Here is a 144,179-nt window from a genome sequence, read left to right as displayed (position 1 = left end):
GTATCAAATGTTAGAAGAATGAGTATAGGTGTGCCACAGAGCTGCGTTAGTTCCCCGATTTTCTTTACACTATACAAATGAATGTACAATTTCTGATCCTAATAATTTCATGATTAAATATTCCGATGATACAGCTTTGCTTAGCCTCTTGTATAATAATACTGATCTTTCTGTGTATCATTCAGAGGTAAAACTTTTTGTGAAGTGGTGTGACATGAATCATCTGGTCATAAATGTTAAAAAAGCAGAGGAAATGATTTTTGACCCGAGGTCAGTAGGGAACCACTGATCAATATCTATCCAATATCGCCAATATCTATCCATAATATACCCATTGAACAGGTTTGTTTTTATAAATATCTGGGTGTTTATATGGATAACTTGCTTAACTGGGGTTTTCATGTGGATAGTGTATCCTGTCGTGTGCAACAGAGGTTAATTTTTTTACGTAGTTTAAGATTGTTTGGGGTAGAAAAGAAAATAATGTACATCTTTTACCAGGCTGTAATTGAAAGTGTAATTCACTACGGATATACTGTGTGGTTTGGCAATATTACAGTTCAGTCCAAAGCTAAACTTGCTCGTCTGGTAAAAATGGCAATGAGAATTATGGGAAAAAGGCAATACCAATCATTGGAGTATTCATATGAGCAGTTGGTCATCAGTGTAGTTACCAAGATTGTATCTGATTCTTCGCATATTTTAAGTTCAGAATATGAGTTGCTGCCTTCTGGCAAAAGATACAGGATGCCTATGTGCAAATATAATCATTTTAAGAAATTGTTTGTACCCATGTCAATTAAACTTTTAAATAAGTAGCATGTATTTTTTTTTTTTTTGTATTATGTTTTTGATCATTGTATACTGTATGTGTATGTGTGCAGCAGAGTCCAAGACAAATTTCCCCATTGGGTGTACAGTAGTACATATGAAAGCGCTATATAAATGACTCATTCATTCATTATTATTTTATTCAATTTGCCTGTTATACGGTAGGGAACAGCATACCCCTCGGTGGCAAGAACCCTAAACAATAGCCGCTGCTGGATGTCCGGTTCGCGAACGAATCGTTCTTTTTAACCAGATTTTTTTAGTGATCCGGTCGAACCAGTTTACTAAATCAGACTGAATTGTTCTAAACGGTTAACATCTCAAATCAGCACTGATCCCACAAGTTACCATAGTTACTCACTTTCTGACATGAGTGACAGTCCCTCAGACTAGAAATAAACTGGTATTTGGTTTCGGATTCGGCAGAACCTTAACCAGTGCATTCGTTATTTGGCCGAACCTCAAAAATATGAATGTCATATAAGTCATTCTATTTGTATTATTATTGCTGTAACAAGATAATAATGCAGCTTACCACTGTCTTAATATTGTTATTTCCCTCTGAAATAAAAATCATTTTGACCTGAAATACAGGTCAGGTTTTTGTTCCTATGTAAACATTTATGGATATTCCCTTTGATTGTGAGCCAACATAGATCTGGACACTAGACTATCTGATTGAGTTGGCCTAAACCCATATCGTGAACTCTATTTCTTCAAATTTGAGGTGGGATCTTAACTCACACATTTCTTCATTTTTCCTATCACTTGAGAGACTGAGTGATTCAATTTTCCTGGATCGAGTTTAAAGGACTATTTTTCCACTATTTTCCCCTGCGCTTTCACGCAACAGTTTTCCTTAAAGCTACATTGTGTGATATTTTCCCCCATTTAGCAGTGAAAAGGTATATGACATCCAGTGAAAATTAGGCTGCGTCCGAAATCGCGTACTATGTGAGTAGGTACTACATTTGAATTTGAACGTACTTTACGACCGTTAAAGTATGTTCTATATAGTATAAATACGGGTAGTATGACTGGAGTCCAGACGTACTACATGAGTCATGATGGAATTGTCATGTGATAAACGCTGTCAAGACAGCTCGGAAATTTAAAGAGCCTATTCCACTGACTGTACTAACTTCGCGAGTGATGTTTTTAGTTATGCTGTTGCTGTAATCTGCGTTTTTACGCCGTTCAAGCTCACAAGCCAGAGGAGGCATTGGTCAGCTACTCGCAGATCACGCCTACGTCGAGAGGTTTTGCGGAATTTCTCATTATTCAGCTTTTAAATTTTACCTCAGAAAAAAAAAAAAGTGTCTCCATTGGAGTTACAGTGGTCCCTAGCGGTGACAGCCACCAACTACTGGTTAGGCTGAGTGGGAATTTGTGTACCAAATATTTGAAATTCTAGCTACATATCACATATTTGAGGTTCATGTTTTATAAATTATTTACTTCAAGGGGAAATCCAAAAAATGACAAAAGGCGTGAAGTCCTCATCTTGTACACGCTTTGAAAGAAACATATTGAATTATTTTACAGTGATGCCCTATAAATAAGTTTGCTAGTATCAAAGTTCCTTTAGATCTTTTTAAAACCTGTGAAAGTTGCCTTACTGAAAGCAGCTTAAGTTAATTTTCTTCCCTTATGTTGACACTATAATAAAAAACATTTTAATACTTTTCCTTTTGGTGGTGTTTTAAGCTGTTATACTACTTTATGCCAAAGTTATGTGATTTTGTTTTAAGCTTTGTATCCTACACATCCATTTGAAAGTTAAATAAACAAAAATAAAGCTAATACATTTCCCTTTCGTTCAGTCACTCTGAGTAACGTCAGTGACTGACGAATGGGGGTTTCGCTTAGAAGCCTATCAACTTCGAGATCTAGAAAACGCCCAATGGCAGTGCCAATGCCATGGGCATGTGAGATTTGCATGTATAATTCTGCCTATCCACGTGGGTATATAAAGAAGTAGCTGGCATGATCGCATTATGTTTCTGCTTCAGAGCCAAGGGTTACATACCTCTTCACTCCAAAAGCCTTCTGTGTTATCTGTCAGTTCTTCGAGACGACAAGACCTTCCAGTCGGTGTTTGTGTCAACGGCGCGTTCCAGCAATCTGTCTGACTGTCAGCTGGGTCGCGTGGACAATCAGGTTCGGCTACGTGATTCAGTTCGTGTGGGCTTCTCCCCGCTTCCGGGGTGTCCACTTCACCCTGGTGGGGCCCAATGCCCCTGTTATGCGTGCGGAGATCGCCATCTTGCTGGTGAAGGGCGCGTTTGAGCTCGTCCCTTCAGCCGAGGTGAAGTCTGGCTTCTACAGCCCTTACTTCATTGTACCCAACAAAACAGGTGGGTGAGACCAATCCTGGACCTTCACGTCCTGAACCTATCCCTTCACAAGCTTCCGTTCAGGATGTTGACTGTGAAAAGCCTTTTCAAATGTGTTCGTCCGGCAGATTGGTTTGCTGCAATCGTCCCGAAGGACGCATACTTCCATGTGTCTGTCCTTCCGTGACACAGACTGTTTCTGCGGTTTGCGTTTGAAGGATGGGCATATCAGTATGCAGTGCTCCCATTCGGGTTAGCTCTGTCCCCTCGTGATTGTCGAGGCAGCCCATACGCCACTCAGACAGTAAGGGGTTCACATCTGGGCCTTCGGGTCAACTGGGAGAAGAGCAAACTGTGCCCAGTCGGTATGGAGATCGACTTGGTCGCCATGTGAGCGCAGCTTACCGGCGAGCGTGCGCAGTCACTGCTGACTTTCCTCCGTCAAATCGAGAGCAAGAGTGCGGTTCCAGTGAAACTATTTCAGAGGCTCATCTGCAGCCGCGGTGACAGCTTGGATTGCTTCATGAGACCTCTTCAGCACTGACTTTGCAATCGAGTCCTGAGATGGGCATGGCAGTCTGGCACGCTCCGGGTCCCAGTGACTCGGTCCTGCAGACAGACACAGTGGTCGAACCTCAGCTTTCTACGGTCTGGTATTCCCTTAGAACGAGTTTCCAGGCATGATGTTGTATACAAATGCCTCCACTATGTGTTGGGGTGCCATGTGCAATGGATATGCTGCCGCGCCCTGTCCCAACTCGCCCGCAGGTCCCTTCGTGCTGTCCATATCCTGGGGATCCTGAACCATGCAGGTGTGAGTACCCTACCACCTCCTGTGGTGGCTACCATCACTTCTGCTAGAGCTGAGTCTACGAGACACGTTAAAGGTTAAACCTCTTTGTCACCTGGTGTTCTTCTCACCAGGAAAACCCCTGGAAATGCCCGATCGGGTCGGTGCTGTCGTTCGTCCAAGAAGGGTTGGATCGAAGGCTGTCTCCTTCCACCCTCAAGGTTTATGTGGCCGCTATTGCCGTCTATCATCAACTCTTGGAGGACAAACCGGTAAGTAAGCACGACCTGGTCATCAGGTTCCTGAGGGGTGCGAGGAGACTACATCCTCCTTGCGCTCCTCTCGTACCCTCTTGGGACCTCTCAGTAGTCTTAGATGCTCTGCAGAGGGCCCCATTTGAGCCTTTGCGGTCAGTGGAGATTAAGTTTTTTTCTATGAAGACAGGGCTTCTGACCGCATTGGCCTCCATCAAGAGGGTAGGGGACCTGCAGGCATTTTCGTTTGACGAAGCGTGCTTTGAATTCGAACCGGGTGACTCTCACATGATCCTGAGACCCCGGCCTGGATCCCCAGCCTTGGCACTGCTCTGTCCAGTATGTGTTCTCCACGCTTATGTAGACAGGACGCTGTGTTTCAGGACCCTCAGACCAGGTCTTTGTCTGTTATGGTGGGAAGCTGAAAGGGAAGGCTCTCTCAAAGCAGAGGTTGTCCCATTGGCTAGTGAACACCATTGTTTTGGCATACCAGCAGCAGGGGCGCCCATGCCCCCTTGGGGTCAGGGCACACTCCACCCGGACAAGTTTGACTCCAAGAAAGTCCCCATTTTCACAATGGTGGCCGTCAGGTCCTTAAAATGTCCAATACTTATTTTTATTCCCCCTAGACCAGGAATCCTGGGGCATGATACATGTTTTGGCCATGTAATATATTTGAATTCATATGGTGATGTCACATGGAGCTACAGCGGGCATGACATGACATATGCCATAAAGTGCGTATCAAATGCACTCCGTATAAAATGAGTTTTGGCATATACATTCCACGACATTGCACACTCATACTACTTATACGCATTTTTTGTGAGCTCCGCCTGCATATATATAGCCTACTATACATATAAGGAAAAATAGGTTTGCCTTTTTAAGCACTATTTTTAAACTTTTCTTGGGTTAAATTATATTGTTTAATCAGGATGTTCTGAATTTCCCTGTTTACATCAGTAACTGTTGCTTCACATTCATTAATACTTCAAATCCGTTTTCAAGATGTATAGGCGGTGGTAGGAAATCCATGTTTGCAATCTTTATATCTGGGGTAGAGCATGACATTCCAGCAATATATGAAGCTTGTGACAATCTGATGACTCTAGTACGTTTGAGTTTTGCCCCGTTTGTGCCATCGATTAGTGTGTTGATCAGTTACTTTTTTCTCTTCCTGTTGAGTAGCACTAAATTTATGGGACTCACCGGCTGTGTGCAAAGGACATTTATGATGAAGCTCTGCTGTGTGATTTGTCTGTTTATTTTTCCTCTATACTCTGTATTCAAGGACACAACTCACTCGATGAAATCAGAGAATTCTTTTTTACTCTTCTCAGTTGTTGCTTAACAATAACCTGCCACTACATTTTACAAATTTACAATCTTTTTTACATGTTTTATTTCATTTTACTACATATTTTATAAATTTACGAATTCCTTTGAATCCTTTCTTTAACTTAAAAATGTAACCAGATAAACTAAAAGAAGATATTTTACTTCAGTATCCCTTTTGTAGACATTATCTTAAAGAAACTTAAATAAATCAGAAATGTCTTTTCTAATACATCTTTTACTTTACAAAACAAAAACGATGACTCTTTCTTTTCATTTCTCTGAGGTGTGTATGCATATATTTTTTATGCATTTGACAGACGCTTTTATCCAGAGCGACTTACATTGCGTTCAAGGTACATTTTTTACATTATTGTCAGTTCTTGCTTTCCCTGGGAATCGAACCCATGACCTTGGCATTGCTAGCGCCATGCACTACTGGTTGAGCTTCAGGAAAGCCTGTGTAGCTTTCCTGAGCTACAGGAAAGCTACAGGAAAGCCTGCATATGTTTCATGATCAAAGTTCTAGTCTCTCAGGAGCCTTTGAGAGTCTCCCTGACCAAGTCAATGTCAGTTCACCTGGTGCAGGAGGCACCAAAACTTTCCTGAGGTGTGAACGATTGGGCTGCAGCCGTCTTCCACTCGGTGTCTCCACTTCGTAGGAGCTTGGTGTAGGTGCAGTACTAACAACTTTCCCTTTTGTGCTTGTCGGTTTGATCCATACACTCTGTCCCGGCTGGAGAGGTGGTAAGACTTGAATACAGTTTCTCCGGTTGAACGTTTGTTGCTGTTGCAGTTTCAACATGGTATCCTTTTCTCTGAATCTATCAAGATTAGGCCACTGTGGGTGTAACTGTTCCGGTGACACTGGAACTGGTGTTCTGATTTTCCTCCCCATCAGTAGTGGGCCTGTAGGCCAGCAGAGCTTTGTGGAAATCTCCCTCTTTTGCTAAAAGGGATTTCACAAATCGGACGGCCCGTTCCGCCTCCCCATTGCTACGGGGGTAACAAGGACTGCTTGTCACATGGGTAAAGTCATAGTCATGTGCAAACTGGGCAAACACAGCTTTAAATTTGGCAATTGTCTGTTTTGCTGATGTGCTGCTCTGCAGAGAGCAAACTTCAATATAGTGAGAGAAATAGTCTATCATGACTAAATAGTTCCCATTCTGCCACTGGAAAAGATCAGCCGCAACTCTCTGCCATGGCCTGCTTGGGAGTTCAGTCATGAGTAGAGGCTCGACTGGTATTTGAGCTTCGCATGCACAAATCTCATATCTCTCAATCATTTGCTTTACTGCAGATGTGATGTACCAGATGTACCACCAGACTGATTCTCTGGCCCTAGCTAGACATCTGTTGATACATTGATGTCCCTGGTGCAGTCTCTGCAGGATATCAGGTCTCATGCACTCTCCTTCCATGAGCAGTCATCTTCCTTCATGCAAGACTCACCTAATGGGTTAGTAGGGTAGTAGCTGCTCATGCACATATCGTCTATGTACCGGCCAGCCATTTGCAATGTATCGGCTGAGACATTTACAGATGTTATCTGACGTTTGTGCACTCTTAATTTGTTCCATCTTTGTCTGTGTGGCTGGAAAACTTTCTACCAAACTGTCCAGATAAATTTGCATTTTCTTTCCAGGTCTTGCTCCACCTCTGTAGCTGTGGCTGGGAGAGGCGCTCTGGATCTGTTACCAGGGACATGGATGATGTAAAAATTAAATCTGAGCAGCCTGAGACTGAATCTGATAATCCTTGGTGGGAGGTCATCCAATGCTCCGGACTTCAGAAGTGCTATAAGTGGCTAGTGGTTAGTTATTATGGTAAAATCTAGTCCACTCAATTATTCTCGCAAGCGCTCGCATGGCCATGTCACAGTTAAAGCCTCCTTTTCTATTTGGGCATATCTTTATTCAGTTTTAGTCAGACTTCTATAAATAAAAACAACAGGTCTCCACTCACCGTCTGTCTGTTTTTGTATTAAGACACCTCCTAGACCATATGAAGAGGCATCAGGTGATACCATGGTTTATTGATTTGTGCTATACTGGGCTAACACTGTCTTAGACCCCAATTCTTTTTTTGTCTCAAGAAATGCTTTCTGTTGAGGTGCTCCCCATGTACAGCTGTTCTCGATCTTTAACAAGTCACCAATGGGCTTTGTTAGATCAGGCAGGCGTGGCAAAAGCTTGCTTACAAAGTTCACCATGCACATAAAACGGCGAACATCTGCCACATCCTTTGGCTCAGGCATGTCATGGATTGCTTCTATTTTTCCCAGGTCTGCTCTGATGCCTTGAGAATTTATGACATGACCCAGGAAGTGGATTTCTAACAGGACAAACTGACATTTCTCATTCAGTGTGCGCCCAGCCTCTCTGAATTTCTGTAGCACCCTGTGCAGCCTGTCATCGTGCTCTCCCTGTAACAAGGACATTGTCAGCATGACATAGGACTCATTCAACACTATCAATCAGCTGAGAAATTTTCTTTTGGAAATGTTCGGGCACCGATTATATGGTAAAAGGTAACCTTTTGAAGTAGTAGTGTCCCTCTGGTGTAATGAACGTGGTCAACAGCATTGAGTCTTTGTGGAGCGGTACCTGCCAGAAGCCTGATGTTGCATTGAGCTTTGTAAAGACTCTGGCTCCTTCCAGCTTGGCCAGTGTCTCATCAACTGCAGATAGGATATGTCTCTCCGTGATGACGCTCTCGTTCAGACGGGTTAAGGTTTAGATTTCATCATGCCCGCATGCTTATTCAGCCAGTTCTTCAACACTGGATATGACTCCCATCTTCTCCAACCGATCTAGTTCCTCTTTGACTTTGGCCCGGAGAGGAATGGCTACACGTTGTGGTGCAGAGAGGGCATAGGGTGTTGTGTTGTCTCTCAGCTTCATTTTGTACTCCCCCTTAAGGTTACCCATCCCTTTAAATACATCTGGGTAAGTTGAGCGAAAGAGAGTCTGCATCATCAATGCTGTTTAGCTGAGGGATAGCAGGAAGACCCAATAAGGGAATGGTCAGTTCTTTCACAATGAACACCTCCTCCTCAATCGATCTGTCCCCTCTATGAATAACTGCATGCACTTGCCCTTGAACATCCCTGGTTGTCGGGACCAAGTACCGGTCTGCACGGTGCTGAGTGTCTGCCATATCTATCCAGTGTGAATTCTGCTTCTGGGATTGCCGTCACAGACGCACCCTTGTCCACTTTAAAATGCAATGGGCTGCTGTTTATGGTAAGTATTTCAGTCCATGTGGATGATTGTGGATAGTCAACAGCCCCAAGATAAGCTGCCCCATCCTTATCAATTGAATCCAGCTTTTGAACTGTTTTGCACATGGCTGCAAATTGTCCCTTCTTTTGACATTTTCTACGCTTAAAGTCTTTTGCTGGGCATTTAGTCCATGAAAGTTTTGGGGTTTTGCCACATTTCCCGCACTGTCTTGACTTGTTTGAGGTAGACTGAGGCTGCTGATAATGGCTTCCTCATTGGATTTTTTTTTCTTTGAGCGTCTCTTACGAGACTATCATCTATTTCTTCTGGTGATTCAGCTGGCCGTAGAACAGCTTGCTGCTTTTTTACTTCCTCGTGCTACCTCACTTGAACTATAGCTGTAGCTAAATCCAAATATGGCTTGAGCTGCAGTTTTTCAGACAATTTGGCATCATGTATGCCGACCACAATCCTATCTCGGATAATTTCCTGATGCAAGATGCCATATTTGCAATGTTCAGCTAGCTTGTGCACTGTTGTGATAGTTTTGTGTAGATTCACCAACCTCTTGACATCTTTTATTAAACTTGGGTCGTTTATTAATTACATTCATTATGCACACCTACAAAATGACATTTCAAAGGCCTTTTTTACCTCATCAATGTCATTTTCTTCCTCTTCTGTCAAGTGCAGTGAGCTTAGAATATCGTCAGCCTTCTCGCCCATTTTATAAATGAGGGAATTCACCTGGTATGCGCCGTCTTTTTCTTTCAATCCAGATGCAATTCTGAGCAGTTCAAACCGTTTTAATCCATGTGGGCCACGAGCTTGGCTTGAAATCGAACGGTCTCGGTGGTGTGATAGTAAATATGTGGTCCATACTGTGTGCTTTCAGCTTGCCGCTAGCCTGTTGTTAGCTCTCGCTACCTCGGTCTCTCTTTGCTCCACAGGTCCCCTGTTATCACTTCACACACCATTAAACTGCTCCAAAACCTTATCTGTGCCACTAGACTCTGTCTGTTGTGGGTTAACCGTTTCTGACACCATGTATTGTTCCTCTACACTCTGTAAGGGCACAACTCACTCAGATAACTTTTTTACTCTTCTTAGTTGCTGCTTAACAATCTTTAACTCTAGCCCCACCATGTGGCCATAACCTGCCAATACAGTCTGGTTTGGTGGTTCTGCAAATAACTTTGTTTCTAGAACTGCAATCTTTTGTAAAGGCTATGGCAGTTTGTGCAGCAAGAAGATTCTTGAAATAAAGTAAATCAAATCAAAAACAAATAATTGTGTTCATGTAATCTGTTTGAAAATGGAGAGATGTCCGTCATTATTTTTTAAAATAGCCTATAGTATTACATAAATACAGGTTTTGTTCTGTTCAGATGCTACAAATATAGTACCAGGGTATTTTGCTTCATATTGATGTTTAATTATTATTATTGTTGTTATTATTATTATTATTGTAGCCTAATGGTATTTTTTTATGAATGTTTATTTGTGAAAAGTCAACAGCATGTGTAATAAAGGACACATAAATAGATGTGAAATATATCAGAAGACATGGAGTTTGTCAGATTTGTTTTGTTTTGTAGAAAGCCTTTCTTTAAAGTGAAATTAATTTTGTATATTTTTGTAAATTGTATCTTAATTTTAATCAATTTTTTTTACATATTTGTTTCTTTTTTTATATAAGAAGCAAATATAGCAGACAGTATAACTTTAGTGCTGGCAATCATGCATTGCATGCGTTTCTCATAAATAAACTGAAGCTCAAAATATGTGATTATTTTGTGTATCGGATATTTACAAAATCAAATGATTTAGAAAATGTTGCCACTGAAATGATTTGGGGAAAAGTGTCCCAATCAACTTGAATTCACCATGTACTCCTTGAAATCATAATAATATTGCAATATGTTGTTTTCAATCCTAAATATTTTAGTTAAAACTTTAATCATTATCAGTTATTCAGTTATTTGTATTTACTGAATAATGAATTTTGTGCAATGTCACCATATTACTCTTGTTTTTTTTTAGCATGAGACTTCTTTCAAAAACATTCAAAAAAGTACAGTGCTCTTCTTATTTTTGTCTTGTTTATTCTAAGTGCGTAAACATTCTTAAATCAAGGTGCATTTTCAAGTTTTTGTTTAAAACAAGCTAATTTTTCTGCCAATGGGATAAGAAAAATAATCTTGTTTCTGATTGAAATCTGAATTTTTTTATTTAAAACAATTAAAATCAAAACATTTATATTTTGCTGTGGCAGTGTGTCATCTCGTTCCACTCCCAGAAAATGGGCAAAGAGGTGGGAGGTGGGCGGAGCTTAGGTGATGCAGTGACTAACAGAAAGCGGATAAATGGCTATCCACCTTTCACTCAAAGTAACTTTAAGGATTTATAAAATGTAAACAATTATAAAAATATATATATAAAAAAAAGTTATTAACCCCCCCATAGTTGTCATGAAGGGCAAAATTTGCAGTATAGACCAAAACAACAGTTTGTACCAGGCTCTAAATATGTTTTTTTTTTTTTTTTCTGCTGTGTATGGGCATTTTAACTTGGAGCTCAATGAGATTCTGCTCCCTTCTGGAACCTGTCCCTAGCAACCAGTCGAGGAATTACAGTTTAAGTTACTTCCGTATTGGCTTCAGCAGAAAGTGTGGGAGGTTGCCACTTGGGTGAAGCCCGAGATTTTGGCTTGTGATGTGGGAGTGTGCGCCATTCTCTTTTGTTTGACGTTAAATTGTGTGCCATTATCTATTTTGTTTACATGAGTCAAGTCTATGCAATCACAGACGTAGCTTTTAATAATTCGGCAAACAACACTTATCACATGTATACAGATACATGCGCAGTTATCTCATTGTATTACAGAACAGAGGTGCCAGAATGCAATAATATTAAATGTGTGAAGCTATTACAGTCCACTTGGGCTCTGTCACTGACTCCAAAGTAAAGAAACTTGTAGACTTCTAGAAGGGTTTCACCAGTGCATCGGTGTCATGTGGAATTCAGGCAATCAATCATAGCGTGTTTTTTGGGTTTTCATGTGGAGAGAGATTAGAGATTAAATATAGATCAAAAGATAGATAAAAATACCTGTGTGTATATATCTGTGTATATAATTATTACTTGTGTCTTATATATGGTAATTTCATCATATTATGGTAAATTGAGTAGACTATTTCAGACTAGTTTACAGTAGAGGCATTTTTTTAATTTTAGTTTACTCAGGCATGCTAACTGCTCTAATGAAAATCTGAAGTCAATGTATAAATTTAATAAAGATCAAGTTAATATGTTAAATTATTGCTGTAGTTATTATTAAGTTAACCCTATGCCTTTCAAAGATCGTATATGGCCTCAGATTACTATTGTTCAACATTCACTGCTCGTTAAAACATCCCACTCTTACTTTATCTGGACAAATTCAGTATCATCAGACAGATTAAAGACTCCAGCTTCGATATTTGAACACTGTTTATGATAAAAACTGGGTTGCAGAGACATTCATTTCTTAAAGGGGTCATATAATGCCATTTTTATACAAGTTAATATGTTTCTTTAGTGTCTAAATTAAAACTTTGTAATATACTTTAATTAAAAATTAAATTTTTATTAAAATTCTCATTAGTATTGTAAGAAAACAATAATTTTACCTTGTCAAAAACAGCTCTGTTTTCACCAAGCCATTTCGGTGCATACCGCTTTAAATGAAGAATGACCCCGCCCCACTGTTCAGTAGGGCTGCACGGGTCGTTGCCAGTAACAACAAAGGCAAAAGAACGATGCTGCATCCCAGTTCGCCTACTTGTACTACGTCAAAAGTATGTACTCTTTTTGTTAAGAAAAGGTATATACTTTTGAGTGTGTAGCGGAAAAGTATGCAAGCTTCGGTACATACTACTTCACCATCTTTAACGGACTCTGTCACTTAATTACGTGCATCCCATCACCGTTTAACTGCCCTGTAGTGCATCGTCAGATTCGTCACAGTTGAAATCTTCAGCGTCTTCAGCCCAACATCTCTACTTAAACAATGGCGGACTGTAACGACCATAGACATCATATAGATTTGAAACTTATATGATGTCTATGGTAACGACGACAGCTTGAGCTCGCGAAGGTGGGTCTGAGACATAGACTGTAAAAAAATATGGACGTAGTGTCCGTGACGTCACCCATAGGATTCTGATAAGCCGTTCTGAAGCTTAAAGTAGGGGCGAGCTGGGCGTTGCCATCTTGTGAGCGGGTCAACGCGTGTCACTCCCGGATAACAGAAAATGGGCAAAAAGGCGGGATGTGCACGGAGCTGAGGTGACGCAATAACTCTAGACGGCGGATAAATGGCTATCAACTTGTAACCACGCCCTTAATTATGCAGAACCTTAAGGCTTTATATAACGTAAACAAATGAGTTATAAAAAAAAAATCACCCCCCTCAGAGTTGTCCTGAAGATCAACATTAGCCTTATAAGCCAAAACCACTAGGGGTGTCAACAATAATCGATTCGGCGATGCATCGCGATGCGGGGCATGAACGATTCAGCATCGATGCGGCAAAGTGCCATAATCGATTATGTGCAATTCCCCTTTATTCCACAAGGTGGCAATGTCTGATACCCAATGATGAAGTGACGTTTCACTCATAGTTACCTCTGACAGAAAACGAAACAATAATTATAATCTGCAAAACTTGAAATGGCTCAGTGATTTACTTCAGAGAGCAAGTACTAAACACAATCATATGTTAGTGTCACTGTCTCTTGATGATGGATGTGGTCAAGAAGCTGTCAGTGATCAAAATATTGATTTTGAAGGCGTTGAAAATGAGTTTGGAGAATATGCTGGAGATCGCGAATATGACGCAGATGCTGAGTCTACTGGTAAACTCTGACGAGGTCATATGATGATGGTATTAAACATCTGCTCAAACTGAATCCTTCCAAGCTCCAAAAGGTAACAAAATAGGTTTTATTTTATTCTTCTGTAGCTGTTACTCTAAAATCAGGAGTTTTATATATTATCACGACAGGTAGAGGTCTATCCATGTTAAATATAGATCTGGGTCGCTAACGACCTGAATATGTAAGAATGTTTGGTGAAACAGTCATGCATTTAAGGGTTAATTGCATTTTATTTAATTTTATTTAATTACATTTTATTTTATTTAATAACTTTTATGTCAAAGATACAGGAGACACATAGCAGCCAATACAATCTGTTGTTTAATATCTGCTTGTATTGCCTCATGACTGATGAAAAATTTGCTTTGTGTGCAGTAGAATTTTGATGCATCACAATGCATCGTAGAATCGAATTGAATCGAATCGTTACCTGGTGAATCGTAATCGAATCGAATCGTGAAGGCAGTGCCAATGCACACCCCTAAAAACCACAATTTGTACCAGGCTGTAAACATGTTTTTTCTGCTTTAAAGTTGAGAATTTTAACATGGGGCTCAATGAGATTCTGCTCCCTTCTGGAGCCTGTTTTGGCCCTAGTGGCCAGTTGAGGAATTGCAGTTTACATTACTTCCGTATTGGCTTCAAGAGAGATCGCGGGAGGTTGCCGCTTGGTCTGAGAGGAAACACTGCTTGTCAATCAAAAGTCATGGGAGGAGTGTCGGATCGTGTGATGTCACATCAAACTGCTCAATTTAAAACGGGGGAAAACATATAAGGAGTTAACACTTAATGGATTTTTATCATTATAGGATGGTTGTGTACAGGCACTGCCAACACACATTTCCATACAATTAGCTTGTAAAAGTGCATGTACCATAATATGACCCCTTTAATTTATGTCAGGAGTGCATTATAATCAATCCGTTATGAACGATATTTTGAATAGATTATTACATGCATGTTAATTTTCTCTCGTCTGCAGCAGGTCATTCACACAGGTCGTATTCACACAGGTCTCAAAGAACAGCTTTCAGTTTAGCTCTTAGTTCAAAAGTGCTCATATTTGGAGAAATGCTGATATATCACGTTTGCAACATATTTCGTCATACAGAATACAATTTCTATTCACTTCTCACTGAATGATTCGATATAAAAGAGCTAAAACATGCGCATAGCTCTCTCTGGGTCTCCTCTTAATGATAGGGTTGGGCATCGAGAACCGGTTCTAACTTGGAACCGTTTAAAAAATAACGATTCCATTGGAAAACATTGCAGCGTTTTTCCCCCGTGGTATTGAAAATAGCATTGAATATCGATGTGACATGTTTTGCCTCCACCCCTCAAAGAATCGGAATCGAGAATCGCAAAGAACCGGAATCGAAAGTAAGAATCGGAATCAGAATCGCTCAAATCAAAACGATGCCCAACCCTACTTAATGATGTGAAGCAGATATGAGTCATCAGGTGTTAATTTGCTCACAGAGCTGCCAATAATATGACATGCTCAATACTGGCCTCAGCATGACGTGCTCCTCCTGTGTGTGTACTTCCTCATTCTGGCTCTGTGAAGAACAGGCCTATAGAGCTCCCGAGGTTGACGTCACAGTCTCAACGCCACCATTTTGGCAGGTAATCGAAACGGCTATAGCATTGGTATCTATAAAATAATTTAAAACCAGACTGTTTAAACCTTACTATTTCAACATGATGTACAGCTTAGGTGCACCAGGATGTCAGAACAGACGGGAAAGCAAATGAGAGAAACTACTTTTGCCTCACATACCTAATGATATAAATAAGTTCCCATTAAATACGATAGGCTACTTAATAGTGAAAAACAAAAGTGCTTTTATATATAAATTACATCAAGAAAGGATATTTGAAACTAAATTAAGGATCAATAAATATATACTGAAACAAAAAAATAAATGACATTTATTGTTATGACTGATTTTTATTTTTGGCATGCACAACACAGAGCTATGGAACAGATGCACACGGTGCGCTGTTTTGGATGGGTTCGCGTTAACTTATGAGTTAATAATAATGTTAATCTATTCACATGTTTTCTCTCTTAAAATGTAAGTAGTGAATGTTTAAAAAACTTTAATCAAATAAATAAAATGAAAGTAACACGGGCAGCCACTCACAGACCCCCCCCCCCCCCCCCCCAACACACACACACACACGTGAAAAGCACCTCGGATTATTTAAACAGGTCTGTTATGTTTAATCTATTAAGTTTTGCTATGTACAAGTCTATGTCTTTTGAATTAAAGTGTGCAGTGAACTCCGTTGCCTTTACTCATGCTGGTGCCCGAAATGTCGTCATAAACAGAATGGGTCACGTGACCTCCAGAGCTCTATTCTACATTTCTATCTTTGAACTAAGAAGCTAATAAACAGACGATAACTATGGAATAAGGTTTTTGAGTGATTTTCCATGTAATTTCAGCAATTTTATATCAATAATGGATGTTTACATTATGACTGCTAACAGGTGTAGCGATTAGCTAACAGGTGCAGCGATTATCGCGACAGCATACTAATAAAAACACTTGATGGTGGTCTAAAGCGACATAAAGAATGAAGGTGTAATTTTAATTTAGGTGGAATCTTCATGTCAGGTCCCTGGACGGGATGCGGAGGTTCTAGATGGACTACCACAAGCAGTCGTAGATACCATCTCTTCAGCTAGAGCCCCCGCTTCGAGGTGCCTCTATGCTCTGAATTGGAACCTGTTCGTTGAGTGGTGCTCTTCCCACCGGGAAGACCCCCGAAGGTGTTCGATTAGTGTCGTGCATTCCTTCCTGCAAGATGGGCTGGAGCGAAGGCTGTCTCCCTACACCCTCAAAGTGTATGTCGCCGCAATAGCCACGTACCACGATGCAGTTGAAGATAAGTCCGTGGGAAAGCATGACCTAGTCGTCAGGTTCCTCAAAATTGTGAGGAGACTATATCCTCCTCGCCCAAATTCGATACCCTCTTGGGATTTAGCTCTAGCGCTCCCTTCGAGCCTTTGGAGTCATGTGAGCTTAATTTTGTCAATGAAGACAGTGCTCCTAAATGCATTGGCCTCTATTAAGAGGGTAGGGGACCTGCTAGGCCTGCACCCGTATGCTTGTGGAACGTGGTTGTAGGCTGGGTTCCAAATGTAGTGGTTCATTCCCTAAATGAGGGAACTGAGAGGGCGCTGTGCTTCTGCTTGGAGGCCGAGTCACTAGTCGGCTCCTTAGCAGAAAAAAGCACTGATCTACCATTCCATTTCCTATTTGTACCCGCGCTGCGGGGCGGAGCTTGAAATGTGTGGATCGCATGCCAAATTTCATTGGCTCGTTTTTACACACTCGAAGTAGGATTGGTCTCTAAAGTCAGATCCCAATTCGTCGGTCAGTTCTGACGTACGTCTCCGTTCCCTCCTTCAGGCAACGAGGGTTACATACGTAACCGAGAGGTTTTACTGACACAGCACATTAAAAATACTGATTTACTCCCGTCAATCCAGTCACAACGAAAATAGGCTGCACACTTATCACAATATCTACGGTATCTAATCTGAGGAAGCACAAAAAGACTCAGTAATACCTTTTTTTTTTTTTAAATAACACAAAATAGTAGGGATGTCCCAATCAGGTTTTTTTGCCCTTGTGTCCGAGTCATTTGATTTTGAGTCCCGATCCGATACTTCTATAATACATAAAAAAAGATTAAAGAAGAGCGAAAAAATTAACCAGGATGTTCCTTTTTTTTTTATTTTTTTTATTCACCTTATTTTAACATTCAACAACTCTAACAAACAGAGCACTTCTGTGAGGTAGCTTGAACAATCAAGTAATAAATAACATAAATTTTTCACTTTTGGATTTTAGTGCAACAGTAAATATAAAAAAGTCCCGGACGGAGTTCGGCAGAGCAGGAAGTACAATGGTGAAATCAAAAGCACACCCATACTCTCACAGATGCAGAACAATTAATTATGTTGGTGTGAAATAAACCGTTATGGAAATTAAATTAAATTAAATAATCTGCTCCCAAAAATCCAGAAAAAAGTCTGTTAGTGCCTCAGTGACAACTTCTCTCAGAGATGATGTCGATCTCAGCTGTCAATCATGACATCACACAGCCGTTAGTATAGCATCAAATAACTAACTAAAACTGAACTTATTTTATATTTTATATTATTTTATATGTGCCTACAATGACATAAACTTTGTCATTTGGTTTGGGGTGCAATGTCATCTGCTGGTGTTGGTCCACTGTGTTTTCTGAGGTCCAAGGTCAATGCAGCCATATTCCAGAAAGATTTAGAGCACTTTATGCTTCGCTGCAGTGCTGCAGTAATTCAGGCAAAAGGACCTCCAACTAAGTATTAAGAGCTGTATGCTCATACTTTTCATGTTCAAACTTTTCAGTTGGCCAATTTCTAAAAACTTTTAGAACATCTTTCTTTGTATCGGTCTTAAGTAATATTCTAATTCTAGTTATAATCATCAAAATGAACAGAAATAAACATTTGATATAAACAAATATATGTCTGTGTGTAATGAATGAATATAATATACAAGTTTCACTTTTTTGGAATTAGTGAAATAAATACACTTTTTAATGATATTCTAATTATATAACCAGCGTGTGTGTGTGTGTTCATTTTTATTTATATATACACACAACATTAGGAAACCATTCTCTTCATAAACAAATTTGTCTGTGACAAGGCCTTATATTTTAGGGCTGCAATTATTTTACTCAATCATAAGAACATGTTGAGGTGGCTTTATGTGTTTCTCATAGTTTAACATGCCGTCCATATGACTCGATGCCCTGAATTAAGAATGAGATATTTTTTCCCCCAAGATTTTTTGTCTAAATGTACAAACCTGATTCCAAAAAAGTTGCGACACTGTACAAATTGTGAATAAAAACACAATGCAATAACGTGGAAGATGACTTTGGGTGCGTCTCAATCAGCTCCCTAGTGCAGTAGTCAGGGCTCTCATCAGGAAGTCAGCCTACAAAAAAGGTACAGACATTATAGATCATGTGCCTAGTCTAGTGCCTAGTAGTTTTTTTTCCTGTAGTTAAACTAGCACAAGTGGATTCGGACACCTGTGGACCTTAAATATCTGTGCCTTGTGTTTCAGACCATGTGCTCAGATCATTAAAATAGGGCCCTGTAGGTTTCATCAGGCTGCAAAGAAATATAGAGTTGAGTATCATCGGCAAAACAGTAAAAACTAACACCATGCTTCCTAATGTTATCTCCCAAGGGTAACATGTACCAGGGTGAAAAGCTCCATACTGAACTTGTGATTGATATGATATCTCTTCATTTACGGCTACAAACTAATAACGATCAGATAAGTATGATTTGAACCATGCCAATGCCAGTTTCCACAAATAGCAACATAATTTTATAACTGCTTACCAACCAGCATTTTTTTCTGTCATTTAAATATAGCATTCAAATTGTGCAATGTTGCAGTAATCATACATCATAAACTGGTCTGCCATGTGGAAAAGGTTGGGTTGTTTGAGCCATCGCCTTGAGCATAGCCACAACACTGGACAAATTTGTTCACACAGCTCTGGAATAAAAATAATACTGTCCTTTTTTGTAGAACATTTGTGGCTTTTCCTAAAATAACATCAGGTGAGTCATTAATATAGTTATCTAGTTATCTGTATATATATCAATAGACATTGAAAGCATTACCTGTGAGTCAGATCAGAACATCTGGAATCTTTACATTTTACTTGTAATAAAAAAATACCTCGATTTTTCTCTCGAAGAGATTAGTTGAACCAGATTTTAAATACACCAAAAAGGATTTTGAAGGATATATATATATATATATATATATATATATATATATATATATATATATATATATATATATATATATATATATATATATATGTGTGTGTATGTATATATATATATATATATATGTGTGTGTATATATATATATGTGTGTGTGTATATATATATATGTGTGTGTATATATATATATGTGTGTGTATATATATATATATATATATGTGTGTATATATATATATATATATATATATGTGTGTGTGTGTGTGTATGTGTATGTGTAGGTCCTTCTCAAAAAATTAGCATATTGTGATAAAGTTCATTATTTTCCATAATGTAATGATACAAATTAAACATTCATATATTTTAGATTCATTGCACACCAACTGAAATATTTCAGGTCTTCTATTGTTTAAATACTGATGATTTTGGCATGCAGCTCATGAAACCCCAAAATTCCTATCTCAAAAAATTAGAGCATATTTAGAGCAAAAGCATATTTCATCTCACCAATAAAAGAAAAGTGTTTTTAATACAAAAAAAAGTCAACCTTATTTAATTTTTGAACAATACCAAGTATTGAGTGCATAACTGAACATAATCAAAATTATGTTCAGTTATGCACTCAATACTTGGTCGGGAATCCTTTTGCAGAAATGACTGTTTCAATGCGGCATGGTATGGAGGCGATCAGCCTGTGGCACTGCTGAGATGCTATGGAGGCCCAGGATGCTTCGATAGCGGCCTTAAGTTCATGTAGAGTGTTGTTGAGTCTAGCATCTCTCAACTTTCTCTTCACAATATCCCACAGATTCTCTGTGGGGTTCAGGTCAGGAGAGTTGGCAAGCCAATTGAGCACAGTAATACCATGGTCAGTAAACCATTTACCAGTGGTTTTGGCACTGTGAGCAGGTGCCAGGTCGCGCTGAAAAACCAAATCTTCGTCTCCATAAAGCTTTTCAGCAGATGGAAGCATGAAGTGCTCCAAAATCTCCTGATAGCTAGCTGCATTGACCCTGCCCTTGATAAAACACAGTGGACCAACACCAGCAGCTGTCATGGCACCCCAGACCATCACTGACTGTGGGTACTTGACACTGGACTTTAGGCATTTTGGCATTTCCTTCTCCTCAGTCTTCCTCCAGACTCTGGCACCTTGATTTCCGAATGACATGCAAAATTTGCTTTCATCTGAAAAAAGTACTTTGAACCACTGAGCAACAGTCCAGTGCTGCTTCTCTGTAGCCCAAAAGTGTCTTGACCTGGGGACTGCGGCACCTGTAGCCCATTTCCTGCACACGCCTGTGCACGGTGGCTCTGGATGTTTCTACTCCAGACTCAGTCCACTGCTTCCGCAGGTCCCCCAAGGTCTGGAATCGGTCCTTCTCCACAATCTTTCTCAGGGTCCGGTCACCTCTTCTCGTTGTGCAGCGTTTTTTGCCACACTTTTTCCTTCCCACAGACTTCCCACTGAGGTGCCTTGATACAGCACTCTGGGAACAGCCTATTCGTTCAGAAATTTCTTTCTGTGTCTTACCCTCTCGCTTGAGGGTGTCAATGATGGCCTTCTGGACAGCAGTCAGGTCGACAGTCTTACCCATGATTGCGGTTTTGAGTAATGAACCAGGCTGGGAGTTTTTAAAAGCCTCAGGAATCTTTTGCAGGGGTTTAGAGTCAATTCATTGATTCAGATGATTAGGTTAATAGCTTGTTTAGAGAACCTTTTCATGATATGCTAATTTTTTGAGATAGGAATTTTGGGTTTTTATGAGCTGTATGCCAAAATCATCAGTATTAAACTAATAAAAGACCTGAAATATTTCAGTTGGTGTGCAATGAATCTAAAATATATGAAAGTTTAATTTTTATCATTACATTATGGAAAATAATGAACTTTATCACAATATGCTAATTTTTTGAGAAGGACCTGTATATGTATGTAATAAATGGTGACATAAACATTGTCATTTCGGGTTTTTTTTTCTTCTTAAGTACATTGATTAGAGGGGGTTGAATTCATGGGGTGTCTGTGATTTTGTAATACCTGCTTGAATTTGCGTTCATGAATCTTATTTTGCCCGTCTTACCAGCCTTGCCTCAAACCGCCTGATTGTTTTACTGGATCTCTTAACTATTGCAGAGGTTATTAGAAAAATAAAAACATCCATATGATTGTTTAACATGTCAAAAATATTAGATGGGAATATTTTATGCCTCAGTCAGGACTGCTCGATAGAGGATGACCCTAATAAACAAACTATCATAGAGATATCTTTTGAATACAAAATGGCTCAAGGACTACAAAAGATAACCATGAATGTTTAGGCTGTTGCAATAATTAAAAACAAAACGTGCCATTTTAAAACTACATTTGAGAACATTGGTTTAGTTGCTCTTTTTAACCAAATCTTATAGATACAACATATGATTTATGACTGATAATTTTCCAGGCGAAAAATCTTAGACATCAATCAAAAGTTCATGTATGCATACATTTCCTGTCAATCAGGACAAATATTCAGAATATTCAGATTTAATCTGACTTTTGGCCTGTAATGCTGCCTGAATCATATTATATATGCGTTCATGACTGCAAGGCTAGATTATTGTAATGAGCTTCTTGGTGGTTGCCCTGCTCACTTAATTAACAAACTGAAGCTGGTCCAAAATGCAGGAGCACAGGTTCTTTCTAGACCCAAGAAGTGTGACAATATTAGTCCAGTTCTGTCAACACTGCACTGGCTCCCATTAAACATTGCATACATTTTAAAATCTTGCTAATTACTTACAAAGCACTAAATGGTTTAGCTCTCCAGTACTTGAGCGAGCTCTTAACGCGTTACTCCATCGTGTCTATTGTGGTCACAAAATTCTGTCCAGTTGATAATACCTAGAATATCAAAATCAACTGCAGGCGGTCAGTCCTTTTCCTATTTAGCACCTAAACTTCCTAGCCTTGGTTGATAAGCAGACACACTCTGTCAGTTTAAATCTAGGCAAAAAAATCTCTTATATTGCATACACATAGAACATTATCAATTTATATTATTCAAATCAGTTAAATGATTGTTAGGCTGCATTAACTAGGTCAGCCGGAACCGGGGACACTTTCCATAACACCTGATGTACTTGTTCATGATGTACATCATAAAAAAGACTGTTAATGTTAGTCTCTCTGTTTATCCCCAGGTTTACTGCAGTCAACCAGATCTGGGCCATATCCAGATCAGATGGTGGACCTGGTCCTGGACATGACCAATGTAACCCCTCCTGTTTGAACTGCCTGTTCCAAGCGGGACTCAAACCTGGGTCTGCCGGCATGAGAGTCGGACGCTCTAACAAGGAGGCTGCAACCTCTAGCGTTAGTCGCCAGATTGTCTCTTGAGGTCAGAGGAGTGAGGTTTACTTGCACAGCAACTACTAGCTGGCCTCCGTTATGCCAACACATCCCTGAAGTGTCTGAGAGACTGTGTCAACTAGACTCTCCCCTGTGAAGGCCTCATCCGCACAACATCCCGTCTCCGGCTTGATGACAATCTTCAATCAGATTGAACTGGACCAATATTTGGAATATTCTGAATCAATCTAAGGTTACCAGAATAATAATCATACACTGTTTGTTCATTGGCCAGAGGAGAACTGGCACCCCAATAGAGCCTGGTTTCTCCCAGGATTTTTTCTCCATTCTGTCATCTGATAGTCATCTGTTTTGGTTCCTTGCACAGTTGGGGACACTATATTACTGATCTTCCCGCATTGAGAGACTAAATAGGGTGTACTAATTAGCAGCAGCTGGCACACTGATCAGCTGTGGCAGGTGAATCAGATAAGTAGCAATGATCAGCAGCTCCACCCAACCACACGAGAGAGAGACAGCAAATTCATGAACTGTGAAAGCTGGAACAAGAGCTTGGATGACAAGTTGTGTAGCATGTTATGATAGGAATGGCCTGATCATCCCAATGCTGTACAAGGCAAATCTGCAAGATCAGGCAGTTCTAGCAGTGTTGTCTGTAAAGTTTAATTGATTGATTATAACACAAAGGATGGGCTGGCTGAAACCACGAACACTTCGTCTTGACAAGGTTGAGTTGAAGGTAAAGATCATCCAGGTGAAGGTCCGAAATTTACTTCAAGCAGGCTCTTTTTCCTGCAGTACTCCGTCTGGGACTGCAGCATATTCTTAGGTTTTCTCCAAACTAATTTTAACTGGTCCAATCAGCGAACAGAGGGAGTGGCTGAGAACTATGACCTTGTTGTTTGCTAGTTTGAGTTGTAGTTTAGTAATGGCGGTGGAGAAAGATGCGATTGAAACCATTAATTCCATTGTGGCACCGCTGCCGAATGTCCAAAGGTTAAAGCCGGAGCATGAACAATCTTTGCTGAGTTTTGTTGGTGGCCATGATGTTGTGGCCATCCTCATCACAGGGTTTGGGAAAAGTTTGATTTTCCAGCTCGTTGCGTTAGTGGTGAAGGAGTTGGCTGAAGCCCTATTCGGACGGCAATTGTTTCTCGTGGGGTCAGAAGGTATTGTCATCATTTACAGGGGCTAGTCAGTGATTTTATAGCTGTCCGTCTCCCACCACCCACATACAAATCCCCAGCCGAATTACCTACTGCTTTTGACAAACACCAAGGTCATGTGGTAATGTAATTGCTGTCTGAATCCACATCTCTTTGTTTTCAAGAACATAACACTTAAAAATTCACTGTTTATATCCTTTTTGACCACTGCAGAGTACCGTACGGTTGCGCTTTGGTCTCACAGATTTCCATGTGGAAAACAACAGCAAACAAACGGCACATGACATACGTCATGACCAAACGTTAGCATTTGGTTATGGCAGGTCCAGAGTGGCTCTGAGCAGATCCAATAGCTTTAAACTTCAACAGTGTACCCACCTTCACAGAAGTAAACGCTTGTCAATGGAGAGTAACCAGACTCTCTGTACAAATGAAATAATCAAGAGTCTGGTAAGACCAGGCTAGAGATGCGTGCAGCTACTGGCTGATCATCCGGCAGGAATGAAGGGTAGAGAGATGTGTCAGGATATCAGTGATTAGAAAAGCCATGTTTCTGAATGATTCTAGTTACAATTACAACAAAAAATACTGTACAAAACAGCTGCATGATAAGATGTAAACAAATAATTTGTTGAATGAAAAGAACAGAGCAATTATTCCTCACCTGCACTGCAATGCTCATCTGCTGTAGATCTCCGGTCTTTCCACATGACCTGAAATCACACACACACAAATAAAATATAAAAATAAGAAAAAAAATAGGTCTATTACATTAATTCAAACATGCCAGCGTATGTTTTACTGAGACAGTGCAAAACCTCAACATACTGTGCTCTGGAAGCTGAGCTAAATTTATAGTATTCATAATTAAAGCAAAATTATATTACTTTGACTTTGCATCATATTGCTATCTAACATTAGGGGTGTAAGTTAACTTTTACTGTCCATTCATCTGGATTGATGCAATTTTCATTACTATGTAACTTAAGTTAACGTTATTCAATGTATCCTATTATTCAATATCCAATGACTATTTCCCCAGGGCATCCAAATAAATATTTATTAAGATTAAGATTTATTCATTTATTGAAAGATACTGTAAGGGTTTGTAAGCAGATGTGCTCAGATTTTATTCTGTTAGTATTTTAGTCTCATCTGCTTTCCTGTAACATTAGACCTATAGTTCATTGTTTCAAAAGAGAATTGAGATAAGGGCGGTAACATTTGCTACCACATATAAACAACCCGGCAAACTTTATGAATAGCTAAATTAATATTTCTTTAAAACAGATGGAAAATTGAAAGAGGCCTGATTTTCTGTCTTTTACTCCTAACGCCAGTTATGTGACTGAACACCAATTAGAAATGCTAACAAAAGCTTTAAAACAATCAACAACATAAATGTGCAGCCACGTGATATTTAAATACATAGAATGAGACCCTTACCTCAGCCAGGGATTGGTTGATATTGTCTGCTGACTCCTCTTCAAAGTTCACTGCAGTTGAAAAGACATTAGGCCTCATTCATGAAACTTTCGTAAATACATGAGCAAATTCGGAGTAATTTGCGCATAAAATTTACCTTTACGAAAACTCTGCTCCAGATTCACAGATGCTTTATATACCCCGGATTCGTTAGTTAAACTTGTGTATGTTAATGAACTCCAAACATGTGTGAATAAGAAGCGAGTGCATGCTCATTCCTAATTTGCATAATACCCACCCATGAGCCCAGAATTTTAACGAAATATAATTTTAGAAATGCATCCAAATAACAGCAAAGTACAACCGTACGGGGCTCTGCAGTGGTAAAAAATGATTATAAACAGTGAATTTTAAATTGATATATTGTTGAAAACTCAGAGATGTGGATTCAGACAGCTATTTCATCAACACACGACCTTGGTGTTTGTCAAAAGCAGTAGGTAATTCGACTGGGGATTTTTACGCAGATGGTGGGAGACGGATGACAATAAAATCACTGACTATCCTCTGTAAATGACGGCAAAACTTTCCGACCCCACGAAGAACAGTTACCGTCCAAATAGGGCTTCAGCCAACTCCTTCAACACTAACGGAGCGACCAACAAACCCCCGCAAAGATTGTTATTGCTCCGGCTTTAACTTCCGGATATTCAGCAGCAGTGCCACAACGGAATGAATGGTTTCGTTCGCATCTTTCTCCGCTGCCATTACTGATCTACACCTCAAACTAGCACACAACATCGTCATCGCTCTCAGCCACTCCCTCTGTTCGCTGACTTGACCGGTAAAAATTTGTTCAGAGAAAACCTAAGAATACACCGCAGTCCGAGACATAGTACTGAAGGAAAGGTCAGGGGGCCTCCATAACACCTCAGCAGTGCCACAGGCTGATTGCCTCCATGCCACACCGCATTGAAGCAGTCATTTCTGCAAAAGGATTCCCGACCAAGTATTAAGTGCATAACTGAACATAATTATTTGAAGGCTGACTTTTTTGTATTAAAAACACTTTTCTTTTATTGGTCAGATGAAATATGCTAATTTTTGAGATAGGAATTTGGGGATTTCATGAGCTGTATGCCAAAATCATCAGTATTAAAGCAATAAAAGACCTGAAATATTTCAGTTGGTGTGCAATGAATCTAAAATATATGAAAGTTTAAGTTCTATCATTATGTAACGTAGCGGAGGGTGAGGACGGCCCACCTGATGGCTAGACACTCCTTCTCTATGGTGCTGTACATCAGTCGCAAGCTCTTTAAGAGAAAGACGATGTACATCACCGGCCGTTCCTCACCCCCCACCTCCTGGGACAGGACCGCGCCCAACCCCCTGTCCGAGGCGTCCGTCTGTAGCGAAAAAGGGAGAGAAATGTTAGGAGCTTGCAAGAGCGGGCCACCACACAGAGCAGCCTTTATCTGAGTAAAAGCCTGCTGGCACCGCTCCGTCCACTGAACCGTATCTGGTACCTCCTTTTTAGTTAGATCAGTCAGCAGGCTAGCGAGGTCCGAATAGTTAGGCACAAACCTTCTGTAATGTCCCGCTAGCCCCAGGAACTGTCTAACCTCCTTCTTGGTCTTGGGTCTCGGACAGTTTGCAACTGCCCCCGTCTTATCAATTTGGGGACACACCTGTCCATGACCCAAGTGGAAGCCCAGATATCTTACTTCCACCCGCCCAATTGCACACTTCTTCGGGTTGGCCGTGAGCCCCGCTCTTCTCAGCGACTTTAGGACAGCCCGCAAGTGCTGCATATGCCGCTGCCAATCCGCACTGTAGATGATGATGTCATCTAGATATGCGGCGGCATACGCAGCATGCGGCCGGAGAATTCTGTCCATCAGACGCTGGAAGGTCGCGGGAGCCCCGAAGAAGCCGAACGGAAGGGTGACGAATTGGTGTAAACCGAACGGCGTGGTGAAAGCTGTTTTCTCTTTGGACATGGGAGACAAGGGGATCTGCCAATATCCCTTGGTTAAGTCCAGCATCGAATAAAAATGAGTGGTCCCTAGCCGATCAAGCAATTTGTCCACCCTCGGCATTGGATAAGCATCAAATTTTGACACCGGGTTCACCTTACGATAGTCCTCGCAGAACCGTACGGAGCCGTCCGTTTTAGGCACTAAAACTATCGGACTCGCCCAGTCGCTGTTGGACTCTTCTATTACTCCCATATCGAGCATTGCTGCTAATTCCTCCTGCACCACCTTTTTTTTGTGCTCAGGTAACCGGTACGGCTGGCTGCGAACTACCACACCCGGCTTGGTCTCGACGTGGTGTTGAATGAGGTCCGTTCGACCCGGTAGGGGCGAGAACACGTCCGCAAACTCTGCTTGTAAGTGTTTTTACGTCAGTGAGCTGCGAGGGTGAGAGATGGTCTACCTAAGGGGCCAGCGCGATAGATTGTGCTTTTTGAATCGCCTCTGGCCCGAGATCCTCCTCCCCACTCACCACCGTCGCTAGCATCACTGCCTCCGCCTCTACCCACCTTTTTCACAGGTTGAGATGGTAAATTTGACGTGCCCTGTCCCTATCCGACCGAATTACCTCATAGTCGAGATCTCCCACTCGCCGTGTGACAACGAACGGCCCTTGCCACTTCGTGTGTAATTTAGAGCTCAAGGTAGGGAGTAATACAAGCACCTTCTCTCCCGGTGTAAATTGACGAAGCCTAACGCCTCTGTTATATAGCTGTCTCTGTCTGTCCTGAGCCTGGAGCAAATTCTCACGTGACAGCCGCCCCAAAGTGTGGAGTTTTGCTTTCAGGTCCAGGTCATACTGAATTTCGTTCTTGCTCGTGGAAGGTCCATCCTCCCAAGCCTCTCTAAGGATGTCCAGTACCCCCTGTGGCTGGTGCCCATAGAGCAGCTCGAAGGGGGAAAACCCCGTGGAGGTTTGGGGGACCTCGCGGACAGCGAATAACGGGCTCTAGCCATTTATCCCAATTTTTGGCGTCCTCGTGCACAAACTTACGAATCATGGCTTTCAACGTGCGATTAATGCGTTCCACCAGCCCATCTGTTTGTGGGTGATAGATGCTGGTGCGAATCGATTTAATGCCGAACAATTCGTAGAGTTCGCGCATTGTCCGTGACATAAACGCTGTGCCTTGATTGGTGAGAATTTCTTTTGGAATTCCCACCCGGGAGATTAAGGAGAACAGCGCGCCCGCTACACTTTCCGCCGAAATAGTGCAGAGCGGAACTGCCTCGGGATATCGCATTGCATAGTCCACCAGGACTAATGCAAAGCGATGTCCCCGTGCTGACCGCTCTAATGGCCCGATGAGGTCCAGCCCAATTCGCGCGAAGGGCACCTGCATCAGCGGGAGGGGGCACAATGGTGCTTTTGGGGTTGCCGGTGGGTTCACCAACTGACATTCCTGATACGACGCACACCACCGGCGTACAGTCTCGTGAATGCCTGGCCAAAAAAAGCGAGCCATTAGACGGTTTAATGTTGCCGTTTGTCCTAAATGCCCGGCCATTGGATTCACATGAGCCGCCTGGAAAAGCATTTCCCGGCGGCTTTTTGGTACTAACAACTGGGTTATCCTGCTTTGACTGGGCGTCTTGGGTCACCCGATACAACCAGTCTTTTATCACTGAAAAATACGGATAGGTGAGCGGCCGGTCCGGATGGAGGAGGTGGCCGTCGATGGACCGGACCTTATTAAACGCGTTTTTGAGCGTCTCGTCCTGGGACTGCTCCAGGGGGAAGTCATCATGGTCCGAGAGAATGGGACCACTCAGACCACTCTGTTCCCCCTGAAGGTTTCCCGGAGGTCCCGAATCCACCTCCCCCACCTGCACCGCCATCACCTTCCCTCCCCTCTTCCCCCAAGAGGCATCCGTACACAAGTGTTCCAATAATTTATTAAATGCAGGCCGATTGTTTCCCAAAATTATCGGATGCCGGAGGTGCGGGTTAACTGCTACCTCCACACTATGCGTTTGTCCCCGAAATTGAATATCCACGGGCACCAACGGATAGTTCACCACTTCCCCATGCACACACCTCACCTTAACCATGCGGCTATTACCCAATGCCCTAGGATGGATCAGGCTTTGATGTATCGAGGTCTGGTTGCAACCTGAATCCACCAAAGCCTGATACGTACCCCCCTTGATAATCACTGGTATCTGGTACAAGCCATCTTGATCGGGGGCGGCTTGTGGCGCATCCAGGACCCGGATCAGCATCCCCACCTCCATAACGGGACACCGGTCAATGAAGTGTCCTGGGTCCCTGCAGCGCCAACAAGCCGGCCCAGACTTCCCCGCTGCCCTAGTGGCTGGAAGTAGGTCAGAGAATTGGCGTGCAAAGAGAGGCTGGGGTGAGGAAGCGGGAGGTGGTCGGTGGTCCCGCCCCCTCCCCTAGGCGCTGGTCTGGGCTGGAGTCTTGGCCACGCCCCCGTCCTCCAGCCTGGCGCTGGCCGGGGCGACAGCCCACCTCGGGACCTAGAAAGGGGGACAGGTTTAGAGAGGGGCGTGGTAGAGACAGGGGAAGAGAGAGAGAGATGCCGCTGGTAAGGGTTCGCCGACCCCGCAGCACGCCACCAACTGGTCCTCCATCAATTGGATGGCCTGGTTTAGCGACGCCGGGTGGTGGCACTGGACCCACTGCGCGGCCTTCCGGGGGACGAACTGCTCCAGTACCACTCGATCGATGACTTCCTCGATGGCGCTGTCGCCAGCCATCAGCCACTTGCGGCACGAGTCCCGGAGCTGTTGGGCGAAGATGAAGGGCCGACCGGACTCTTCGAGGGCCAGGGTCCGGAACCGCTGGCGATGTTGTTCCGGGGTCCGGCCGACCAGCTGGAGAATCGCCCGTCTCAGGTCTTTATAGACCAGGAGATTCTGGACTGGCAGTTGGTGGGTGGCTACCTGCGCCTCTCCAGACAGCAGCGGCAGGAGCCGCATTGGCCAGTCCGCCTTGGGCCATCCCCGGAGCTCGGCAGTCCGCTCAAAGAGATCTACGAAGGCCTCCGGATCATCTTGAGGCCCCATCTTGGCTAGCGGTACGGCGGCCGCCGAGTCGGTGGTGCGGGAGGGAACGGCCCGAATCTCCCAGTCCATCCAGCTCCGGAACAGCTCGCGGTCTTCATGCTGGGCCTGGAGGAGTGCCTCGAACCTCTTGTTCTACTCCTCCCTTATGGCCCGCAGATCTTGGTGGGTTTCCTGATGAAGACCGGTGAGCAATTGTACCAGGTCCCCAAGTGGTGTTCTTGACGGGGTCTCCATAACGGCGGCGGCGTTCTTCTTCACTCCCGGGTTTCGGCACCAGTGTAACGAGGTTTGTGGCTCTTAACTCTCTTGGGTAGGGAAGGAAGAAGGCAGGGTCGTTATGACTGGGACTAGTAACTCTTTATTTTTCACAACACAACTGGTAAACATAAACACGCACGAGGGCGTAAAACTCTGTCTCTCCAACACACTATCACAACTCATAAACTCTCCCAGATCACGTCTCAGGCTCAGGCTGTGCGTCTAGTCCCAGTCCAAACTCTCTCTTCCTCTCCTTTTGTGCTGTCTCTCCATGCCAATTACTGCAATTAGACACAGGTGTTATTCATTTGCACTTGACCTACTTACTCCCCGCTCTGCCCCGTACCTTCTCTCCCGCTACAGACCTCGTGAAACCACACCCCCTCCGCCACACATTACATTATGGAAAATAATGAACTTTATCACAGTATGCTAATTTTTCGAGAAGGACCTGTACATTTGTTTCCTTTTTCTTTTTTTTTACAGAACAAAATCTGTAAAATATTAATCAAACATTTATGTATAGTGACATAATATTCTGTAAAAATACAGGAATTTCCTCTTTAAAAATATTTGAAACTTGATGTAATACCAAAATACAAGCATTTCATGTAAATTTAATAGTCAAAATGTTAAATTTAAGCAAATATCTGTAAAACATCAGGCATTGCATAATGAAAATTCTGGGGGAGAAATAAAGACCAGTAAATTACATATTTTTTACAGTGCACTGTTTTGTCCAAGGGTGCGTTTCCCGTACAACGACGCAACTTGTAACTAGCTAGTCACGACTGTTTCCCGAAACCGTATTGTCGGAAATCGGTCATTCAACCACGTTGGGTAATGATGTCATGCAGATGGTGGAGTAATTATCGCTTTTAATTCATTATTTTGAGATCAAAATCATGCTATATTTTTTTTCTATAAATTATGGACATGGCACCTGAGGACTAATTCTTATTTTTCTGTTATTTTGCTTTAGGCCTATTTCCAGATTCAAATAGGCTCATGCTTACATACTACAGCACTTTCGCACATGCACACTCTTCAAAAAGGGTGCTTTAAAGGGGTGGTAAAACACAATTTCACTTTTCTAACTTTAGCTTGTGTGTAATGTTGCTGTTTGAACATAAACAACATCTGCAAAGTTACAACTTACAAAGTTTAAATCAAAGGGAGATATTTGCTTTTAAAAGAAATCAATTTCTGATAGGGTCAACAGTCCCGAGCAATGGGGAGTGTGGAAAAGAGGTAAAGAAGCATGTGCAGGCACGTTGGAAATGAATGGGTGGAGAAAAGTGTCAGGTCTGTTGTGTGATAAAAGAATACCAGCAAGAATTAAAAAGGAAAGGTGTACAGGACAGTAGTGAGACCAGCAATGTTGTATGGTTTGGAGACAGTTTCACTGAGGAAAAGACAGGAGGAAGAGCTAGAGGTAGCAGAGCTGAAGATGTTGAGGTTCTCTTTGGGAGTAACAAGGATGGATAGGATAAGGAATGAGTACATCAGAGGGACAGCACATGTGAGATATTTTGGAGACAAAGTTAGAGAGGCCAGGCTGAGATGGTTTGGAGATGTTCAGAGGAGGGAGAGTGAATATATTGGTAAAAGGATGCTGAGGTTAGAGCTGCCAGGCAGGAGGTCAAGAGGAAGACCAAAGAGGAGGTTTATGGATGTAGTGAAGGAGGCTATGAAGGTAGTCGGTCTGAGAGAAGAGGATACAGAGGATAGGACTAGATGGAGGCAGATGAGTCTCTGTGGCGACCCCTGAAGGGAAAAGCAGAAAGAAGTTCAATGCAGGATTCCCATAACAGCTTGTCCTGAAAGATGAAGCAGTTCCAACTTTAAAAACAGAAGCTGTTTACAGGCCACAACCTGTAAGTATGATTTATTTGTTGTCAATGTATTTTCCTGTAATAGTTTGTATTGTTAATTGTATCTTGTAGCAAGGAAGTAAAAAAATGACAACACTGTTGGCTCTGCAAACCAGTTTGTTAACCCTTTGTACGATCACATACAGGTCCTTCTAAAAAAAATAACATATTGTGAAAAAGTTCATTATTTTCCATAATGTAATGATACAAAATTAAACTTTCATATATTTTAGATTCATTGCACACCAACTGAAATATTTCAGGTCTTTTATTGTTTTAATACTGATGATTTTGGCATACAGCTCATGAAAACCCAAAATTCTTTTCTCAAAAAATTAGCATATCATGAAAAGGTTCTTTAAACAAGCTATTAACCTAATCATCTGAATCAACTAATTAACTCTAAACACCTGCAAAAGATTCCTGAGGCTTTTAAAATCTCCCAGCCTGGTTCATTACTCAAAACCGCAATCATGGGTAAGACCGCCGACCTGACTGCTGTCTAGAAGGCCATCATTGACACCCTCAAGCGAGAGGGTAAGACACAGAAAGAAATTTCTGAATGAATAGGCTGTTCCCAGAGTGTTGTATCAAGGCACCTCAGTGGTCTTTGGGAAGGAAAAAGTGTGGCAAAAATCGCTGCACAACGAGAAGAGGTGACCGGACCCTGAGGAAGATTGTGGAGAAGGACCGATTCCAGACCTTGGGGGACCTGCGGAAGCAGTGGACTGAGTCTGGAGTACAAACATCCAGAGCCACCGTGCACAGGCGTGTGCAGGAAATAGGCTACAGGTGCTGCCTTACCCAGGTCAAGCCACTTTTGGGCTACAGAGAAGCAGCACTAGACTGTTGCTCAGTGGTCCAAAGTACTTTTTTCGGATGAAAGCAATTTTTGCATGTCATTCGGAAATCAAGGTGCCAGTCTGGAGGAAGACAGGGGAGAATGAAATGCCTGAAGCCCAGTGTCAAGTACCCACAGTCAGTGATGGTCTGGGGTGCTATGTCAGCTGCTGGTGTTGGTCCACTGTGTTTTATCAAGGGCAGGGTCAATGCAGCTAGCTATCAGAAGATTTGGAGCACTTAATGCTTCCATCTGCTGAAAAGCTTTATGGAAACGAAGATTTGGTTTTTCAGCACGACCTAGCACCTGCTCACAGTGCCAAAACTACTGGTAAAGGGTTTACTGACCGTGGTATTACTGTGCTCAATTGGCCTGCCAACTCTCCTGACCTGAACCCAATAGAGAATCTGTGGGATAATGTGAAGAGAAAGTTGAGAGACGCAAGACCCAACACTCTGGATGAGCTTAAGGCCGCTATCGAAGCATCCTGGGCGTCCATAACACCTCAGCAGTGCCACAGGCTGATCGCCTCCATGCCACGCCGCATTGAAGCAGTCATTTCTGCAAGAGGATTCCCGACCAAGTATTGAGTGCATAACTGAACATAATTATTTGAAGGTTGACTTTTTTTGTATTAAAAACACTTTTCTTTTATTGGTCAGATGAAATGTGCTAATTTTGGGTTAGGAGATAGGAATTTTGGGTTTTCATGAGCTGTATGCCAAAATCATCAGTATTAAAACAATAAAAGACCTGAAATATTTCAGTTGGTGTGCAATGAATCTAAAATATATGAAAGTTTAATTTTTATCATTACATTATGGAAAATAATGAACTTTATCATGCTAATTTTTTGAGAAGGACCTGTATATGATTAGAACATTCAGTGATCAACTGCCAAATTCAAAAATGTAAATCTGCTTTACCGTTGACTGGCACTGCGCAAGAGACGTGAGTTGAGTGAGTGAGACTGACTGAGCTCAGCGTCTTTTAATGTTTATTTTAGGTTTCATAAACTTCAAATTACATTACACAATCACAAAAATGTCACCCATATCAAGAGAAGTGGATGATCTTATCATATCAGGAGAAGTGTGATAACTTTACAGATCAACTAACGCAAATTCTACCCTGTTCCCAAAGTAATGTCACATAAGGTGAAATCAGGATGATTATGACGCTTTTCCCAAGTCATCTCAATGCCAAAAGTGTCCTAATCACCTTGAATTCACCCTATATCAGGAGAAGTAGATAATCTTGTGTTGTAAATCCAGCAGGCTCCATCAGTGTTGTAATATAATGACGGCGCGGACGCCTACAGCCCGTGATAACTTTACTGATCAACTAACACATCCATTTTGTACCCTGTTCGCTCATGTAATGTCACATTACATATATCAGGTGAAGTGGATGATCTTGTTTTGTAAATCCAGCAGGCGCCGACTTCCTGTCAGTATTGAAAACGTGTAATGGTGGCGCCCCGCCCACAGCCTGTGAAAACTTACTGATCATCAAACACGTGGGCGGTTAGTGAATTTGAAGCCAATCTGAGCCCATTGCGTATTTTTGAGGGAAACCATCAGAATGTTTTTTTCAAAGAGGGACAGAGTAGTGTAGAATAAAGGGGAAATATATGAAAAATTATGCATTTTAAAAAAAAACAAAGCATTAACACGTGTTACAGTGCAATCAAACCTTCGAAAGATGTGTTTTACCACCCCTTTAAATCTCTTGACAAACTTCAAGACATTTGTATGTATTCAAAATAAATTATATAGATTGTACTAAATGTCAGCTTGCTTATTTTACTCAAGATTAGTATTTATTAAGTCCACATGTCATGCAAACAAGAAATTATATGCTTCTAACTACAGGTTGAGAGCTGTTGTTGCAACCACAAGTTTGTGAATGTTCATTGGGACTATGGTTTCTGGACACACTGACTGGTTGAACTACATTGATAAGGACGGGACTTGCAACTAGTTGGCTAACAATGCTTTTGGGAAAACGCACCCCAGAGTGACTGTACAGTAAATAAAGTTGACTTGACTTGATGAAACTACTGCATTAACATTAATGCAGTTCTTTTAATGAGACTATTCATTTTCTATAGCTACGTTTTCTATAACACTTTTATATTTTGGTAGAAACAACAATGAATTACTGACTTCTATCCATCAAAACTAACTAATTACTATGCCTTGTCTCTCTCTCTCTCTCTCTCTCTCTCTCTCTCTCTCTCTCTCTCTCTCTCTCTCTCTCTCTCTCTCTCTCTCTCTCTCTCTCTCTCTCTCTCTCTCTCTCTCTCTCTCTCTCTCTCTCTCTCTCTCTCTCTCTCACACACACACACGTCACATTTACTCTAAAAAGTATGGAAGCCCTTTTCCGCCACTAAATTTAAAAAAAAAAAGGTTATTTGCGACTTTTTATCTCACAATTGCGAGTTATACAGTCAGGATTCTGAGAGGTAAACTCGCAAATAGTGAAATAAAGACACTATTCTAACTTAACTCGCAAGTGTGAGGAAAAAAAGTCAGAATTCTGACTATCACGCACTATCGAGTTCATATATTTTAGAACTATAAATATAACTCGCAATTATGAGAGAAAAAAAAAGTCAGAATTGTGGCTTTATATAGCGCAATTACTCATTTTATTTTATTTTATTTTTTATTTGGTGGCGGAAACAGGCTTCCATAAAAAGTGATTAATTAAGTAATAATTTATTTATAGGCTATTATAAAAAGTAATAATGAAAAAATACATCACATGACGAAGTGAAATTCCATTAAAATAATTCTTAATGTCCAATAGGATTCTAATCAAATAAGATCCTGGACAAAGTGAAATTCCAATAGCCTAGGTTTTTTTGATAAGGGTTATGTGGATTTACACTGAAATGAGGGCAGGGTTTGAGCTTTCGTCACGACAGCCGTCGTTATAAGATCTTTGCAAGTGTAATTTGAACGCATTATTATTTTTCGGTTTAAGATTTCCCCTTCACTTCTTCTGGAGAAATCCGTGAATATGGCGACTGTTTGGGGGAAAATACTCATACTTGTGTTTGCGCACTTTGTAGGTGAGTATATTTTAAATATAAGGTTACATTAAATGTCTACGAGACAAAACAAGATGTATTTTTACAGTGTATTTTTGATCTTTGTTAACATTGTTTTCATATCATACAATAATATCTTTTAATGTAAGATAATTATTAATTTGCACTAAATTAAAGATAAAGTTTGTCAAATCCCTTCAAAAGCTTTGGACCATTTTAGAGTCGAAAAATAAATGTGACAAAAACTCATGCTCCTTTTGTTAAATTGAGAATAAGTCATCAATATCAAAGTTTCTCGAAATTAACATGGTAGTTTTATGGTTTGCAAAATATTAAAATGTATTTCTTTAGTTTTATTATTAATACAATATTTAAAGGGGATTAACCAAGCTTATCTTCCAATTAATATTATCAATAATAGAGATCCAAAACATGTTTCCTCTAGGTGCTATTTTATTTTGTTTTTAAATATTGAACAAATATGTTTGATGTTGCATTTTTTATCAATCAATGCAACGCAGTTTAATATTGATTTTGTGTTTATCAATATTATTAAATTATATTGAATATGAATTCTAACAAGCTGAACCAGAGTAGAAGAAACAGCTTTATCAACAGAATTAAATTAGCTACTTAAAAAGCAAAGGGAAACTGGAGGTTCGCGTGAATTGTTTGTAAGTTAAAATATTTCCACAATTATCAAACATATTCATAAGATGATTAATATCCCTGTTAAACCAATTCCTTAAAAATATGTAGCCTATTTATTGGCATTATTCCAAATTAAGGAAATTCAAGGGGAGAAATTTTGTAGCCTACCTAGTTGGTTAAGACTACATAAGTTACGATTAATCAAATGACTTTAAAAGTCATATAACCATCTTCAAAGTAATGTTTAACGACCACCGTTTAGCTTTCATATAAGTAAGATTTTTTCTTGAGTTTTTGGGGATTTGTTTCTTCGAATATACGGTAAAACAAATTATTGCTATCTACAATAAAAATCGAGTCCTCATTAAAATTACTTCTTTACATTGTTAGCACATATAACAGGTCTTAGGTGAACAATTAATACGTGCAAGTTAATACACCGAAGAAAAAAAGAAATCTTTAATCAACATCTAATAAGTTAGGCTACTTTATGGTCTGGAATGACGTTCCCTTTCCGATGAGCGCAGTTTCACGGCCTCTCCCCTCCAGCCGTTAGTTTGTTTGGAGAGGAGGATCGCTGAAGTCAAACCCTACCCTCTATTCAATATTCTGTTTCTCTTGGAAATACTTCATAGCACTGAAATAAAATCACTTCCAACTTTCGGTTCACTGATACTTTAATATATAACGATAAGGAGGGATAGACAAATCAAGACAATCCTTCTGCTTTAGACAATAGGACACAACCCTAAACAGAAAGATCACGTGTCATAAATAACTTTATCATTTAAACTGTGTAAAAGAAGGATACGTTAAGTTAAACCATAATCCAGAGAAAGTATTGATAAAGGATTAGGAACAAAATATATAGGCTATTCTTAAAAAAGGGTTATGTCATCTGCTAATTGGGATATCCTACTTACCAAACATGTGGAGACATTGAATTTGTTCATTATTAACGATACCAATGGATAATAATTCACCCAGCCTACCAATAAAAATAAAAAGGGGTAAATGCGTAGGCTACTCCAGAGCTATTAATATCATTGTAAAACATTTTACCTGCATTCACAAATGTATTTCCAAATCCAAAAAGCGTCAGTTTAAAAAAAAAAAAAAAAAATGTTCAATTGTATCAAACAATTTATAAAAGTTTTGAAAGAAAGCTGGAGACACTGCACGCTCTGACGGGGCACGCTGACGCATCATGACGTAATATATTTGACAAGTCGCTATTCTAGTCACTTTATTGATCATAAAAACACTTTTTTCCCCCACATATTGTATGTGTGAGATAATGGTTATTAATTTTATTGGTAATGTATTTAAACATCTTTAATTGCCTAGTTTAATGGACATCTGTTAGTTCAGTGGTGTACATTGTCTGCAACAATGCAACAATCGTCTGTTAGTTAGGTGGTACATGTCAAAGTAACATCCACATGGATGGATGACCCAAGGTTTCCCAGCAGAACATTGCCCAAAGTATCACACTGCCTCTGTCGGCTTGCCTTCTTCCCATAGTGCATCCTGGTGCCATGTGTTCCCCAGGTAAACCATGCACAAATACCCAGCCATTCGCATGATGTAAAAGAAAACAGAAAACAACCTTCGCCCCCCAAGTGCACCAATGAGCTTTGGCCACCCATGCCTTTCGCCAGTGCATCACTGTTCCTTCCCTGGAGCACTTTTGATAGATACTGATCATTGCAGACCGGGAACACCCCACAAGAGCTGCAGTTTTGGAGATACTCTGACCCAGTTGTCCAGCGTTCACAGTTTGGTTCTTGTCAAACTCGCTCAAATTCTTATGCTTTCCCATTTTTCCTGCTTCACACACATCAGCTTTGAGGACAAAATGTTCACTTGCTGCCTAATATATCCCACCCACTAACAGGAGCTGAGATGAAGAGATAATCAGGGTTATTCACTTCATCTGTACGTGGTCATAATGCTATGCCTCATACTTCTATGTGCTAGTAACATTATTGAAATTGTATTTTAAAATCCTCTTTTTATGTCTGCTTGGTGAAAAAAAAAAAAAAAAACTATCCTAATGGGCATCCTCATAATTCACTCTCAGAAAGCCCTATTGTCACACTTCCGTCTGTCTATCTGGCTATTTTATCCCTTTACAGACATATCAACCGTACGGTCACGAATACATTTTGAACTTTATGGAAAACATCCATGCCAAAACCATACAGGGGGTGGAGCAATACAGCAGTAGAAGATTTCTGTCTCAACTTCTTTATCACACTTAAAAAAGTACGGTTAAGGAATCAGTTAAAGAAACAATAATAGCTTTTAAAGAGTTAACACCTAATTTATGCAAAACATTGATATCTCTCTTTAATGAGGCTCTCAATTAATTCACATTTTACTTCAATGAATATTAATTAGAACTATAAAAAATGTCATAAAACATTGTCCTTAATTCATTTTTTTATTCATTAAATTTATTTGACATGGACATAACAATTGCATTGGACGGACCATATGCATTTGCGTAAGTGTTTTAGCACACTAGCTAATTTTCAACACCTGTCCACGGGAAGCTTTTTTTAAAGAGTAGTGAACAATAATAATGACTGCCAAAATAGTAATAAAGGAGAAGAAATAAAAAAAAAATAATCATACATATACATACATATCAAAAACGAAAATACAAAAAAATAAAATAATAATTAAATAAATTAAAAAAAAAACAATATAATCCAAATCATTTCTATACAAAAACTATAAAACAAAGACAACATAATCAGAAAATAACAGCGTAAGGCTATGCATGCAAGCACTGTTGTTTTGATTTGAACCATTGTTTAAGTGCTCTGTAAAACACATTGGCATTAGTCTCTAGTTTTAAATTAACCGGTAAACATTCCAGAGTTTTGGCCCTTTTGCTGAAAAAGCAGACTGACCAAAAGATGTCTTACTCTTTGGGATAATACAGTCGCCACTAAGAGTGGCGCGTGTGTTTGCCCTATGTGAACTCTGACCTCTACTGACCATTATGGAAAACAGAGGTGACACATGATTCATCAGACATTTAAAACCAACTTGAGATGATTAAAATCAACCAAACTGTCAAAGCTGAGAAGATTATGCTTTTTTAAAACCTTACAGTGATGCCATCGCATTGGCTTCTGGTCCATAACTTTTATTGCCTCTTTGTATAATGAACTAATAGGCTTTAAAATAGTTTTGGATACTTGTGACCATGATGTAACGCAATATGATAAATGTGAAAATATCATTGCATGCATGTATAATTGTGCAGTTTTACAAGACAAATAATAATACAAAAACAATTTAGGTTAGGTTTTATCTTCTTGCAGATATACTTAACATGACTGTCAAATTTTAAGTTCTTGTCCAAATTGATTCCAAGATACCTGACTTCATTCATTGATTTAATTATTCATTCTTGATCAGCACATCAAATTCATCCCTTGCAGGCCTAGCTCGTATGGCAAAGCACATAGAAAATGTTTTCTGCACATTAAGAGTCAAATGAGACAATTCGAGCCATTTAGAAATATTCTCTAATGCTATGGGATCCAGGCTTTAGAGCTGTTTTGTTAAATGATCCTTTAATTGCCCCGCTGAAATACCATGTTTTGACTGTAAGATCATGATAGACACAAGTAAAGCCATGCTCATCATTACCATGGGAAAATGGTTTCTAGAATAAAGAAATAATTATAAACTAAAGTATAATAAACACATGTAGAAAATATGAAAAGTTTGATTTATAATTTGTAATAACGATCCTAATGTAGGCCTAACGTAATAATAGCAACATTTGTAATGAATATATTTCAGCCAAAAAAAAATAAATGTTTCACTGTTAGTATCTGCAAGGTAAATTTCTATAAAGGTGGTGGTAGTGGTTTGACAAGCTAGTAGTGTAATTGTATAGTTATTAGTGTGTAATTGCCATTTTCCAATTTATCTTGTAATGTATTTAGCCAACCTGTTATGTTCCCATAACAAAATACCATATGAAACAAAATTTGGTGTCAAATCTGAGTGGATAAAGTGACTTGTGCTGTTTATCACTTGTTGAGGATACAAGCCTTTTGCAGTTTCCCATTCACTCCAATGTAAAAAATGCTTCTTCTTTTTTTCAATGCGACGCCTAAGGGAGAGGTCTCTCTCACTTTGGCCTGCCAATTCAGAAGACACACCATTTGGCTGCTTTCCCTGCATGGTGGCATACAGGTATGCCAGATTACCAGCTCAGCCCTGCTTTGGTGCGGATACAAGTTTATCACGTCATTTTTTTGGCTTTATGAATTGTTTTTATTTTTCTAGGTTTAGAGCCAAAGATCTTCTGTTCAGCACCTGCTGTGGCAAACCGATTGATAAAACACGGAGAGAAGAGATATTTCAAACCCCAAGAGACAGTAACCATCACCTGCTGTGAGGAATTTGATCTGATTGGCTCATCAGTGGTCACATGTGGACCAGATGGCCATTGGGTGAACTTGCCTGAGTGTCGCCATAAAGGTAATTTAGACTGTTTTTACACTGCATCTGAAATTGCATACTTACGTTAGGTTAAAAACGGCCTGTGACAAAAACAATTCACAGTACTCATAAAAGAGTTAGCAAAATGTACTCTGATGACCTAGTACGGACTAGACAAGACCTAGACAAGACCTAGACAAGACAAGACTCTCTAGACCTAGACAAGACTGGACAATTTACTATCCCACGGGAGAGAAACTGACCCTGGTAGGTCAGGTGATAATGACAGCATGGCGGATATGTTAGTATGTAGTATGTTTGGATTGCATATAAAACTTTTTCACAATATTTTTTAAAATAAACAAAAGAGTGTGTGATTTCAAATGCATCCCTGGTTTGAATAATTAATCTGAAACTGAGTTCAACTCCCTCCTAAATTTCAAGTGTTATAAAGAATGCTGCTCACTAAAGGTAAGCTAACTGTAAGATCATGGTAGACACAGGTCAAACCATGCTCATCATTACCATGGGTAAATTGTTTCTAAAATAAATAAATAATTATAAACTATAGTATAATAAACACATGTAGAAAATATATGAAAACAACCTTTTTTAATTTGATTTATATTCCCCAATAACTAATAAACCTAATGTAGGCCTACCGTAATCATAGCAACATTTGTAATGCTGTATAATACATCTGCGATGCTAACATAAACCCATTTCAAATGGATGAAGCCTTGGCCTGGAAGAGAGGTCGTCAGGTGGTCCCCAACCTTCACTGGGTGTTTCGACCCTTTACCACAACACCCTCCAGTTGGCGGGTCAGCAGTGACTGGCCAGGTCAATGCCCCTCTCCACCAGGTTTCCAACTTGTGTGCTCTCAACAGTCTGTGTCCCGACAGTCTTGGACAAGTTGTATGTACAATGGACAATGGACAATGTATTTAGCCGAAATTGTTGCAGCTGTTTTCAGCTAGATTAATCAAATAATCTTTTATGTTCCCATATCATACTTCACAAAGCGCTGCGCTGTGCTGATACGAGCCTTTTGTAGTTTCCCATACACTCCATTTAAAAAAAGATGCTTCTTTTTTCTTAAAGGGGAGGTCTCTCTCACTTTGGCCTGCATGATGGGCCAGTCCGTGGCAAAAAAAAACCTACAAACAAATAACCTTTTATCCACCCAAAAGTGTGCCAGCCCACCGACCGGTAAAAGGCCCTTTTTTTCAGTCAAAGTCGCTCTTCTATCAGCTTAAATCAGTCGGCCCATTCTCCTCTGACCTCTAGGATCAACAAGGCATTTCTGCCCACAGGACTGCCGCATACTGGATGTTTTTCCCTTTTCACACCATTCTTTGTAAACCCTAGAAATGGTTGTGTGTGAAAATCCCAGTAACTGAGCAGATTGTGAAATACTCAGACCGGCCCGTCTGGCACCAACAACCATGCCATGCTCAAAATTGCTTAAATCACCTTTCTTTCTCATTCTGACATTTAGTTTGGAGTTCAGGAGATTGTCTTGACCAGGACCACACCCCTTAAATTCATTGAAGGCCATGTGATTGGTTGATTAGATAATTGCATTAATGAGACATTGAACAGGTGTTCCTAATAATCCTTTAGGTAAGTTTATATTATATTAATTTATTACACACAGGCTGATATATTTCAAATGTTTATTTCTTTTCATTTTGATGATTATAACTAAGGAAAATCCCAAATTTAGTTTCTCAATTTGAATATTACTTTAAACCAATACTAGAAATCTTGGCCAACTGAAAAGTATGAACATTAAAAAATATGAGTATGTACAGCACTCAATACTTATTTGGGGCTTATTTTGCCTGAATTACTGCAGCAATGTGCCGTGGCATAGAGTCGATCAGTCTGTGGCTCTGCTCAGGTGTTATGAGAGCCCAGGCTGCTCTGATAGTGGCCTTCAGCTCTTCTGCATTGTTGGGTCATGGTCATTAAACCAGGTACTGGTTGCTTTGGCACTGTGTGCAGGTGCCAAGTCCTGTTGGAAAATGAAATCTGCATCTCCATAAAGCTGGTCAGCAGCAGGAAGCATGAAGTGCTCTAAAACTTCCTGATATACGGCTGTGTTGACCTTGGGCCTCAGAAAACACAGTGGACCAACACCAGTAAATGACATGGCACCACAAACCATCACTGACTGTGGAAACTTTACACCGGACCTCAAGCAATGTGGATCGTGTGCCTCTCCTCTCGTCCTCCAGACTCTGGGACCCTGATTTCCAAAGGAAATGCAACATTTACTTTAATCAGAGAACAAAACTTTGGACCACTCAGCAGCAGTCCAGTCATTTTTGTCTTTAGCCCAGGCGAGACGCTTCTCACACTCTCTGTTGTTCAAAAGTGGCTTGACACAAGGAATGTGACAGCTGAAACCTATGTCTTCTATATGTCTGTAGTTCTTGAAGCACTGACTCCAGCTGTAGCCCACTCTTTGTGAATCTCCCCCACATTTTTGAATGGGTTTTGTTTCACAATTCTCTCCAGGGTGAGGTTATCACTATTGCTTGTACACATTTTTCCTCCACATCTTTAGCTTCCCTTTGCCTCTCTATTAATGTGCTAGGACACAGAGCTCTGTGAACAGCCAGCCTCTTGCAATGACCTTTGTGTCTTGCCCTCCTTGTGCAAGGTGTCAGTGGATGTCTTTTGGACAAATATCAAGTCAGCCGTCCTCCCCTATGATTATGTAGCCTACAGAAGTAGACTGATAGAACATTTAAAGGCCTTTGCAGGTGTTTTAAGTTGATTAGAGCTTGGCACCAGGTGTCTTTAATATTTAACCTTTTCAGAATATTCTAATTTTCTGAAATACTGAATTTAGAATTTTCCTTAGTTGTCATTTACAGTCATCAAAATTTAAATAAATAAACATTGGAAATATATTAGTCCATGTGTAATGGCAAGGCATGTTTATTTATATATCACATTTCATACCCAATGGCAATACAAAGTACTTTACATAGAAATTAATTAAAATAGTGATAATATGTGCATGATAAATAAGAAGGATAATTAAAACGGTTGTAAAGAGAATAAAAAAAAACAATAATATGGTTAAATACACAATAGTGGTCTGAAATAAAAATATCAAAATAAATAGACAGAATGACCCATTAAATTACATTCAGTCACTACATAAAACATCCTTCAGTTTAAAGTCTACATACATGTATCATCTTAATGACATCACATCTCATTAATTACTTTCTCAAACACGTCAATACCATAATTTCAATCACTATTCCCTGATTTTTACTCAAGAACCTTCTTGTTAAACCCATTTTTACTCATCATACCTTTCCACAGATTTCCAAATACTCAGGAACCTTTTTTTCCAAACTTGCTATTCCAATCAAACCTAGTTTTCACTCATCATATTTAAATCAAATGAGCATATAAAATACCAATAAACAAATATAAGAACAAAAGGTAAACTAAAACATTTATAAAAAATAATAAAATGTGATGTATAGACAAGATAAGGTGCAATCAGTCGGAAGTACAGTGACTCAGTGCTCATTCAGTAAATGCACAGCTAAACAGATGTGTTTTGAGTCTGGATTTGGATGTGGCTACTGTTGGAGCACATCTGATCTGTTCAGGAAGCTGGTTCCAACTGCAGCTGACATAATAGCTAGATATTAACATTGAGATATTTATTTAAAAAAGTAATAGTACTTTAAAATTGTAAATCGTAAAATCCTAAATGTTACTGGAAGCCAGTGTAAAGACATGAGGACTGGTGTGATGTGGTCATATTTTCTGGTTCTGCTCAGAATCCTGGCAGCAGCGTCCTGTATGAACTGCCTAATGGTCTTTTTGGGAAAGCCGGTGAGAAGACCATTACAATAGTCCACCCTGCTGGTGAAGAAAGCATGAACCTTGCGGCAGTGGCTCAGTTGTTCATGTAGGTTGTCTACAAACCGAAAGGTTGGTGGTTCAATCCCCGGTTCCACCTGACCAAGTGTCGAAGTGTCCATGAGCAAGACACCTAACCCCAGCTGCTCCCGACGAGCTGGATGGTGCCTTACATGGCTGACATCGCCGTCGGTGTATGAATGGGTGAATGTGAGGCAAAAATGTAAAGCGCTTTGGATAAAAGCGCTATATAAATGCAGTCCATTTACCATTTACCATGAACCAGTTTCTCTAAATCTTGACTGGAAACTTAGCATCTAATTCTTGCAATACAATTTAGATGATAGTATGCTGATTTAGTTACTGCTTTGACATGACTACTGAAACTCAGGTCTGACTCCAAAATCACTCCAAGATTCCTGACTTGATTTTTGTTATTAGACCTTTAGCCTCAAGATATGCGTTCACCTTGAGAATTTCATCTTTGTTTCCAAATGTTGGGATTTCAGTTTTGCCTTTTTTTTTTTTTAAACTGAAGATAGTTTTGTCACATCCAGTTGTTAACTTCTTCAATGCATTTGCACAGGGAGTCAATAGGGCTGTAGTCATTAGGTGATAGTGCTAAATAGATCTGGGTGTCGTCAGCATAGCTTTGGTAAGCAATTTTTTTATTATTTTTTATTATTTGGCTCAGTGGCAGCAGATACAGGTTGAATAGGAGGGGTGCAATAATTGACCCTTGTGGGACTCCGCATGTCATGGACGTATCAATCAACTTTATTTATATAGCGCTTTTACAATCACGATTGTGTCAAAGCAGCTTCACAGTGTCAAACAGGATAATATTGCGACAAAATTAGATTTGGCTGTACAGTCGTACTGGAGAAAACAGTGATGTTATCAGCTTATTTTAATTTATCATATAGCGACAATGTTGGCAGATCAGTATTATAGTGTATGAATTAGGTCTTATTTAATTCTATAAATTTTATTTGTATAATAAGTTGAATAACTTTAATCATATTTTTAGTGTCCCCAACTGAGCAAGCCAAGACGTAGACTTATGGTCACCTATACTCACATAATAACCTCTCCCTTCTAAGGGTGACCTGAACCATTTGATGACCATTCCAGAAAGCCAGAATAGAGTGCATATGTGGTTTCTGTTTCTGTTTATAATATTTAAGAATAAGGTCTGTCTAGCTTTGCCTAGTTCTAAATTGAAATCATGAAGGCTGTCTTTTATTTATAGATGTTATAATTGACTACAACTTTTCTCTTCCGCCACATGCGTTCAGATTTCCTGCATTGTCTTTTCATTATTTGCACTGCTGTTAAAGGGGTGATGAATTGAGAAATCAACTTTCCCTTGAGTTTTTGATATACAAAAGGTCAGTGTAATATAAGGGTGCTTTCACACCTACCTTGTTTGGTCCGGATTTTCGGACTTTTCAGGTTGGTACGAACCAAAATTACAGGTGTGAAACCTCCTCCGGACCATGGTCCGGACCAAACAGACGAAATTTGGTCTGACGAAAAAAAGGTAGTCTCGGTCCGGACCAAACAGAACAAAGGTTCGGTTCGTTTCTTGTGTGAAAGCATTTTCTGTATAGTTCGGACTTTCAGACCATTTACAGGAAGTTCTGGTGTAGGATTAGTGAAAAAACACAGATTAAACTCACAGCACACGTGAGCAGCAGTGATCGCGCAGCATTTTAACCAGAACCGCTTGTGTACTCATGTCAGCTCGCGTGAACAGCGTGCTCTGCTTGACTAAATGAGTTTCAGTTTATTTATGAGACCGCTCCAGTTCATGTGCAACGCAAATGATCACTCCGTCACGGGATGTCTGCTATATTATTTATTTAAGCTTATTTATTAAATTCAGGCAAACGATGAAACATTTATTAAAATTAAGATACAAAATAAAGCTTTCTACAAAACAAATCTTAAGTGGTCAAAATTATTTCTGACTTGATGTCTTTGACATATATTGCACATCTGTGCACGTTTCATAATCAATATGGCCTAGATGAAATTTAAAAATAACATTATAATATTTAAACATAACTATAAAATAAAATACATTGTTTGGCTAAAAAGCCTATCTTCTAGGAGCTCCTCCTTTCCTGTCGGCGCTGATAAAATGTTTGCACAACGAGGACATTCATTTGGTGAATTTGCCTCGAGTATAGTTGGTGCTGCAGATATTAATGCCATAATATTACCAGTATTGGCAACGATGCGTCTGTTCATTCATTCTTGTCAAAGTTAGCCGCTGAATTGACAACACACTGACGTCAGACGCACGTCCGCTAACAAACCAATCAATGTTAAGATGCAGCCCACATAGATGATGACGACAGGACGCCAGTGAGTCATGTAAAGTTCTTTCGTGCGCTAACATAACTGCAATGTGAAAGCAAACCAAAAAGAACCAAATGTCCAAACACAAACTTTGGTTCGGACCTTGGTGCGGACTTTCAGGTGTGAAAACGCCCTAAGATTATCCTGTAAGTTTCAGAGCTGAAAACTTCCCTTTTAGTCAAAAAAAAACTTTTATAGAAACCCGGCCCAAAAAAATGGCCGTGGGCTTCATCCTTACGTCATCGTGCTACGAAACACTGCCTTTACAGCAGGCCTAATTCAGTAGCCCCTCCCACCAACATATGGAGCTAATTGGCTCGATCACTAGCCAGCAGCGGTAAACATGTGGAAGAAGATAGCAAGATATTGTGGAAGAACACAGTCACTGCATAAGCTTCCTTCAGATCATAATATTAGGAATGTGTGATACTACTTTTATTTTTAATGAAGTTCCAGCTCATGTGGGGAAGAACGTTTTTGTGTTTGCTTCCTTTCACCACGGAATCATTTGTAACCAGTCTCAAGTCCTGGATTTGCAGCCACAATGTTGTATCTTCTATATCGGATCCGACAGGAATGGTGCAACAAACTTATGTGAGTAAAACGTCTTTTTTATATGTAGGCTAATAGTAGTCCCGGGGCTGTGTGGTTTCTAGAGGGGTTACCAAAACGTATGCCAGTCGGCAGAAATTATTTCTTGATCTGGGCACGCCTGCATGTGTGTGTGTGTGTTCACGCTTATATCGACCGATAGTGCGGGCAATGTAATATAGAAATAATATTCCAATCAATTGAGGGTGGATGAGAAATAAATCATTGTTTTTGTTTGATGAAGACGTTTACGAGCCCTGTGGTTGAGAGAATCATTGAAATTGCCGCTTTAATAATCTCTCCCTCGTGTGAATGGGTCATAGATATTACAGCGGAGCTGAAGCTCATTAAATATGCAAATCTTCTCCAATCCTAGGTGCGGGCGTTTACTTCCAAGTCTCCTTTGTGGCACGCCCATCAAAACCCAGCGTTCACAAGACAGCCTCAAAACCAGTGAAGAAAATCGCCTATTACTTATTAGTTATGATGTTTTTGAATGTAAAAACCATACAACGTCTGAAACGTTCTGTATGAGCTGCAGCTGTCTAATGGTCTTTTTAGGAAGGCCGGTGAGAAGGCCATTACAATAGTCCACCCTACTGGTGATGAAAGCATGAACCAGTTTCTCTAAGTCTTGCCTGGAAACAAAGCATCTAATTCTTGCAATATTTTTCAGATGATAGTATGCTGATTTAGTTATTGCTTTGACATGACTACTGAAACTCAGGTCTGACTCCAAAATCACTTAAGACCTTAGACAACATTATAAAAAAAGAAAAAAAGCCAGTTAATAACACCTTTAAGTTTCTCCATGATGCTTTTTTTCTGTCTCTCTTTTTCCTGTCTTTCAATAGAGGAGCAATATAAATCAATTACACTCTTAACTTTTGAGTTAAAATAGTCGAGGAGAAAATCAGTCTATAGATATGCTTGGTGTTAGAGATATAGCCTTAAACAGCACATTAGTGTACTCATTTAAGCATCTCTGTTTGACAGAGACAGATCTAGCTTCAATGGCAGGGGAGATCAATATAAGACGATACAGAAATGATCAGACAGTGCCACATCCTTAATAACAATTGATGAAATGTTTAGACCCTTACTGAGAAGTAAATCTAGAGTGTGTCCACAATTGTGTGTGGGTCCATGTACATGCTGTGTCAAATCAAAAGTGTTTAGAACAGTCATGAGCTCTTTTGTTGTACTGGATTCAGCATTGTCCATTTGAATGTTAAAATTCCTTGTAATAGCAAAACAGTCAAACTCTGAGGAAATTGTTGATAACTGTTCTGTAAAGTCCTGAATAAATGATGGAGAGCATTTCGGATGCCTGTAAATAATGATAAGCAGGCTGCATGTTTTTTAAATTTTTTAAAAATGTTTTATTTATATAGCACAAATAATACTTTACAAGTTGCTTAACAAACAGTATGATAAAACACTTAATTTAAAAATTGCATACAAACAATCATTACAATATAAAAACAAAACACAAATAAACAACATTACGGCAGGACACAACAACATACTAGATCACTTTCATCCAACAGGCCAGGCCACACTAGACTGATCCCTAAACAACATCTAAAAAGTAGGTTTTCAACAATGATAGCCAACGACTTTGCTGATCTTCTGGCTGAGTGCAGAAGATCATTCCACAGTTTAGGACCAACTTGAACGAGCGCTCCGTCACCTTTACGTTTATATAATAAACCTTTACGTTAATTTGTTCTTAAAGTCACAAGGAGATTTTAATTTCCATTCTTCCGAAATCCATTCTCTTCGCTGACTTAATCAGTCTGGCTGCAGCATTTTGTATATTTTGCAAGCGTACCAGAGCTTTTTTTATCAATCCCAGCATACAGTGAACTACAATAATCCATTCTGGAACCGCAGAAATAGCTCTCTCAAAATCTGTCGAAGATAGAAAAGACTTGGTTTTTGCTAAGAGCTTTAAATGAAAAAAAAAAAGATTTAACCACAGAATTTATTTGTTTATCCATTTTCAGATCAGAATCTAAGATAAAGCCAAGGCTGTTAACCTTGTCAGAAATGGCAACTACCAAGGGAGTCTCTTTTAATCTCTCAGAAATTAGGTGAGAATTTGGACCGCTAATAGGTTACAGAAAGTATTGCAGTTTGACTGTTTTACCAAAAAATAAATCTGAACGTCATCTGCGTAACAGTGAAAAGACATGTTGTGTTTCTGAAAGAAAAAAACTAGAGGTATCATATATAGAGAGAATAAGATGGGATCTAAAATCCAACCTTTGGGAACCCCACACAATAACGGAGACCTCTGGGACATGCAATCTTTTACACACACAGAAACAGATCTATCAGCAAAATATGATTTAAACCACTTTAAAACATTCCCCTTTAGGCCAACCAAAGATTCCAGACTTTTTAGTAAGATATTGTGGTCCACCATATCAAACGCAGCACTGAGCTCAAGAGTCATCAATACAGAGTTTTCCCCTTTGTCCAAAGTCAAAAAAATATAATTAAGCACCTTCACAAGTGCTGTCTCAGTGCTATGCCTTGACTTAAAACCAGGTTGAAAAACTTCTGTTAAGGAGTTCTACCACAGGTGGTCTTGAAGTTGCTTTTAAACAACTCTTTCTAGCACCTTAGCCAAAGATGACAGATTTGAAATCGGCCTGCATTTATTTGGGTCGTCCATTGGGATTTTTGGCCATTTTAATAAAGGTGTCACAGCAGCATGCTTGAAATCATTCGGGCAAATGCCCTGGCTGAGGCTTTTGTTGATTAAGTTCAAGATATTAAAATCCACATCTGCTTAAATGGTGCAGCTTTTAACAAAATACCCAGATATTCAAGAGACAAATAGTCATCAAATGATACTTACATTGATCGTCATCTCTAAAAATAGCAGCAATACTTCCATCTCTCCTAACAGCTCTGCAGCACTCATAAAAGTAAAGTTAGGAGAGGCCGTTTCTTGAGAACCGTTGCACTGCAGTTTTCTTCTTACTAAATTTCATTCAAGAGCACAACATCTAGGTTGTTAGTGCCACAGCAAATTACTGAGGGATAAAAACCTGGTGTTGGGCATCTAGTGATAAAATCTGGTGTTAATTTACAAATATTATATGCTTTATCACTTGTTTAGTGTTAAAGCACAGTGTTTCCTTTGGGTGATAAAGCACAGTGTTTCCTTTGGGTGTTAACAATCAACATCTGCGCATGTGCAGAGCATTTTAAATTTCCCAGCTCATCCTTCGGTCTCTTCATCTTTATGGATTTCCCTGCACACACAACGGTTACAAGGACAAGGTATAGTATAGTATTATTATCTTATCAACTTGTGATTTATTAATGAGCTTGTATAATGAGTAACGTAGCCGATGTGGATGACTTAACTCTTAGCGTTTTTTTTTTTTTTTTTACCTCAGTTTAAATTTAGCGCGCTTTTGATCCGCCATTCAGTTTAACATAACTGAATAACCCCCACTAACACACTAAATTCGTTAATGGAGGACGAGATTTACTTAAGTGACTTAATTTCGTTGTATTAATTTTGTAATAATGTAGCAGCATTAACATTATGTGTCATTTTTTAACTCACTGGACTTGGATAGTTATTTCTTCTCATTTGGCATAACGTTAAGTATCTTTAGGGCTTCCAACCTTTATAAGACCGTTTATATCTTTCACCCCGTAACTACGAGTTAATTCTGGTGTTTTGAAATGTCATTCAAATGAGAAAGCAGACGTTATCGAATGAATTAATTGCTCTTATTTTTTTTTTCTTGTGTGACGCCGGGGCTCGATCCCTGGCCGAGCACCCACGGATAGCACGGTCCATCATTGTCGGCGCTGCGCATACTGATCGGCCTGCAACATTTTGCGAGTGAAATGCTCTGTGTGTTCTAGCAATCTTCTCGTTGTACTTTGATAACATACGCCGACCATTCTGTACAGCGCTCCAAAATGTCGAAAACATCGTAGGACACGCTTTTCTTCATGAACTGCTTCAGTCATATAGAAACTCAAGATCGAGTACGAGTACGAGTGTGCAATGTCGTGGAATGTATACGCCAAAACTCATTTTGGCGTGCATATGATACGCTGTTTTTTGCGTGCATATGATACGCAATTTATGGCGTAATTATACATACGAACCCCCCACCCCACTACCCTAAACCTACCCAAGAGAGCGTGTCATATACGCCATAAAGTGCGTATCATATGCACGCCGAAATGAGTTTTGGCGTATACATTCCACGACATTGCACATACTATTTGACATTTTTCGTCTTATTTTGTATTAGTTGAGCAGACATGCATTAGTGCCCTTAATGCGCGATTTTTTCTGTACAACTTAGTTCTAGCCTTTTCTAGTTGTAGTATTGTAAATCTGTAACAGTAGTGCTTATGTTTTGAATATAACATTTTCTTGCTATGTGTTGGTATAAAGATAACCTGAAGTAAAACACAAAGTGACCTGATTATTTTGAGTCTTTTAGTTTGCTTTCTGCTTTGGAGGATTTTTGTTTCATGGAATATTGTTTATTATTGCAGAAGGAAACCACTTAAGGCCACAATCTATGTATGCCCTTGGCATTATTACTCTACAAACCTAAACGATCCTGAAAGGAAGACAGGCTATGTAAGTATCTCTGCTTGTTGATTGAAGATGTTTGAAACTTTATATCTTAGATTTTTTTAATGTGTTTGTTTTAACCAAATGTGTCTCTTTAACAGGAACGATACTATGTGTTTGGATCATTTTGAGGAGCGCTATCAACGGCAAGATCGTGGGATCGATGAATTGGGAAAGCAAGAACTGACAAAATGTAAAAATGCGTACATTGAATGCAATGTAAGTCTCTTTGGATAAAATCATCTGCCAAATGTAAATGTATTAATTTATAAAGGAATAGTATTTTTTATCAGAATGAATTACAAACCAGACAGTTTTTTAACATTAAGGTTGATTTAATATATACAATGTTGAATTTTTGTATTTTCAATTAAAACATTACTTGAGGAATGTTTCTTTGTTTAATCTTGTTTGAAACGCAGTAGAGATTTATCATGGTAAGATATTGTAGCATTGGAGTATAACAAGAAATTGTTTTATTCAATTGTATGTGTGACAACAATGGCTTTACTGTTGCGATTCCCGGCGAAAGCAAGAACTGACAAAAATGTTTTTTTTTTATTTATTAAAAATGGTATTGAATGCAGTGTAAGTCGCATTGGATAAAAGTGTCTGCCAAATACATAAATGTAATGGAATTGATATATTACAATTTCAATAAATATTCAAATAAATTTGTAGTCACTTGATTTTTTTGGGGAAAAAATAAAATAATATATATAAATTGTTTTAAATTTCATTCACAGTGCCATTTTAGTATTTAAGTATTTACATTAAATAAACATTAAATACACTGGGTGTGTGAGATTAATCACCATAAAGTGTTAAATGTACACTTATGAGTAATACATTTCTCAACACCTTGAGTGACTAAAAAGAAACACTAACACAGTGTTTGTATAACGAACACTTTCGTCAGTGTTGTTTTAACACTAGCAAAGACGGACCTGTATGTTCACCCGGAAAGTGATAATTTTAACACCCGTGGTGATAAATCTCCCAACATGTTTTTTGCTGTGTGGTTATTAAGTCATTGACTAGAAATGTTGAAGTGAACAGATGTTTAAAAGTGCTAACTTAACAGTATTACCCCCCCCCCCACACACACACACACACACACACACATTAATCTTAGTGTGACAAATAACAGGCAGCAGTTTAGATGGGTTTGCTATATGGACTGACAGCCTTAAACTTCATATCATGTAATAGAACAGAAATAGAGAAAGATATATATATGGAGTATTGCTGCTATTATATATATATAATGCATGCTGCTCACTAAAGGTAGTTTCTTGCTTTAAATTTAACATCAGAAAGAAACTGGACTCCAACATTGGACCCTTGATTAAATCAGGTCAATGTCAAAACCCAACATTGACTTGATATCAACCTCCAACATTGGATAGACATTGAAATCCTGTCACTTTATAATTTAGTCATGTGTGGATGTTAACATTATCACATTACCATAGCTAACAATGTTGATATTTGGCATTAATATGATGCCATGGCATGTTATCATTATGATGACCATGAGATGTTGGGTTTTGGTTACTTTACCTAAAATGTTGGCCTTTGACATTAATATAAAAAATTGCCATGATACGTTTGGTAGACATTGAATTTAAACCAGTAAAATATAAAGGTCAGCTGCTGTCAGAATTCAGTGTCAAATTGATGATGGCATTAGACATCGTCTTGACATTCAATTTGAGTCAACTTTCATCAAAACCTATATTCATGTGCCTTATGATGCATGTGGCCTGCTGGTTAGGTATTAACTCTTTCCCCGCCAGCATTTTTAAAAAAAAGGTGCGTGTCACCACCGGGGTTTTTGACAAAAATGTAATAGCCCATAGAATATTTAGTTTAATGAATATCTGAGCATGCAATATATCAACATAAAGAGCTGGCCCTCTTCTTTTAAACAATAACAACACAAGCAAAAATGTTTTATTCTAGCTTCATGCATTCCTTTTTTTATCAACACTTGAATATGAGTAAGTTTTATAAAAAAAATAAAAAAAAAATATTTTGATAGCGTAGAAATCTAGACAAACCCTAGTGGCAGCAAATCAAATTTGCTGCGAGTTATGTCTAGCAACTCTCAATACACTTCTGAGCTGTAAACGCCAAACTCTGGTCGGGCCAATCACATCGTGTATAGAGTCGGTGGGCGGGGCTTAACATAACGCCGAGCGCCTGCATGCTTCTGCTTCTAGTAAACACAGAAACTGGTGAACGGCGGCCTTTTAAATCTGTTTTGACCGGGAATCTGGAAGACTTGGAGTTAAGCTTTTCTCTGAGAAAAGAACAAAGAACGGCACTGAAGTCATTCTTAAAAAGGGAAGATGTGTTCTGAGTTTTGCCGACCGGATACGGTGAAAGTTTAATCTGTCAACTAGCTCTGCTTCACCTTCGTTGCTCTGGTTGGTTGTAGCGCTATCCTATCGCGTGCAGAGGGAGTTTGAAAGACAACCGTTTATCCCGGCCCTCGGACTGAGCCCTGTCAATGATGAGTTTCCAGACCAAACATCTTGATTTGGTTCTGGATTGTCAGGCTAATATTTTGAACAAAATGCTGAGAAATCATGTTTTTTTTTTTTTTTTTTTGTGAAAGACTGTTTCCAGATCAGTTCCAGAGTGATGATCAAACACAGACGGAGTAGATCAAGTCCATCAGCACTCCTAATGCTTGCACAGTCCTGTAGCTCATCCTGGGTCCACATTTCATTCAGTAACATTAGATAGTTTTTTATTCATATGCTGTTTAATGATGATGATCACGTTATTTGACATATGCATATGATTACATGTAATCGCTTGTTTTACTGCATCTCACATGTGTTTTGATCAGGAGATTCTGTACTTATTCAGAAGATGCGCAACAGAGCCCCCTAGTGTCCGACAGTTAAAACACGGAAACCCGGAAAATTCTGTGTTTGGCCTTGAATCGTTTCTCACAAATAATGGAAAATTCTGTGTTTGGCGGGGAAAGGGTTAAACTCATTTGAATTCATTTATTTGTACTTTTTATATAAATTGTATTACTTTTATGAGTTTACATTTAAATTTACATTTAATCATTTAGCAGAGGCTTTTATCCAAAGCGACTTACAAAAAAGGGGAGAGCAATAGAAGCAACGAAACAAACAAGGCCAACAACCTGTAAGAGCTGTAAGAAGTCTGTTTTTTTTTTTTTTTTTTTTTTTTTTTTGGGACAAACAAACAAAAATTAATGGATAGTTAAGTGCTATTCTTTATTGGTCAGGTGCAATTGGAAAAGATGTGTCTTAAGATGTTTTTTTAAAAATGGCTTCAGACTCGGCAGCACGAATTGAGATCGGCAGTTCATTCCATCAGGTGGGAACGGTCCAGGAAAATGTCCGTGACAGTGATTTCATGCCTCTTTGGGATGGAACCACGAGGCGTTGTTCACTCGCAGAAAGCAAGCTTCTGGAGGGTGTGTAAGTCTGAGCAAGCGAGTTTAGATATATTGGTGCAGAGACAGTGGTTGTTTTGTAGGCGAGAACCAGTGCCTTGAATTTGATGCGAGCAGCCATTGGCAACCAGTGCAGTCTGAGGAAGAGAGGCGTAACATGCGCTCTCTTCGGCTCATTAAAGACCACTCTCGCCGCTGCATTCTGGATCAGCTGCAAGGGTTTGATAGTGCATGCGTGAAGCCCAGCCAGAAGAGCATTACAATCAGGGCTTGACATTAACTTTTTTGCTCACCAGCCACCGTGGCTAGTGGTTTTCCAAAGTTACTAGCCACTCGGCATTTTCATTGGCCACAATTTTGCAGTTTGGAAATTACATTTTATATGATTATTGACTTTGACATGCCTAAATTACTTGATTTTGAGTCATTTTACTTGATTTTGAAGATTTAAAACCCTTTCAAACTTTCACATGCAGAGTGAGAGCCTACTCTATGTTAAATTAAGCTTCACTACACTGAAGCTACCCCCCTATAGGAAATGAAGCAAGCTAAGCTACAGCAACTTGGCAAAAGTAGTTTACTACATCTAAGCTAGTTTTTATTTATTTAATTTTACATTGAACCAACTTCATTCCAATCAACGCTATCTCTGTGATCAATAAAATTTAAGCAGATAGACATGGATACTTTTTCAGTTAGGCTATTCAAAAAACGTCGAAATCGATTTGGCAACAAAAACGTGATCCATAATATTAACAAAACCAGGTGTCGAGAGTGTTTGTATGCTCATCTGTAGCCTATGTGTATGATATGTGTTTGCATTTATGCTCAATTTAGACTTGGGCACTTTTGCAGGAAACTAAGTAAATTTACAACTCAACTCAGCTCAGCTCAAAGTAAGCTACAGTAGCAAAATAATTAAGACCTGCTCCAAACAGTACCAACATGGCAAAAAACAAAACGTGCCTATATTTGTGTGTGTGTGTGTGTGTGTGTGTGTGTGTGTGTGTGTGTGTGTGTGTGTGTGTGTGTGTGTGTGTGTGTGTGTGTGTGTGTGTGTGTGTGTGTGTGTGTGTGTGTGTGTGTGTGTGTGTGTGTGTGTGTGTGTTTGTGTGTGTGTGTGTGTGTGTGTGTGTGAGCCTGTTTATGTGGTTTATGAGGACACAAATTTGTACAACTACATGGGTATTACACTGGTATTACACTATAAATGTGGTTTATGAGGACATATCAAATGTCCTCATAATTCAAATGGCCTTAAAAACAGACTAAATTATGTTTTTTTTGAGAAAGTAAAAATGCAGAATGTTTCCTGTGATGGGTAGGTTTAGGGGCAGGGGCAGTGTAAGGGGATAGAAAATACGGTTTGTACAGTATAAAAACCATTACGCCTATGGAGAGTCCCTGTAAACCACATAGACCAACGTGTGTGTGTGTGTGTGTGTTCTCCATGGAAAAGTTTCATTCGTTCATATCAAGAGGTGGCCAGGCTGGACCCTGATGCTTTTAATAAGAGGTGTTTATTCAAGAGACAAAATAGATTATTTTAAAACTTGAAGACGATTTCTCTTTTGAAACCGCGCAGATGACGCGCGTGCAACAGCGAACTGAGCGCTCGGAAACAAACGTCAACTACTAGATAGTGCGCGTATCCAGTGCACGCACCGAACCCGTCTTTCTGCGCTCATTCCCAAAGGAGTCCTTTGAAAGGCTCGCGCGTCTGTGCGAGGCAGAAAGGAACGTAGAAAGTGAAGTATATCCGTGACTTGGCAGTTGGTTTCCAATTTGAGTTTGATCTTCAGAAATGTAGCAATGCTACTGCCCAACACTGACAAGGAGAATTGATTGCGCGTGTAACAGAGCTTGCACGCTTCTGTTGTCATTCAGCACGATTCCGCCTATCCCGCCTTCACTTACTGCAAGTTGATCGATAAAGAATTGTAAGACAATTTTAATTTTGTGATACGACGGTCTTCGTATTTCATTTGTCTGTTGGCTGAAATTATATTCAACCCGCCAAAGTGGCTAGTGGGAGTGGCTGCCTTACCCGGCACAGCTGAAATCTACCCGCATTTGGCGGGTTGGCGGGTGTTAATGTCAAGCCCTGATTACAATAGTCCAGTCTGGAGAGAACAAGAGCTTGAACCAGGAGTTGTGCAGCCTGTTCTGATAGGAAGGGTCTAATCTTTCTAATGTTGTATAAAGCAAATCTGCAGGACCGGGCTGTTGCAGTAATGTGGTCAGTGAAGTTGCAATTTTGATTAGTAGATAATAAGATGTAGCCTAAAAATATAGACGCACCCTAGCGGCAGCAAATCTAATCTGTCGCAAGTGTCGTCTAGCAACTCTCAATACACTTCTGAGCTGTAAACGCCAAACTCTGGTCGGGCCAATCACATCGTGTGTAGAGTCGGTGGGCGGGGCTTAACATATGACGTCCGAGTTGCGCTTGCGTGCTTCTAGTAAACACAGAAACTGGTGAACGGCGGTCTTTTGAATCAGCTTTGACCGGGAATCTGGAAGACTTGGAGTTAAGCTTTTCTCTGAGAAAAGAACAAAGAATGGCACTGAAGTCATTCTTAAAAAGGGAAGATGTGTTCTGAGTTTTGCCGACCAGATACGGCGAAAGTTTAATCTTTCAACTAGCTCTGCTTCAGCTTCGTTGCTCTGGTTGGTTGTAGCGCTATCCAATTGTGTGCACACCGTGCAGAGGGAGTTTGAAAGACAACCGTTTATCCCGCCCCTCGGACTGAGCCCTGTCAATGGTGAGTTTCCAGACCAAACATCTTGATGCGGGTCTGGCTTGTCAGGCTAGATAAGATGGGTAAAAAAGGAGAATGTACATGAATACTGTTTTTTAAAGATGTCATATAATTAGAAAGATATAGTTTTTGGCTTTATGAATTGTTTTTTCTCCTGGTTCAGAGCCAAAGATCTGTTCAGCACCTGTTGTGGCAAACCGATTGGTAAAACACAGAGAGAGGATGCAGTACGAACCCCTGGACACAGTAACCATCATCTGCAGTAAGGGATTTGATCTGATTGGCTCATCAGTGGTCACATGTGGATCAGATGGCCAATGGATTAACTTGCCTGAGTGTCGCCCTGAAGGTAATTTTGGCTGTTTTCACACTTCATCTGAAATCACATACTTCCCTAAGGCTAAAAATAGTCTGTGACAAGAGGTAGCAAAATATACTCTGATGATCTACTAGTACTACCACGATTTGACATTTTACTATCCCAAGATGCAACGTTAGTGAATTTGTTAGCATCAACTTGCCTGAGGCTAAAAACAGTCTGTGACTAAATAATTTGCAGTACTTGGCAAAATGTAATCTGGTTGCCTACTACTACCGGCGAGATTTGACACTTTACTATCCCAAGATACAACAAGAGAGAATTTGTTTATATGAGACGAAGAAACAGTCACTGGTAGCTCAGGAGATTATATCAACTGGATGGATATGTTAGTATGTATGTTTGGATTACATGTATGTAATGGAGGCCAGCTAGTAGTTGCTGTGCGTAAAACTCACTCCTCTGATCTCAAGAGCCTCCTTGTTAAAATGTCCAACACTCATCTTGGCTGACCCGGTTTCGAGTCCCGCTCGGAGCGGGCGGTCAGACATGTAGGGTTACATATAGAATATACTTTTTAAATGGTCGTCCTTATTCAAAATAAGTACCTACTCGAGAGTGTGTGATTTCAGATGCATCCCTGCTTTAAATACTTAATCTGAAACTATAAGTTCAACTTCCTCCTAAATTGAAAGTGATTTAAAGTGATGCAGGCTGATCACTAGATGTAGATTCATGTTCTAAATCTAACATCAGAAAGACACTGAACTCCTACATTGGACTCTTGGTAAAATAAGGTTGATGTCAAAACTCAACATTGACTTGATATCAACCTCCAACACTGGATAGACCATGAGCGTCGCTAGGCTATTTATTTGTTGTAAATTGTAATAATCATCTCAGAAAAATAAATATTTCATGATAATATGATGCCATTAGATGTTATCATTATGACGACCATGAGATACTGGGTTTTTGGTTACTGAACCTAAAATGTTGGCCTTTGGCAATAAATTGCGATGATACATTTGGTAAACAATGAATTTGGTATTGACTCAAAACCAGTAAAATATCAGGGTCAGCTGCTGTCAGTATTCAATGTCAAATTGATGATGGAAATAGACATCGTCTTGACATTCAATTTTGGTCACCCTCCATCAAAATCTATATCCATGTGCGTTATGATGGTTGTGGCCTGTTGGTTAGGTATTAAACTTCTAAGTGTAATTATTTTATTTGTACTTTTTTCAAGGAGACCTTGCATGAACAATTGTTTATATTGGTGTCACATAATTAGGGGTCAAGAATGGAAGGTCAAGTTTTTGGCTTTATTAATTTTTTTTTTTCTCTTGGTTTAGAGCCAATGATCTTCTGTTCAGCACCTGCTGTGGCAAACCGATTAGTAAAACGTCGAGAGAGGATGCAGTACGAACCCCAAGACACAGTAACTATCACCTGCAAAGAGGGATTTGATCTGATTGGTTCATCAGTGGTCACATGTGGATCAGATGGCCAGTGGCTGAACTTGCCTGAGTGTCGCCCTGAAGGTAATTTAGGCTGTTTTCACACTGCATCTGAAATCACATACTTCCCTAAGACTAAAAATAGTCTGTGACAAAAACAATTCACAGTACTAATAAAAGAGTTGGTAAAATGTACTCTGATGACCTACTACTTCTGGTGAGATTGGATACTTTACTATCCCATGATGCCACAGGAGAGAATTTGTTAATGGCAGTGAAACAACGTAACTGACTCTGGTAGGTCAGGTAATAATGTCAACATGGCGGATATGTTAGAATTAAGTATGTTTGGATTACATATATGTAACGGAGGCCAGCTAGTAGTTGCTGTGTGAGTAAACCTTACTCCTCTAATCTCAAGAGATGCTCTAGCGACTGATGCTAGAAATTACAGCCTTTAGCCTCCTTGTTAAAGCGTCCAACTCTCATACTGGCAGACCCGGGTTTGAGTCTCACTTTGTGTGGACAGACGGACGGACATGTGGGGTTACAGATAGAATATACTTTTAAATGGCCGTCCTTATTCAGAATAAGTACCTACTCAAGAAAGTATGTGATTTCAATCTCAAACTGAGTTCAGCTTCCTCCTAAATTTCAAGTGATATGAAGAATGCATGCTGCTTACTAAAGGTAGTTTCTTGCTCTAAATTAACCACCAGAAAGACATTGGATTTTCAACGCTATGTGGATGTTAACATTATAACATTTTGCAGATCTTGGGTTTTGGTTACCATAGCTAAAATCTTGATATTTGACATTAATATGATGCCATTAGATGTTATTATTATGATGACCATCAGATGTTGGGTTTTGGTTACTGTACCTAAAATGTTGGCCTGTGGCATTAATGTGAAATTGCATTGATACATTTGGTAGACATTAAATTTGGCATCGACTCAAAACCAGTTAAATATCAAGGTCAGCTGCTGTCAGTATTCAATGTTAAATTGATGATGTCATTAAACATTGCCTTGACATTACATTTTTGTCACCCTTCATCAAAATATATATTTTGGCCCACTGGTTAGGTATTAAACTTCTAAGTTTACACTTTACAGGCCATCAGTTACTTCAAAGTTTAATTCCTTTAAAGGGGTGGTAAAACACAATGTCACTTTTCTAACTTCAGCTATTGTGTAATGTTGATGTTTGAGCATTAACAACATATTCAATATTACAACGTTCAAAGTTTAAAGCAAAGGGAGATATTTGCTTTTAAAGAAATACATTTCTAAGGACTACAGCAAACAGCCGGTAGAGACTATAGACTTTTCCTCCAGGGTCGCAGACATCACCAGCCCCAAAATTTACATAAACCCCTCCTCCGAGAATATTAAATAAGGGGGGAAGGCCATTTTTTATTGGTGTGGAATAGTAGGCTGGAGTGTTGTTGCCGCAATGCATACGAAATGCTATTATTTTCATCCGGATTGCATGTCCACTTTGTTACGCCTTCCTAGGGATGGGGGACTTAGGGATGAATGGTTAAAATGTATTTTTATCTCGGCCCCTCATAATTATTACCCAAATCTCGCTCTCTGTGCTGCACATTTTAAGGAGGAAAGCTTACAATCGTCACAAGTTCAATGCAGGCCACAACCTATTAGTATGATTTATTTTTCGTTAATGTGTTTTCCTGTAATAGTTTGTATTGTTAATTGTTTGTTGTAACAAGGAAGTAAACAAATGACAACACTGTTTGGCTCTGCAAACCATTTTTTTAATGCTTTGGCATGCACAATCACATTCTAGGATGGTTCCTGGAGCGTACGATTACATATGTGATTAGAACGTTCAGTAATCAACTGCCAAATTCAAAAATGTAAATCTGCTTTAGTGCATTGACTGACGCTGAGCCAGAGACTGAGTAGGAGACTATATGAGCTTAGTGTCTTTTAATGTATATTTTAGGTTTCATAAACTTCAATTTACATTGGACAGCCTATTTCCGGCGCTGGTGCAAGCTGGCTGCCGGCTGCAACTGCTCTTACCCCCCCCCCCCTTTTTTTTTCTCCACTTGTCCATGTTTTAGCTTTTTAGACGTTTTTTAGTATGTATATTATTTATTTATTTAATATTTAGCACTGCATTTGCTTAGTGTGGACATTTCACGCGAATCACAATATGCGTCGGAGCCCGTGCGCACATTGTTTATAGCAGGGAACAGCTGATCGCCTTGAGCAGCGCGGTAATGCTCCCTCAGGACAAACATGTGATTCTTGCTGAGCTACTTCGGAAGACTCGCCGAGGATGTCGCGCTGGAAGGAAACTCCGGGAGAAGAAGAGACGCTTTAGACCTGCTTTCACTTCCGTCATCATGGGAAATGTGAGATCTCTTCCTAATAAGATGGACGAGGTGGCGGCGCTTATCCGGCATCAGTGGGAGTATAGACAGTGCTGCGTCATTGTGTTTACGGAAACCTGGTTAACCCCTCACATCCCGGACTCTGCCATTACAATGGATTATTTTCATCTGCTGCGGGCAGACAGCACTGAGAACAGTGGTAAGAGGAAATGAGGGGGTCTGGCTGTGTTTGTCAATGAGAGATGGTGTAAGCCAGGACATTGTTCAGTGAAAATAGATTTGTGTAACAGGGACATTGAACTGTTAGTCGTTAGCATGAGGCCATACTATCTGCCACGGGAGTTCACCCATGTTATGGTGTTAGCTGCATATGTGCCACCCTCTGCTAAATCAGATACTGTGATACACTGTTCTCAGCTATTAGTACCCTACAGACACAGCACCCACAGGCTCTCTTCCTCATCTCTGGGGACTTCAACCATGCACCCCCTTCCTCTGTGTTGTCAACATTTACTCAGTATGTCAGTTGTCCCACTAGAAACAATAAAACATTGGACTTATTTTATGCCAACTCCAAGGAGGCATACTCCTCATCCGCTCTCCCTCCCCTTGGCAGAGCTGACCACAACATGGTCCATCTACAGCCTGTGTATAAACCTGTAGTGCATAGGCAGCCTGTGGAGCACCGTGTGGTGAGGAGGTGGACAACTGAGAGTGAGGAGGCTCTAAGGGACTGCTTCAACACCACTGTGTGGACTGAGCTCTGTGACCCACATGGAGAGGACATTAATGTGATCACAGACACTATAACGGACTATATTAATTTTTGTTTTGAAAATACTGTGCGCTCCAAAACGGTACGGTGTTTTGCAAATAACAAGCCGTGGATGACCTATAACATCAAAGCTCTACTGAAGGAGAAGAAGAGAGCTTTTAGGTCAGGGAATAGGGAGGAGCTTAGGGCTGTACAGAAGGAGTTGAGACGGAAGATCAGGGAGGGTAAGGCCAGCTACAAGAGGAAGATGGAGGAGCAGCTGCAGCAGCAGAACATCAGGGGTGTGTGGAGGAGCTTAAAGACCATTTCGGGCTTCAAAGCACACCACTCACACGCTGTGGGTGACTTGCAATGGGTTAACGATTTGAACCGTTATTTTAACCATTTTGACCAGTCACCCCCTCCTCCTCCCCCGCAGCTGTTCCATACCTTGTCACCAGGACAATGCCACACACCCCTAGCCTTTTACACTTCTGGCCCTACACACCTCAACACCTCCTCACTTTCCCATGGAATCAGCCACCCTCTCAGCGCACCCTCTTGAATTTGCATCTGGCTGAGTGGATCCTGGACTACCTGACAAACCGGATTCAGTTTGTGAGGGCCGGGGGCTGTGTGTCTGATCAGGTGACCTGTAGTGTGGGTGTCCCTCAGGGCACGGTACTTGCACCCTTCCTCTTCACCCTTTACACTGCAGATTTCCGATATAACACTGATGGCTGTGTCCTGCTTAAGTTCTCTGACGATTCTGCGGTCGTTGGCTTGATCAGTGATGACGATGATGCAGAGTATAGAGGACTGACGCAGGACTTTGTGGACTGGTGCAGGCCAAACCACCTCCTTATTAACGCAGGGAAGACTAAGGAGATGGTGGTGGATTTTTGCAGACACCGGTCTGCTCCCTCACCGGTGAGCATCCAGGGAATGGACATTGAGAAAGTGGACTCTTATAAGTACCTGGGTGTTCACCTTAACCATAAACTGAACTGGACTCTCAATACAGAGGCACTGTACAGGAAGGGTTTGAGCAGGCTGTACCTCCTGAGGAGGTCTTTTGGAGTGCAGGGGGCGCTCCTGAAAACCTTCTATGATTCCGTGGTGTCATCAGCCATCCTGTATGGTGGAAAGGAGGATGCTCGACAGGATCATCAGGAAGTCCAGCTCTGTTCTTGGTTGTCCTCTGGACTCAGTACGGGAGGTGGGTGACAGAAGGGTCCTGGCAAAAATGTCATCCATGCTGAACCATGAGGCACACCCCATGCAGGATACATTGTCACCTCTGGAGAGTAGTTTCAGTGACAGATTGCTCCATCCTCGGTGTGTGAAGGAAAGATTCCGCAGGTCTTTTCTTCCTGCTGCAGTCAGACTATACAATGATCATTGCTAACAGAAAACTCCTTTTTACTGGGCAATGTTTTATATTATGTTTGGCTATATAAGTAATGTGCTATTTGACTGAGCAATAACTTGTAATGTGCAATACCGATGGGCATAATTTAATCTAGTTATTCATAGTTTATTTGATGTTTTTAGTGTTTGTGAGATTATTATTTTACATACCCCTGCATCCCTGCTGTTGCTAAATGCAATTTCCCCATTGCGGGACAAATAAAGGCTTACCTTACCTTACCTTACATTACACAATCACAAAAATGTCACATATAACAGGAGAAGTGGATGATCTTAGGTTGTAAATCCAGCAGGCCCCATCTCTGTCAGTGTTGTAAACACATAACAGTGTTGCGGACGCCCACAGCCTGTGATAACTTTACAGATAAACTAACACATAAATTTTCTACCCTGTTCCTTTACGTAAAGTCACATAAGGTGAATTCAGGGTGATTGGGACACTTTTTTCAAGTCATCTCAATGCCAAAATGTGTCCCAATCACCTTAAATTCACCCTATATCAGAAGTAATGGATGATCTTTGTTGTAAATCCAGCAGGCTCCGACTCCCTGTTAGTGTTAAAAACATATAATAGCGGCGCCCCACCCCGCCCACAGCCCGTGATAGCTTACAGATCAACAAACACGTGCACTAGGTGGTTAGCGAATCAAAACGCACAAGTCAGCTAACCAATCTGAGCCCATTGCGGGTTTTTTTTGAGAGACTGGCTTCATAAAACCCAAGAAAACCATCAGACTGTTTTTACAAGGCGGGACAGAGCAGTGCCGAATAAAGGTAAAAAGTGAAAAATTGTGCAATTTTTTTTATTTTTTATTTTTTTAACAACGTATGAACAAATGTTACAGTGCACCCCATGAAAACAATCAAACCTTCGAAAGAATGTGTTTTACCAACCTTTTGATTTATTTATTTGTAATTTTTTTATGTAAATTGTATAACTTTTTATGAGTTTCACTAGTACTACTTTCACTAGCAGATGATAAGATGGGTAAAAAAGGAGAACTTGCATGAACACTTGTTTTTAATGGTGTCATATTATTAGGGGTCAAGCATGGAAGGTCAAGTTTTTGGCTTTATGAATTGTTTTTTCTCCTGGTTTAGATCCAGTGATCTTCTGTTCAGCACCTGCTGTGAAAGACCGATTAGTAAAACGTCGAGAGAGGATGCAGTATGAACCCCAAGACACAGTAACCATCACCTGCAGTAAGGGATTTGATCTGATTGGCTCATCAGTGGTCACATGTGGATCAGATGGCCAGTGGCTGAACTTGCCTGAGTGTCTCCCTGAAGGTAATTTAAGCTGTTTTCACACTGCATCTGAAATCGCCTCAGTTACGTATGGAACCCTCGTTCCCTGAAGGAGGGAACGGAGACGTACGCCGGAAGGACCGACGCATTGGGATCACTTCTGGGAGCCCCTATCAGCTTCGAGATATAGAAAACGGGCCAATGAACATTGGTGTGCGTGCTTTGCATATCGCACCCCGCCCCCGCTGTGCGGGTATAAAGCAGAAGCGGTCGCCACGCACTGTTGTTTTTCACTGAGGAGCTGAACTAGTGGCTCGGCCTGCAGTGAGGGTACAGCAACTGTGGCGAGGGGGCGTACGTCGGAACGAGGGTTACATACGTAACCGAGACGTTTCCTTTCAGTCGGTCACTTCGACATACGTCAGAAGGACCAACGCATTGGGATCCCTATGGAAAACGCCACAGTTACTACCACTTCCAGCGCATATAAGCGCACGCATCCGTTCCATGAGGAAGGGAGTGGCGCAGCAAGCCAACACTAGAACGGGCACTCCGGTGCTACCGACTATGGGAAGTGAGTACACAGGAAGATACCGGCTCTACAAGTAGGCTATAGAATCTAGCGAACGTGTTGGGTGTCGCCCAGCCCGCAGCTCTACAAATATCTGTCAGCGAGGTGCCACGAGCCAGTGCCAAGGACGAGGCTACACCCCTGGTGGAGTGGGCTCTAATCCTGAGTGGGCAGGGCACGTCTTGGGATTCATACGCCAATACGATGACATCCACTATCCAGTGGGCCATCCTCTGCTTGGAGACAGCCTTTCCCTTCTGATGGCCTTCGTAACAGACGAAGAGCTGCTCTGAGGTCCTAGAGCTTTGCGTTCTGTCCACGTAAGTCCGAAGGGCTCGGACGGGACAGAGAAAAGCTAGGGCTGGGTCTGCCTCCTCTGAAGGCAGTGCTTGCAGGCTCACCACCTGGTGCCAGAAGGGAGTGGTGGGAACCTTTGGCACGTATCCAGGCCGGGGTCTCAGGATTACGTGAGAGTTGTCAGGCCTGAATTCTAGGCATGATTCGTCGACCGAAAATGCCTGCAGGTCCCCTACCCTCTTGACAGAGGCCAATGCAGTCAGGAGTATCATCTTTAGAGACAGGATTTTTAACTCTACTGACAGCAAAAGCTCAAAGGGAGGTCTCTGCAGTGCACTCAGCACCAGAGACAGGTCCCAAGTGGGTATAGAGGGGCGGCGAGGCAGATTTAATCACCTCGCGCCCCTCAGGAACCTGACGATCAGGTCGTGCTTCCCCAAGGACTTACCTTCTACTAGCTTGTGATGGGCAGCGATTGCGGCCACATACACCTTGAGGGTGGAGGGAGACAGCCTTCTCTCCAACCCATCTTGCAGAAAGGAAAGCACGGCCCTGACTGAACATCTTTGGGGGTCTTCTCGATGAGGAGGTCAGGAGGTCCTTCCTCAGAGGAATGGGCCAAGGAGGTGCTGTCGCAAGGAGCACTAGTTCCGGGAACCACGTCCTGTTGGGCCAATACGGAGCTACCAACAGGACCTGCTCCTCGTCCTCCCTGACCTTGCACAAAGTCTGTGCAAGAAGGCTCACTGGGGGAAACTCATATTTGCGTAGGCCCCGGGGCCAGCTGTGCGCCAGAGCAACCGTGCCGAGGGTCCCCTCGGTCAGGGAATAAAACAACTGGCAATGGGCTGTGTCCGGGGCGGCAAACAGGTCTACCTGTGCGGCCCCGAAGTGATCCCAAATCAGCTGGACCACTTGGGGACGGAGTCTCCACTCTCCCAGAAGCACTGACTGTAGTAAGAGCTCGTCGGCCACACGATTGAGCAGGCCCGGAATGTGAGTGGCACGAAGTGACCTCAGATACTTTTGACTCCATAACAGGAGGTGGCGGGCGAGTTCTGAAATGCGACAGGAGCGTAGACCACCCTGTTTGTTGATGTACGCTACAGCTGCAGTGCTGTCCGTACAGACCAGAACGTGCTTGCCCTGGAGCGGCGTCTTGAAGCGGCTCAGGGCCAGACAAACTGCTAACAACTCCAGGCAGTTGATGTGCCATTGCAGTTGAGGCCCCGTCCACAGACCTGAAACTGCAAGCCCGTTGTACGCCCGGGTAGTTGCTGGTGCTGGGCAGGGACGGGATGGGAGCGGGGCGGCGGGCAGGCGTCCTCGGTGACAGGCAGGCAGAAGGGCTGCCACCGGCGGCGGGATGGAGGCAGCAGCAGACCACCGGGGCAGGATGTGCCAAATATCCTCCGTCTGCTTCTGGGCTGCCGAGAACTGCTGGGCAAAGCTCTCAATCTCGTTGAGAGCTTGAACAACCCAGCCGACGAAATAGGGGAGTCCAGGAACCAAGTCTTTTTGGTCTCCCTCATGTTGGCCAGGTTGAGCAAGAGATACCGCTCCTGGACCACCAAGGTGGACATCGCCTTGCTAATAGCACGGGCGGTGATTTTTGTCGCTCAGAGGGCGATGTCCGTTGCAGCCCGGAGCTCCCGGAGGAGCTCTGGGCCGGGACTACCCTTGTGCATGTCCATGAGTGCCTGGGCCGCTTGCACCTGAAGCAACGCCATGGCATGCAGGACAGACGCAGCCTGGCCACAAGACCTGTAGGTCCTCGCGGTCAGACTAGAACAGACCGCCCTCGCGGTCAGACTCCACAGGCCCCGGACGGGAGCTTTGGGTCCCCACGCCAGTTGGAAGCAGCTGCCACCAGCAGGAGAAATTCATACCCCCTGGCTTGCCTGTCATCTAGGGTAGTGAGGAGGGAGGAGCCACCAGGTCGCCTTTGGGCACAAAATGGTTTTCCACGACCTAGTAAGCTCCTCATGCACCTCTGGAAAAAAAGGCAGCAGGGCGGGAGGCTGAGAACCAGCGCGGCCCGCCCCAAGAAACCAATCATCCAACCTAGAAGGTTTGGAACGTGGTCGAGGATTCAACTCCAGCCCAACCTTTTCGGCGGCCTGGGAAAGCATAGCCGTCAACTCGGGGTCCGACTCGACCGTTGCCACTCTCCCAGAGGGAGGCAGTACAGTCGAATGTTCATCCTCTGAGGACTGAAACTCCCCCTCCAATTCAGTGATCGACATCTGTTCACCCGCAGGTGCCCCAAAAGACACCATCGGACGCCCATGAGAGGGGCCGATGGAATCCTCCGGAAGCACCACCAGTTGTGGCGCTTGTGAGGGAATAGGGGCCCGCGGAGGATCGCTCGGCGGGTTTGCCCTAAACTTAATCCTCAGGTCACCCCGGCCATCCATCAAAGTAGGCCTATTCTGCTGGGCAGGAATAGACTTAAATCGAGCTATGCATAGGGGGACTCCACCCTCCCGGAGGTAGGTGAGTCTCAAACTAAGCGCAGAGATAGTCATGTTCCCACAGTGAGAACATGAGCTATCCACAAATACCGCCTCAGCGTGCTCTAAGCCCAGACATGTGATTACAGCGTTTGTGACCGTCAGCAGGCGACAGGGAATGACCGCATCCAGAAACGCACGGGTGGAATGCCATCTTGAAAAAGACGCAACGTCACCGTGTAGCTCTTTTTGTGAGGAAATTCATTCTTTTAGTGCTGAAGCACTCAGGGATCGACCGCGGCAGAAATACATGAGAATAGTGCAGCCTATACCTGCTCTCACCAGTATGAAACACGCCCACCGAACCAACTGTGTGTTGTGTGTGTGTGTGTGTGTGTAAATTGCTCAGTTTACTCAGCTCTTTCAGCAGCAGTGAGATAGCAGTCGTACTGTTTTTTGCTGTCTGGCCAACACGAGCGATTTAAAAAAAAAAAATAATAATTTTTTTTTTTTTTCTGCACATGCTTTCTCTCTCTCTCTCGCTGAATGACAGGCAGCGAGACGCTTCATCAACGCCGTACGGCTCCGAAGTGAATGACAACAGTGCGTGGCGATCGCTTCCGCTTTAAACCTGTGCAGTGGGGGTGGGATGCGATATGCAAAGCACACACGGCAATGTTCATTGGCCCATTTTCTATATCTCGAAGCTGATAGGGGTTCCCAGAAGTAATCCCAATGCTTCGGTCCTTCCGACGTACGTCGAAGTGACCGACTGAAAGGGAACACATACTTCCCTAAGGCTAAAAATAGTCTGTGACAAGAGTTGGCAAAATATACTCTGATGATCTTCTTCTACTTGGCGAGATTGGACAATTTACTATGCTAAGATGCAATGTGAGGGAATTTGTTAACGTCAGAGAAACAACGTAACTGGTGTTGGTAGGTCAGGAGATTATGTTAACATAGCGCATATGTTAGTATGTAGTATGTTTGTATTACAAATATGTAACGGAGGCCAGCTAGTAGTTGCGTTGTGCGTAAACCTCACTCCTCTGATCTCAAGAGACATTCTGGCGACTGCCACTAGAGGTTGCAGCCTTTAGCCTTCTCACTAAAGACCCGGGTTTGAGACCCGCTTGAAGCGGGCAGTCGGAGATTAGGGGTTTTATATATATATATATATATATATATATATATATATATATATATATATATATATATATATATATATATATATATATATATATATATATATATATATATAATACACTTTTTAAATGGTTGTCCTTATTCAGAATAAGTACCTGCTCAAGAGAGAGTGTGATATTTAGATGCAGCCCTGGTTTGAATACTTAATGTGAAGCCAAGTTCAACTTCCTCCTAAATTTCAAGTAATGTGAAGAATGCATGCTGCTCACGAAAAGTAGTTTATTGCTCTAAATCTAACTTCAGAAAGACATTGGACTCTAACATTGGACTCTTATTGAAATCAGGTTGATGTCAAAACACAACACTATCTTGATATCAACCTCCAACATTGAATATACATTGAATTTCTGTCACTTTATAACTTAGCAGATGTTGGGTTTTGGTTACCATAGATAAAATGTTGATATTTTATGTTAATATGATGCCATTAGATGTTATCATTATGACAGCAATGAGATGTTGGGTTTTGGTTACTGTACATAAAATGTTGGCCTTCGGCATTAATATATGAAATCACCATGATACATTTGGTAGACATTGAATTTGATGTTGACTCAAAACCAGTAGACTATAAAGGTCAGCTGCTGTCAGTTTTCAATGGCAAATTGATGATGGCGTTAGACATAATCCTGTCATTCAATTTTGGTCACCCTTCATCAAAACCTATATTCATGTACTGTATGAAATGTATGTCCTACTGGTTAGGTATTAAACTTCTAAGTGTAATTATTTTAATGTATTAATTTGTACTTTTTTTTATTAAAATGGTATTACTTTTTATGAGTTAGGATTTTCACTAGTAGATGATAAGATGGGTGAAAAAGGAGAACTTGCATGAACAGTTGTTTTTAATAATGTCATATAATTAGGGGTCAAGCATGGAAGGTACATTTTTTTTAGCTTTATGAATTTTTTTTTTTTTCCTGGTTTAGAGCCAAATATCATCTGTTCAGCACCTGATGTGGCAAACCGATTAGTAAAACGTCGAGAGAGGACGCAGTACGAACCCCAAGACACAGTAACCATCATCTGCAGTAAGGGATTTGATCTGATTGGCTCATCAGTGGTCACATGTGGATCAAATGGCCAGTGGCTTAACTTGCCTGAGTGTGTCCCTGAAGGTAATTTAGGCTGTTTTCACTGCATCTGAAATCACATAATTCCCTAAGGCTAAAGATAGTCTGTTACAAGAGTTGGCAAAATATATTTTGATGACCTACTAGTAAAGATTGGACACTTTACTATCCCAAGTTGCAGCGGGAGTGAATTTGTTAACGGCAGTAAAACAACGTAACTGACTCTTGTAGGTCAGAATATTACGTCAACTTGGCGGATATGTTAGTATGTAGTATGTTCAGATTACATATACGTATCAGAGGTTAGCTAGTAGTTGCTGTGTGAGTAAACCTCACTCCTCTGATCTCAAGAGATGTTCTAGTGACTGCCACTAGAGGTTGTAGCCTTTAGCCTCCTTGTTAGAGTATCAAACTCTTATGTTGGCAGACCCAGGTTTGAGTCCCACTTGGAGTGTGCGGGTCGTCGGACATGCAGGGTTACATATAGATAGATATACTTTTTAAACAGTTGTCCTTATTCAAATAAGTACCTACTCAGGGGAGTGAGTGATTTCAGCTGGTATTGTGCTGTATAATGCTGGTTAGGTATTAAACTTCTTACTGAAATTCTTTTAATTCATCTATTTCTACCTTTTTATGTAAATTGTATTACTTTTTATGAGTTGTGATTTTTAATAGTAAATGATAAGAAGAGTGAAAAAGAAGAGCTTGCATAAACACTTGTTTTTAATGATTAATATAATTAGGCATGGAAGGTCAAGTTTTTGGCTTTATGAATTGTTTTTTCTCCTGGTTTAGAGCCAGTGATCTACTGTTCACCACCTGATGTGGAAAACCGATTGGTAAAACGTCGAGAGAGGATGCAGTACGAACCCCAAGAGACAGTAACCATCATCTGCAGTAAGGGATTTGATCTGATTGGCTCATCAGTGGTCACATGTGGATCAGATGGCCAATGGATTAACTTGCCTGAGTGTCTCCCTGAAGGTAATTTAGGCTGTTTTCACACTGCATCTGAAATCACATACTTCCCTAAGGCTAAAAATGGAGGTCAGGAGATTACGTCAATATGGCGGATATGTTAGTATCCAGTATGTTCAGATTACATACATGTATCAGAGGCTAGCTAATAGTTGATGTGTGAGTAAACTTCACTGTAGTGCATCTGATGTCCCTTTTAACTTCAGGTGAGTAGAATATAACGTTAATGTGGAATACGTTTCAACTTTTCATGCAGTACAGATCTCTCTCTTCCAGATTACTCTGTGCTTCTTTTTCATAATAAAAGTCTCCACTCTAACAGTTCTTTAACAGTTTCAAATTAAAAGTCTTAAACAAAATAATTAAATAAGCATAAAATATGAACTGATTTCTCTGTTAGTTACACTCCCACCAAAGCACATTCTTGTGATTTTTAAACTTGGTTATATAATCTTTAATCAAAGTATTATGGACTAACTCAAGAAACTGTAGACAAAAGGTAAGTTCTTAATCAGCTTCAATCAGGGTAACTATTTTCTGGATAGGCCTTTCAAGGTAAGTCAGTTTAGTTACATGTCTGCCGCTTTTATCCAGTGTTGAATCACTGATCAACAACTTCAGTTCTCACACAGTCATCTGTGCCACTGTGCACTTCTGTTACCTTTGCTAACTTCCAATGACTGTGTGGAGCCGTGTCATCTTTCAGAATGACAATGTGATTGCATTTCTACTACTTTTATGCCATTTCTGCTGGTGTTGCAGGTTTAGAAGATATTCTTTTCTCCAATGTGACCAGAACACATTCGATAAATACTTCACCTTATGCCATCTCTTACGTAGGTAAAGGTCTTCATTGACAAACTCTCCAGGCTGTGGTAAAATTATTGAAGACTTCATTGTCAGGATATGGTTAGGTGTAAGAGGCGGCGGACCAGATGGATCATTCATATACTCATTGGTTAAGGGTCTGCTGTTGACAATAGCCATGACTTCATAGAGAAATTTTCTTAAAGAGGCACCATCAGATCTCTCTCTTCCTGATTACTCTGTGCTATGTATATCATGAGTCTCGCATCCGCACTTTTTAGCACTTTTGTGTTATACAACTCTGCTTGCTTTTTTGCGAAAAGGGGGCAAATCGCGCTTACTTTTTCCAATAGTGCCAACCAGGCTGGTCTTCTTGGCCTGTAAGGCAGTGGCCAGTTTCAGTTAAGTGAAGAAATTATCCGTATTTCTGACACACACTGGAGTTGACTCTAAACACTAAAGTATCAAAGGCAGCTGCTGTCAGTATTCAATGTCAAACATGGTCCTGGCATTCAATTTTGGTCACCCTTCATCAAAACCTATATTCATGTGCCGTATAATGCATGTGGCCCACTGGTTAGGTATTAAACTTCTAACTGTAAATCTTTTAAATCATTTATTTCTACTTTTTTATGTAAATTGTACTACTTTTTATGATTTGTGATAAGTAAATGAGTAAATAATATAATGATTGAAAAAGGAGAACTTTTATGAACTCTTGTTTTTAAAGGTGTCATATATTTAGGGGTCAAGCATGGAAGGTCAAGTTTTTGGCTTTATGAATTGTTTTTTTTCTCCTGGTTTAGAGCCAATGAACTACTGTTCAGCACCTGATGTAGCAAACCGATTGGTAAAACGTCGAGAGAGGACGCAGTACGAACCCCAAGACACAGCAACCATCATCTGCAGTAAGGGATTTGATCTTAATGGCTCATCAGTGGTCACATGTGGATCAGATGGCCAGTGGCTGAACTTGCCTGAGTGTGTCCCTGAAGGTAATTTAGGCTGTTTTCAGACTGCATCTAAAATCACATACTTCCCTAAGGCTAAAAATAGTCTGTGACAAGAGGTGGCAAAATAAACTCTGATGATCTACTACTAGTGACGAGATTGGACACTTTACTATCCCAAGATGCAACGTGAGTGAATTTGTTAACATCCGTGAAACAACGAATCTGATGCTGGTAGGTCAGGAGATTGTTAACATAGCGAATATGTTAGTATGGGGTTACATGTATATATATATTCAGAATTAGTACCTACTCAAGAGGGTGTGGGATATTTAGATGCAGCCCTGGTTTGAATACTTAATCTGAAACTACGTTCATTCAACTTCCTCCTAAATTTCAAGTGATGTGAAAAATGCATGCTACTCATGAAAGGTAGTTTCTTGCTCTAAATCAACCATCAGAAATACATTGGACTCTTATTTAAATCAGGATGGTGTCAAAACCCAACACTATCTTGATATCAACTTTCAACATTGGATATACATTGAATTCCTGTCATTTTATAATTTAGCAGATGTTGGGTTTTGGTTACTGTACCTAAAATGTTGGCCTTCGGCATTAATATGAAATTACCGTGATACAATTGGTAGACAATGAATTTAATGTTGACTCAAAACTAGTAAAATATCAAGGTCATCTGTTGTCAGTATTCAATGTCAAATTGATGATGGCATTAGACATCGTCCTGACATTCAGTCTTGGTCACCCTTTATCAAAACCTATATTCATGTGCCGTATGATACGTGTGGCCCACTGGTTAGGTATTAAACTTCTAAGTGTAATTATTTCAATTTATTAATTTGTACTTTTTTATTTAAATTGGTATTACTTTTTATGAGTTGTGATTTTCACTAGTCGATGATAAGATGAGTGAAAAAGGAGGACTTGCATGAACACTTGTTTTTAATAATGTCATATAATTAGAGGTCAAGTATGGAAGGTAATTTTTTTTGCTTTATGAATTGTTTTTTCTCCTGGTTTAGAGCCAACAATCTACTGTTCAGCACCTGTTGTGGCAAACCGATTGGTAAAACGTCGAGAGAGGACGCAGTACGAACCCCAAGACACAGTAACCATCATCTGCAGTAAGGGATTTGATCTGATTGGCTCATCAGTGGTCACATGTGGATCAGATGGCCAGTGGCTGAACTTGCCTGAGTGTCTCCCTGAAGGTAATTTAGGCTGTTTTCACACTGCATCTAAAAAATTACATCCTTCCCTAAGGCTAAAAATAGTTGTGACAGGAGGTGGCAAAATATACTCTGATGATCTACTACTGCCGAGATTGGACACTTTACTATTCCAAGTTGCAACGTGAGTAAATTTGTTAACATCAGTGAAACAACGTAACTGGTGTTGCTAGGTCAGGGGATTATGTTAACATAGAGGATATGTTAGTATGTAGTATGTTCAGATTACATATATGTAACGGAGGCCAGCTAGTAGTTGCTGTGTCCGTAAACCTCACTCCTCTGATCTCGAGACATTCTAGCAACTGCCACTAGAGGTTGCAGCCTTTAGCCTCCTTATTAATGACCCGGGTTTAAGTCTTGCTTGGAGTGGGAGGTCAGACATGAGGGGTTACATATAGATATAGATATATATATTTATATACTATTTAAGCAGTTGTCTTTATTCAGAATTAGTACCTACTCAAGAGGGTGTGGGATATTTAGATGCAGCCCTGGTTTGAATACTCAATCTGAAACTACGTTCAACTTCCTCCTAAATTTCAAGTGATGTGAAGAATACTTGCTACTCATGAAAGGTAGTTTCTTGCTCTAAATCAACCATCAGAAATACATCGGACTCTAATTGAAATCAGGTTGGTTTCAAAACCCAACAGTATCTTGATATCAACCTTCAGCATTGGATATTGAATCTCTGTCCCTTTATAATTTAGCAGATTTTTTTATTTTATTTGTTACCATAGCTAAAATGTTGATATTTGTTGTTAACATGATGCCATTAGATGTTATCGTTATGACAACCATTAGATGTTGGGTTTTGGTTACTGTACCTAAAATGCTGGCCTTCGTCATTAATATGAAATTACCATGATACAATTGGTAGACATTGAATTTTATGTTGACTCAAAAACAGTAAAATATCAAGGTCAGCTGCTGTCCGTATTCAATGTCAAATTGATGATGGCATTAGACATCGTCCTGGCATTCAATTTTGGTCACCCTTCATCAAAACCTATATTCATGTGCCGTATGATACGTGTGGCCCACTGGTTAGGTATTAAACTTCTAAGTGTAAATCTTTCAATTTATTAATTTGTACTTTTTTATTTAAATTGTATTATTTTTTATGAGTTGTGATTTTCACTAGTCGATGATAAGATGAGTGAAAAAGGAGAACTTGCATGAACACTTGTTTTTAATAATGTCATATAATTAGGGGTCAAGTATGGAAGGTCAATTATTTGGCTTTATGAATTGTTTTTTCTCCTGGTTTAGAGCCAGTGATCTACTGTTCAGCACCTGTTGTGGCAAACCGATTAGTAAAACGTCGAGAGAGGACGCAGTACGAACACCAAGACACAGCAACCATCATCTGCAGTAAGGGATTTGATCTGATTGGCTCATCAGTGGTCACATGTGGATCAGATGGCCAGTGGCTAAACTTGCCTGAGTGTGTCCCTGAAGGTAATTTAAGCTGTTTTACACTACATCTGAAATCACATACTTCCCTAAAGCTAAAAATAGTCTAAGAAAAGTGGTGGCAAAATATACTCCGATGATCTACTACTGACGAGATTGGACACTTTACTATCCCAAGATGCAACGCAATTAAATTTGTTAACATCAGTTAAACAATGTAACTGGTGTTGCTAGGTCAGGGGATTGTGTTAACATAGCGGATATGTTAGTATGTAGTATGTTTGGATTACATATATGTAACGGAGGCCAGCTAGTAGTTACTGTGTGCGTAAACCTCACTCCTCTGTTCTCAAGAGACGTTCTAGCGACTGCCACTAGAGGTTGCAGCCTTTAGCCTCCTTATTAATGACCCAGGTTTGAGTCCCACTTGGAGCGGGCGGTCGGACATGAGGGGTTATATATATATATATATATATATATATATATATTATTTAAACGGTTGTCTTTCTTCAACATTGGATAGACATTGAATCTCTGTCACTTTATAATTTAGCAGATTTTTTATTTATTTTTACCATAGCTAAAATGTTGATATTTGTTGTTAACATGATGGCATTAGATGTTATCGTTATGACAACCATGAGATGTTAGGTTTTGGTTTCTGTATCTAAAATGTTGACCTTCGTCATTAATATGAAATTACTGTGATACAATTGGTAGACATTGAATTAGATGTTGACTCAAAAACAGTAAAATATCAAGGTCAGCTGCTGTCAGTATTCAATTTCAAATTGATGATACATTTACATTTAATCATTTAGCAGACGCTTTTATCCAAAGCGACTTACAAAAAAAGGGGAGAGCAATAGAAGCTACGAAACTAACAAGGCCAAAAACCTGTAAGAGCTGTAAGAAATCTCAATTAATTAGCACAGTACACAATTAAAAAAAAAATATATATATATATATATATTTTTTTTTTTATAGCCATCTACAACAAAAACTCACATACGCAAAATACAGAACACTGGATTTTAATAGCTATGATAACAACCCATTAGGACTATATGGGATTAGATGATGGCATTAGACATCGTCCTGGCATTCAATTTTGGTCACCCTTCATCAAAACTTATATTCATGTGCCGTATGATATGAGTGGCCCACTGGTTAGGTATTAAACTTTTAGGTGTAATTCTTTCAATTCATTAATTTGTACTTTTTTATTTAAATCGAATGATTTTTTATGAGTTGTGATTTTCGCTAGTCGATGATAAGATGAGTGAAAAAGGAGAACTTGTCTGAACACTTGTTTTTAATAATGTCATATAATTAGGGGTCAAGTATGGAAGGTACATTTTTGGGCTTTATGAATTGTTTTTTCTCCTGGTTTAGAGCCAACGATCTACTGTTCAGCACCTGTTGTGGCAAACCGATATGCAAAACGTCGAGAGAGGATGCAGTATGAACCCCAAGAGACGGTAACCATCATCTGCAGTAAGGGATTTGATCTGATTGGCTCATCAGTGGTCACATGTGGATCAGATGGCCAGTGGCTGGACTTGCCTGAGTGTCGCCCTGAAGGTAATTTAGGCTGTTTTCACACTGCATCTGAAATTACATACTTCCCTAAAGCTAAAAATAGTCTGTAACAAGAGGTGGCAAAATATACTCTGATGATCTACTAGTACTGCCGAGATTGGACACTTTACTATTCCAAGATGCAACGTGAGTGAATTTGTTAACATCAGTGAAACAACGTTACTGGTGTTGCTAGGTGGGGGGATTATGTTAATATAGCGGATATGTTGATATGTAGTATGTTTGGATTACATATATGTAACGGAGGCTAGCTAGTAGTTGCTGTGTCCGTAAACCTCACTCCTCTGATCTCAAGAGACGTTCCAGCGACTGCCACTAGAGGTTGCAGCCTTTAGCCTCCTAATTAATGACCCAGGTTTGAGTCCCACTGGGAGCGGGCAGTCGAACATGAGGGGTTACATATAGATATATATATATATATATATATATATATATATATATATATATATATATATATATATATATATATATATATATATATACTATTTAGATGGTTGTCTTTATTCAGAATTAGTACCTACTAAAGAGGGTGTGGGATATTTAGATCCAGCCCTGGTTTGAATACTCAATCTGAAACTACATTCAACTTCCTCCTAAATTTCAAGTGATGTGAAGAATGCATGCTGCTCACTAAAGGTAGTTTCTTGCTCTAAATCAACCATCAGAAATACATTGGAATCCAACATTGGACTCTTATTGAAATGAGGTTGGTGTCAAAACCCAACAGTATCTTGATATCAACCTTCAACATTGGAAATACATTGAATCCCTACTTTATAATTTAGCAGATGTTTTGTTTTTTTACCATAGCTTAAATGTTGATATTTGTTGTTAATATGATGCCATTAGATGTTATCGTTATGCCAACCATGAGATGTTGGGTTTTGGTTACCGTTCCTAAAATGTTGGCCTTTAGCATTAATATGAAATTATCGTGATAAATTTGGTAGACATTGAATTTGATGTTGACTCAAAACCAGTAAAATATCAAGGTCAGCTGCTGTCAGTATTCAATGTCAAATTGATGATGCCATTAGACATCGTCCTGGCATTCAAGTTTGGTCACCCTTTATCAAAACCTATTGTGGCAAGGGGGGCGTGGTTCAGCGAGGTCTGCAGCGGGAGAGAGAGCCGCGGGACGAGCGGTAAGTGAGTGGGTTGGACGCAGATTAATAACACCTGTCTCTTGTTCCAGTAATGAGCGCGGAGAGGGTATAAAACCTCGGTGGAACCAGAGACCAGGGAGAGAGAGAGACGGACGGTTGATGCCCAAACCCCAGAGACTGAGAAACCGGAAACCGGAAGTGCCGACCCAGAAGTGATCGTTGTTATTTTGAGAAAGAGAAACTATACACTACTGAGTGTGTTTTGACATTGAATGAGAATAAATAAACAGCATCAACCATTCAGCCGACCCCCGTGTCCTCTTCCTTCCTCATATTATCGAACTTTGTTACACTGGCCAGTCGGCACTTCCGGTTTCCGGTTTCTCAGTCTCTGGGGTTTGGGCATCAACCGTCCGTCTCTCTCTCTCCCTGGTCTCTGGTTCCACCAAGGTTTTATACCCTCTCCGCGCTCATTACTGGAACAAGAGACAGGTGTTATTAATCTGCGTCCAACCCACTCACTTACCGCTCGTCCCGCGGCTCTCTCTCCCGCTGCAGACCTCGCTGAACCACGCCCCCCTTGCCACACCTATATTAATGTGTCGTATGATACGTGTGGACCACTGGTTAGGTATTAAACATCTAAGTGTAATTCTTTCAAATTAATTAATTTATAATTTTTTTATTTAAATTGTATTACTTTTTATGAGTTGTGATTTTAACTAGTTCATGATAAAATGGGTGAAAAAGGAGAACTTGCATGAACACTTGTTTTTAATGGTGTCATATAATTAGGGGTCAAGTATGGAAGGTCAAATTTTTTTGGCTTCATGATTTTTTTCCCCCTGGTTTAGAGCCACATATCATCTGTAAAGCACCTGCTGTGGCAAACCGATTGGTAAAACGTCTAGAGAGGACGCAGTACGAACCCAAAGACACAGTAACCATCATCTGCAGTAAGGGATTTGATCTGTTCGGCTCATCAGTGGTCACATGTGGAACAGATGGCCAATGGATTAACTTGCCTGTGTGTCTCCCTGAAGGTAATTTAGGCTGTTTTCACACTGCATCTGAAATCACATACTTCCCTAAGGCTAAAAATAGTCTTTGACAAGAGTTGGCAAAATGTACTCTGATGCCCTACTACTTCTGGCGAGATTGGACACTTTACTATCCCAAGATGCAACGTGAGTGAATTTGTTAACATCAGTGAAACAACATAACTGATGCTGGTAGGTCAGGAGATTATGTTAACATAGCGAATATGTTAGTATGTAGTATGTTCAGATTACATATATGTAACGGAGGCTAGCTAGTAGTTGCAGTGTGCGTAAACCTCGCTCCTCTGATCTCAAGAGCCATACTAGTGAGTGCCACTAGAGGTTGCAGCCTTTAGCCTCCTTATTAAAGACCCGGGTTTGAGTCCCGTTTGGAGCGGGTGGTCGGACATGAGGGGTTACATATAGATAGATATACTATGTAAACGGTTGTCTTTATTCAGAATTAGTACCTACTCAAGAGGGTGTGGGATATTTAGATGCAGCCCTGGTTTGAATACTCAATCTGAAACTACGTTCAACTTCCTCCTAAATTTCAAGTGATGTGAAGAATACATGCTACTCATGAAAGGTAGTTTCTTGCTCTAAATCTACCATCAGAAATACATTGGACTCCAACATTGGACTCTTATTGAAATCAGGTTGGTGTCAAAACCACACTATCTTGATATCAACTTCCAACATTGGATATACATTGAATCCCTGTCACTTTTTAATTGAGCAGATGTTGTATTATGTATTATATACCATAGCTAAAATGTTGATATTTGATGTTGAGCAGATGTTGTATTATGTATTATATACCATAGCTAAAATGTTGATATTTGATGTTAATATGATGCCATTAGATGTTATCGTTATGACAACCATCAATCAATCAGTCAATCAACTTTATTTATATAGCGCTTTTACAATCACGATAGTGTCAAACAGGATAATATTGTAACAAAATTAGATTTGGCTGTACAGTCGTACTGGAGAAAACAGTGATGTTATCAGCTTATTTTAATATATCATATAGCGACAATGTTGGCATATCAGTGTTAAAGTTTATAGAATTAAATATAACCTAATTCAGAAATGTTATTTGTATAATTAGTTGAATAACTTTAATCATAATTTTAGTGTCCCCAACTGAGCAAGCCAAGTCAAAGGCGACAGTGGCAAGGAACCAAAACTCCATCGGGGCATGATGGAGAAAAATAAACCTTGGGAGAAACCAGACTCAGTCGGGGTGCCAGTTCTCCTCTGGCCTATTAACAAACAGTGTATGATTATTATTCTGGCAACCTTACAGGTCAGAAATCATATTAGATCGGAATATTCAAAATTTCAGGTTATGCCGGAAGAAACAGGTTTATTTAGGATGGGGCATCGATTACACAAGAGTATGAATACATGAAGGATCGGAGTTATTGCGCCAACAACCATGAGATGTTGGGTTCTGGTTACTGTATCTAAAATGTTGGCCTTTGGCAATAATATGAAATTACCATGATACAATTGGTAGACATTGAATTTTATGTTGACTCAAAAACAGTAAAATATCAAGGTCAGCTGCTGTCAGTATTCAATGTCAAATTGATGATGCCATTAGACATCGTCCTGGCATTCAATTTTGGTCACCTTTCATCAAAACCTATATTCATGTGCCGTATGATACGTGTGGCCCACTGGTTAGGTATTAAACTTCTAAGTGTAATTATTTTAATTTATTAATTTGTACTTTTTTATTTAAATTGTATTACTTTTTATGAGTTGTGATTTTCACTATTCGATGAAAAGATGAGTGAAAAAGGAGATCTTGCCTGAACACTTGTTTTTAATAATGTCATATACAGTCTTGTTCAAAATAATAGCAGTACAATGTGACTAACCAGAATAATCAAGGTTTTTCGTATATTTTTTTATTGCTACGTGGCAAACAAGTTACCAGTAGGTTCAGTAGATTGTCAGAAAACAAATGAGACCCAGCATTCATGATATGCACGCTCTTAAGCCTGTGCAATTGGGCAATTAGTTGAATTAGTTGAAAGGAGTGTGTTCAAAAAAATAGCAGTGTGGCATTCGATCACTGAGGTCATCAATTTTGTGAAGAAACAGGTGTGAATCAGGTGGCCCCTATTTAAGGATGAAGCCAACACTTGTTGAATATGCATTTGAAAGCTGAGGAAAATGGGTCGTTCAAGACATTGTTCAGAAGAACAGCGTACTTTGATTAAGAAGTTGATTAGAGAGGGGAAAACCTATAAAGAGGTGCAAAAAATGATAGGCTGTTCAGCTAAAATGATCTCCAATGCCTTAAAATGGAGAGCAAAACCAGAGAGACGTGGAAGAAAACGGAAGACAACCATCAAAATGGATAGAAGAATAACCAGAATGGCAAAGGCTCAGCCAATGATCACCTCCAGGATGATCAAAGACAGTCTGGAGTTACCTGTAAGTACTGTGACAGTTAGAAGACGTCTGTGTGAAGCTAATCTATTTTCAAGAATCCCCCGCAAAGTCCCTCTGTTAAAAAAAAGGCATGTGCAGAAGAGGTTACAATTTGCCAAAGAACACATCAACTGGCCTAAAGAGAAATGGAGGAACATTTTGTGGACTGATGAGAGTAAAATTGTTCTTTTTGGGTCCAAGGGCCACAGGCAGTTTGTGAGACGACCCCCAAACTCTGAATTCAAGCCACAGTACACAGTGAAGACAGTGAAGCATGGAGGTGCAAGCATCATGATATGGGCATGTTTCTCCTACTATGGTGTTGGGCCTATTTATCGCATACCAGGGATCATGGATCAGTTTGCATATGTTAAAATACTTGAAGAGGTCATGTTGCCCTATGCTGAAGAGGACATGCCCTTGAAATGGTTGTTTCAACAAGACAATGACCTAAAACACACTAGTAAACGGGCAAAGTCTTGGTTCCAAACCAACAAAATTAATGTTATGGAGTGGCCAGCCCAATCTCCAGACCTTAATCCAATTGAGAACTTGTGGGGTGATATCAAAAATGCTGTTTCTGAAGCAAAACCAAGAAATGTGAATGAATTGTGGAATGTTGTTAAAGAATCATGGAGTGGAATAACAGCTGAGAGGTGCCACAAGTTGGTTGACTCCATGCCACACAGATGTCAAGCAGTTTTAAAAAACTGTGGTCATACAACTAAATATTAGTTTAGTGATTCACAGGATTGCTAAATCCCAGAAAAAAAAATGTTTGTACAAAATAGTTTTGAGTTTGTACAGTCAAAGGTAGACACTGCTATTTTTTTGAACACACCCCTTTCAACTAATTGCCCAATTGCACAGCCTTAAGAGCGTGCATATCATGAATGCTGGGTCTTGTTTGTTTTCTGACAATCTACTGAACCTACTGGTAACTTGTTTGCCACGTAGCAATAAAAAATATACTAAAAACCTTGATTATTCTGGTTAGTCACATTGTACTGCTATTATTTTGAACAAGACTGTAATTAGGGGTCAAGTATGGAAGGTAATTATTTTGGCTTTATGAATTGTTTTTTCTCCTGGTTTAGAGCCAGTGATCTACTGTTCAGCACCTGTTGTGGCAAACCGATTGGTAAAACGTCTAGAGAGGATGCTGTACGAACCCCAAGAGACAGTAACCATCATCTGCAGTAAGGGATTTGATCTGATTGGCTCATCAGTGGTCACATGTGGATCAGATGGCCAGTGGCTGAACTTACCTGAGTGTCTCCCTGAAGGTAATTTAGGCTGTTTTCACACTGAATCTGAAATCACATACTTCCCTAAGGTTAAAAAAAGTCTGTTACAAGAGTTGGCAAAATATACTCTGATGACCTAATACTACCGGTGAGATTGGACACTTTACTATCCCAAGATGCAGCGGGAGTGAATTTGTTAACGGCAATAAAACAACGTAACTGACTCTGGTAGGTCAGGAGATTATGTCAACTTGGTGGATATGTTAGTATGTAGTATGTTCGGATTACATATAGGTATCGGAGGCCAGCTAGTAGTTGCTGTGTGAGAACCTCAGTCCTCGGATCTCAAGAGATGCTATAGTGACTGCCACTAGAGGTTGTAGCCTTTAGCCTCCAAACTCTAATGTTGGCAGACCTGGGTTTGAGTCCCGCTTGGAGTGTGCGGGTTGTAGGACATGAGGGCTTACATATAGATAGATATACTTTTTAAACAGTTGTCCTTATTCAAATAAGTACCTACTCAAGAAGTGGGTGAATTCAGATGCATCGCTGGTTTGAAAACTTAATCTGAAACTGAGTTCAACGTTCAAGTGATATGAAGAATGCAGGCAGCTCAATAAAGGTAGTTTCTTTCTCTAAATCTAACACCAGAAATACATTGGACTCCAACATTGGAATCTTGGCGAAATCATGTATATGTCCAAACACAACACTAAATTGATATCAACCTCCAACATTGAATTCCTGTCATTTTATAATTTTACACGGTGTGGATATTAACATTATGAAATTTAGTATTGTGTTTTGGTTGCCATAGCTAAAATGTTGGCCTTTGGCATTGACATGAAATTACCAGGATACATTTGGTAGACAGTGACTTTGGAGTTGACTCTCAACCAGTTAAGTATCAAAGGCAGCTGCTGTCAGTATTAAATGTCAAACATTGTCCTGACATTTAATTTTGGTCACCCTTCATCAATACCTATATTTATGTGCCGTATAATGCATGTGGTCCACTGGTTAGGTATTAAACTTCTAAGTGTAATTCTTTTAAATAATTTATTTGTACTTTTTATGTAAATTATATTACTTTTTATGAGTTTAGATAGGTAAATGAGTAAATTATAAGAAGAGGGGAAAAGGATAACTTTCAAGAACACTTGTTTTTAATGGCGTCATATAATTAGGGGTCAAGCATGGAAGGTCAAGTTTTTGGCTTTATGAATTGTTTTTTTCTCCTGGTTTAGAGCCAGTGATCTTCTGTTCAGCACCTGCTGTGGCAAACCGATTGGTAAAACGTCGAGAGAGGACGCAGTACGAACCCAAAGACACCGTAACCATCATCTGCAATAAGGGATTTGACCTGATTGGCTCATCAGTGGTCACATGTGTATCAGATGGCCAGTGGCTGAACTTGCCTGAGTGTGTCCCTGAAGGTAATTTAGGCTGTTTTCACACTGCATCTGAAATCACATACTTCCCTAAGGCTAAAAATAGTCTGTAACAAGAGGTGGCAAAATATACTCAGATGATCTACTACTACTGACGAGATTGGAAACTTTACTATCCCAAGATGCAGTGGGAGTGAATTTGTTAACGGCAATAAAACAACGTAACTGACTCTGGTAGGTCAGGAGATTATGTCAACTTAGCCTCCTTAGTATTGACTCGGGTTTGAGTCCTGCTTGGAGCGGGCGGTCGGACATGAGGGGTTACATATAGATAGATATACTTATGATATTTAGATGTAGCCCTGGTCTGAATACTAAATCTGAAATGAAGTTCAACTTCCTCCTAAATTTCAAGTGATGTGAAGAATGCATGCTACTCAATAAAGGTTGTTTCATGCTCTAAATCTAACATTAGAAAGACATTTGACTCCAACATTGAATATACATTGAATTCCTGTCACTCTATAATTTAGCAGATGTTGGGTTTTGGTTACCATAGCTAAAATGTTGATATTTGATGCCATTCGATGTTATCGTTATGACAGTCATGAGATGTTAGGTTTTGGTTACTGTACCTAAAATGTTGGCCTTCGGCATTAATATGGAATTACCGTGATACATTTGGTAGACATTGAATTTGATGTTGACTCAAAACTAGTAAAATATCAAGGTCAGCTGCTGTCAGTATTCAATGTCAAATTGATGATTGTATTAGACATCATCCTGGCATTCAAGTTTGGTCACCCTTCATCAAAACCTATATTCATGTGCCGTATGATACGTGTGGCCCACTGGTTAGGTATTAAACTTCTAAGTGTAATTTTTTTAATTTTTTTATTTGTACTTTTTTATTTAAATTGTATTACTTTTTATAAATTGTGATTCTCACTAGTCGATGATAAGATGGCTGAAAAATGAGGACTTGCATGAACACTTGTTTTTAATGGTGTCATAATTAGGGGTCAAGTATGGAAGGTAAGTTTTTTGGCTTTATGATTTTTTTTCTCCTGGTTTAGAGCCAGTGATCTTCTGTTCAGCTCCTGCTGTGGCAAACCGATTGGTAAAACGTCGAGAGAGGATGCAGTATGAACCCCAAGACACAGTAACCATCATCTGCAGTAAGGGATTTGATCTGTTTGGCTCATCAGTGGTCACATGTGGATCAGATGGCCAGTGGCTGAACTTGCCTGAGTGTGTCCCTGAAGGTAATTTAGGCTGTTTTCACACTGCATCTGAAATCACATACTTCCCTAAAGCTAAAAATAGTCTGTGAAAAGAGGTGGCAAAATATACTGTGATGATATACTACTACTGCCGAGATTGGAGACTTTACTTTCCCAAGATGCAACGTGAGTGAATTTGTTAACATCAGTGAAACAACATAACTGGTGCTGGTAGGTCAGGAGATTGTTAACCTTATTCAGAATAAGTACCTACTCAAGAGGGTGTGTGATATTTAGATGCAGCCCTGGTTTGAATACTTAAAGGGTTACTTCAGCGATTAGCATATGGCTTTGTATCAGTAGAAACCCTGGAGTATATTCAAATAAATGTGCTTTCCCCCCTCATATCCCCCTGAGACAAGAGATTTATGCATTTTATATCTGGAAAAATTCCTCCTATGATGCAAATTGATGATATTTGCATCATAGGAGGAATGTTTGGCCATAGGCTAAAGAATACAGACAGCAGAGGGAGCCATTTCCACATGTTTTGAACCCGCACATGGGGGATGGAGATCACACTCAGAGCTCACCTCGCAGCTACAGGCACTCATTTAAACAGAGCTATGGTGAGCAATGCAAGTCTTTTAACTTCTCCAATTAATTTCTATGAAAGTTAAGCTTGCAAAGGCATGAACTGAATCTGCCAGACTGAACTTGCGATGTGAATGTATGTTGTGAGTGTAGTCAAAATTACCTCAGCTCTCATCACGAGAGCTCATCAGCTCATTTATCTCACTCCTGCAGTCAGTGCTCAGTGCTGTGACACCCGTGCGGTGACTCACTCATTATATTGAACAGACACGTTCAGTTTTTAATTGTAGTGTCTTCTCCAACTCAGTCACAGTAATCAAGTTGGTGCTGTTGGGAATGGCCTCACGGGGCAGCGAAGCATTCTGGGAATTGTAGCCTTTCATCCCCATGAGCCAAAATACATTTTATGTCTTTTCTCAGTCTAGAAGGCACCAAATTCAAAAATAATTTCACATTTCTACTACATTGATGACCCAGTTTAAATACAGATTCATCTTCCCAGCGCGGAAGTACCCCTTTAATCAGAAACTACGTTCAACTTCCTCCTAAATTTCAAGTGATGTGAAGAATGCATGCTACTCATGAAAGGTAGTTTCTTGCCCTAAATCTGCCATCAGAAATACATCGGACTCTTATTGAATTCAGATTGGTGTCAAAACCCAACGCTATCTTGATATCCACCTTAAACATTGGATATACATTGAATCCCTGTCACTTTATTATTTAGCAGTTTTTAAAAAAAATTTTTTTTTTTTTTTACCATAGCTAAAATGTTGATATTTGATGTTAATATGATGCCATTAGATGTTATCGTTATGACAACCATGAGATGTTGGGTTTTGGTTACTGTATCTAAAATGTTGACCTTCGGCATTAATATGAAATTATCGTGATAGATTTGCTAGACATTGAATTTGATGTTGACTCAAAACCAGTAAAATATCAAGGTCAGCTGCTGTCAGTATTCAATGTCAACTTGATGATGGCATTAGACATCGTCCTGGCTTTCAAGTTTGGTAACCCTTCATCAAAATCTATATTCATGTACCATATGATACGTGTGGCCCACTGGTTAGGTATTAAACTTCTATGTGTAATTATTTTACTTTATTAATTTTTTATTTAAATTGTATTATTTTTTTATGAGTTGTGATTTTCACTAGTTGATAATAAGATGGGTTAAAAAGGAGAACTCGCATGAACACTTGTTTTTAATAATGTCATATAATTAGGGGTCTAGTATGGAAGGTAATTATTTTGGCTTTATGAATTGTTTTTTCTCCTGGTTTAGAGCCAGTGATCTACTGTTCAGCACCTGTTGTGGCAAACCGATGGGTAAAACGTCAAGAGAGGATGCAGTACGAACCCCAAGAGACAGTAACCATCATCTGCATTAAGGGATTTGATCTGATTGGCTCATCAGTGGTCACATGTGGAACAGGTGGCCAGTGGCTGAACTTGCCTGAGTGTGTCCCTGAAGGTAATTTAGGCTGTTTTCACACTGCATCTGAAATCACATAATTCCCTAAGGCTAAAGATAGTCTGTGAAAAGTGGTGACAAAATATACTCTGATGATCTACTACTACTGCAGAGATAGGGCACTTTACAATCCCAAGATGCAGTGGGAGTAAATTTGTTAACGGCAATAAACCAACGTAACTGACTCTGGTAGGTTAGGAGATTATGTCAACTTGGTGGATATGTTAGTATGCAGTATGTTCGGATTACATATAGGTATCGGAGGCCATCTAGTAGTTGCTGTGTGAGTAAACCTCACTCCTCGGATCTCAAGAGATGCTATAGTGACTGCCACTAGAGGTTGTAGCCTTTAGCCTCCTTGTTAAAGCATCAAACTCTAATATTGGCAGACCCGGGTTTGAGTCCCGCTTGGAGTGTGCGGGTTGTAGGACATGAGGGCTTACATATAGATAGATTTACTTTTTAAACAGTTGTCCTTATTCAAATAAGTACCTACTCAAGAAGTGTGTGAATTCAGATGCATCACTGGTTTAAAAACTTAATCTTAAACTGAGTTCAACGTTCAAGTTATATGAAGAATGTAGGCAGCTCAATAAAGGTAGTTTCTTGCTCCAAATCTAACACCAGAAATACATTCGACTCTTGGTGAAATCAGCTTGATGTCAAAACCCACCACTAACTTGATATCAACCTCCAACATTGGAAAGACATTGAATTCCTGTCATTTTATTATTTTACACGGTGCGGATGTTAACATTATGAAATTTAGTATATATTGTGTTTTGGTTGCCATAGCAAAAATGTTGATATTTGACGTTAATATGATAACATGCGATGTTATCATTATGACAACCATCAGATGTTAGGTTTTACATTTACATTTTACATTTATGCATTTGGGAGACGCTTTTATCCAAAGCGACTTACATTATATTCAAGGTACACATTTTTACATTATTATTATTATTTTTTTTTTTACATATTTTACATTATTTTACATTTTTACATATGTTTTGGTTACTGTATCTAAAATGTTGGCCTTTAGCATTAATATGAAATTATCGTGATAGATTTGGTAGACATTGAATTTGATGTTGACTCAAAACCAGTAAAATATCAAGGTCAGCTGCTGTCAGTATTCAATGTCAAATTGATGATGGCATTAGACATCGTCCTGGCATTCAAGTTTGGTCACCCTTCATCAAAATCTATATTCATGTGCCGTATGATACGTGTGGCCCACTGGTTAGGTATAAAACTTCTACGTGTAATTATTTTAATTTATTAATTTGTAATTTAAATTGTATTATTTTTTTATGATTTTCACTAGTTAATAATAAGATGGGTGAAAAAGGAGAACTTGCATGAACACTTGTTTTTAATAATGTCATATAATTAGGGGTCAAGTATGGAAGGTAATTATTTTGGCTTTATGAATTGTTTTTTCTCCTGGTTTAGAGCCAATGATCTTCTGTTCACCACCTGCTGTGGCAAACCGATGGGTAAAACGTCGAGAGAGGATGCAGTACGAACCCCAAGAGACAGTAACCATCATCTGCAGTAAGGGATTTGATCTGATTGGCTCATCAGTGGTCACATGTGGATCAAATGGCCAGTGGCTGAACTTGCCTGAGTGTGTCCCTGAAGGTAATTTAGGCTGTTTTCACACTGAATCTGAAATTACATTCTTCCCTAAGGCTAAAAAAAGTCTGTGAAGGGAGTTTGCAAAATATACTCTGATGATCTACTACTATCGGTGAGATTGGCACTTTAGTATCCCAACATACAGTGGGAGTGAATTTGTTAACGGCAGTAAAACAATATAACTGGTGCTGATAGGTCAGGAGATTATGTTAACTCTGCGGATATGTTAGTATGAAGTATGTTCGGATTACATATATGTGTCGAAGGCTAGCTAGTAGTGGCTGTGTGAGTAGACCTCACTCCTCTAATCTCGAGATGCTCTAGTGACTGATGCCAGAAGATGCAGCCCTTGCCTTCTTGTTAAAGCATCCAACTCTCATGCTGACCAACCTGGGTTTGAGTTCCACTTGAAATAAACGGATGGACATATCGGGTTATATATAGAATATACTTTTTAAACAGTCGTCCTTATTCAAAAGAGAGTGAAGATGCATTACTGGTTTGAATACTTAATCTGAAATCTGAGTTCAATCAATTAATCAACTTTATTTATATAGCGCTTTTACAATGATGATTTTTTCAAAGCAGCTTCACAGTGTTAAACAGGACAATTTTGCAACAAAATTTGATTTATACAGTCATTCTGGAGAAATTGGTGATGTTATCAGCTTATTTTAATTTATCATTAAAATGTTATCAGCTAAGTGATGTTATCAGCTTATTTTACTGGTTCTCACCTACAAAACAACCACTGGCTCTGCACCAATATACCTAAACTCGCTTGTTCAGACTTACACACCCTCCAGAAGCGTGCGTTCTGCGAGTGAGCGACGCCTCGTGGTTCCATCCCAAAGAGGCATGAAATCGATCTCACAGACATTTTCCTGGACCGTTCCCACCTGGTGGAATGAACTGCCGATCTCAATTCGTGCTGCCGAGTCTGTAGCCATTTTTAAAAAACATCTGAAGACGCATCTTTTCCAATTGCACCTGACCAATAAAGAATAGCACTTAACTATCCATTAAATTTTGTTTGTAAATGGATCACATCAGGTGTTAGGGGAATTGTTCCCGGTTCCGGCTGACCTAGTTAATGCAGCCTAACAATCAATTAATTTATTTAAATAATGAAAGTTAAAAATGTTCTATGGATGCCATAGTAAAGAGATGCGTTTTTAATCTTGATTTAAACTGACAGAGTGTGTCTTTCCGAACAATGCTAGGAAGATTATTCCAGAGTTTAGGTGCTAAATAGGAAAAGGATCAACCGCCCGCAGTTGATTTAGATATAGATTTAGTTGATATATTATCAACTGGCCAGAGTTTTGAGACCACAATAGATGTGATGGAGTATAATGTGTTAAGAGCTCGCTTAAGTACTAGGAAGCTTAACCATTTAGTGCTTTGTAAGTAATAAGCAAGATTTTAAAATGTATGCAATGTTTAATAGGGAGCCAGTGCAGTGTTGACAGAACTGGACTAATATGATTGCACTTTCTGGTTCTAGTAAGAACTTGAGCGGCTGCATTTTGGACTAGCTGGAGTTTTTTTATTAAGCGAGCAGGGCAACCACCCAGTAGAGCATTACAATAATCTAGCCTTGAGCTCATGAACGCATGCACTAACTGTTCAGCATTTTGCATTGAAAGCATGTGCCGTAGTTTAGATATATTTTTAAGATGGTAGAATGCGGTTTTACAGAAGCTAGAAACATGGCTTTCAAATGAAAGATTGGTATCAAAGAGCACACCCAGGTTCCTAACTGACGCGGAGGGCTTGACAGAGCTGTAATCAAGTGTTAGACAGTATTCTCGGCTACTGCTTATGGAGTTTTTCTGTCCAATAATTAAAAATTCTGTTTCATCTGAATTAATTTGCAGGAAATTACTATTCATCCAATTTTTTTATATCAGCTGTGCATTCTGTTAATCTTGTGAATTGGTACGTTTTGTCAGGGCGTGAAGAAATATAGCGCTGAGTATCGTCAGCATAACAATGAAAACTAACGCCATGCTTCCTAATGATATCTCCCAGTGGTAGCAGATACAGGGTGAAGAGCAGCGGTCCTAACACTGAGCTTTGCGGTACTCCATACTGAACTTGTGATCGGTGTGACATCTCTTCATTTACTGCTACAAACTGATAACGGTCAGATAAGGATGATTTAAACCATGCCAATGCAGTTCCACTAATGCCAACATAATTTTCAAGTCTATTCAAAAGAATATTGTGATCGATAGTATCGAATGCAGCGCTAAGATCGAGTAATACTAATAGAGATAAAACCACGATCAGATGATAAGAGTAAATAATTTGTAACTCTAATTAGAGCAGTCTCAGTAATATGATACGGTCTAAATACTGACTGGAAATCCTCACATATACCATTTCTTTCTAAAAAGCAACATAATTGTGAAGACACTGCCTTTACTAGTATTTTTATAGAAACGGTAGATGCGAGATTGTCCTGTAATTGACTAATTCTTTAGGATCAAGTTGCATTTTTTTTAAAAGTGGTTTAATTATAGCCAACTTAAACGTTTTCGGTACATATCCTAATGTCAAGGATGAATTAATAATATTAAGCAGATGAGCTATGACCTCTGGAAGTATCTCTTTTAATAGCCTAGTCGGTATAGGGTCAAGCATACATTCTTCTCCTCCTATACCAGTGAGTGAGTGTATTTTTTCCTCTGTGACACTACAATGCTCTGTCTGAAGTGATACTGTAGTAGACGCTGCATGGTTATAATTTTATTCCTAATATTATCAATCTTACTAGTAAAGAAGTTCATAAACTCATTACTGCTGTGTTGTTTACAAACGTCAGAAGTTGAAGCTTTTTTTTTTTTAATTAATACTCATAAAATATTTGGCAACAAATATTTTGACCTACTACTTCTTCTGGTGAGATTGAACACTTTACTATCCCATGATGCTACGGCAGAGAATTTTTGGCTATGAAACAACATAACTGATGCTGTTAGGTCATGTGATTGTCAACATGGCGATATGTTAATATGTATGATGAATGGATTCTATATAACAGAGGCCAGCTAGAAGTAGCTGTACTAGTACACCTCACTCCTCTGATCTTAAGAGACGCTCTAGTGACTGACGCTAGAGGTTGCAGCCTTTAGCCTCCTAGTTAAAGTGTCCAGGCTGGCAGACCTGTGTTTGAGTCCCGCTTGGACCACTCGATCGGACATGAGGGGTTACATATAGAATGCATTTTTTTAACGGTCTTTCTTATTCAAAATAAGTACCTACTCAAGAGAGTGGGTGATTTCAGATGCATCCCTGCTTTGAATACTTAATCTGAAACTAAGTTCAACTTCCTCCTAAATTTAAAGTGATATGAAGAATGCATGCTGATCTCTAAAGTTTGTTTCTTGATCTAAATTTAACATAAAAAAGACAATGGACTCCGACATTGGTCTCTTGGTGAAATCAGGTTGACATCAAAACCCAGCATTGACCTGATATCAATCTCCAACACTGGATAGACATTGAATTCCTGTCATTTTATAATTTAATGCTGTGTGGATGTTAACATTATAAGATTTAGCAGATGTTGGGTTTTAGTTACCATAGATAAAATGTTAAAATATTAGATGTTAATATAATGCCATTAGATATTATCATTATTAGGATCATCAGATGTTGGGTTTTGGTCACTATACCTAAAATATTGGCATTTGGCATTAATATGAAATTGCCATTATACATTTGGTAGATGTTGAATTTGGCGTTGACTCAAAACCAGTAAAATATCAAGGTCAGCTGTTGTCAGCATTCCATGCCAGATTGATGATCGCATTAGACATTGTCCTGGCATTAAAATTTGGTCACCCTTCATCAAAATGCCTTATGATGCCTGTGGTCTGCTGGTATTAAACTTTTAATTTTAATTCTTTGAATTTATGCATTTGTACTTTTTTATGTAAATTCTATTACTTTTTATGAGTTGAGATTAGTAGAATTATAGTAGAAGATAGATGAAAAGGGAGATCTTGCATGAACACTTTCATGATTTTAATGGTGTCATATAATTAGGGGTCAAGAATGGAAGGTCATGTTTTTGGCTTTATTTATTGTTTTTTCTCCTGGTTTAGAGATTAAGATCTACTGTTCAGCACCTTATGTTGCAAACCGATGGGTAAAACTTGGAGAGAGGACGCAGTACGAACCCCAAGACACAGTAACCATCATCTGCAGTAAGGGATTTGATCTGATTGGCTCATCAGTGGTCACATGTGGATCAGATGGCCAGTGGTTGGACTTGCCTGTGTGTCGCCCTGAAGGTAATTTAGGCTGTTTTCACACTGCATCTGAAATCACATACTTCCCTAAGGCTAAAAATAGTCTGTGACAAAATAATTCACAGTATTCATAAAATAATTGGCTAAATATACTCAGATGACCTCCTACCTCCGGCGAGATTGGACACTTTACGGTAACACTTTATTTTAAGGGTCCAGAATAATGCACTAGTTAAGGATTAATGAATGATTAACTTGTTCACAATTAAGCATTAGTTAAGCATGAACACACTAGTAATTAATGATTAACTTAAGATAATAGAAAGGGTACATTACCCATTATTTACAACTTAATAAGCCATATATTATTTTTGTGTAGTGATGTAATTATATTTCTGTTATAACTGAACAATAAGCTAGTAGTTATGCTTAATTACTTGAATTTTGCCATTATAAATGGCTAAATAGTATAATAAAGCAAATTTGCTCAACTACCATTAATACAGTACTAATAAAGGCAATTTGACCCCCTATTCTAAAGATAAGTTCTTATTGTTTAGCAGTTATGCTGCAACGTGATCTCACGAGAATGTGTATTTTGTAAAGTGTGGTTCTACATTAATCTAATACATACAACATTTAAAGAGATAAACATTCTGCTGCAAACTTGGTTCAAAGGACTACATTAAACAAAACTACACCTCAAAACCCTAAAATGAATAAGATTTCTGTAATCATTTAACCATTATTGATCATGTAATACTTATTTTGCTTGACTTGGGACAAAATGACTAGAAAGTACACCAAAACCTAACATAAATTCACAAAAGACAACAAATTAATTAGTTCAGTGTAATCCACATCTTTAGAATCCAAAGAGGAACTTCTTTATCCAGCGTTCTTAATTTTTCTCTTTAACAGCGACCGTAAACAAATCCTGCGCTCGTTAGGAATTCAAACATTGTGTTTTATGGCACTGATATCAAACGCTCATCGGCTCTCGCCTGCTTTGTTACAGATTTTGTTAGTGTTTTTTTTTATTTACAGTCTGTGGGTTGAATGAGAAACATGCGTGCCTTCAAATAGTGAAGTTAAGTTTAAATTAAATAACTTAAATTGTTCTCTGTAACATTACTTCATACAAAACTAAATCGCCAGAGAGGACTGCAACTGCAACACATCGTCACTCGGACTTACTATTGGTACCGCTTTTGACACTTTCACAAAGTGTCAAAGCGACACAGAGGGGTTCGGGATTGTGGCTTGACAATTTATTCCACATCTATAGAGCTGCTAGCATGAACTGAAGTTAATTTTTAAACTAGCAAAGTACATTTCAGTGCTCATGCAATTCAATAGTAAGCTCTTGATGCTTATAATATTATACATAGCTTTGCATTAGCCACTACGTATTAATCACATTTAAAAGAAAGAACAAAACATTTAGATCCTCCCCTTAGTTCTTTATCAGTTTAAAACACAAAATATCTCAATAAACTGAACTTTAGTGTGATAATAACAAAGATATTTTACATTGCAATTTCCACTGCCTTTAAAATAGCATACCTATAGAGTTAATAACATGAACTGATGTGCCCAAATGCGTTAAAGTTACTTAAATCCGTCATAACGCAACAGCGTTATAGTGACATGTTGTGTACAACACAATACACTGCTTTAAATTCAGATTACATATTTGTAACAAAGACTAGCTAGTAGTTGCTGTGTGCGTAATCCTCTGGAGATGTAAACCTCCAACCGCCTTGGAGATATCAACTTCCAACATTGGATAGACATTGAATTACTGACACTTTATATTTTAACGTTGTGTGGATATTAACATTATGATATTTAGCAAATGTTGAGTTTTGGTTACCATAGCTAAAATGTTGATATTTGACGTCAATATGATGCCATTAGATGTTATCATTATGATGACCATCAGATGTTAGGTTTTGGTCACTGTACCTAAAATGTTGGCCTTTTTGTATTAATGTGAAATTGCCATGATACGTTTGGTAGTCATATAATTAGGGGTCAAGCATGGAAGGTCAAGTATTTGGCTTTATTATTTTTTTTTTCTTTTTTTTTCTCTCCTGGTTTAGAGCCAATGATCTTCTGTTCAGCACCTGCTGTAGCAAACCGATGGGTAAAACGGCGAGAGAGGACGCAGTACGAACCCCAAGAGACAGTAACCATCATCTGCAGTGAGGGATTTGATCTGATTGGCTCATCAGTGGTCACATGTGGATCAGATGGCCAATGGTTGAACTTGCCTGAGTGTTATTATAAAGGTAATTTAGGCTGTTTTCACAGTGCATCTGAAATCACATATTTCTCTAAGGCTAAAAAATAGTCTTTCACAAAATAATTCACAGTACTCATAAAAGAGTTAGCAAAATGTACTCTGATGACCTACTACTTCCGGTGAGATTGGACATTTTACTATCCTATGATGCCACATGAGAGAATTTGTTAATGGTTGTGAATCAACATAACTGACGCTGGTAGGTCAGGTGATTATGTCAACATAGCGGATATGTTAGTAAGTAGTATTGTTGTAAACTTAGAATGGATACCAAGTACTTTTGGATATATCTTAACCAGGATTGTCTATTAAGAACACATGTTTTTGGTAGATGCAGTCTTCAAGTCGGACTTAAACAGTAAGACCGTAGGATATATACATTTTAGGGTGACGGATTACACAGCAAATGGGTGACAACTAGGGATGGGTATCGTTAAGGTTTTAACGGTATTCTTATCGGTACTTTTTTTATATATTACACACACACACAATTAACAAAGATACAAATCATATAGGCCTACACAGTGCTTTAATTTCAGGAAGAATTCTAGTAATCAAATGTAAAATAACACTGCATAGTTTATCATAGATACCCTAAATTAATGCTTATTAAAGCTGAAGTTATTCATTCAGGAGCTTTGAGTGATTTTCTATTTGCATTTGGTTGTTTAATTCGCAGTAATTCGTCACATGTTTATTTACACCGCTGCCTCTTTAAGACAGATTTGCAGATCTATAGGCGACTTTGGCAGATGCACTAAATTTTCTCCCAACTATATCCATAATAACTACGTTCATTTTAGACACAAATTGTGTTGTGTTTAAGAGACTCTCCAAGCCGGTCATTTTGACATGGATTATTGTGTACATTTGATCGTTTAGACGCGAGTGTGAAACCGAAAGTGTAATTTGCTTGTCTCTTTGCGGGCTGTTCCGGAGCACGCGCCGACTTGGGAACAATCTCTTGCGCATATTTTTGTGCTTTTAATCGCTCTTTTTATAATTAAACGCGTCCCACAATTTAACAACAGTAGCTAGACTGTATTTTACAACAATCACTGATCATGATGATTCTGTCCTTGCGTTTGAGTTTTAGGGAGAAATGACAGCATTGCTGCAAAGGGAATTAAGTTGCGCTAGACATAAATATTATAATTATAATCTTTGGAAGCCAAAATCTAAAATAAAATCAGACTATCACAGATCTAAAGTGTAACCAGGCTATGTTTGAATAAGTTCTGTCCTCTGTCATCACTCATTAGGGCTGTCGTTTTGCGCCTCTCTCTCTCTCTCTCTCTCTCTCTCTCTCTCTCTCTCTCTCTCTCTCTCTCTCTCTCTCTCTCTCTCTCTCACACGTCACGTTTATTTTCAAAAGTACCCCAGTATCTCCACTCTCTGCAGAAGCAACCAATCCAACAACACAGCTTGCACTCTCGATGCCATGTTCATTCTGTTCATTTTTAGGTTTCTCAGATGTTCAGAATTCACCACCACATCCAGCTTCCACCCAAAAATACATTCCACAATTAAAGATTTATCAGTGTTAGATGACTGCAAAATCTCTTATTTCATTAAACAAATTAAAACAAAATGAAAAAAGGCCAATTTATCCTCATTTTCAATATTCCTGCACCAATTCAGCCACACCAAACTCCCTCAGCTTATCTTAAACTTCAGAAATGCTCAGGCTAAACTCCCATCCGGTCCACTCTTTGTTGATGATTCCAACTGCCCTCTCACTCAGTTTTGGTTCCAAAAACACCTTAAATCTATCTTGATTCAATAGGGCATCCGAGCAGACCACTTTTCCAGCCATTCTTTTCGCACAGGAATCACAGCTATCCAAAAAGGCCTTTCCCTGCACCAGATCAAAACACTGTCGCTGGTCTTCAGAAGATTTTAAGAACTATATCTGATCAAATCGAGCCCATATCAAAGACGCCCAACGAACACTCAGCAGCTAGGATTCAGCTCCAACCTTACTCTCTCACATACCCAAAAGCGACATTTCAAATTCCATACCAGCATTTCAATAAATGTGAATTTTCTTTCTCTACTGCCGCAGCAGTGACTTTGTCTCAACTCCTGCAGGAGCTCAGCTCCTCTGACAAATTTCCTCCAGGAGCTCAACACTGACTAATTATTCCACAGCCACAGCAGTGATGTTCTCCTCTGCTCCCGCAGGAGCTGAACTTGTCTGATTAATTTCTCCAATGCAGCAGCAGTTAGTTTTACTCTGCTCCCACAGGAGCCCAGCCCTTCTGACTAATTTCTCCACTGCCTTAGCAGTGATGTTTACTTTGCGCCCGCAGGAGCCCTGCTCTTCTGGCTAAGGCCTAGTCCACACGTACACGGGTATTTTTATTACCGGAGTTTTTCCTCCTCCGTTTTAAACAATCGCGTCCACACAAGCACGGTTTTAAAAAAGAATCTGTCCACATGAGAACGCAAAACTACGCTATGATTGGCTGCCTGATTTCCACATGGGTCCCATTCACTGCACCGATGCACATTGCACTGACTGAGGGATGCCATGGGCTCAAGTGAAACCCTTCTACAAGTTCCTTTACTTTGGACTCAGTGACAGGTACTGTATACAGGTTAAGGGCCGACGTGGACTGTAATAGCTTCACACACTTGCTTTACTATTTTGTATTATTGCATTCTGGCGCCTTTGTTCTGCAATACAATGAAATAACTGAACATCTGTAGGATATACATGTGATAAGAGCTGTTAGTGGAGTCCACCGCATAGAATCGACTCACGTAAATCAAAAGGAGATGTGGAAAATCTGACGTCAAACAAAGGAGAGAACGGCGCGCACTTCAATTTAAAAAAACGAAATCTCTGGTTTCACCATCTACACAACAACGCTGTAACCGGAGTTTCTAAAAATCTTCACCCTGGCCAGAGTTTTCAAAAAAGTCCGGTTTTACTAACCGGATACAGCGTTTGCGTGTGGACGAACAGCCAAACCGCGTAGAAAACGCTGCGGTTTTGAAAATACCCGTGTTCGTGTGGACAGGGCCTAATTTATCCACTGCCTTAGCAGTGACGTTTACTCTGCTCCCACAGGAGCCCAGCTCTTCTGACTAATTTTTTCACTGCCGCAGCAGTGATGTTTATTCTGCTCCCACAGGAGCCAAGCTCTTCTGACTAATTTCTTCACTGCCGCAGCAGTGACGTTTGCTTGCTCCTGCAGCAGCTCATTGGAGCTTATCTGGATGGTTATCATATTTCTGAGTTAGTTCTTGTCCAACTTTCTCTGTGACTATTAGATTCATTTGTATTCCTAACTGTGATTTGAATTCATTATCTGACAACAAAGGAGTAGCAAGACCACCTTTTTCAGTTGTGGGGATCAGTTTAACATTCTTTGTAAATCTTTTCCTGAGTTTCTTTGTTACCACAGAATGAAAACACTAACACTTCTTTGATCAAAAAAGGGTGTACTTGTTAATGCAGATCAACTATTGTTAACCTTCCTTGGCAAAACAGAGGGCAACACAAATATCAGCCTATAATGCTAATCTCCCCTGCTGAAAACAGAGGCTGAACAACTATTAGCTTGTGATGGTAATATTCCCTGCCTGAAACAGAGGGAAAACAATTATTCTCTGACCAAACAGAGGTTTACAAATTATTAGCTTGTAATGCTAATCTTCCCTGTTGAACAGAGGATACATTTAATCTTTAAAAGAACATTTTTAGAGGTTAATTTAGTTAACCAAACCCTACAACTGTTTGGAAACTTTTGGAAACTCAAAAGGGAAGTCTTGTAGCCTAGAAATCTAGACGCACCCTAGCGGCAGCAAATTTAATTTGCCCGCAAGTGTCGTCTAGGCACTCTCAATACCATTCTGAGCTGTGATCCTCAAAATCTGGACGGGCCAATCACATCATGTATAGAGTTGGCGGGCGGGGCCATAATGACGACGGCCGAGTTGCGTTTGCGTGCTTCTAGTTAACACAGAAACTGGCGAACGGCGGCGGTCTTTCGAATCAGCTCTGACCGCGACTCTGGAAGACTTGGAGTTAAGCTTTTCTCTGAGAAAAGAACAAAGAACGGCGCTGAAGTCATTCTTAAAAAGGGAAGATGTGTTCGGAGTTTAGCCGACTGGATACAGCGAATGTTTAATCTATCAGCGAGCTCTGTTTCACCTTCGTTGCTCTGGTTGGTGTAGCGCTATCCTATTGCGTGCAGAGGGACAGAGGGACAGAGGGAAAAACAACCGTTTATCCCGCACCTCGGATTGCGCCCTGTCTATGGTGAGTTTCCAGACCAAACATCTTGATGTGGGTCTGGCTTGTCAGGCTAGAAGACTTGGATATATCTTCAGCAATATTCTTTATTGAGAACACGTGCTGCCAAAGCTGCAGTCATCAAGTCTGACTTAAACAGTAAGACTGTAGGTTATATACATTTTAGGTTGATGGATTACACAGTAAATGGGTGACAACCTTAATCAAAGCATGCAAATTAATTATCCAGGTAAAGAGATCTGCCCCAGACTCTAATCCTATAGGATAACAATTAAAAAATAATCATTAAAGACAAGAGGTAAGAATCTCAGTGACCTGGCTAATTTGACTTACAATAAAATGACAACAGAAATGTATTGCTGGAAACTTTGCATAAAAGAATAATTAATCTGAAGTCATCATGTTTACCTTAAATGCTAAATACAGTGTACTTCCCTTAGTTTTAAACAGATTCTTACATTTTTAATCCCACAGTGTGTTCAGATTACTTATGTAACAGAGGCCAGCTATTAGTTGCTGTGCAAGTAAACCTTACTCCTCTGATCTCAAGCGACGCTCTAGTGACGCAGACACCGCCTCAGCGCAGACGAGGGGGGCAAATCTTTGAAAGGTGATTCATATGGCGTTCGGACGGGGTCTTTATAATGACTTTGTAACATGCACTCGTCTCAATGAACGTGTCGTTTGCGTCTGCCGAGCGTGACGTCTGCCAAATTAGTCGTTCGTCTGTCTTAAAGGGGTTTCCAGTATTCCACACAATTCATTCTTTATTATTTTCCCCCCACTGATCTTCAGTTATGTTTTATTAGCAATTAAGTACTTTTACCTTGCTTGTGTATAGCTTTTTAATTCCAAATACCACATTTTAATTTACACAAATTATCATAGACTATTTAAAAGTTTTGTTTGCCATTGTTTCTTGTCAACATATCCACAGATAGGATACTTATGAAGAACTCATGCTAGAAAAGTTTTTATGTTTTATGTTTTTATGTTTGTATTCACCACTTGCAGTCTCTTGACCAAAAAGCTAACTTAAAAATATTTATAATTTGTAATATTTAATTTTATAGTTGTAATATTTAGTTTTAGAGTTTCGCCGAAGTTTGATTGACAAGCGATCTGACAGTTAACAGAATTATAAAAACAGGTGTACCTCCAAATCCCTCGCTATGACTTATTCCCCTAACTTTGGATAAAAGCGTCTGCAAAATGAATAGGCTACATGTGAATGTAAAAGAGAAAGACGAGCAGTTCATTATTATTTAGCATATAATTTAGCAAAGAATTAACATTTTAGAGCCAGGGATACTCTTTCAATTCTGCCATGTTTTTTCTCACACTTCAACAACATATGGTATTCATGTGATGTAGAACAGTGGTTTTCAAACCCTGGGTCGCAAGACTTAAAAAAATGGGTCGCCAGGACAGGACATCAGTCTATGGGGCTATATAAATGTATATATTTTTGTGCATGATAAATTAGCCTAAGTCTTATAATACTGTGATGTGTGAGGCTCAGGGGTAGCTACATTAAAGGGGATCTATATTGACGAGCAATTGTTGTTTATGTGGATATTTAAAAATAATATAAAAAAATCATATATTCAGTTTAACAGCATTGGGTTCAAGAAGTTTGAAACTGAACTGCACAGTGCTCACATTTTAATGCTTAAATTATGTTCAATGAATGTTTCCATTAACCACTGTTATGCTTCTAAGTTTTTTTCCCTCTCATGAAAGTAATTCCAAAAATTATGAAACTTATGTTGGTAAGTTTATGTATATCCCAGCACTGCAATAGCCATTATTTTTAAAGGAAGGAGACATATAGGCGTGTTTGTTACATCTGCATGGCTAAAAATGTATATTGTATTGTGAGTTTTATCCGCTGCCATAAAGGAAAATGTCCATCAGAATGTGCCGGCAACTTTGTCCCCATGGGTTAAAGAAAACGTAGCCTATTTAAATAGGCTATGTTTAAATATTAGCCTATAATATATATATTTTTTTATTTCATATGTTCATTAATAAAACAAAACAAAAAACAGCATGAGTGAGAAATAATATACATAAGATGCGCATATGTCTGAAGACATGGAGTGGGTCAGGCATTTTTATTTAAAATTGAATTTTGTTTCATTTTTCAATGAGCGCTGATTTCTAGTGCACCCTATTTACTTGAACTTTGGTAGTTTAATATCTATAGTTTCAGAGGCAGCCAAAATCAAAATTAAGCTCTCTGAAGTGCGAAAAGTGCGGCAAATGGTTAATTATGCTAATGTTACGAAAATTAAATAAAGAAATATGCCTAAAGAAATAAACAATCACTGACACACTGCACTGAGCCGAGTTGAGTAGCGTGTTATACTACGTGTTAGCGAAAACATATATTACTTCACTGCTACACGTGAATGACGCGTAACGTCTGAGAGGACACTTCACTGCCACGCATGATTTACGTGACGTCTACGCCTCGTCTGCGTCTTAAATTGAATGCAATACATAGCAGAAGACCTTCGTTCATCATCGGATTGAAGATTCGGGTCGCCAATGTCACGTGATTTCAGCAGTTTCAGCAGTTCGCTGCTGAAATCACGTGACATTGGCTACCCGAATCTTTGATCGATTCACTGATTCATTAGCCGTTTGATTCTTTTTGGAGGCACATGGAGGAGAAGACAATGCTGAATAAAATCGTAGTTTTTTCGATGCTTCAAGAGACTCTAAACAACCAACTGATGTCACATATGGACTACTTTGATGATGTTTTTATTAGCTTTTTGGACACAGACAGTGAAGTGGGCATTGACAGCATTATGCTCTGGGTCTAAAATATAAAATATCTTAAACTGTGTTCCGATGATGAACGAAGGTCTTACGGGTGTGGAACGACATTAGGGTGAGTCATTAATGACATCAATTTCATTTTTGGGTGAACTAACCCTTTAATATTATACCATAAGATGTTATCATTATGACGACCATCAGATGTTGGGTTTTGGTTACTGTACCTAAAATGTTGGCCTTTGGCATTAATGTGAATTTGGCATTCACTCAAAACCAGTAAATATCAAGATCAGCTGCTGTCAGTATTCAATGTCAAATTGATGATGGCATTAAACATCGTCCTGACAATCAATTTTGGTCACCCTAAAACCAATATCAATGTGCCTTATGATGCCTGTGACCTGCTGGTTAGGTATTAAACTTCTCAGTGTTATTCTTTTAATTTATTTATTTGTACTTTTTTATCTAAATTGTATGACCATTTATGAGCTGCAATTTTTACTAGTAGATGATACGATGGGTGAAAAAGAGAGCTTGCATTAACACTTCTTTTAATGGTGTCATATAATTAGGAGTCAAGCATGGAAGATCAAGTTTTTGCCTTTATGATTTTTTTTCTCCTGGTCTAAATATCATCTGCTCAGCACTTGCTGTGGCAAACCTATGGGTACACCGTGAAGACAGGATGCAGTACAAACTCCAAGACAACAGCAAGCAGGCTCCTGATTGGTTAACGCGGCGTGAATATCTGCCAAAGTGCAGATTTTTCAGCTTTGCGCAAATCGCGCCGCACAATGTCTATTAGCGTTTTTGCATTGACTTAAGATGTAAATCACTTGCGCATCATGTTATTGCTTTTTTTGCATCTAGTGTGAACACACCATAAGGCTAAAAACAAATAGAATAAAATAATTCACAGTACTCATAAAAGAGTTGGCAAAATGTACTCTGATGACCTACTACTATTTCTAGCTAGATTGGACATTTTACTGTCCCATGATGCCATGGAAGATAATTTGTTAATGATAGTAAAACAACATAACTGATGCTGGTAAGTCAGGCGATTATGTTAACATGTTGAATATGTTAGTATGTAGTATGTTCGGATTACATATATGTAGTGGAGGCCAGCTAGTAGTTGCTGTGTGAGTAAACCTCACTTCTCTGATTTCAAGAGACGCTCTGGTGACACTAGAGGTTGCAGCCTTTAGCCTCCTTGTTAAAGCGTCCAACTCTCATGCTGGCATGCTGCATGAACACTTATTTTTAAAGGTGTCATATATTTAGGGGTCAAACACGGAAGGTCAACTTTTTGACTGTATGAATTGTTTTTTCTCCTGGTTTAGAGCCAAAGTTCTGTTCAGCACCTGTTGTGGCAAACCGATGGATAAACCGTCGAGAGAGAACGCAGTACGAACCCCAAGACACAGTAACCATCACCTGCAAAGAGGGATTTTATCTGATTGGCTCATCAGTGGTCACATGTGGATCAGATGGCAAGTGGCTGAACTTGCCTGAGTGTTGCCCTGAAGGTAATTTAGGATTTTAGTTTTCACACTGCATCTGAAATCACATACTTCCTTAAGGCTAAAAACAGTCTGTGACAAAATAATTCACAGTACTTTTAAAAGAGTTTGCAAAATGTACTTTTCTTGGCAAAATGACCTACTACTTCTGGCGAGATTGAACACTTTACTATCCCATGATGCCACAGGAGAGAATTTGTTAATGGCGGTAAAACGACGTAACTGTCGCTGGTAGGTCAGGAGATTGTCAACATGGCGGATATGTTAGTATGTAGTATGTTCGGATTATATATATATATATATATATATCACGGAGGCTAGTAGTAGCTAGTAGTTACTGTGTGAGTAAACCTCACTCCTCTGATCTCAAGAGACGCTATAGCGACTGATGCTAGAAGTTGCCGCTTTTGGCCTCCTTATTAAAGCATCCGACTCTCATGCTGGCGTACCGGGGTACGAGTCCCGCTAAGAGCGGTTAGTTCAAACAGGATGGGTTACACATAGAATGTACTTTTTTAGTGGTCGTCTTTGTTGAAAATAAGTAACTACTCAAGAGAGTGTGTGATTTTAGATGCAGCCCTGGTTTGAATACTTAATAAAAACAAACTGAGTTCAGCTACCTCCCAATAGGGCTAAGCAATTAATTGCATTTGCGATAATATCGCAGTATGATAAAACACAATTTCCCTTTCAGTCGGTCACGTTCGACGTATGTCAGAACTGAACTAACGAATGGGATCTTACTTTAGAGACCAATCCTACTTTGAGTGTTTAAAAACGAGCCAATGAAATTTGGCATGCCATCCACGCATTCCACGCTCCGCCCCACAGCGAGGGTATAAAACAGGAAGTGGAATGGTAGATCAGCACTTTCTACTTCGGAGCCGAACAGTTATTGCTGTTTCTACGGAGAGTGTTGACTACGAGTCTACAAATAAGTGATCTGAGAAACTGACAGTGCGGGTAATACGGCGCTTCAGCGAGAGACCGAGCAAAGTGAAACTAAAAGAGCTTGTTGGTTCGGTGGGCGGTTTCCCATTCAAAACCTGTTGGTTTGCTGGGCGTTTACACACACACACACTGAGAGCTCACACAGGCTTGCAGATCGTACTGTGTGGAGCCGCGGTCATCTCCCTGAGTGCTTCAGCACGTTAAAAGAGCAGTTTCCATTCACAAAAGAGCAACACGGTTTGACCCTGCGTCTTTTTCAAGATGTCATTCAAACTGTGTGTTTCTGGGTGTGGTCGATTTCTGTCTCCGCTTGACGGGCACGTTCGTTGTCTCACGTGTTTGGGCTCTCAGCACGCTGAGGCTGCGTTCGTGGATGCGTCATGTTCCCGTTGCGGGAATATGACCATCGCAGTGCTATGGTCCAGACTCCAGTACCTCAGAAGAGGTGGAGCGCCATCGTGCATCCCCCGATCTAGCGGTCCTCCAGCTGCAAAGCAGAGGGCTGCTACTTTGGCTGATGTCCTTGGTGGGGACCTGAGGGTGACGGTCAGGGCAAACCCGACGGGTCATGCGGCTCGGGCCCCTCCCCTCTCCACTGTGCCGGTGGAGTTTCCGGAAGGGCGTGCTGACCTCCCGTGTGGAGCGCCAGTCGTCTCTTTCGGGACTCCGGTGGAAGATGAGATGTCGGTTGCTGCATCAGGGGATGAGCTAATGGGCTCCGAGGATGAAGACTCGGCTGCATTGCCCCCTTCGGGTGTGACAGCGTTGCCCGAGTCCGACCCGGAGCTTACGGCTATGCTTGCCCGGGCCGCCGCAAGTGTCGGGCTTGAGTGGAACCCTCCACCATGTCCCGAACCTTCGCGGTTGGATAATTGATTCCATTCTCCCCGGAAGTGCATCAGGAGCTCACGAAGTTGTGGGCGGCGCCCTACAGCGCTCACCTGCGATCGACTGACTCCTCCATCCTCACTACCCTCGATGGTGGTGCGGCTAAGGGCTACGAGTGGATCCCTCCAGTCGAGCGGTCGGTTGCGATGCACCTGTGTCCTAAGACCGCTGTGGACTGGAGGCACGCCCTATGTCTCCCCTCCCGGGTGTGTAAGTTCTCGTCCGGCTTGACGGGCAAGGCTTACACAGCCTGTGGGGAAGCCACATCAGCTTTGCATGCCATGGCGCTTCTGCAGGTCCACCAGGCCAAGGCACTCATGGAACTGCACGAGGGTAGTTCTGACCAGGGCGTTATGCAGGAACTGCGGGCGGCAACAGACCTCGCCCTACGGGCGACGAAAGTCACTGCACGCGAACCTGAACCTGTCAGGCCGGCCTCTTCGGCGACGCGATCGAGGACTTTGCCCAGCAGTTCTCGGTGGCCAAGCAGCAGACGGAGGCCATAAAATATCCTGCCCCGGCGGCCCGCTGCTGCCTCCACCCAGCCGCCAGGGGCAGCCCCCCAGTCTGCTCATTGCTGAGGGCGTCCCCCGGCATCCGCCTCCTCCCCTGCCAAGCCCAAGCAGCAGCCTCAACCCGCGAAGCAGGGTGCCTGACGCAAGGGGGCCGCCCAACCCATCCAGGGTCCCGCCAAGCCTGTCGGCAAGCGCAAGGGGAAGCGGCCCTGAGACGGGCAGCCCAGGGAGAACAGGAGCTGCTTTGAGGGAGATGTCCGCATCCCTCCCCCACCCCCCGGAGGAGGACCGGGGGGTCTGCACTGGTCAACTTGTAACATCTCTGCCGCTGGTTCTCCGGACTCCAGCGGTAGCCACCAAGGTTATTTTCGTAAACGAAAACTGAAACTAAGACTAAAACTATTGGTCAAAAAACATTTTCGTAAACTGAAATAAAATTTAAAAATCTGAATAAATAAAAAACTAAAACTAAACGAAACTAACTACTCTTACTAAAAAACTAACTGAAATAAAATAATAATTATCAAAAATAAATATTCGTTTTCGTTATTAATAAGCTCTCTTTAATGTGGTGTAAAATCTGACTGTGGCGGTTGAGGGAGTGTCCAAGCGATCTGAGGAGATTAACCGCTGTCCTGTGACGGACGCGTGCAGACAGGCAACACATCCAGTCCTAAACGGCAGTTCACAAAGAATCAATGCGTCCGTGGCAGTGAAATGGGAAATAACACAAGGTAATGAGATGCACGTTGAACTTCTTTTAACTTAAGCTCACTGTTTTAGAATGCCGTTTCTTACGCGACGAGAGACGCAGGCGCAAAAGTCAGCAACTAGTAGCCAGTACTAGCCTACTGTGCGTTTGAGATTTCATGTTTGCATAATATTGACAGCCTCAAAGGTGTTATCATAATCATTTACATTATATTATATTATTATCTGTGTGGAGACATTTCCCCACAGAGTAGGAAATACCAGGACACACACACATACGATTGTTTCACTATATAAGTGAGGACATTGCATGGACTTCCATTGATTTATATCAGGTTAATGATATTTTATATTCCCTAACCCAATCCCTCTCCCTAAACCTACCCATCCCAAGAACGTGCAAAACAACAGATTTAAATAAAAACATGTTTTGGCCGATTTATATGCCTTTTTAACTAGTGAGGACCAGTCAAATGTCCTTACTAGTCAGTTATCATAATATTTTACTAGATAAGTGAAGACATTGGCCCCCTTTACAATTATAGCACAACAAACACACACACACACGCACACGCACACACACACACACACACACACACACACACACACACACACAACAGTGTGTGTTGGCTGTATTCAGATGACTTTAGCAGTGGTCTCACACTGCTAGCCTACATTGTACTACTGAAGAAATTAAAAAAAATTAAGCTTTTAATTGTTTAACAATATTTTATCTTTGTTATGAATGAGTTTGTCTGGAATTTATAATTTTTACTTTTATATTTTACTTTGCATTTATTTTGTTCTTTAAGATAGGCTAATACTCAGAGGATCTATGTCAAAAATATCAAATATAATTTTTTAATATCAAAATATAATTTATTTTATTTTTAATCTCCAGATCGTTGTTTGTATAGGTCAGAGTTAGACTCAAGCTTTTTTGCTCAAAGGTGAAGACCCAACTTTATACATGTTTTGTAAGACCGTCCTGGGTTTAAACAATAATGCTTGTTTATTATTAATAAGTTATTTCACTTAAGGATGTTTAGTAAGATTAAACTCTAAAATAAGCTGATAACATCACTGTTTTCTCCAGTACGACTGCACAGCCAATCTAATTTTGTCGCAATATTATCCTGTTTGACACTGTGAAGCTGCTTTGACACAATCGTGATTGTAAAAGCGCTATATAAATAAAGCTGATTGATTGATTGATTAATCTGTGCAAACATTCAACTTTGCTGAAATTAAAAACCCTTGATTTGGTCTCTACACTTCATTATGGTAACTCTGCTAAACTATAATTACTAAAACTGAAACTAAATAAATAAAAACTAAATAGAAATGTATTTGCAAAATAAAAACTAAACTAAAACTAGCAAAACCATTTGTAAAACTAATTAAAACTAAACTGAAATTGGTAGCAAAATTGAAAACGATAATAAAATAAAAACTAATTTCAAAAAGCAAAACTATAATAACCTTGGTAGCCACTTCACAAAAAGAGCAGTTTCCTCTCTCTCTGGGCCCCAAGAGGGTCAGGTTGGCAGTGTGCGACGCCCACGGGCCTTGTCACTCCTTTCCTCCCCTCCCTTCACCAGGGGGCAGCAGTGTGGGGCTCGAGGACGCCCCCGGGCCTTCTCACCCACATGCTGCCTCTCCTTGGAACACTCAGTCAACACTCTGGGCCGCCCCCGGGCCTCCCGAGTCGGGGCTAAGTGCTCCACCTCCCTGCCTTCGGGCAGTCGGCGGCAGAGTGGGCTTCGAAGATGCCTCCGGGCCTTCTCACCCACTCTCTGTCCAAACCAGGAGTGTTCGGGCAACACTTCGGGCCGCCTCTGGGCCTCCCGAGTCGGGCCAGAGCACTCCGCTTCGCTGCCCCACCTCCGGGCACGTCTGTGGTGCCGTTGGTCCCGCTTGCACGGTCTCTGGGGGCCTGGCTAGGTCTCTCCAGGCCGTCTCGCTGGCTCATCCGTACCATCAGACTCGGCTACGCCATTCAGTTCGCGCGCCGGCCGCCCAAGTACAAGGGCATCCTCTTCACCTCCGTGTGAAGCAGCGATGCTCATGTCTTGAGGTCAGAGATCGAGGTCCTACTGGAGAAGCGATCGACCTGAAGGATGCGTACTTCCATGTGTCTATTCTCCCTCGACCTATGTTTTGCGTTCGAGGGGAAAGCATATCAGTACAAGGTCCTGCCTTTCGGGCTGTCCCTGTCACCCCGCGTCTTCACGAAAGTCGTAGAGTCAGCCATTGTTCCGCTCAGAGAATGCGGCGTTCAGATCCTCAACTACCTCGACGATTGGCTGATGCTAGCCCAGTCGAAGGACCAGTTGTAAGAAACACAGGGACCTGGTGCTCAGTCACCTCAGCCGGTTGGGCCTTTGGGTCAACCGGGGGAAGAGCAAACTCTGTCCTACACAGAGGATCTCTTATCTCGGTATGGAGTTGGACTCGGTCAACCGGACTGCGTGCATCACAGAGGAGCGAGTCCAGTCGGTGTTGAACTGCTTGAATATGTTCAGAGGCAGGACAGCGGTCCCACTGAAATTCTTTCAGAGGTTCCTGGGGCATATGGCATCTGCAACCGCGGTAACGCCGCTCGGATTGCTTCATATGAGACCGCTTCAATGCTGGCTCAATGGCCAAGTCCCGAGCTGGGCGTGGCAGAGCGGTCAGTACCGGGTCCCAGTGACTCCTTACTGCCGCAAAACCTTCAGCCCGTGGTCCAACACTTCGTTTCTCCGCGCCGGGGTGCCCCTAGAACAAGTGTCCAGGCATGCAGTGCTGTTCACGGATGCCTCGGCCACCGGCTGGGGGGCCACGTACAATGGGCATGCAGTTGCCCATTGCCAGTGGTATTATTCCCTGGCCGGGGGTACCCTCGGCACAGATGCACTGGTACACAGCTGGCCCCGGGACCTACGCAAATATGCGTTTCCCCCAGTGAGCCTGCTTGCACAGAGGAGGACAAGGAGCAGGTCTTGCTAGTTGCGTCCTACTGGCCCAACCGGACCTGGTTCCCAGAACTATCTCTCCTCACGACTCCTCTCCTCCTTGGACCATTCCCCTGAGGAAGGACCTTCTTTCTCAGGGACGGGGAACTCTATGGCACCCGCGTCCAGACCTCTGGAATCTTCATGTCTGGTCCCTGGACGGGACGCGGAGGTTCTAAATGGACTACCACAAGCTGTCGTACATACCATCGCTTCGGCTAGAGCCCCCTCTACGAGGCGCCTCTATGCTCTGAAGTGGAACCTGTACGTTGAGTGGTGCGCTTCCACCGGGAAGACCCCCGAAGGTGTTCGATTAGTGTCGTGCTTTCTTTCCTGCAAGATGGGTTGGAGCGAAGGCTGTCTCCCTCCACACTCAAAGTATATGTTGCCGCAATAGCGGCATACCACGATGCAGTAGAAGGTAATTCCGTGGGGAAGCACGACCTAATCGTCAGGTTCCTCAGGGGTGCGAGGAGATTAAATCCTCCTCGCCCTACCTCGATACCCTCTTGGCATTTAGCTCTAGTGCTGAGAGAACTTCAGAGCCCTCCCTTCAAGCCTTTGGTGTCTTGTGAGCTTAAGATATTGTCAATGAAGACAGTGCTCCTGACCGCATTGGCCTCTATCAAGAGGGTAGGGGACCTGCATGCACTTTCGGTCAACGAATCGTGCCTAGAGTTTGGGCCCGATAACTCTCACGTTGTCCTGAGACCCTGGCCTGGATATTTGCCCAAGGTTCCTACCACTTCCTTTCGAGAACAGGTAGTGAACCTGCAAGCGCTGCCTTTGGAGGAGGCAGACCCAGCCCTGGCTGTGCTGTGTCCGTTCCGCGCTCTTCGCGCTTACATCGACCGGACCCAAAGCTTTCGGTCTTCGTCTGTTACGGAGGCCAGCAGAAGGGAAAGGCTGTCTCCAAGCAGAGGTTAGCCCTCTGGATAGTGGATGCTATAGTCTTGGCTTACCAGTCCCAAGACGTGCCTTGCCCGTTCGGTGTAAGAGCACACTCCACTAGGAGTGTTGCTTCTTCCTTTGCACTGGCTCAAGGCGCCTCGCTGACAGACATATGTAGAGCTGCGGGTTGGGCGACACCTAACGCCGCATTCACACGGGGCGTAGGCGTTAACGCTGGACGGAGGGCGTGGCTGAAGCTGGGTGCTGACGCGATCGTCATAGTGACAACAGCCAATCACATTAACTTGCCGCTTGGACCAAAACACAACACAAAAAAGCGCCTTTTTTGGTTGTATGTGCGAGTGCGATTGCCCGTGTAGTTGTTGTCAGCGCACTGCACAGGTGCACGAAGCTGTTAAGTACATTAAATCCTGAAAAAGCGCCGACAGCGGGAAGAATATCACGTAGTGGTCCAGGAGCTGCGTCTGGATTTTTAACGGTCTATGGTCTGGATGGTTCACGGAGCAGTAATGAACGCAATTGGCTATTGTCTGCTGTAGGATATTTGCATACGGCGATCTGATTGGATGACGCCTGCGCTGGCGCTTGAAAAGTTGAGAATTCTTCAACTTCTGCCGCTTGCAACGCGAGTGAAGCGCCGCGGCGGAACCCACAATTCAGTTCGGCAACGGATGATGTCACCCATTCAAAGTAAATGGGAAGCGTTAACGCCTACGCCCCGTGTGAATGCGGCATAACACGTTCGCTAGATTCTATAGCCGCTGTGTAGAGCCGGTATCTTCCAGCATCCTCGGCCCCAGTGGCCAGGAGCGTTAAGTGCCCGCTCTAAGTGTCGGCTTGCAAACGCCACTCCCGCCCGCTGGGCCGGATACGTGCGTCTATTGTGTCCAGTTGTGTCCCCGGGAAACCAGCTAACCCTGTCGAGCTCCTCCGTCACCCCTTCGGTGTCAGACGTTGCGGACCGTCTGACACCAGGCCTGCACCTGTATGCTTGTGAAACGTGGTTGTAGGCTGGGTTCCATATGTAGCGGTTCCCTGACGGCAACCCCATATGTGTATTCTTCCACGGTATCAGCTAACCTTCGGGCTAGCCCCGTGTCTTTCCCTGGACAGAGCTCGCTCTGTCATCTCTGGGCGTGTTCTTTCCCCCCTACATTTAGGTTGGAACCACCCCAGAGACTGCCATATGTTGCACTACCCTGTAGGCTAGTCCTTATATGTACTCTACCACCATGCCTCCGGGGCCGTGGTCCGCAGCGTTCCATCTTCCGAGACGGGCACGCTTTCCCAGCGTTATCCAATAGTCATTCTGAGTGGGTCTTGCAGAAACAGCAGTGACTGTACTCCCTGCTTAGAGCCCTGACTTCTGTACCATACTAGATGGTAAGTTTGTGCTCAAGCAGGGTGCTGGAAGGGCCAGCATCCTGGCGTTTTCCATAGGGATCCCATTCGTCGGTTCAGTTCTGACGTACGTCGAACGTGACCGACTGAAAGGGAACGTCTCGGTTACGTATGTAACCCTCGTTCCCTGAAGGAGGGAACGGAGACGTACGTCCCATCGCCAGGTACTGTGCTTCCGCTGGAAGTCCGGTCACTAGTCGGCTCCTCAGCAGGAAAAGCGCTGATCTACCATTCCACTTCCTGTTTTATACCCGCGCTGCAGGGCGGAGCGTGGAATGCGTGGATCGCACGCCAAATTTCATTGGCTCGTTTTTAAACACTCGAAGTAGGATTGGTCTCTAAAGTAAGATCCCATTTGTCGGTTCAGTTCTGACGTACGTCTCCGTTCCCTCCTTCAGGGAACGAGGGTTACATACGTAACCTAGACGTTTTTAACCGCAAAGGCTGCGATTACAGTCTGGTCAGGTTACACGCAAGCAAGAAGCATCAGCTTTGCATGATATGCCTACAGGGAAGAACAGTTTGTTTTTAATCGATCTAATATTGTGTTGGTCATACAATTGGGGAGGGAGAAAATATCCTTTCTCTAAAAATACTGGACCATGATAATGGCACTTCGTTTGTTTTAGAAACACCCGTATTTTGCTTGCTTCTAATTCCCCTCTCTCTCTCTTACACACACATACAAATCATAAAATAACATTTCATAATTTAGAAAGGTTGATGTGAATCACAAATTCATTTTTCGTAGGCTTCATCGCACAGAATATGCACTGTGAGAAACTTTGCTTGATGTTGCTTACAGTGTGTTGCCCAGCCATATTTTCCTTACAAATGCACTATGAAGGCTTTGTGTCGTTTGTAATGCAGTGTGCTTATATATTAAAAATAGAAAACCTGACAGAAGTCTTTCAGTTTCAAATGTTCGCGCCGCGCTTTGTGGAGTGCTCACGTATGTGTATATATATGCATCTCAGATTGCTTTTATAACGCAAAATTAATGTAAACACAGTCAGTAATGTTTTAAGGGATTAAATAGACAGGACAAACCACATCTTATATCATATATTTTAAAGGAGATCTATGCATTAGTGTGAATGCAAATCTCCTGCTGTATATGATGTCATTAAAATAATCAAACAACAGTAAAGACGAGAAAATTGCTTATCTTTGTTGAATAGTACAGAAGATAAAGAGCTGAAAAAAATAATTGCGTATTAAATTGCAATCACAATATAGTTTTTTTTAAATTGCAATAAGACTATTTTCCAAAATCATTCAGCCCGACCTCCCATATTTCAAGTGATCTGAAGAATGCATGCTGCTCACTAAAGGTAGTTTCTTGCTCTAAATCTAACATCAGAAAGACACTGGACTCCAACATTGGACTCATGGTGAAATCAGGTTGATGTCAAAACCCAACATTGACTTGATATCAACCTCCAACATTGGATAGACATGGAATCCCTGTCATTTTATACTTTAAATGCTGTGTGGGTGTTAACATTGATATTTAGCAGGTTTTGGTTACAATAGCTAAAATGTTGATATTTAACGTTAATATGATGCCATGAGATGTTGTTATTATGAAAACCATCAGATGTTGGGTTTTGGTTACTGTACCTAAAATGTTATTCTTAGTGTTATTCTTTATTTTTTATTTATTATTTATACTTTTTTAATGTAAATCATATTACTTTTTATGAGTTGTGAATTTAACTAGTAGATGATAAAATGGGTGAAAAAGGAGACCTTGCATAAACACTTATTTTTAATGCTGTCATATAATTAGGGGTTAAGCATGGAAGATCAAGTTTTTGGCTTTATTAATTGTTTTTTTCTCCTTGTTTAGAGCCAAAAATCTTCTGTTCAGCACCTGTTGTGGCAAACCGATGGGTAAAACGTGGAGAGAGGACAGAGTACGAACCCCAAGAGACCGTAACCATCACCTGCAGTAAAGGATTTGATCTGATTGGCTCATCAGTGGTCACATGTGGACCAGATGGCAAGTGGCTGAACTTGCCTGAGTGTTGCCATAAAGGTAATTTAGGCTGTTTTTACACTGCAGCTGAAATCACATACTTCCCTAAGGCTAAAATTAGTCTGTGACAAAAACAATTCACAGTACTCATAAAAAAGTTGACAAAATGTACTTTGATGACCTACAATTTCCGGTGAGATATTACATTTTACTATCCCATGATGCCATGAGTGAGATTTTGTTAATGGTGGTGAAATGACGTAACTGACACTGGTAGGTCAGGAAATTATGTCAAAATGGCGGATATGTTTAATATGTAGTATGTTCGGATAACATATATGTAACGGCTAGCAAGTAGATTCTGTGCAAGTAAACCTCACTCCTCTGATCTCAAGAGATCAGGGTAAGACGAAAAAAACGGTTTGGAAAATGGATTCATGTTGTACATTCTCATTATATAATTGTGTAAATCTTGAACACAAAAATGTTACGGACAGCAGCTTTAATATTGTCACATAACAAATCTGCTTCAAATTGAATTAAAAATGAAATTACAACATTAAAATAAAAATGGAAAGTGTGTACAAATATTATCAAATCATGAATATAAATAATAAATAATTGGGAATCATGTTCATCAAAACAGTGCACATTCAATTTCTCTTAAAAACTGAAAGCACTCTTTGTTCATTGCCCGTAATGTTTTTGTTCCTCTTTATTTATGTAATTCTTTTAATTTATTTATTTGTACTTTTTATCTAAAATGTATTACTTTTTATGAGATGTGATTTTCACTAGTAGATGATAAGATGGGTGAAAAACGAGAACTTGCATGAACACTTGCTTTTAAAAGTGTAATATAATTAGGGGTGAAGCATGGAAGTTTTTGGCTTTATGAATTGTTTTTTTCTCCTGGTGTAGATATCTTCTGTCCAGCACCTTCTGTGGCAAACCGGTGGGTAAAATCTGGAGAGAAGACACAGTACAAACCCCAAGAGACAGTAACCATCATCTGCAGTAAGGGATATACTCTGGTTGGCTCATCAGTGGTCACATGTGGATCAGATGGCCAGTGGTCGCACTTGCCTGAGTGTTGCCTTTAAGGTAATTTAGGCTGTTTTCACACTGCATCTGAAATCGCACACTTCCCTAAGGCTAAAAACAGTCAGAAGAATTCACAGTACTCATAAAAGAGTTGGGGAAAATGTACTCTGATGACCTCTCAGATAGCATGGTGACATTGATACAATGTGGAGTTTTGATCCAAAACATCATTTTAGATAAGATTGACATTTCAATGTTTAAAGTATGTTGGATCAGCATAAACATTGTGATGAAAGTCAACAGCACTCATGGGTAGAGACAATAGCTGTGTCCCAATGTGAAGCATTTACATTACATTACAGTGGCACTATGACGGCTATCTCAGTGTGAAGGCTGCATTAAGTGTGATTGCGTCACAGCGGCGCAATGAAGGCTGTCCCAATTTGAAAGCTGCACCTTCCTAAGCCCGCACAAAAATCACAAATATGCAGATTTAATTATGCCAAAGCTGATTGAACACTGGCGAAAATATTGCTTCAGAATAAATTACATTTACACACAAATAAAATCTAACTTTTTTATGGACAAGTACATTATTTACTCAGACAAGCACAAGAACGAGGCCTGAAAAGCCCATGAAGGTCGAGCCCTGAAAGTAATTAAATAAAGACTTGGACGTAAATATATAAATGAAAAAAAATATTGTAACAGTTACATTTAACATAAGAAATAAACTGTTAACAAATAGTTGGTAATGATTAAATATTTAACCTTGGGCTATATTTAGTGTATGGTCCAGTTTCCCATCTTTGCAGGCTTTGAAGCATGTCAAAATCCAATAAAAACAAATAAAAGACAGCTCCAGATTGAACGCACGCTGTGAATTTATGCTGCGGACGCGATTACCTCAGCTCTCTTCACCAGAGCTCATTCAGCTCATTCATCACGATAAATGTAATCGGACTCCTGCTGCGTTTGTGCCATGACACTCGCTCGGCAGTTCACTCAAAATTTGAACAGACATGTTCAGTTCCCATTAAGTCGGTCACTCTCAACGCCACATCAGAGTACAGACAAATAGGAATTTTACTCGCAAGAGCCAATCTACTTCGAGTATAACAATGAGCCAATACACATTGGCATGCAATGATTGCACCGGGTGCTCATGCCACGTACTGCAGGTATAAATGAGACACAGGGGATTGCATCAAATTATGCTTTTGCTTCGGAGATGAGTGGTATAGGGTTATGCCAGACATTACTCCTCAATGGGAACCAGCCCCCGGGGAACCCTCACCCCTTCCGCACTCCGCAGCCAGTAGAGCTGCCATTGGAACGTGGTGGGCCGTCCTCGAGATGTGCATACGAGGATACGAGGCCGTCCTTGTATCCTTCGGGGCTCCCTGCGATGAGGAGATGTCCGTTGCTGCATCGGAGGGAGGGTCAGAGTCTTCCGGCTGCAGCGGCAGTAATGCCGCCGGCTTGATTCATATGAGACCGCTTCAGCCTTGGCTTCACGCTTCACGGCCGAGTCCCAAGATGGGCGTAGCAACGCGACACTCACTGGGTCAGCATCACACCGGCCTGTCGCCAAACCTTCAGCCCGTGTATAGACTCCTCATTCCTTTAGGCCGGAGTGCCTCTAGAACAGATGTCCAGGCATGCTGTGGTTTTCACGGATGCCTCTGCAGGTGTGCCACCTGCATTGGCACATCGATTGCCTCGAGTTGCTAGCACATCGTGCTCTGAGCTGCCTCGAAGGCCGGTTACAGGGCAAAGATCTATTGGTCCGTATGGACAAAACTGTGACCACTGCGTACATCAACCATCACCTGTTTGCCTCCCCAGAAACATCTGACTGCCAGTGGTTTTATTCGCTGACTGAGGACACACTCAACCTGGATGCACTTGCACACAGTTAGTCTTGGGGCCTGTGCAAATATGCGTTTCCCCCAGTGAGCCTTTACACAGACACTGCACCTTATGTTCTCTCCAGAAACAAAATCTGTGAATCCTCCACCTCCCTCGGTGCCAGTCGTGGCGGAGTGTCTGGCATCAGGCCCCTCTCCGCTGAATCCTTGAGAACCGGTTTTGGGCTTGGGCTATGTGAGTGACCCTGCGTGGATCCCACATATTTTTGCACGGTTGCTCCTCTCGGAAACTTTCTCTTGAGAGAGCCCTCCCCTCTCTGGGATAGGGCACCCGCACTTCAACAGGCCTCGGCTCAGCTTTGTACTCCACATAACTCCTTCGGGGTACGATGTGGGCTCCGCTGTTGCCCCTTTCACCAGGGCACACTTTCCCAGTGTTATCTAATAGTCACTGAGCGGGTCATGCAGAACAGCAGTGATGGAATTCTCTGTGCGGCTCAAAGTAACATATTTTAGCAACTGTGGGAAAGTGAATTGCTCATAACTGGCACAATAGCGATATATAAACATACATATCTATTGGTACAATATGCATCATATGACTAAACATGCATTGTTTTCAAATACCTTAACATTCCACGCTACGATGCAAAGACGTCTTAAAAAAGTTTTTGTTGACTTAAAACGGTGTCTCAGTGTGGACAGAAGGCCAAAACGGAGAGAAAAAGATGCGTTTTCAAAGGAAAACATATTAGTGTGGTCATGGACATAGAAGCATTAATAGATTTTAGAGAACTAGAATACATACTTAATTTAATGGTACTATAATAATTTTTAAGTGAATCACTTTCTGTGATTAGTACTATAATAACATGCTTGAATGTGACTATGACAACTGAATTGACGTTCTTAAGTAACATCATGCTTTTTTCTTTCAGATTACAAAGAACCCAAAGAAAAGAAGCTGTCGTCTCATTCAAGCTAGATTTTTTTTAACCTGTTAACCTGCGAGGATGTCGACGCACTTAAACTTTTTTTGATTAAATTCAAAATTACTTAAGTAATTACTTTGACCAACTATACATTATTAAGACTAAAGTTCCAATTTTTTACCTCTTGTTTTATTCTCAAATTCTCACATTCAGAAAAAACTCAAGATTTAAAAGTGTGCACTCTGATGTGCTGTGTTTTCAGTTCATGCAGACAGCCTGAGGGCGCACTGATGCACATTCAGTCCATTTATGGTACTCACGAAGAACAGGCAGACCATGCAACATTCCATGAACTTTCTGACATAAAAAAAAGATTCCAGAAATCGATATAACGTGCATATTTGAAGACAATAAACAAACAATCATGAGAATATATGTTTTGTCTGTGTTCTTTATGCCATGTTGGGTGTTTTCATAATAGTTTATATTTATGTATCCAAGCTTCTGTATCGGGTTTGCCTAAACACTTTCAGATAATAAAATAAATGAAAATGAGACTTGGAACTTTCATGAACTGTGCACTTTTCTCCCACATCTTTACCACATGTTCTGCAGGGACCAACCGAAACCTCATGCACATATCCATCCTCTCTTGCCTACGGCAAGTCCCAAAGGACAGAATGTATAACACACACACATAAATGTAACATCCCTATAACCTTAACTTGGATAGAGAATTTAATCTGTTACATAAGTCCTACCCCCCTAAAATAAATGTTACTTTTTATTCGGCCAAAACAATGAGGGATAGAACAAAAAAACAGAAACAAGAATAATACTCAATAACGAGACTAAATAATGTTATAACATTTCCTCTCATTTTGGTCAACAAAAATGAAGGGATATTTTAGCATATTTTTTATTTTGTAAACCACATTTAGTATTGTTTTATTGGTCAACAATATTGAATTTCACATTTTATTATAGTTACTGTCACATAACCAGCATTTACGTTTCATCTCGTCTCGATTTCATCACGTGATAAAGGTTCGTTGACAACGATATTTAGTCATCATTTTCTTTCAAAGCAACACTACAAAACGCATCCTTATTCTGGGGTTTAATTTTAAACCTGCTGATTGTATTCTAGAAAACACTTCTTTTGGATGAGTCAAATGTTCTTTGAATGTTCCGCTATAAATCAAAATAGTGTAGTGGCCTGGCCCTTTAAGTCCTTTCGCTATCTCTACTGTTCTTGTTGCTTATTGGTTGCTAAGTTACGCACCGCTCAGTTTAGAGCGTGAAGTTACGCTAACTAGTTAGTTGTTTTTTGAGAGGTAGCTCGCGTGCTCATTGCACGTCGGAATACTGCCGTCAGTGCCGGAGCAAGAGCTTTGTCGTTCTGTGCATTCATCCAAAAGCAGCAGCACGACAACAGGTGTCAGAAGTGTGAATTTCATCTGAATGTGTTTGAAACTCTGTGGATTAACCCATGATGATATCGGATATTGGCCAAAAAAGACGGCAGTAAATGTTAGCGCTTTACCAGGCTGTGCGGGCGAGTAAGTTGATTTCACTGTGTCCCGTCCCGTCATAATAAAAGTCCCGGTACTCGCGAGCCGTGTGTTTGTATAACAATCATTCCAGCGGCTGTGCACAACACTAGGTCCTGCTCTGTTTTACACTACAGTAACGTTAATTACTGCATCCATGAACATGATTTCTGCCCGAGTCCTATTTTCCACCAGGTGTGAGGTGAAGACCACATGTCCCAAAATACTGAGCTTACACCTGGTATCATCAAAATACGCCTTTGTTTAGAATAGGTGCCCTCCAGTGGAAGGAAAGTTGCATAGTGCACCTTTAAGAAAAACAAATACTCCTGGAGGACATCTTTCAGAGTTATTTACTGAAAAAAGACAACTTGGCAGAAAAAGAAACGCGCTATTCCTTAAGACCAGGCAGGAGGCGTGACTTAAGTCGCCATCACCGCATCCGATGAGAACCGCGTATATATGTGTGTGTGTTTGTGTGTGTGTGTGTTTGGTATATATTTATATATACCACCAAATATATATATTAGGGCTGGGATAAACGATTATTTTTTAAACGATTAGTCTAGCGATTATTTTTTCGGTGCATCGATTAATCTAACGATTTTTTTCCCTGTCCGATTCGGTTATCTCCCCATTAATTGCCTAATAGCAATTTATACATGTTGATTTTATTATCTGAATGAAAAAAATAATTCCTTAACATTGCAATATATGTTTATTGCTCTTAAAATTCCAAAGTAAGACTATACAAGAGCAATGCATTCAATAAAACCTTGAAAACATAAAGTACACACACAAACACACACACACACACACACACGCACACAAAATAAATAAGTATAAACCAACAACAAAGAAACACAATATACAATTTTTCTATGTATGCAACTCAACCTACAGGCTATGCCCATCGATTAAATATCAACAAGTTGGTTAATCAAATCCAGGGACACACTGCAAGCGTGAGCGTCTCGGCTGCGTGGCGTGTCCGTTTTTGTTTCGGCTCACATGTTAACAGGTTGAAGTTTGCACACTGCCTGTGACGCAGAGAAAACGCCATGCAGCCCCGTGGCTGACCCGCAACAGAAACGCCATGCGCATCCGCGGAATGACAGTGAAAGCAGTTACATGTGGAGTGCATTATGGGCGCCAATATTCCGTTTAAAACCAGAATAGTCCTGGGATGAAACTGCTCACTTAGAGGATAGGTACCCTCGGTCACAGATTAGACATTGCCCGATGCTTTCACTTGATGCAAACGTTTGTTTTTGTGATTAAAATACATAAAATATTACCAAAACATCTGTCTTCCTGTGTGCAGAAATTTGTTTATGTAGCCGTGACAAAAAAACGAGTGCGCGCCAACCCGCAAGCCTTGCACTTCTGAAAGTCTGAGGAGCCACTCGTGTTGCTACCATAGATATACAAAATAAATAATATACTTAATTACATAATATACTTTATTATGTATATCTATGGTTGCTACTACTCTCCGGCACCGCCATCTTTATTTTGCGTCTGACGAATCGATGCGCATATTTTGCGTCGACGTATTTTTTGCGTTGACGTCATCGATGACGTCGACGCGTTGTCCCAGCCCTAATATATATTTGGTGTTAGACACCGAAATAGTGAGCATGGCTCCCAGCTACTGCCACCTACTTCTTTGAACAAAGACACCATTCCTCAGCATCAAGGCCAACCCATTTTTCAAGAGGGTCCCAGAGCAAATCTCGCTATTTTTGATGGTACAGGGGACTGGGAATCATTCCTAGTACCATTTGAACGGCAGGCCAGAAAGTATGGATGGAGTGGAGCCCACAGGGTGGATTATTTACATGAATGTCTGAGAGGAGCAGCAATTGAGTATGTCTGTTCACTTCCTGAGCATATTCGAGAAGACTAACTAGCTAGCTTAGCTTAGCAGCTAACTTAGTGTTTTAGTCAACGAGACCCCCCAACCACAATTAGAAGGAAACTGGGAGAACTCCGCCAGTTCAAAGAGTTGGCAGCAGAGTTTGCAGAGGAGGTACAACGTCTAGTCGCCTTAGCCTACCCTGGTGTGGACCTTGATCTGCAAGACCAACTTGCTTGCAACTTGCAACTTCGTAACCAAAAGTTGGCTTATGAAGTAATGAACAAGGATCCTTATTCATTAGTGGGGGCTTGTAGAGGCCCATGAGCACAATTATTGAGCCACCATGGGGCGTGATGTTGATGCAAAGAGCAGAGCTAGATGCATTTCCTGGGCAGATGATGATGACATGTTCATTGAAACACCAGCAACCTCTCGTAGGGTGCATAGTCCAAGATACGTCATTGCAGACCAGCTAGCTTTTCTCATAAAGAAAACTGCATTCCTAAGAGAGACAGGGGAGAGAATAAGCAAGAACTATGTGACTGCTGAACAGTTTCATCTACTGATGAAAAAAGATGGAACAGTTGCAATACTGTGGCTAAAGAAGAACCAAGAAAGCTGGAGGAAGCAAATCAGAAAAGTAGGCGAGGGTGGTCTCCATCACAAAGTAGTGTAGCACAAACCAGATCCTACTCACCAAGACCCAGCCGTGCTGGAGTGGGTTTGTGCTATCAATGTGGTGACGAAGGACACTTTCACAGATTTGTGAATATGGACAAAAATTCAAAATTACGACAGTGTATACTATTACATAAAATTGAACTTATTCAATTATCACAACCTCAAAATGGACAAAAATTACGACAGTGTATACTATTACATAAAAGTGAAATTATTAAATTATAACAACTCAAATTGACAAAAAATACAACAGTGTATACTATTAAATCAAATTAATTTATTAAATTATAACAAACTCAAAATGGGCAAATTTTAAATTATGACAGTGTATACTATTACATAAAAGTGAATTTATTCAATTATTACATGAAGTCAAAATGGACAAAAATTCTAAATTACGACTGTGTATGCTATTAAATAAATGTGAATTTATTCAATTATTACATGAAGGTAAAATGGGAAAAAAGTCTAAATTACGACAGTGTAAACTATTACATAAAAGTGAATTTATTCAATTATCGCATTCAGTAAAAATGGACAAAAATCACAAATTATGACAGTGTATAGTATTACGTAAAAGTTAATTTATTCAATCATTACATAAGGTCAAAATGGACAAAAAATCTATATTGCGAACAGTGTATACTATTACATAAAGGTGAATTTATTAAATTATCACAAACTCAAAATGGACAAAAATTCTAAATTACGACTATGTATACTATTACATAAAAGAGGAAATTATTTAATTATCACAAAGTAAAACTGGACAAAAATCCAAAATTACAACAGTGTATACTATTACATAAAAGTAAAATTATTCAATCATCACAAGAAGTCAAAATGGACAAAAATGTGAAAAATACAACCTTGTATACAATTCAATAAAAGTGTATTTATTCAATTATCACATGAAGTCAAATGGACGAAAATCGTCTCAGTTACATATGTAACCCTCGTTCCCTGAGGAGGGAATGGAGACGTAACGTCAGTAACTGACGAATGGGGGTTTCGCCTAGAAGCCCATCATCTTCGAGATCTTAGAAAATGCCCAATGGCAGTGCCAATGCCATGGGCATGCAAGATTTGCATGCGTAACTCCGCCTACCACATGGGTATAAGGAAGTAGCTGGCATGATCGTATTATGTTTACCTGCTGAGGAGCCAAGACTGAACTCTCGGCCGTTCCAGCGGTACAGCGGATGTAGCAGCGGGACGTTACGTCTCCGTTCCCTCCTCAGGGAACGAGGGTTACATACGTAACAGAGACGCTCCCTTTCGTTCAGTCACTCCGACGTAACGTCAGTGACTGACGAATGGGGGTCCTAATGTAATCACGCCACTCGGCTGTCTTCCAGTGCCCTGTGCAAGCGTGAGTGCCCTGATGCAAGATAGTACGGTCGAAGGCCTCCACTTACAGGAATATCAAGGTACACTGGGAGGCATATTCCAGGTGGAGATATGCGCCATAGTGCCTACCCGTAAGGAGGACTTAAGAATACACATATGACCCGCTAAGGGCTGCATACGGAAGATCACTGGGGTACCAGCCGCAGGTGGATTTTTAACCCCAGGAGGTGGCAGGCTTGCCAAGGGAAGACACCCGCTCAGGGAGGCTTACGGTGGAAATACACATGTGGGGGTCACCGGAGGGGAACCATACACATGGGGCACCTGGCCGGACATGAGTGTCTGGGCTGAATAGGGCAGACTTACTGGCGTCGGCAGTGCTGGAGGAGCTCAGGGCTTTCGGAGAAGCTCACCTGAGAAGAATATTGCACGTATCCAGTCCGTGGAGTGGAATGGCAAACAAGCAAAGACACCTGAGCCGATCCATTACCGGCCACTTGTAGAGGCGAGTACATAGTCGGATACAGGCTCCACTCTGAGATTGTAAAATCTGGCGAATATGTTCGGTGTCGCCCAGCCTGCAGCTCCGTAGATGTCTGTTAGCGGAGCGCCATGTGCTAAAGCCCAAGAGGAGGCCACACTCCGGTGGAATGTGCCCTATCCCCAAGGGGACATGGGCGCCCCTGTTGCTGATATGCCAAAACAATGGTGTCCACTATCCAGTGGGACAACCTTTGCTTTGAGAGAGCCTTCCCTTTCAGCTTCCCACCATAACAGACAAAGAGCTGGTCTGAGGTCCTGAAATAATGCGTCCTGTCTACGTAAGCGAGGAGGGCGCGTACTGGACAGAGCAGTGCCAAGGCTGGGTCTGCCTCCTCCAAGGGCAGCGCTTGCAGGTTCACCACCTGGTCTCTGAACGGAGTGGTGGAACCCTGGGGAAAATATCCAGGCCGGGGTCTCAGGATCAAGTGAGAGTCACCCGGCCCGAATTCCAGGCACGCTTCGTCAACCGAAAATGCCTGCAGGTCCCCTACCCTCTTGATGCAGGCCAGTGCGGTCAGGAGCGCTGTCTTCATCGACAAGAACTTAACATCTACTGACCGCCAAGGCTCAAACGGGGCCCTCTGCAGAGCACTTAGAACTACTGAGAGGTCCCAAGAGGGTACGAGAGGAGCACAAGGAGGATGTAGTCTCCTCGCACCCCTCAGGAACCTGATGACCAGGTCGTGCTTACTTACCGGTTTACCGTCCAAGAGGTCATGGTAGGTGGCAATAGCGGCCACATAAACTTTCAGGGTAGAAGGAGACAGCCTTTGATCCAACCCTTCTTGGAGAAATTAAAGCACTGACCCGATCGGGCAGTTCCAGGGGTCATCTTGGCAAGAAGAATACCAGCTGACGAAGAGGTTCCACTTCAACGCATAGGCGTCTCGTGGACTCGGCCCTAGCGGAAGCGATGGTAGCCACCACCGGAGGTGGTAGAGTACTAAAACCTGCCGCGTCCAGTCCAGGAGACACACGTGGAGGCTCCAAAGATCGGTACGCGGGTGCCACAGGGTCCCCCGTCTCTGAGAGAGGAGATCCTGTCTCAGAGGAATCGGCCAGGGAGGGGCTGTCGCAAGGAGTACTAGTTCTGGGAACCAGGTCCGGCCATGCCAATAAGGGGCGACCAACATGACCTGCTCCTTGTCCTCCCTGACCTTGCACAGAACTCGTGCAAGAAGGCTCACTGGGGGAAACGCATACTTGCGTAGGCCCTGCGGCCAGCTGTGCACCAGTGCATCCGTGCCGAGCGTGCCCTCGGTCAGGGAATAGTACAGGCTGCAATGGGACGAGTCGTGGGAGGCAAACAGAGCTACCTGTGCGTCCCCGAACTGATCCCAGATCAGCTGGATCGCCTGGGGATGGAGTCTCCACTCCCCAGGGATTGGCTAAATCCGTGAGAGCTCGTCGGCTGCACAGTTCAGGAACCCCGGGATATGGACAGCACGAAGGGACCTCAGGCTTCTGACTCCATAGCACAAGATGGCGGGCGAGTTGGGACATATGGCAGGAGCGTAGACCGCTCTGGTAGTTGATGTACACTACAACGGCTGTGTTGTCAGACCTGACTAGTACGTGTTGACCCCTCAGCAATGCTAGGAAGGGGTGCAGGGCGAACCATACTGCCAGCAACTCGAGGCAATTGACATGCAGGCGGCGATGGCTCTCTATCCAGGAGCCAGCAGCAGCATGCCCATTCCACCCCAACCTGAAGTGGAAGCATCTGTTGACACAACAACATGCCTGGAAACTCGTTCTAAGGGAACACCTGCCCGTAGAAAACTGAGGTTCGACCACTGGGTGAGTGTCTGTCTGCAGGCAGCTGGGTCGCGCGGACCATCAGGTTCGGCTACGTGATTCAGTTCGTGCGGGCTTCTCTCCGCTTCCGGGGTGTCCACTTCACCCTGGTGGGGCCCAATGCCCCTGGCATGCGTGCGGAGATCACCACCCTGCTGGTGAAGGGCGCGTTTGAGCCCGTCCCTTCAGCCGAGCTGAAGTCTGGCTTCTACAGCCCTTACTTCATTGTACCCAAGAAAACAGGTGGGTGACGACCAATCCTGGACCTTCGCGTCCTGAACCGATCCCTTCACAGGCTTCCGTTCAGGATGTTGACTGCGAAAAGCCTTTTCAAATGTGTTCGTCCGGCAGATTGGTTTGCAGCGATCGACCTGAAGGACGCATACTTCCATGTGTCTGTCCTTTTGTGACACAGACTGTTTCTGCGATTTGCATATCAGTATGCAGTGCTCCCATTCGGGCTAGCTCTGTCCCCTCGCGTCTTTAGGAAGATTGTTGAGGCAGCCCATACGCCACTCAGACAGCAAGGGGTTCACATCTGGGCCTTCAGGTCAACTGGGAGAAGAGCAATCTCTGCCCAGTTGGTTTGGAGATCGACTCGGTCGCCATGTGAGCGCAGCTTACCGGCGAGCATGCGCAGTCACTGCTGTTGCCTCCGTCAAATCGAGAGCAAGAGTGCAGTTCCAGTGAAACTATTTCAGAGGTTCATCTGCAGCCGCGGTGACACAGCTTGGATTGATTCATATGAGACCTCTTCAGCACTGACTTTGCGATCAAGTCCTGAGATGGGCATGGCAGTCTGGCACGCTCCGGGTCCCAGTGACTCGGGCCTGCAGACAGACACAGTGGTCGAACCTCAGCTTTCTACGGTCTGGTATTCCCTTAGAACGAGTTTCCAGGCATGATGTTGTATACAGATGCCTCCACTACGGGTTGGGGTGCCATGTGCAATGGACATGCTGCCGCGCCCTGTCCCAACTCGCCCGCCATCTTGTCTTATGGAATCAGAAGCACCTGAGGTCCCTTCGTGCTGTCCATATCCTGGGGATCCTGAACCGTGCAGGTTTGAGTACCCTACCACCTCCTGTGGTGGCTACCATCACTTCCGCTAGAGCTGAGTCCACAAGACACGTTAAAGGTGGAACCTCTTCGTCACCTGGTGTTCTTCTCACCAGGAAAAATCGGTGTTCTGGTGTTCTTCTCACCAGGAAAAATTGGAAAAATCGGTGATGCCCGATCGGGTCGGTGCTGTCGTTTGTCCAAGAAGGGTTGGATCGAAGGCTGTCTTCTTCCACCCTCAAGGTTTATGTGGCTGCTATTGCCGTCTATCAGATAAACTAAAAGATATTTTACTTCACAGTATCCCTTTTGTAGACATTATCTTAAAGAAACTTAAATAAATCAGAAATGTCTTTTCTAATACATCTTTAACTTTCCAAAACAAACATGATGACTCTTTCTTTTCATTTCTCTGAGGTGTGTATGCATATATTTCATGATCAAAGTTCTAGTCTCTCAGGAGCCTTTGACAATCTCCCTGACCAAGTCAATGCCATTTCAACTGGTGCAGGAAGCACCAAAACTTGGTGTAAACGATTGTGCTGCAGCCGTCTTCCACCCGGCGTCTCCACCTCGTAGGAACGTGGTGTAGGTGCAGTACTAACAACTTTCCCTTTTGTGCTTGTAGGTTTGATCCATACACTCTGTCCCGGCTGGAGAGGTGGTAAGACTTGAATACAGTTTCTCCGGTTGAACGTTTGTTGCTGTTGCAGTTTCAACATGGTATCCTTTTCTCTGAATCTATCAAGATTAGGCCACTGTGGGTGTAACTGTTCCGGTGACTCTGGAACTGGTGTTCTGATTTTCCTCCCCATCAGTAGTTGTGCTGGGAGCTCCTACATGCCAATGTAGTGGCCCTGTAGGCACGCAGAGCTTTGTGGAAATCTCCCTCTTTTGCTAAAAGGGATTTCACAATTCTGACGGCCCGTTCCGCCTCCCCATTGCTACGGGGGTAACAAGGACTGCTTGTCACATGGGTAAAGTCATAGTCCTGTGCAAACTGGGCAAACACAGCTTTAAATCTGGAAATTGTCTGTTTTGCTGATGTGCTGCTCTGCAGAGAGCAAACTTCAATATAGTGAAAGAAATAGTCTATCATGACTAAACTGATCTGCACATGGCTGCAAATTGTCCCTTCTTTTGACATTTTCTATGCTTAAAGTCTTTTGCTGGGCACTCAGTCCATGAAAGGTTTGGGGTTTTGCCACATTTCCCGCACTGTCTTGACTTGTTTGAGGTAGACTGAGGCTGCTGATAATGGCTTCCTCATTGGATTTTTTTTTTTCTTTGAGCGTCTCTTATGAGACTATTTATCATCTATTTGTTCTGGTGATTCAGCTGGCCGTAGAACAGCTTGCTGCTTTTTTTACTTCCTCATGCTACCTCACTTGAACTATAGCTGTAGCTTAATCCAAATATGGCTTGAGCTGCAGTTTTTTGAGATTTTTGAGACGCCCCACATTTTGAGATATTTTGGCCCATTCTGGCCGTGATTCCGATACTTTTGAATAACAATATGGGGGGTTTTATTATTCTGACCTGGCAACCCTGTCTCTCGGTTCGCCCTTCGTGCCGCTTCGTGCGCTTCGTGCACTTCGTGCACTTTGAAGGCGTGGCCAGGCCTGGCCTTCGAAGTGCATGGCCTTCGAAGTGCGCACCCTTCACTTTGGGACACAGCTCATGTATTGTTCCTCTATACTCTTTTAGGACACAACTCACTCAGATAACTTTTTTACTCTTCTTAGTTGCTGCTTAACAACCTTTAACTCTAGCCCCACCATGTGGCCATAACCTGCCAATACAGTCTGGTTTGGTGGTTCTGCAAATAACTTTGTTTCTAGAACTGCAATCTTTTGTAAAGTCTATGGCAGTTTGTGCAGCAAGAAGATTCTTGAAATAAAGTAAATCAAATCAAAAACTAATAATTGTGTTTATGTAATCTGTTTGAAAATGGAGACATGTCCGTCATTATTTTTTAAAATAGCCTATAGTATTACATAAATACAGGTTTTGTTCTGTTCAGATGCTACAAATATATATATGAGGGCGGCAGTGGCTCAGTGGTTCATGTAGACTGTCTACAAACCAGAAGGTTGGTGGTTCAATCCCTGGTTCCACCTGACCAAGTGTCGAAGTGTCCATGAGCAAGACACCTAACCCCAGCTGCTCCCGACGAGCTGGATGGCGCCTTACATGGCTGACACCGCCGTCGGTGTATGAATGGGTGAATGTGAGGCCAAAATGAAAAGCGCTTTGGATAAAAGCGCTATATAAATGCAGTCCATTTACCATTTACAAATATAGTATCAGGGTATTTTGCTTCATATTGATGTTTAATTATTATTATTATTATTATTATTATTATTATTATTATTATTATTATTATTGTAGCCTAATGGTATTTTTTTTAATTAATATGTTTATTTGTGAAAAGTCAACAGCATGTGTAATAAAGGACACATAAATAGATGTGAAATATATCAGAAGACATGGAGTTTTCAGATTTGTTTTGTTTTTTAGAAAGCCTTTCTTTAAAGTGAATTTCATTTCGTATATTTTTGTAAATTGTATCTTAATTTTAATCAATTTGTTTATATATATTTGTTTCTTTTTTTTAATAAGAAGCAAATATAGCAGACAGTATAACTTTAGTGCTGGCAATCATGCATTGCATGCGTTTCTCATAAATATACTGAAGCTCAAAATGATATGTGATTATTTTGTGTATCGGATATTTACAAAATCAAATGATTTAGAAAATGTTGCCACTGAAATGATTTGGGGAAAAGTGTCCCAATCAACTTGAATTCACCCTGTACTCCTTGAAATCATAATAATATTGCAATATGTTGTTTTCAACATATAACTGTTTAGTTATAACATTAATCATTATCAGTTATTCAGTTATTTTTAACTGAATAAGGAATTTTGTGCAGTGTCACAATATTACTCTTTTTTTTAGCATGAGACTTCTTTCAAAAACATTCCAAAAAGTACAGTGCTCTTCTTATTTTTGTCTTGTTTATTCTAAATGCGTAAACATTCTTAAATCAAGGTGCATTTTCAAGTTTTTGTTTAAAACAAGCTAATTTTTCTGCCAATGGGATAAGAAAAATAATCTTGTTTCTGATTGAAATCAGAATTTTTTTATTTAAAACAATTAAAATCAAAACATTTATATTTTGCTATGCCAGTGTGTCATCTCGTGTCACTCCCGGATAACAGAAAATGGGCAAAGAGGTGGGAGTTGGGCGGAGCTTAGGTGATGCAGTGACTAACAGACAGTGGATAAATGGCTATCCACCTTTTACTCAAATGTAACCACACCATTAATTAGGCAGAACTTTAAGGATTTATAAAATGTAAACAATTATTATATATATATATATATATATATATATATATATATATATATATATATATATATATATATATATATATATATATATATATATATATATATATATATATATATATATATATGTGTGTGTGTGTGTTATATTTAAAAAAAATCACCCTCCCTCATAGTTGTCATGAAGGGCAAAATTAGCAGTATAGACCAAAACAACAGTTTGTACCAGGCTCTAAATATGTTTTTTTTTTCTGCTGTAAAAATGGGCATTTTAACATAGAGTTCAATGAGATTCTGCTCCCTTCTGGAGCCTGTCCCTAGCAACCAGTCAAGGAATTACAGTTTAAGTTACTTCCGTATTGGCTTCAACAGAAAGTGTGGGAGGTTGCCACTTGGGTGAAGCCTTAGATTTTGGCTTGTGATGTGGGAGAGTGCGCCATTCACCTTTGTTTGACGTTAGATTATGTGCCATTATCTATTTTGTTTACATGAGTCGAGTCTATGCAATCGCAGACGTAGCTTTTAATAACTCAGCAAACAACACTTATCACATGTATACAGATACATGCGCAGTTATCTCATTGTATTACAGAACAGAGGCGCCAGAATGCAATAATATTAAATGTGTGAAGCTATTACAGTCCACTTGGGCTCTGTCACTGACTCCAAAGTAAAGAAACTTGTAGACTTCTAGAAGGGTTTCACCAGTGCATCGGTGTCATGTGGAATTCAGGCAATCAATCATAGCGTGTTTTTTGGGTTTTCATGTGGAGAGAGATTAGAGATTAAATATAGATCAAAAGATATGTTTTGTCTTATAAGACAATTCCTACAGAATCCAATAGGAATCATAATTCCTATTCAAGTCACACAACATAAATATTGTAGATTTATCCTATATTTCTAACGGAATCCTATAAGAACAGTTCCAAAATATGATATAAATTCTAAATGGCTATACAGGTTTCTTATTGGAATACTTCAGGATTTTTTGACAAGCAAAAGCAAGATATATATATATATATATATATATATATATATATATATATATATATATATATATATATATATATATATATATATATATATATATATATATATATATATCTCAGTGGCGGCTACTGGTCTGTCAGAGAGGGGAAGCTCATTTTCGGCCAATTGTCTTATTTATTTAAAAGTAAATTCTGCCCTACGTTCCTTTTCAAGAAAATGGTCTTTTACCCTGTGAATGAATGAATGATCTAAAAAAATATTAAACTCTGTAAAACTGAAACAAGGAATGTGGTGTATAATTGTGTGAAATGTATGATGAAAATGAAGCAATTTCGCCAAGCAAATGTCAAAGAAATAGGTTGCAGCAGTTTTTATTTCGACTGAACTTGAGAAATCCGCGATGGGACTGAGCGCGAATAGCTTCAGTGATTCCTTATAGTACAGAATCGCTGTCAGTCAAAAGGAGATGCAGACCCTCCAATCATCACGCAGAAGCTCGGAGTCTGGGCCATCCCACTCCCCATTCACTCCCAGAGACGCTGAGCGTCCGTGGGCGGGACATAATCGCAGCGTTTATCCAATGACCGTCTAGTTTCGAAGCGCTGAAAAAAAACGTTCAAAGCAGCCCCATTGAAGTCAATGGACGCTGGGCTTCAATAGGGAAATGCACTGTGAAACTGCGGGAATGTATGAGAAGGAAATCGAGTCAGCCGACCTGCTATATGTAACTGATTCTGAACGAACTCATCTTTGAGATGAACGTTTTCTAACGCATTTTTAGTCAATACAATGTTAATATAATAGTACATATTTGACCATTAATTTTTTGACATTATAAGGGAAGCCGAGCTTCCCTTGCAGTCTTAAAGAAATCGCCACTGATATATATATATATATATATATATATATATATATATATATATATATATATATATATATATATATATATATATATATATATATATATATATATATATATATATATATATATATATATTGGGGACAAGCGCAGTGGTCAGCTTGAGTGTTCCTCAGAGAAAGTAAATCCCTTCCTCCAGGACAGTGAGCAATTCCCTGAGAGAGCAAGAGCTGGAGCCCATCAAAGCTTGCATCAGCCCCGCCCCCTACAACAGTTCAACCATAGGGAGCCAAGTCTAAAGGAGCTTGCAGAGATCATCAAGGTAGCTTGCTCAGCATCTACCCCAGGCCCCAGTGGCATACCCTGTTTGGTATATTAGTGCTGCCCTGAGCTTCTCCAGCACATGTGGAAGATCTTGAAGGTAATATGGCAAAGAGGAAGAGTTCCTGACCAGTGAAGGTGTCCTGAGGGAGTGTGGATTCCCAAAGAGGAGAACTTGAAAAACATCAACCAGTTTCAAAACATCTTACTACTGAGTGTTGAAGGGAAGGTCCTTCGGATGAGATGTTAAACCGAGGTCCTGACTCTCTGTGGTCATTAAAAAATCCCATGACACTTCTCGTTAAAGAGTAGGGGTGTAACGTCTCGGTTATATATGTAACCCTTGTTCCCTGAAGGAAGGGAACGGAGACGTTACATCAGTACTGACAAAATGGGGGTTTCGCTTATAAAGCTAGCTGCCTTCAATCTCAATCAAAACGAACCAAAGACATAAAAATGTCATGCATCTGCTGAATATGCCTTATACAACCCTGCTGCGTGGGTATGAACTGTGTGGGTATAAAAGACGTTGCATTGCAGTCCCGCATTGTTACCTTCTGAGGAACTGAGGCCGACCGCCCTGGCCATGTCAGCGGTACAGCGGATGTGGCATGGGGACGCAACGTCTCTGTTCCCTTCCTTCAGGAACCGAGGGTTACATGCTTAACTGAGACGTTTTCCTTTCAGTGAGTGCACTCCGAGTTACGTCAGTACTGACGAAATGGGGGTCCCAATCTAATCACACCACATCGGCAGTGTTCCAGCATCCTGGGCTGACCTGAGCACCCTGCCTCGGAATTTAACATGACGAGGCGCCAGCTCAGCTACCAAGGTACACTGGGAGGCATATCCCACTTGTAGAAATGTAATCACAGTGCCTACCCGTAGGGAGGATTTAGGAATACATGTATGACCCATGTATGGGCTGAATACGGAAGAACCTGGAGTATCCAGCCGCAGTTGGAAAAGTTTTCAAAGTGCAGTGTTACTGCGGCTGTGGATGCCATATGCCTCAGGAGCCTATGAAATAGTTTCAGTGGGACCATGTTCCTGCGTTCAATCTGGCAAAGGCAGGTCAACAGAGACTGTGCATGCTCACTTGTAAGCTGCGCGGACATGGCGACAAAGTTGATAAACCAAGAAAAGAGATTCTCTGCACTGGGCAGAGTTTGCTCTTTTCCCAGTTGACCCGAATGACCAGACGGGCAAGATGGTGAAGAACCAAGTCCCTGTGCTTGCAAACCTGCTCTCAAGAGTGGCTGAGGATCAGCCAGAATTTGCTATGCCCAAGCATACCAAGCAGCGCTCATGCCCGTCAAGCAAACTAACCTGCCGACCACACCCAGGAATAGATCATGGGTGAGACATGGGCGAGTTTTTTCTCAGGCAGAGTGCTGAGACACCCAGGGAGAACACACAGACTTGTAAAGACCACTGCACAGATCAACAGGAATGCAGAACTCGGTGGAATGCGCTGTATCACCAACACTCTGGGGAGACGCTTATCTTGAAGAGACAACGCTAAGGAAGACCTCAGTCTGTCTCTGAGCGGCCGAGAACTGTTGGGAAAAGTCCTTGACCACCCTGCTGAATAGCCCAGCCTGGGAGATGGGGGGTGTTCAGAAACCGGGTCCTGTTAGCCTTGTGCATCTCGACCAGTTTGAGCCATAAGTGGCGCTCCTGGACCACAGCTGACCAACAGCTCGTGCAGTCACCTTCGTCGCCCATAGGGCGAGGTCGGTGGCCCCCGCAGCTCCTGCATGAGAGCAGGGTCAGCACTGCGTTCGTGCATATCTCTGAGCACCTTCACCTGATGGACTTGAAGGATGGCCATAGAATGCAAAGCGGACGTGGATGCGGCCTGCCCCGCAGCTCTATAGGCCTTGCCCATGAGAGTGGACGAGAACCTACAGGCCTTGGAGGGGTGCTTCGGATCGCCACGCGGAGTCGCTCTGCGGACACAGTTGCATCACAACATAACACTCCACTGGGGGAACCTCAGTGTACTCTCTAGCCACGCCCCCATCGAGTGTAGTGAAGGCAGAAGCGGCTGCCGAGTGGTCCCGAAGAGACATGGGAGCCTTCCACGACTTCGACACCTCTTCATGCTCCTCAGGAAAGAAAGGCACTGGAGGCAGGTGGGCGCTCAGCGCGAGCCGCCCCTAGATACCAATTGTCGAGCCTTGAACACTCGGGACATGGCGGAGTGTTCCACTCAAGCCCGATGCTCTTGGCTGCCCGGATTAGCTTGGCCGTTAGCTCTGGATCAGACTCGGGCAATGCTGGCATTCCCGAGGGAGGCAACACAGCCGAAAGAGGATTGTGTTCACCAACAATGTTTTCTGGAAGTCTTACTGAGCCCATGTTGTGATTTCCATTACAGTAGCATTCCTGTATGTGATGCAGTGCCGTCGAAGGGCTCGAAGATCATGGGCATCCAGTATGGTTTTCCGGTCTTGACCCTTTCACACATTGTTCCAAATTATCTGGATCTTTGGATGATGATATGCACTGTAGATGATTATAACTTCAAACTCTATTACATTTTTTTTCTCTGAAAAACTCCTTTCTGATATTGCTCCACTATTTTTCTCTGCAGCATTAGGGGCATTGGTGATCCTCTTGCAATCTTGACTTCTGAGAGACACATGCCACTCTGAGAGGCTCTTTTTATACCCGATAATTTTGCCAAATGACCTAATAAGTTTCAAATTGGTCCTCCAGCGGTTCCTTATATGTGCTTTAAATTTTCCGGCCTCTCATTGATTCCTGTTCCAACTTTTTTGGAATGTGTAGCACTCATGTAATCCAAAATAAGCCAATATTTGGCATGACATTTCAAAATGCCTCTCTTTCAAGATTCGATGTCATATATATGCTATTGTGAATCAAATATAAGTTTATAAGATTTGTAAATTATTGCATTCCTTTTTTATTCACAGTTTATACAGTGTCCTAGCTTTTTTTTTGGAATCGGGTTTGTACGTTTCTGGTAAAATGTCCCATTATTATTGTGTAAATAAAAATAAAACTTTGGGTGTGTCTCAATCAACTCCCTAGTGCAGTAGTCAGGGCTCTCATCAGGAAGTCAGCCTACAAAAAAGGTACAAACATGATAGATCATGTGCCTAGTCTGCAGACTGTAGTTTTTTTCTGTAGTAAAACTAGCACAAGTGGATTCGGACACCTGTGGACCTTAAATATCTGTGCCTTGTGTTTCAGACCATGTGCTCAGATCATTAAAATAGGGCCCTGTAGGTTTCATCAAGCTGCAAAGAAATATAGAGTTGAGTATCATCGGCAAAACAGTAAAAACTAACGCCATGCTTCCTAATGTTATCTCCCAAGGGTAACATGTACCAGGGTGAAAAGCTCTATACTGTACTTGTGATTGATATGATATCTCTTAATTTACTGCTACAAACTAATAACGATCAGATAAGTATGATTTGAACCATGCCAATGCCAGTTTCCACAAACGGCAACATAATTTTATAACTGCTTACCAACCAGCATTTTTCTGTCATTTAAATATAGCATTCAAATTGGGAAATGTTGCAGTAATCATACATCATAAACTGGTCTGCCGTGTGGAAAAGGTTGGGTTATTTGAGCCATCGCTTTGAGCACAGCCACAACACGGGACACATTTGTTCACACAGCTCTGGAATAAAAATAATACTGTCCTGTTTTGTAGAACATTTGTGTTACATGTATGCATGTCTTGTGTCTGTTAGTTTAGCCTGTGTTTCTCCCCTGTTTAGTTAATTTAATCATTTTAATCACCTGTGCCTGGTCTTTCACCTGCCCCTCGTTATCCTGTGTATTTATTCCCTCAGTTTGCCCTCAGTGTTTGTCGGTACTCGTTCATGTCTTGCTGTGTTGCATGTTTCCCGGAGTTTGTTAAATAAATCCATGTTTACAGTTCTCCTTCGTCTCTGTGAGTTTTTCTACGAGCACAGCCTATAACAGAAGTACCGACCGAAAGGTTTTTCCTTATATTTTGTTTGTTACCCTGTCTTCCCATGGCCCTACCTGACGTCCAACTCATCTGCCTGCACAGCAAAATCTCCAGTGTTAAAATCCTGGTGTTAAGGACTCTCAGAGTAAATTGTTACATTTCTGGTGTTGAATTAACACTAGTGTAAACTGTACTTTCTGGCCGGTGAACATATGTAGAGTTAAATCTCAACACCGAGAGAGAGAGTAAAATTACATCCTGGGCATTTCGGCGACACAAGCTGAAACTTTTCTCACAGACGCCATTTTTTTTGTGGTTTCATCGTATTTACATATGTATTTTATTACATCATATTGTTTTATACCTATGTATGTGCTGTGCCTGGCTAAACAGCTCTCATACAGGCATTTTTGTTGACGTGTGATTCGGAGCAGACCTGAGGCGGTTGCTTTTTAACAGGGAAACGCCGTAAGTAAGTGTTTACCTAATTTACAATATGTATTTTATAACATATTGATTTAAAGCGATGTCTGAATGCTCTGCAGGCTTAAACGAGACAACTTTTCTCACATGCTGCAGCTTTTGACTCGCGATACGGAGCGGACGTGGAGGATTGCTTGTATAAGGGAAACACCCGTAGGAAACACCGAAAGTAAGTGTTTTTGCCTAATTTGCAACACGTTTTTTTAGGACATATTGTTTTATAACGATATATAACTTGACACTTTAATAACGCGCCTAAACTTTTCTCTCAGACTAGGCTGAGGCTCGTGATGCGGTGCACACAGAGTTTGCACCGCATCACAGAGAACAGAGAAAATAGCGAAACAGAGAAAACACTGAAAAAGTAAGTGTCCCACACCTATATTAATCTGTATCTTTAATGTATCATTATGTATTTATGTCTTGGAAAACGCATCCAGTAGCTATGCTGCTTGAAAGGCTGCTTAAGAGTTTTATACAGAGCCATGCACAGTGGCCTCCCTGAGGAAACATCAGACGGAGAAACGTTAACGCTTTCACTTCCATTCTTTAATTCATTGTTCATTCATCAAACTGTAATCTTATTGCACTACTTAATCTTTGTGTCTGATTTGTATTAGGTAAAAATCCAGATTCAAAGATGCAGATGAAATGACTAACAAAGGAAGGCTATTTTTGTGCAAAATCAGTGACAAAGTTTTAGGCAGGATTGTTTCATTAACGTTTGTTTCTGAAAATGTTGACCTCATTTGTTTTGCACAGAAAATTTGACCTGTCTGATGTCTCTGTCTTCAGAAGCAGCAAGTTCAACATCTGCATCAACACTGCTTTTTGACAATCCCCTAATATGAAACCAAGGCTGACAAATGATGGTTCTTTCTGTTCTGCATTAAAAAAGGTATGTATATGGTATAGACAAAATGTGTGGTGCCTGTCTTGAAAGATTATTGAAGGATAGATAATAATATTTATTTACAATAAAGCACAACTATGACCTCTGTGCATACCAATTCAAATCACTTATTGACATGTTTTAGTCAGGAGAGGATGGTAGTTAGAAAATTATCATAAAAAAATAGAAAAAATACTATGTAAGTCAATGTGAGTTCAAAAATTTGGGAGAACTAATGCTTTAAAGTGATAGTTCACGTAAAAATGAAAATTAGACCATGATTTACTCTTAGGTGTACATGACTTTATGTCAGACAAATACAATCAGTTATACCAAAAATGTCCTGGCTCTTCCAAGCTTTATAATGGCAGCGGATGTCTGTTTATGCTTTGAAGTCCATAAAAGTGCATCTAAACGTGCCAGGATGTGTTTATTTATATATATATATATATATATATATATATATATATATATATATATATATATATATATATATATATATATATATATATATATATAAACTGATGGAATTTGTCTGAAAGAAGAATGTCATACACCTAGAATGACTTTAGGCTGAGTAAATCATAGGATAATTTTCATTTGTGGGTGAACTATCCCTTTATATATAATATATCCCTTTATCTTATTTGTTGAAATTATGGAAGTAGATGGGCAAGAATTTTAATATAATTGATTAATTATGAATGGGGTCTGTTTAAAACTATTGAAAAATGTATTCTTTAAGGCTATTTAAAGTATTTCTTCATCCTCATACTATCTTTAACTCTTGTTTGCCAGCACACGTACCATATGACCGAAAAACAAAAAAACAACTCAACAATTTCCTTATTTGGAGGACTAATACTTTTAGAATGGGTAAGTAATTCTTTCATATTAAATATCCATGCAAAATGTATTTATCATTTTAACTTTTGGTTAATGTTTGGATATGCCTTCATGTTTAAAGGGTTAGTTCACCCAAAAATGGCATACTTCGGTCGGCAAAACTATGAACACATCTTCTCTTTTTAAGAATGACTTCAGTGCCGTTCTTTGTTCTTTTCTCAGAGAAAAGCTTAACTCCAAGTCTTCCGGAGTCGCGGTCAAAGCTGATTCGAAAGACCACCGTTCGCCAGTTTCTGTGTTTACTAGAAGCACGCAAACGCAACTCGGCCTTCGTTAATTATGGCCCCGCCCACCGACTCTATACACGATGTGATTGGCCCGGCAAGAGTTTGGCGATTACAGCTCAGAAGGGTATTGAGAGTTGCTAGACGACACTCGCGGGAAGATTAAATTTGCTGCCGCTAGGGTGCGTCTAGATTTCTAGGCTAACAAAAACCTACATGTTGGATGCACTGGTGGTAAGCAGATAAACATCAAATTTTCATTTTTGGGTAAACTATCCCTTTAAATGTATTTGTTTTTATATTTTCAGTTTTTAGGAGTTTCTATAATGCATCAAGGCCCTGGGTTGGTGCTTAAAGACTACAGAATAGAACCTGCCTGTTATGGTAAGATTTAATAAATAACATATATCAGAGAATCATGGGCCCAAAAATAATGATAACTTTGTTGGTAATTGGCTAACATCAAATAATAACAAACAAAAAAAAAAAGAGTCAAACAAATTGTTTTCATGATTTTGACAGGTAGATGGATTCTGTTTGATATTAGACTCAACAGATTGGGAAATCTCTGCCTATCCCAAAGTCAGGAAGAAGCGAACAAAAATCATTCCAGCAGCTGACTAGTAAGTGAGATTTCTGTAAGGGATAGTTCACCCAAAAATGAAAATTATGTCATCATTTACTCGCCCTCATGTTGTTCCAAACCTGAGTTTCTTTCTTCTGTTGAACACTAAAGAAGATATTTGGAAAAATGTCTGTAACCAAGCAGATAGAGCAACCATTCACCACCATAGTGGAAAAAAAATACTATGGTAGTGAATGGTTGCTCTATCTGAGTAATTAATTAACATGAGTAATTAATAACAGAATTAACATTTTTGGATTATGTAAGCTTTTAATTTACTTGGAAATCAGTCAATTCTAATCAAAATAGTTTCATGTTTGAGTCACCAAAGTCCAAGATGATTGAACTTTTTCCACCATAAACTTGCTGTATTTATAAAATACAAATAATATTAATTGTAATTGGTCTGGTTTTGTGTTGTCTAGGGAACCAGCATTCCAGGATTTTTCGAGAGAGTTGGATCTGCACAACCTTCCCTGCTCTGCATGTGAAACAACAACTATGCACTGAACTGTACTGTTAACAACTGGACACAACCTGATCCACAGATATCCTGCAACTGTTTTTCATCTGCTGAATGTTGTGTTGATTCAAGTACTGCTGTTCTGTTGCAAAGTTGAAGGTACTGAACCAACTTCACTGACACAGGACATATATTCACTGACATGCAGGACTTGAAGTATTACACACCACTTGATAAGTTTTAATATAATTCTGATGACAGAAATGCCTATACTGTGCCTTATTCATTTATTTTAAAAGTTAACCTTCAGTGATGTAAAGGGTCTTGCTTGTTAATAAAGAACTAGTTTGTTAAAACAAACAAGAACAATGTTTGTTTAAAACAAACAAGAACAATGTTTGTTTAAAACATTGAGTTTTCAACTCAATTATACTTAATATAAACTCAAGTCAAATTTAATACTCATAAAATGTACTGTTAGGGAGTTAAAATTTACTCTGTGAGTAGTGTACAAATTGTACACTTAAAAAAGTGTGAAAAATTTACACTTCTCACAAGAGTACATTTTAACACTTAGGGAGTTAAAATGTACTCTGTGAGTAGTGTACATATTTCACACTTTAAAAAGTGTGATTTTTAACTCCCAAACGGAGGGAGTCATACATTTTATGAGTGTTAAATTTGACTCGAATTGAGTTAAATGTACACTGGCTTTTTTGCTGTGTGGAGCAGGGAGACCGCCCGCTGGAAGCACACACCTGGGACTTTCTTCAGCTCGCGTGCCTGTACCGTTTCCCGGACCGCTCGCTCAGCGTCTTCTTCTACGCCGGCCTGAGTGAGCGGTCGAAGGCACGCGTTCCAGTGGGTGGTCCTGAGGAAGACTTTGCCACATTCGTGAAGTGGGTGCTGGTACACAACCATTCGCCACAGACCATCAGCCCCGCTGAGGAGGACACTGGTACCAGCCTCACTCCATCACTGCCAGAGACCAGCCAACCACCACCAGCGAGTGACGCAATGGAGAGGTTGCACGAGCCCACCGCAGACTGTGGGGACCGGCCGCCGCGGATGATGAGCCTGCACCGAGGACAAGGACGGAGGGTGTCATCGCCATGGAGCCCGGACCACCAGCAACGGTCTGACCAGGTGCGAGAG

The 144,179-nt window shown here is 40.8% G+C and overlaps 2 protein-coding genes across 2 annotated transcripts; both read left to right on the top strand.

The window, feature by feature from the left end:
- Window positions 1-36,346: 36,346 nt before the first annotated feature.
- LOC137079148 (C4b-binding protein-like) lies at window positions 36,347-67,497 on the top strand. Its single transcript, XM_067447113.1, has 7 exons — window positions 36,347-36,580; window positions 41,357-41,434; window positions 41,528-41,722; window positions 59,539-59,724; window positions 61,053-61,241; window positions 66,809-66,997; window positions 67,358-67,497. The coding sequence occupies exons 1-7, from the start codon at window positions 36,529-36,531 to the stop codon at window positions 67,495-67,497; spliced, it is 1,029 nt and encodes a 342-aa protein (XP_067303214.1). The 5' UTR covers window positions 36,347-36,528.
- Window positions 67,498-77,509: 10,012 nt separating this feature from the next.
- LOC137079147 (complement receptor type 2-like) lies at window positions 77,510-121,299 on the top strand. The gene is made up of 15 exons (XM_067447112.1): window positions 77,510-77,603; window positions 77,825-78,013; window positions 79,364-79,552; window positions 81,531-81,719; window positions 85,268-85,456; window positions 86,665-86,853; window positions 87,885-88,073; window positions 89,917-90,105; window positions 91,564-91,752; window positions 95,865-96,053; window positions 98,117-98,305; window positions 106,720-106,905; window positions 117,126-117,314; window positions 118,176-118,358; window positions 121,108-121,299. Exons 1-14 carry the CDS (start codon window positions 77,510-77,512, stop codon window positions 118,355-118,357), a joined length of 2,541 nt encoding a protein of 846 aa, XP_067303213.1. The 3' UTR covers window position 118,358; window positions 121,108-121,299.
- Window positions 121,300-144,179: the final 22,880 nt, after the last annotated feature.

The sequence above is a fragment of the Pseudorasbora parva genome, chromosome 6 (genome assembly GCF_024679245.1).
Source record: "Pseudorasbora parva isolate DD20220531a chromosome 6, ASM2467924v1, whole genome shotgun sequence".
Classification (NCBI taxonomy): domain Eukaryota; kingdom Metazoa; phylum Chordata; class Actinopteri; order Cypriniformes; family Gobionidae; genus Pseudorasbora; species Pseudorasbora parva.
This window is presented reverse-complemented; position numbering and strand designations above follow the sequence as displayed.

Bases quoted from the DNA above. Each gene is read 5' to 3' on its own strand.
- LOC137079148 (XM_067447113.1), top strand. From the start codon at position 36,529: ATGGCGACTGTTTGGGGGAAAATACTCATACTTGTGTTTGCGCACTTT. The intron at 41,435-41,527 runs GTATGCCAGATT...TTATTTTTCTAG, and splicing joins CCCTGCATGGTGGCATACAG to GTTTAGAGCCAAAGATCTTC. The intron at 41,723-59,538 runs GTAATTTAGACT...CTCCTGGTTCAG, and splicing joins GCCTGAGTGTCGCCATAAAG to AGCCAAAGATCTGTTCAGCA.
- LOC137079147 (XM_067447112.1), top strand. From the start codon at position 77,510: ATGGCATTAGACATCGTCCTGGCATTCAATTTTGGTCACCCTTCATCA. The intron at 85,457-86,664 runs GTAATTTAGGCT...CTCCTGGTTTAG, and splicing joins ACCTGAGTGTCTCCCTGAAG to AGCCAGTGATCTTCTGTTCA. The intron at 91,753-95,864 runs GTAATTTAGGCT...CTCCTGGTTTAG, and splicing joins GCCTGAGTGTGTCCCTGAAG to AGATTAAGATCTACTGTTCA.